The 144,179-nt window shown below is 44.2% G+C and overlaps 3 protein-coding genes and 1 long non-coding RNA gene across 6 annotated transcripts in view; 3 read left to right on the top strand and 1 right to left on the bottom strand.

Annotated features, from left to right (window-relative positions):
• Nucleotides 1–20,774, top strand: part of LOC311145089 (pre-mRNA 3' end processing protein WDR33-like) — a 42,523-nt gene extending 21,749 nt beyond the window's left edge. Inside the window, exons 8-22 of one of the 3 annotated variants that reach the window (XM_084181268.1) lie at nucleotides 3,541–3,667; nucleotides 4,067–4,221; nucleotides 4,890–4,968; nucleotides 5,286–5,396; nucleotides 7,660–7,754; nucleotides 7,936–8,022; nucleotides 8,279–8,412; nucleotides 8,557–8,649; nucleotides 9,001–9,636; nucleotides 10,233–10,293; nucleotides 10,587–10,896; nucleotides 14,450–14,610; nucleotides 14,780–14,887; nucleotides 15,571–15,771; nucleotides 19,782–20,774. In XM_084181268.1, coding sequence (XP_084037394.1) covers nucleotides 3,541–3,667; nucleotides 4,067–4,221; nucleotides 4,890–4,968; nucleotides 5,286–5,396; nucleotides 7,660–7,754; nucleotides 7,936–8,022; nucleotides 8,279–8,412; nucleotides 8,557–8,649; nucleotides 9,001–9,636; nucleotides 10,233–10,293; nucleotides 10,587–10,896; nucleotides 14,450–14,610; nucleotides 14,780–14,887; nucleotides 15,571–15,771; nucleotides 19,782–19,873 — 2,450 coding nt within the window. In that variant the 3' untranslated portion in view covers nucleotides 19,874–20,774. Of the gene's footprint in view, nucleotides 1–3,540; nucleotides 3,668–4,066; nucleotides 4,222–4,889; nucleotides 4,969–5,285; nucleotides 5,397–7,659; nucleotides 7,755–7,935; nucleotides 8,023–8,272; nucleotides 8,413–8,556; nucleotides 8,650–9,000; nucleotides 9,637–10,232; nucleotides 10,294–10,583; nucleotides 10,897–14,449; nucleotides 14,611–14,779; nucleotides 14,888–15,570; nucleotides 15,772–19,781 lie in introns of all 3 variants that reach the window. The other 2 variants (XM_084181267.1, XM_084181266.1) reach the window with 2 other exon arrangements.
• Nucleotides 20,775–24,480: 3,706 nt separating this feature from the next.
• Nucleotides 24,481–25,771, bottom strand: LOC311144716 (vesicle transport protein SFT2C-like). Its single transcript, XM_084180811.1, has one exon. The coding sequence runs from the start codon at nucleotides 25,723–25,725 to the stop codon at nucleotides 25,048–25,050; it is 678 nt and encodes a 225-aa protein (XP_084036937.1). The 5' UTR covers nucleotides 25,726–25,771; the 3' UTR covers nucleotides 24,481–25,047.
• Nucleotides 25,772–27,349: 1,578 nt separating this feature from the next.
• Nucleotides 27,350–39,001, top strand: LOC311144221. Its single transcript, XR_014614491.1, has 3 exons — nucleotides 27,350–27,635; nucleotides 36,425–36,487; nucleotides 36,723–39,001. It is a non-coding gene; the product is annotated as an uncharacterized lncRNA (long non-coding RNA).
• Nucleotides 39,002–63,245: 24,244 nt separating this feature from the next.
• On the top strand, nucleotides 63,246–141,526 carry LOC311145005 (actin filament-associated protein 1-like 2; the record flags this gene model as incomplete). The annotated part of the gene is made up of 17 exons (XM_084181218.1): nucleotides 63,246–63,488; nucleotides 80,775–80,901; nucleotides 89,924–90,052; nucleotides 115,837–115,920; nucleotides 116,060–116,142; nucleotides 123,814–123,910; nucleotides 124,284–124,498; nucleotides 124,798–124,974; nucleotides 125,394–125,486; nucleotides 125,626–125,716; nucleotides 136,200–136,411; nucleotides 136,968–137,089; nucleotides 137,835–137,955; nucleotides 138,451–138,541; nucleotides 139,402–139,568; nucleotides 140,413–140,523; nucleotides 140,701–141,526. The coding sequence occupies 17 exons, from the start codon at nucleotides 63,246–63,248 to the stop codon at nucleotides 140,725–140,727; spliced, it is 2,190 nt and encodes a 729-aa protein (XP_084037344.1). The 3' UTR covers nucleotides 140,728–141,526.
• Between the last annotated feature and the right edge of the window lie 2,653 nt (nucleotides 141,527–144,179).

Here is a 144,179-nt window from a genome sequence, read left to right as displayed (position 1 = left end):
CTTGTTTTGGCCAACCGATGCATATCTGTTGTCCCGGTCATGTGAAATCCATAGATTTGGGCCTAATGAATTCATTTCAATTGACTGATTTCCTTATATGAACTGTAACTCCGTAAAATTGTTGCATGTTGTGTTTATATTTTTGTTCAGTGTAAATAAGCTTTACTGTGCTCGTTGAAGAACAATGCAGAACTGACCATTTACTTCAAACCAGTTTGGCTTGCTTTTGGTTTTTTGAGCCTTGCAATAAACTAAATAAACATTACTGTGCTCATTGAAGAATAAATGCAGAATTGAACTTTTAGATGAAACCAGTTTGCCAGTTTGGACACCCTCATATTTTGATATAACCTGATGCATTAGACTACCGTGGGTTGACAATGTTTTTTTCTTTTTCTTTTTGCTATTGAGAAGCCGTATATGAACCAAAACTAGAGATGTGCACGCTGTACTCAGATTTGTGCAGATTTTCCATTGATTAGTCTGTGTTGTCTTCAGTGAATTGACTTTCATTGATCACTACTATTTCACTTATTAGTTTTTTGTTTCCACTGTAAGTAATTGATTAGCTATGAGTTCACAAATTTCTTATTGAATTAATGTGCTTTTACAGCAGAGATGCCTAGCTGTACTTCTAGGGTAAATGTATATGGCACTATGCCTAGTGGTAAAAAAGAAAAAGAAAGATACAGCAGTTTTTAACTAAAATGCATTTTTTTTCCTGATCTTGTCTGGTGGAGTAAGGGAGGCACAAAGTATTTAATAGATTATCAGATACTCAACAAGAAGGTCTGATTTCATTATTACGGAAACAGGATCCAAGTGGTAAATATAAAGATCCAGTCCATTAAAAAGATTGGAGGAACCTTACACTTTAGTGTTGTGATGCAAAAATTATAGCAAAATGTATAGAGTTATTGGATATTATTAATCCTAATCAGACAGGTATTTTACATAATATAAGACAAGTACTGGAAACAATAGAATACTATGACAAATCTGGGAAACCAGGCCTGGTATTCATAGCTGACTTTGAAAACGTTTTTGATAAAGTACGATTGGAATTTATATATACAGTGGGGAGAACAAGTATTTGATACACTGCCGATTTTGCAGGTTTACCTACTTACAAAGCATGTAGAGGTCTGTAATTTTTATTATAGGTACACTTCAACTGTGAGAGACGGAATCTAAAACAAAAATCCAGAAAATCACTTTGTATGATTTTTAAGTAATTCATTTGCATTTTATTTTATTTTAGCGAAGATTTTTAAAGTAAGATGTTTACACGATCAGTCCAATCAAAGCTACTGTACATATAATGTGATTTGACGTCATTTTGTCTGTGGCCAATAACCTTGAGCCTTCTTGGAAGGGCACTTCTAATGTAGCTCTATGGCAGGACCCAAAGGGCTTGACTTTTCAATGTCTACCCTTACTAAGGACTTAGACTTGGCGGTGATGTAGTGTCCCCATGAGTGACAGAACACTGAGCCAATCACGGCGCAACGCTCCTATTTTCTGCTGGCTTGCCCAACCACCACAGAAAGCACTGAGCTAGGCTGAAACACCTGCATTTTGGAGCTGCCTTACTCAAGAAAACAAAAGAGAGACCATGTTTGAATGCAGGTTTATTAACTCAATGATATATATATATATTTTTTACATTGTTTGTAAACTGATATGTGACACGTATTAATGACCAAATAACATGCAAAACAGGAGCCTTTTTATTTTTTATTTTTATGGGGCTCAAAACAGGTGGGGCTACCTGCCCTGAATGACGGGTCTCCCCTGCATGCGCATAACGTTTAGAAAACAGGAACAAGTGTCCGGGGGACAGGGCGAACAGGACGCTAGGCCACTGAATTTTTCCCCTGTGGTATCGCGATACTACTTGGTATCGTGATACATGGGCTGGTATCGTATCGTTAGTCAAATGTTGGTATCATGACAACACTAGATGAAATGGCATTTTCAGATACCATCACATAATGAACTAGGTAGATGCTTAGTGTAGAAATGTCACTCAGGTCAGTCATGTCACCAATGGTTCATACAGTAATTTATCTCCTATCACACACATTTACACATTGTTAAACCTTGTTGGTGTCTCTGGTCACCTTATCTTCATATCTTTTGTTATACTCACACACTCTCGCTCACACACTATATGTAATCTATGTGTAATTACTGTGAATTTTGTCTGTTACCACATCTACTGTTTTAATAATTAGGGGTTCATCAGCAAACTGGTGGAACGCTATTGTATTTGTCAGCGTTTATTATTATTATTTATTATTATACCAGATAACATGCAAATTCCTGTGAGATGGTGATGCCTAGGACAGCGCAACTTGGCATGATGGTAAAAGGCCAAAGGCCACACTCTCCCATGCAATGCCATGCCAATTGGCCACATGGTGGCGCTATAACAAGCGATTGAAAATGCTAACTTTGAAAGGTCAAGCCCCTCACCCTGTGTGACCTAGAGTCTTGAAATTTGGTACATAGATCCCTCTCCTCACAAGGAACACATTTGCCTCAAGAACGCATAAGGTCCGCCATGATGGATTTTCCGCCATTTTGAATTTTGTGAAAAACACTTAAAAAGCTACTCTGGCACCGAATGACCGATCTTCATGAAATTTGATATGTTGCATCTATGGACCAAGGTCTGTAAACTCACTACAATCCAGGCTAGTATGTCAAACAATATAGCTGCAACTGACCAATAAACATTCACGTGGGCGTGGTCTGTCACATTAATGCATATAAATCAGTCACGGATATTCGTATTATAACAAAAATTGGTACACATGCTCCAACACTGAAGACTCAACATATGCAAGCACATTTTTATATCTCTTCATCTGTTTGACTCAGTGATTAAATGTGGCACACATGCTCAAGGATGAGTCTAGCTAACCCCATTCATGCAAGCTTATTGGTTCCTAGCAGCCATATTGTTTCAGCTATAGTCTTGGAAAATAGTGTGTTTGAAGATGTGCATTCATAGATGCTATATACCAGATTTGGTGCCAATCGGTCTAGCGGTTCTGAAGAATACGTTTAAAATAGTCAACATCATTGAAAATGGTCCAAAATACATCAAAAGTATATTATATTGCATGATCTGTTTGATTTTGAGTTCTGATATTTGGCAAGCGTGATAAATAGCACAGAAGTAACTTGTCCTAGGGCAATGTGCCCAATTTCTCCTGATGGTGGCACAGTGGGCACACAGCTGAACCCTGGCAATGCTGCTTCCAGCTTTTATAATGTATATGCATTGGTACAAGACAGTATATTGCCCAAGTTTTATGTTTACACACCCTACAGTGAGTAAGGGTGGGATTGAGTGACTCCCCCTACACACACACACACACGCTGTATCTGTCACACACACCTGTAGTAGACCACACCACCTCTCAGATGCACATACAAGTTAACTATTGTATGTTTGTTCTGTCGTCCTTTTGCCTCTGACACACACACACACACACCCTTACACATATTAAATGTGTTCTTCCTCCACAGGTCACGGAGCTGACGTGAAGTGCGTGGACTGGCACCCCACTAAAGGCCTGGTGGTTTCCGGGAGCAAAGACAGCCAGCAGCCAATCAAATTCTGGGATCCCAAAAGCGGGCAGAGTTTGGCCACACTGTGAGTTTTACCCAGAGGCAGCAGAAGCAGCACACAGCTGGCATTAAGCACCCCATCCCCAAAACCCAGAGCCCCCTGAGAAATTATCGAACAAAATGTGTTACTTCTCGGTAACGATTAATGCTTTCTTGTTAAAATGACGTTGTAACCATGTAGTTTCTCAGTAGATTACAGATAGTAAAATGGTTAAATCTGTTTTAAAATGGTTAAGGCAACTTGGAGGACAGAAAGGAACTTATACCCTTTTTACACTACTGTGCCAAGCTGAACCGTACTGTGCTTGTTTGGATATTTGTCAGCAACTTGCTGGATGCACAACCAGGCCAGCTCAGCTTGCCTCAGCTTAGTAGTGTGTAAAAGGTATCAGTCCCTTACGCTCACTCTCCCCCCTCCCCCAAGTCACGCCCATAAGAACACGGTGATGGAGGTGAAGTGGAACCTGAATGGTAACTGGTTGCTGACAGCGTCCCGCGACCACCTGTGTAAGCTCTTTGACATCCGCAACCTCAAGGAGGAGCTGCAGGTGTTCCGGGGCCACAAGAAAGAGGCCACAGGTGTGTGTGAGAGAACCTGTATTTCTGCTTTGACTTGACTGATGTGACTTGGCCTATTCCATTCAGCACTTAGTGTAGTAAATGGCCTCTGATGTAGCTAGAGGAATATTATGATGCCAAATGTTTGGTTTATTTACACTGGTGTGTGTGCGCCTGTGTGCTTGATTATAGTTAGTGTTGCTATGGATTGTTTCTGCTATGTTCTGCTCTTTCAAGGATGTGAATGTTCTCTATAATTCTTGCTGGTGGGCAGGGGAAACTCCTTGAGTTGAGAGACCACTTTATTTTTGTGGGGATCCTGAGTTTCGGATACATAATTTTTTTTCTTTACCTTTTATTTTGTCAGGGAGTCATACTGAGACCAAGGTCTCTTTTACACATGAGTTACAGAAATATACACATCAAATACAAAACGCAATAAGAAAAAAAGCACCATCATAAAAAAACACATTCATCAGTAAAAAGGTCCTCAATCAGGTTTCTGAATTGCCCTAGAGGCACCAAGACATCCAATTTAAGAGCATTGAAGATTGTTCCATAAATATGGTGCAAAAAAACTAAAAGCTGATATACATAACTCGGAGACAGATGGAATTTCAAGAGTTAACCATCCCTGAGAAATAATGTGTATGTTTGTGAAATATATGTGTTAAACCTCTTGTCTACAGCTGTAGCATGGCACCCTGTCCACGAGGGCCTGTTTGCCAGCGGAGGCTCGGACGGATCCCTCCTCTTCTGGAACGTAGGGTAAGAGTGACAGCTCAACCCTCCAACTGACACACAGGATGTAATTTCCTCTACCAATCATTGGCCAAAGGCTTGATTTCTTTGCATCAGTCATTTCAATGAACATAGTTCAAATGTATGATAGCAAGCATTAATCATGTGGAAGGGGGCAATGCTCATAAATATAGTCTGAATACCTCTGAACATGAATAATTCCTCCACAAAGCCTATATTAATGACATTATGCATGTTACAAATGACTGGGGTCATTACCATTTATGACCGTTTTCATGTCACGTCATGCTCTTATCTTGTATTTCTACTGTGCTTTCTGTCAGGGTGGAGAAGGAGGTGGGTGGTATGGAGATGGCCCATGAGGGCATGATCTGGAGCCTGGCGTGGCACCCACTTGGGCACATCCTCTGCTCTGGATCCAACGACCACACCAGGTAAGCTTACAAATACACAAGCCATAGAGGATCAAAAACATAGACATAACTCTCCACCCATACCAGAACAGGGAAGACAGGGAAGCTAGGCTACAAGGAATTGTTCATAAGGTTAATAGATGGGGTTGTAACAATTAACCGATATGGCTCGGAATCCTGTTCAAATGTTTAAGATACGAGTGCATCGGGACTCCAAACCAATCCAAATGTAGCATGTATCGGTCAGAAAATTCAAATGTTACGAACTGCCGGTTCACTAAATGTTTACTCTGATTTACTTTTTACCTTCTGAAAATGTCTCATCTTTTTGGGGATTGAACTGGTACGTCTACTCCTGCATGTAACTGCCAGGGTTTCCGTTGTTGAAGCACCTTTGGCAGCGATTACAGCCTCAAGCCTTTTTGGGTATGACGCTACAAGCTTGGCACACCTGTATTTGGGGAGTTTATCCCATTCTTCTCTGCAGATCCTCTCAAGCTCTGTCAGGTTGAATGGAGAGCGTCGCTGCACACCTATTTTCAGGTCTCTCCAGAGATGTTCGATCAGGTTCAAGTCCGGGCTCTGGCTGGGCCACTCAAGGACATTCAGAGACTTGTCCCGAAGCCACTCCTGCATTGTTTTGGCTGTGTGCTTAGGGTCGTTGTCCTGTTGGAAGGCGAACCTTCGCCCCAGTCTGAGAACCTGCTCCAGAGCGCTCAGGACTTCATCAAGGATCTCTCTGTACTTTGCTCCGTTCATCTTTCCCTTGATCCTGACTAGTCTCCCAGTCCCTGCTGCTGAAAAACATCCCCACAGCATGATGGTGCCAGGTTTCCTCCAGACGTGACGCTTGGCATTCAGGCCAAAGAGTTCAATTTTGGTTTCATCAGACCAAATAATCTTGTTTCTCATGGTCTGAGAGTCCTTTAGGTGCTTTTTGGCAAACTCCAAGCGGGCTGTCATGAGCCTTTTACTGAGGAGTGGCTTCCATCTGAGTGGCTTCCGTCTGGCCACTCTACCATAAAGGCCTGATTGGTGGAATGCTGCAGAGATGTTTGTCCTTCTGGAAGGTTCTCCCATCTCCACAGAATAACTCTGGAGCTCTGTCAGAGTGACGATCAGGTTCTTGGTCACCTCCCTGACCAAGGCCCTTCTCCCCCGATTGTTCAATTTGGCTGGGTCGCCAGCTCTAGGAAGAGTCTTGGTGGTTCCAAACTTCTTCCATTTAAGAATGATGGAGGCCACTGTATTCTTGGGGACCTTCAATGCTGCAGACATTTTTTGGTACCCTTCCCCAGATCTGTGCCGACACAATCCTGTCTCTGAGCTCTACTGACAATTCCTTCGACCTCATGGCTTGGTTTTTGCCCTGACATGCACTGTCAACTGTGGGGCCTTATATAGACAGGTGTGTGCCTTTCCAAATCATGTCCAATCAATTGAATTTACCACAGGTGGACTCCCAAGTTGTAGAAACATTTCAAGGATGATCAATGGAAACAGGGTGCACCTGAGCTCAAATTCGAGTCTCATAGCAAAGGGTCTGAATACTTATGTAAATAAGGTATTTCTGTTTTTTATTTGTAATAAATTAGCAAACATTTCTAAAAACCTGTTTTCGTTTTGTCATTATGGGGTATTGTGTGTAGATTGAGAATTTGTATTTTTTTTATCCATTTTAGAATAAGGCTGTAACGTAACAAAATGTGGAAAAAGTCAAGGGGTCTGAATACTTTCACTGTATGGAACTGCTTTCATCAGGTGTGCTGTCTAGAATGGAGTTTTCCCGCGAATTGCATTTTGGAAAATGTTTGAAAATAACTTTTTAATGGCTGCTTCATTACAGGAGTTGCATGTTCTGTTAATCTAAATGCGATTTCTGTCATTCACCCATTTATTATTCATTTAGAATGGAAAATAATTGTCTTTATGCAACAAATGTTAGTGCATCGAACCGCATCATATCGAACCAAATCGCATTGTTTCGTTCGTCTAATCACACCGAATCATTTCGAACTTAAACGTATCGTTCCTGTATTGTATCTAGAAGTGTATCGATTCATCTTGAAAAGGGAGAAGGTACACACCCCTATTGATAGACATTTCTCTCATATTTCTATTGTAACATTGTTTGATAACGACTCAGTTGCTTGAAGTAGGTTTTGGGTTTGATTTCCGCATTGGCTGCATACTGAATATATGTGTCATCTCAAATGTCTGGTCAGATGGGCTTTGAAGTGTTCCCTGCCTGATTTCTCTCCCTATCTCTCGCTTTCTTTCTCAGTAAATTCTGGACCAGGAATCGCCCAGGGGACAAGATGAGGGACAGATACAATCTGAATTTGTTACCAGGGATGTCAGAGGATGGAGTGGAATACGGTGTGTGTGTGTGTGTGTGTGTGTGTGTGTGTGTGTGTGTGTGTGTAAATATGTACGCTGTGTGTTTTAGTTTTTCTGTGGTGTGTGTGCACGTGAGTTGGCACGTGCAACCAGACAAGTTTGTCCAGTCAAGGTTACATGGTGTCACCATTTGACTTGTGGTTCTGGGTTTGTTTTCCAGATGATATGGAGCCAAACAGTTTAGCTGCCATTCCTGGCATGGGGATACCTGACCAGTTCAAAGCTGCCATGGAACAAGAGGCAAGCGGTGAGGACACCCATTCACACTTTACCCTACGCAAAGTCTCATCTAAGTCAAAGAAATGGTTTGGGGGGGGGGGGGGTGTAAAGGTGTAGTTTTGTAGGTGAATTAGCTCTAACAAAGGTAAAGCAATGGACTGTGACTTTTACAGTCTTTATAGTCCTAGCAATGTAATATACAGTAGGTGATGTTTGGTGGCTGCAAGGTTGGAGTGGTACTGGTGGACTATGGGTAATGTAGTTCGATTTTTCTCAAGGTAAAGAGACTGCATCCGAGGAGGAGATGAGCATCCCAGGTTTGGATTGGGGGATTGAGGAGATTTTACAGAAAGACCTGAAGAAAGTGCCACAGAAGAAGGTCCCCTACGCCAAACCCATCCCTGCCCAATTCCAACAGGTACCTTCAATTTTATAAACATTAATGTTGACGTCAAGAAAAAGTAGCAAGACATAAGTCTGTTGTGAGTAAATGTAGTATTTGCTCTGTGACATCTCTTAGTATCTCACTTCCTTTGTCTCCTTCCCCCTCTCCATCCTTAAGGCCTGGGCAGATAATAAGGTTCTTCTCATGCCCCCAGGAGGAGAGAAGAAGAAAATGGACGAGAAGACCAACACCAACCCGATGATGCTAGAGGTGAGAGGTTCGAGGCAAAGTGCCCACTTTGAAACAAACAAATACCTAAATGCGTGACAAAAGTGTGAAAGTGACAAAAATGGGTAACATGAAAGAGTGATTGCAAGAGAAATACATTTTAGGTCAATGGTCAACAACCCTAGTCCTGGACAGCAGCTACAGGCTTTTGTTTCAGCAAGTTGAATCGGGTGTCTTATTGCTGGGATGGAACAAAAGTCAGCACACCCAGTACCAGAGTTGTTGACCACTGTGACAGGTGGTGTACTGCTCATAGTCACGCAAGAAGTGAGAAACAGTAGAGATTGAAAATGCAGTATAGGTTGATTTAGCGACATATCTTATTTTCCCCAGCAAATGAAGATGGACCGTTTGAATCCGATGGACGGGAACATGCCTCCCCCAGGAGGCCCACAAGGACCCATGCCACCTTTCCCTGGCCAGGGAGGACCCATGCCCCCACCCCCTCAGGGCTTCCCCCAGTCTATGCCCCCTCAGCAGATGCCCCACATCATTGGCATGATGGGTCCTCCGGACCACCACGGGCCCCAGGGCATGCAGAGGCACCCCGGCCCCCACAGAAACATGGGCCCCCAGGGGCCTCACGGCATGCCTCCCGGACCCAGAGGGATGCAGGGGCCGCCCGGAAACATGCAGGGCCCCCCGTCGGTAGCAATGATGGGGCCCCCTCCTCGAGGCCAGGGGGGCATGATGGGCCCACAGGGACCCATGCAGGGAGTAGTGGGGATGGGGCCTCCCATGCAGAACCCTCCAAGGACACATTGCAACATGCCAGGCATGGGGGGCATGCCTGTGATGGGTAACATGCAGGGGCCACCCCCGGGTGGGATGCACAGACCACCGCAGGGTAACATGCAAGGACCCCCTGGCAACATGCAGGGCCCCCCTGGAAACATGCAAGGACCGCCAGGCAATATGCAGGGACTACCAGGCAACATGCAGGGGCCTCCGTCCTACATGCAGCACCAGGTGAGATTGTCAAACTAGCTGTCAAACCCCCCCAAAATGTGTTGGAAATATGAAGGCAGGCTCTCTTAATAAAAATGTGACAAGGTTTTGTTGAATCTTCAGAGGTAAAAATTCACCTGGGCTGGATAGTTCTGTGGCGGTCATTGTAGCAACATTGTGTCATTGGTTAGCCAACTTGCTAGCTACATTGAGGTAAAACTCATTAGTCAGTAAGGCCTTTTGTGTGCCTTTTTTGGGGCCTTTGTTTGTGTGCACCATGAAATTATCCAAGATAGTTCAATCCAATGCTTGTTGAAACTATTCGATAAGGGTTTTGTGGGAACCTGACTTAAGAATTAACTGAACAGTCACCAATTCTACCCAGCCCTTGAAACTCCAAACTATTGCTTGTTGTGAACGATATCTTCCAACATAATCCTCCTTGTCTTTCAAATGGTGCTGACATTATACAGATCTTTGACATGCAGAAAGAAGCCTGCTAGAAGAGGCTATTTGTAACTCTAGTATGCTTCCCTCGCTCCGCTCGCTCTCATGTGAGTAAAATAAAGTTATGGCTGGTAAAGCAGACTAAATCCTAAAAACAACATATCTCACAGGTGGGCCAAAACTCTGGACCCATGATGCATGGGATGGGGCAGCAAGGACCCAATGGCAAAGGTAGGAGAACCCAAATTCTCAGACCAGAGAAGATTTACTTTTCAAACACATATACTGTATTACAAAATACAGTTGATACCTACCGTCATAAACATTTAGGGCTGGTTTCCCAGACACAGATTAAGCCTAGTCCTGGACTAAAAGGGATTCTCAATGGAGATTCTCCAATGAAAGAGTTTTGTTTTATCTGACTTTCATTTCAGTGCCCTCTATGTTTTGACTAATTTTATTTCAGGATGTTAACGGCACTGTTGTCTATTGTTTGTCTGCATGTCGCCGATTCTCCCAAGGAGATACCCGAGGGCCTCCCAACCACCACATGGGTCCTCCACCTGGAGGCCAGGGCGGCTCTGGGGGCCCCGACCAGGGCTCCGGTTCTTACTGGGGAGACTCCGAGCAGGGGCGCCGCGGACCCTCAGACTTTAATGAGGGGGGCCAGGACTTCCACGGACGGAGAGAGGAGAGCTGCAGGCGAGGGTTCGGCCAGGACTACCAGGGAGGCCACAGAGGGGGAGGGCAAGGAGGAGAAGGGGGAAACTGGGGCTCTTCTGAGGAAAGATTTCCCCACGATGTGGGAGAGTTCCGAGGCCGCAGGGATGACAGGTTAGAAATACCTTGCTTTTCGTTTGTGACCTCTAATCTTGTGTCTCTACTTACGCCCTTGCCATCAGCCACTTCTACCGGCTCTCTAACCTGCATCTTTATACTTACTTGAAATCTCACCTAAGCGCTCATACAGTGTTTACATATACCTCTACACCTTAGTTAAATTCATCTATGATTTTCAAGAAGCAAACTTCATATTATTTTCGCTTTGGTCTTCCAACAACATGCGGAAGGAAACAGGGCAATAGCCGCTCTGAGACATTAATAGGCTATATCAGTAGCCTATATCCCCGGAATAGCGCCCGTCTCCCCTAATCTGCATCGGATGCGCTAGTAAGGTACTGCGTGCATTTAACCAAATCTTGCAGTTTGGTCCGGACTGCGTTCTCACCTGCAGCGAACTGCACCACGGTACGAATGGAATCGAACCAAGAACAACTTTTTTGAGCGAACCACGGTGCATTGTTTAGTGCACTCCCGAGTGCAGATAGTGTTCACACCAGTCCAGATGAACCGAACAAAGTGGGAAAACGCGCCAGAGTTCGGGAAAAACCGCTCCAAACCAATTTAGTGTGAAAGTCTCACCTCACCTACTTTTTACATAATTCTCATCTTGACCGCATCCTTTGACTTTCAAACCTACCTTTGCTCTGATCCCTTACTTACTATATTAAAGTCTCTATGGGTTGCTTCCGCCTCAAAACTCTGGGCCTATGTGTCAGGTATGATGGTTATGAGGGTCTAGGAGAGGCGTTTGACCAGAGGCAGAGAGACAGGCGGCCTCCACCGAGGCATGGCCAGGACTCATGACACGTGGGTCTAACTTTCCTACTAACTTGCCAACAAAATTTCCTACTAACTCACTTCCCTACCATCTCGCCAACAAATGTTTATACCAACTCGCCACCTAGCTTTTCTACCAACTCGCCACCTAGCTTTTCTACCAACTCGCCACCTAGCTTTTCTACCAACTCGCCACCTAGCTTTTCTACCAACTCGCCACCTAGCTTTTCTACCAACTCGCCACCTAGCTTTCCTACCAACTCGCCGACCAACTTTTCTACCAACTCGCCAACAAGCTTTTCTACCAACTCTCACACATTAACTGTCCACCTAACTCGCAACCTATCTTTCCTACAAAATCGTCTACTAACCCGCCGACCAACTTTCCTATTAACTTTGTACAGTCTAAACCACTGTGAAATATATTTTCCATTACCAATCATATTGTATTTTAAGCTGTTTGAAGCTTTTGTACAAAACCGAAAGTAAAAGATGCAAAAACGAAACTCAAGAACGGGAAGCATAGAAATAGCGCACTTAGAACAGATCTACCAGTTCTTAGACTTGCTTTGAATGAGAATGACAGATCTATAATATATGATAGAATTTCTATGTGAATTTGGTTGGATCGCCCAAAAAGTTACATATTGCAGCTTTAAGAGAAGAGATAGAATGACATCAGTTAAATTGGTGAAAGAATTTCAACAAGTGTTTGGAACTCTTTGTGAATTGCAGTATGTCATTATTAATTGTTTTATCCTTGTTTAACAACTGACCCACAGATCTTCTTAAAGAATCTTGTAAGGCTTCAAGCTTCCTTTTAAAGAGGCATTTTCTCAGATATCTGCAATACAGGTATGATTGAAGAATGAAGCAGGTGTTAATCATGGGCTTTACAACATAGTAAGCAGCAGTTGACTACTCCGTTGTCAACACTTTGATTAAATCAGTAGACCTATATCAAGATCTTTGAAAATACCATGTAAGTATGATTAGCATTTAAAACAATTCAATCGGTTTTTTAAATCATATTTTGGACCAGAGTGACGCGATCGCTCCACTAAGCCTACGTATTGTTCCTGCAGTGAGGAGGGTTCACCATCTTCATAGAATGTTTTCATAATTTATCTGCAGATAATCGCCCAAAAACCTACCAGTTGCAAATTAGGGAGCCTAATGAACGGCTCTCTTACCGATGCGATTCGGTAGGCTACGAACGTCACTCACTTTAAGGTCACTGTCTGGCAAGTCCTGATGGACTTCATAACAAATATACAAACGAGATCTTTAGTTTACTTGTCCCGATGCGATACCATGGACATATAACTAAGTTGTATGATTTATGAACGGCAAGGATATGAGAGCCTTTATTCAATCAGTTCGACACCATTTATAAACTAGTCAAGCTCGCTGTTCGTCAATCAAATCACAGGAAGCCTATGTGCCAGCACTTCGTGGCTGCATATGAAACACGTGAAAGAAAATAAATAAATGTGCTAGAAAACAATAGGCTAAGTGGATGTCGACTCATCGTAAACACATATGGGACGTACAAATTGACTCACATAGACGATGAAGGAGCATCATGCGCTCTCCCTCCGTGTAAAGAAATTTGACTGAAACCACACCGTACACAACACACACCCAGGCAGTGGTGGAAAAGTACCCAATTGTCATACTTGAGTAAAAGTAAAGATGCCTTAATAGAAAATGACTGAAGTGAAAGTCACCCAGTAAAATACTACTTGAGTAAAAGTCAAGTATTTGGTTTAAAATATACTTAAGTATCAAAAGTAAAAGTATAAATCATTTCAATTTCGTTATATTAAGCAAACCAGACAACACAATTTCCATTTTTATTTTATTTACGGTTAGCTAGGGGCACACTACTACACTCAGACATAATTTACAAACAATGCATGTGTTTAGTGAGTCCCCCCAGATAAGAGGCAGTAGAGATGACCAGGGATGTTCTCTTGATAAGTGTGTGAATTGGACAATTTTCCTGTCCTGCCAAGCATTCAAAATGTAACGAGTACTTTTGGGTGTCAGGGAAAATGTATGGAGTAAAAAGTACATTATTTTCTTTAGGAATGTAGTGAAGTAAAAGTTGTCAAAAATATAAATAGTAAAGTAGAGAGACCCCCCAAAACTACTTAAGTAGTACTTTATTTTTACTGAAGTACTTTACACCACTGCACCCAGGTAATTGGCAGCGGGACAGACAGACTGTCAAACCAGCAGGGTTTCTCTGTCATCGCTCAGTTTGTGACTGACAGGCGCCTGTCCTTTCAATAGATCGCTAGAAGATGCATATCATTCATGCTAGCGGGAGAAGGCTCGGCTGACTTTTTTTTCTGACTTGCGAATTGAAAAGCAGCCTAGTTAATTCATATAGTTCATTCTAGTTCATTTAAGTGGAAAAAGTATGACAGCCGGCGCTAGTGGAAAACACTGTTATAACGCACCTGGGATTGAATCTCGGCCCAAGTCATCTTCTTAGTGGATGTTTCCTCTCATAACAGAAGCTGATGTGTTTTGTATCTTAGAAAGCAGTCATGTATTTTGACTAGCAGTTGCCATATCAAGCCTTGCACTACTGAGAGTAAGCAAAATCATATGTGATTTGTTTTCTAGCCTTTACTTAGTGTCCTGAGGTGTGAACCTCTCTTTTCCTGATATATAGGGTAAAGCATGGACAGTAGGGCATAGATGTTTCAAAGGGCCTGCTGTATCTCCACTCAAATGGGGTCCCTTTTCTGTGCAGGTACAGAGGGGGTGGACAGGGTCGCCCTGGGGGGAGGGGGTTCCCTGATGAGTTTGGCGTGCAGGAGGAGAACTTTGACGCCTCAAATGAGATGGGTGGAGGTTGGGACAACGGAGAGAGGGGGAGACCCCCCCGAGGAGGGGGCCCACCCAGAGGAGGAGGTAAGACCAGCTGAGTTTGTGTTGTCTTTGTCACTTTCCTTTTATGATCTATCTTGTTTGTATTTTTATGTCTGTCCATCAATCTATGGGTCTTTCGTCTGTCTGTCTTTATGTCTGTCCATCAATCTATGGGTCCTATCTTTCACTCATCCGTCGGTTGTTACCTCAGGAGGTGGTGGAGGTAGACGCCAGTGCTTGCTCCCCAACCCCGATGAGTTCCCCCCACACTATGAGGAAGGCAGACGTCAAGAGGCCTGGGAGGGAGGGCGAAATCAAGGTAAAGGGGATGTCTATCGAACAAGGGTAGTCTGTGACGGGACATTTTGGTTAGCGTGGCAGGCCAACAGCTCCCAATGGACAATGCTAATGCTAGGAAAGAATAGGATAGTAGGCTAACCCTTACAAAAATCATGGCTAGCAGCGGGTCAGAGCATCCCAAATCCAGGCTCTGTCGTAGCTGGCCGCGACCGGGAGACCCATGGGGCGGCGCACAATTGGCCCAGCGTCGTCCAGGGTAGGGGAGGGAATGGCCGGCAGGGATGTAGCTCAGTTGATAGAGCATGGCGTTTGCAACGCCAGGGTTGTGGGTTCGATTCCCACGGGGGTCCAGTATGAAGAAAAAATTAAAATAATAATAATAATAATAATGTATGCACTCACTAACTGTAAGTCGCTCTGGATAAGAGCGTCTGCTAAATGACGTAAATGTAATGTAATGGGTCAGTCTCCCTCCATGTAATGTACACATTTCAAGATGGTGAAAGGACTAAGCTACGTATACTGCAGCCCCAGATGATTTTTAGTGTGACAATACTGAGAATAAATGTAGGGTTTCATTTTGACAGCTGAGAAACAGGTTATAAAATAAATACTGCCAAATATTGTGAGTAATAGGGTCCGTTTTAGCCACATCTCCCCATAGAGCCCAGTGTTTAGGTTATTGTGTGTGTTTGGTCCCAGGTCACGAGGCTTACCGAGAGAATCAGCGCTCGGAGCATGGCCAACCGCACAATAGCCCGTCCCCTGCCAACCGCGAGCACTCCTCCTCCCTGCAGGGCTTGGACATGGCCTCACTGCCCCCACGTAAACGCCCGTGGCACGACGGCTCGGGCACCGGAGACCGAGACTCCCCGGGAGCAGGGGCAGAGGACAGGACAGCAGGTATGCAGGGGAGAGGGGATGGGGATGGGGATGGGGATGGGGGGGGGGGTTGCTTGCGTATGTGTGTGACAGAGCTGGAGGAGTGTGTATGTGTTTGGCAATCACTGATGCGAAGGCTGTGAGTCATGTGTCCATTACTTTGAACTACTAGCAGGGGTGAAAGTAAGGCAGTGCGATACGGTCCAGTCCGGCGTCCCGGCAAAATAAATAGTGAGGGTATGCCGTACCAGGAAATAATGAGCCTATCACAATAATTAAAACTAAATGTCAAACTGTAGGCTACTACACCACTTTTTATCATTACTGCATGACAGAGGCATCAAAAATAAGCGAATTGACTTGAAAACGGGTGGTATAGCCTACGCTCCAAAATGCGATGTGGTTCGACGAGAACCCTGACATTTTGCCAAGGCAGAGATGAGTGGCCGACACCGAGACGCGTGCAGACAGCAGTGAATGCATAAATTCTGACCTAATGACAATCGCCAAATGTCCTTACACTTTTTGGTGTTTTGTGTAACGGATGTCTCTTTCCATTCACTACTGTTTGGAGGCTGGAAATATGTTTGCGAATGGATGAACATGCCTGGGTAGCCTAGTAAAGGAGCCCTTTGAAGTGATTGTAAAGGTTGGTAGAGCATGTCGCTTGCAACGCCAGGGTTGTGGGTTCGATTCCCACGGGGGGCCAGTATGAAAAATGTATGCACTCACTAACTGTATGTCGTTCTGGATAAGAGCGTCTGCTAAATGACTAAAATGTCAAATGTAAATTGTTTGACAATCAGATAAACATAACGACTGGTTGTTTTAAACGCAACATGCAACAATTTCAAAGATTTACTGAGTTACTGTTCATATAAGGAAATCAGTCAATTGAAATAAATTCTTTAGGCCCTAATCTATGGATTTCACATGACTGGGAATGGATCAGAAAAACAGTTAGTATCTGGTATGACCACCATTTGCCTCATGCAGCGCGACACAGCTCCTTCGCATAGAGTTGATCAGGCTGTTGATTGTGGCCTGTGGAATGTTGTCCCACTCCTCTTCAATGGCTGTGCGAAGTTGATGGATATTGCCGGGAACTGGAACACGCTGTCGTACACGTCGATCCAGAGCATCCCAAACATGCTCAATGGGTGGTGACATTTCTGGTGAGTATGCAGACCATGGAAGAACTGGGACATTTTCAGCTTCTAGGAATTGTGTACAGATTCTTGCGACATGAGGTGATGTCATGGATTAATGGCACGACAAATGGGCCTCAGGATCTCATCACGGTATCTCTGTGCATTCAAATTGCCATCGATAAAATGCAATTGTGTTCGTTGTCCGTAGGTTATGCCTGCCCATATCATAACTCCACCGCCACAATGGGGCAATCTGTTCACAACATTGACATCAGCAAACCGCTCGCCTACATGACGCCATACATGCTGTCTGCCATCTGCCCAGTACAGTTGAAACCGGGATTCATCCGTGAAGAGCACACTTCTCCAGCGTGCCAGGGGCCATCGAAGGTGAGCATTTGCCCACTGAAGCCGGTTACAACGCTGAACTGCAGTCAGGTCAAAACCCTGGTGAGGACGACGAGCACGCAGATGAGCATCCCTGAGATGGTTTCTGACAGTTTGTGCAGAAATCCTTCGGTTGTGCAAACCCACAGTTTCATCAGCTGTCCGTGTGGCTAGTCTCAGATGATCCCACAGGTGAAGGTCCCTGGATGTGGAGGTCCTGGGCTGGCGTTGTTACACGTGGTCTGTAGTTGTGAGGCCAGTTGGACGTACTGCCAAATTCTCTAAAACAACGTTGGAGGTGGCTTATGGTAGAAAAATGTACATTCAATTCACCTGGCAACAGCTCTGGTGGATATTCCTGCAGTCAGCATGCCAATGGCACGCACCCTCAAAACTTGAGACATCTGTGGCATTGTGTTGTGTGACAAAACTGCACATTTTAGAGTCGACTTTTATTGTCCCGAGCACAAGGTGCACCTGTGTAATGATGCTGTTTAATCAGCTTCTTGATATGTCATACCTGTCAGGTGGGTGGATTATCTTGGCAAAGGAGAAATGCTCACTTACAGGGACGTAAACAAATTTGTGCACAAAACTTGAGAGAAAAGCTTTTTGTGCGTTTGAAAAAGTTTTGGGATTTTTTATTTCAGCTCATGAAACATGGGACCAACACTTTACATGTTGCGTTTATATATTTGTCCAGTGTATGTATATGTGTATATATATACAGTGGGGGGAAAAAGTATTTAGTCAGCCACCAATTGTGCAAGTTCTCCCACTTAAAAAGATGAGAGAGGCCTGTAATTTTCATCATAGGTACACGTCAACTATGACAGACAAATTGAGGGAAAAAAATCCAGAAAATCACATTGTAGGATTTTTTATGAATTTATTTGCAAATTATGGTGGAAAATAAGTATTTGGTCACCTACAAACAAGCAAGATTTCTGGCTCTCACAGACCTGTAACTTCTTATTTAAGAGGCTCCTCTGCCCTCCACTCGTTACCTGTATTAATGGCACCTGTTTGAACTTGTTATCAGTATAAAAGACACCTGTCCACAACCTCAAACAGTCACACTCCAAACTCCACTATGGCCAAGACCAAAGAGCTGTCAAAAGACACCAGAAACAAAATTGTAGACCTGCACCAGGCTGGGAAGACTGAATCTGCAATAGGTAAGCAGCTTGGTTTGAAGAAATAAACTGTGGGAGCAATTATTAGGAAATGGAAGACATACAAGACCACTGATAATCTCCCTCGATCTGGGGCTCCACGCAAGATCTCACCCCGTGGGGTCAAAATGATCACAAGAATGGTGAGCAAAAATCCCAGAACCACACGGGGGGACCTAGTGAATGACCTGCAGAGAGCTGGGACCAAAGTAACAAAGCCTACCATCAGTAACACACTACGCCGCCAGGGACTAAAATCCTGCAGTGCAAGACGTGTCCCCCTGCTTAAGCCAGTACATGTCCAGGCCCGTCTGAAGTTTGCTAGAGTGCATTTGGATGATCCAGAAGAGGATTGGGAGAATGTCATATGGTCAGATGAAACCAAAATAGAACTTTTTGGTAAAAACTCAACTTTTCGTGTTTGGAGGACAAAGAATGCTGAGTTGCATCCAAAGAACACCATACCTACTGTGAAGCACGGGGGTGGAAACATCATGCTTTGGGGCTGTTTTTCTGCAAAGGGACCAGGACGACTGATCCGTGTAAAGGAAAGAATGAATGGGGCCATGTATCGTGAGATTTTGAGTGAAAACCTCCTTCCATCAGCAAGGGCATTGAAGATGAAACGTGGCTGGGTCTTTCAGCATGACAATGATCCCAAACACACCGCCCGGGCAACGAAGGAGTGGCTTCGTAAGAAGCATTTCAAGGTCCTGGAGTGGCCTAGCCAGTCTCCAGATCTCAACCCCATAGAAAATCTTTGGAGGGAGTTGAAAGTCCGTGTTGCCCAGCGACAGCCCCAAAACATTTGTTATTGAACAAATACTTATTTTCCACCATCATTTGCAAATAAATTCATTAAATCCCGAAAATCACATTGTAGGATTTTTTTCTTTCTCATTTTGTCTGTCATAGTTGACGTGTACCTATGATGAAAATTATAGGCCTCTCATCTTTAAGTAGGAGAACTTGCACAATTGGTGGCTGACTAAATTCTTTTTTTCCCCACTGTGTGTGTGTATATATATATATATATATATATATATATATATATATATATATATATATATATATATATATATATATAAAAATAACTCTATGATTAGGCCCATGCATACGCTTATAGGAGGTCCCATACCGGGAAAAAATTAATTATACTAGCCTGGCACACCAGGTCTTCTCTATTTGTCTTATATTGTCAGACTTCTATAATCTGTCTTTGCATTTCATTCTTCATTGGTATTAGGGTTAAAGTGATTTTATGTCCTGATTGGAAATTTAGCCCAACCCCAGTCTCTTGTCCTTCTGCTCTCTCCAGGCCGACCCCCCCAGAGAGAGGAAGGCGGCGGCAGAGGGATCTGGAGGGGAGCGCCACGTGGGGCCCCCAGAGGGGGAGGGCGTGGACAGTAGGAAGAACTCACTACCAACCTACCTACCTACCCTCCCCCCCTCCCCCTCCCCCTCCCCATACCATACCTCCATGGCCCGACTGGGCAACAAGGACAAACTGCAAAGAGGACAGGGACCAAAAAAAGAGACACAGACCCACAGCCGGCACCTCCCGTCCCACAGATCAGTGGATCAGTTCTGGGCTCAGACCACCTCTTCAGGCCTGTTTGGAAGGCTGGAGCATGGATTATTTACTGTGTGTATCGGGGCCTCTATGGAGAGGATAAGGTCCTTCATTACTGCATGTGTCGGAAGCCTCAGGTCTCTCACTACAGGATGGACAAGTGGCCTTCTTTACATTTTGGATCCTTTCAATGATAGGCTCTGCCCGTGGCTGTTTGCCACACTCATTCTGATTGGTCGCCGCAGGTGTTGTCTGGTGGCCTGATTGGTCACAGGGAGGGTATGACAAGCTGGAGCAGTCCCTAATTGGTTGAGGTTTTTGTTCCAAGTTCAGACGCGGGTCACATAGCAGAATGGTTTTTGTCAGTGTGGTTTGAACAAAACAGGCAACAAACCTGGGGGTTTATTCAGGAGGGTGCAACGTTTAGAACATTGCAGACAGGCATTTATGGGATTCCTTATTCTGCATTAGGGAGAATTCTGTTCTCCTCAAAATATTTGTCTGAACGTTTTATAACGTGGCACCGTCCTGAATAAACCCCTGGAAACAGTTCATGTGATAATGTGAATGGTCCATAGTTTCTCTCTTCTACATGCACTGTCCCAATCAGACATAATAGAGAGGAGAGTCCAGGATCAACATTGAGCTTTGCAGATAGAAATACAATGCGCAGACCAGACAATTCTTTTTTTGTCCATTTTTTGTATGAGACTATAATAGAAATTTCTGCAAAATTTCACCCTCGTATCTGGTCTTTTTCTTTGGGCTCCTGTGCAATGACTGACTGGGGGGAAAAACTGCATACTTGTACACACTTAGCCTGGTCCCAGACCTGTTTGTGCTGTCTTGCCAACTCCTTTGGTCATGTTTGGAGTGACAATGACCATAGGAGGCAAGACATTACAAACACATCTGGGACCAGGCTAGTAGTATGCAATGGCATTCGGTAGGCCAATGTTAAGCGGTTCATTTAGTGCCCATGTCATCACATTAACCATTATTTCATAGACACCGTTAACAAGACACCGTTGCAGGCTACTATGACTCGTAAGCATATTCCCAATATCAAGGTGGCAGGTAGCCTAGCGCTTAAGAGTGTTGGGCCAGTAACCGAAAGGTCACTGGTTTGAATCCCCGAGCCCGACTAGGTGAAAAATCAGTTGATGTGCCCTTGAGCAAGGCACTTAACCCTAATTGCTCCTGTAAGTCACTCTGCTCAATGACTAAAATGTTAGGAAGGGCTAGGGCTAGGCCTATGCCTATATTACACCAGAACCGAAGACCATACATAGCCTAATCTCCGACGTGGGAAAAGGCTATATCATGGACTGTTCTGATAAGGAAATCACCGAGCAGTAGGATTGGGCGGAATCCAGATTTTCATACCTTAATACCATTCCTGTACCATACCGGGGTATACGGTATTACCAGCAGTGCACACATGGGGCGCAATTTCTTTACAAATGTTTTTGGTTTTTATGCTAAAAAAGTACTAGATAATTCCCATAGCAGACGCTAGGTAAATGCTAACAAGCGCAAACGAACAAACTAAATGTAAGGACAAACAATTCAGCTCATAAAGTTATAAATGTACAACTCTCTCAAAAGGCTACTCACACTTGATCTAGAAGGGGATTGATTGTCTCTGCTGTAACCAAGAAGCTTGATCTAGCAAGTTAGCAAACAAAATGCATAGCTGGAGAAATGTATTTGGCACATCTTAGATAGTTATAGTTAAGATATTTACCTGGCACAGTGGGTAGTGAATTTCAAGTGTAACTTGATCACCTCTCTTGTGCTGCTCAACAGTGGATCGTCACGAAACTTCCGTATGTTCTTTGTAAACAAACATACTATGTGACTGGTGCAATATATTGAAAACCATACTGTCGGTATTTCAAAATACCCAAGCCTACCAAGCAGTGCCCAGAAATAATGAAATCCAATTGTTAGACACTACCACCCACCTCAAAATCAAAACCAAACATGGATGTTAATATTTGCGCACACACGCTCTGTTCTACTCCGAGATAGAGGACTCATCTTTATATCTGTGCCAAAGTAGCGTCTTGTGACAGCAGAGGCAGTGCCATTGAGGCTACAACCCATAGGAATCCCCACCCAGTTGACTACTTTAAAATCACGGAAGCATGGTGGAAGCCCTCCAATGGCAATGTCCATGCTAAAATGGGTTATCATTATATTGATAAGATAGTCAAGTGACTGCTCTAACAATGGAAATACGTCCTCAAAAGATGGCAGGCAGGCGGGAGGAGGCAAGATCAGGCGGGACCATTCTAGCCAATGACGGGGTAGATACGCGTGTGAACAATAGGCCATAGAGATAAATAAGAGGACTCATCGTTGTATCTGTGCCATTATAGCGTCTGTGACAGCATGGGCAGTGCCATTGAAGCCATCTCCATTTTAAAGTAGTAAATGTTCTTATTCATAGGCTGATTGCTCCCAACTCATATGAATCCCCACCCAGTTTCCTTTAAAATGGTGGAAGCCCTCAGATTGCGGTTACATGCACACAATGCGATTATTGTGGATAGTCAGATTAATATAATAGTTTGGTTAACGATTTCCCTAATAATCCTGTTTACTTGGACACATCTGAAATCAGGCTACCTGATGGCACTGAAATGCTGAAAATCGGCAATCAAAATAAACGTTCTACCACAGCGAGCATGTTATTTATGGCAAGCATATTTTATTCGGAGTTCAGACAAAGTTTGTATGTGAAAACTACTTCTAAGACGCATACATTGTTATTACGAACACACTTCACTCGCGCTAAATAAGGAGGCTTTCTGGGCTGGTGCTAGCACATGCGCAAATCAAATACACCTCTGGAACACCGATTATGGTGTTTACATGTCCTAATAATTCGAAGGATTGCTCAGAAAACCAGGTTTCAATCGGCATACGCTTACTTCGATTTTAACGTTACGCCGATAAAGATAGAGTAAGGTGTTTACATGACTATTGTAAAATCTGCCTACTGCCATAATCAGTTTAAAGTTAATTATTAGTGTGCATGTAAAAGTACTCTTTGGCATGCTAAAACAGGTTTTATAAACTGGGTGGTTCGAGCCCTGAATGTTGGTTGGCTGAAAGCCGTGGTGTATCAGGGTATAATAATAAGAATATGCCATTTAGCAGATGACAAAACATTTCTTGTTACTGCTCTAATTACGTTGGCAACCAGTTTATAATAGCAATAAGGCACCTAGGGGGTTTGTGGTATATGGCCAATATACCACAACTAAGGGCTGTATCCAGGCACTCCGCGTTGCGCATAAGAACAGCCCTTAGCCGTGGTATATTGAACATATACCACAAACCCCCTAAGTGCCTTATTGCTATTATAAACTGGTTACCAACGTAATTAGAGCAGTAACAAGAAATGTTTTGTCATACCCTGATATACCACGGCTTTCAGCCAACCAGCATTCAGGGCTCGAACCACCCAGTTTATAAAACGCCCTTGTGCCTTATTGCTTAAATATCCATGAGTCCTCCATTTCTGACAACAGGCACAACTTCTTATTTTACTAAGTTTACGAAATTTCATGTGCGTCCACTTCTCAGTGCATTTGTAACAACCTAGCCATTACGAAACTTATATTCGATCTAATAAGCCACATAGCAAATTAGCAATTACATTTTTTGTTGACCAAATTCGACACTCATTGACCTCAATACAAAAATTCCTCACTTCGTAGGCTTATTTTTGTGGACAGATTTTGGGCTGAGTAAACCCGCTTGCTTCACCTCATCTCTGGTTATATCCATGATAAGTATGTCTCTATGGTTCTACTTCCCGTCTGCTGCAGCATGTTGGCCAATTGCGAGGCCGATTATCTAGACAAACCGGTGTGAAAGACTGGTGTGTGAGCTAAACAAGATGCAACATGGAATCCATGTTTGGTTTTGATTTGGAGGGGGGGTGGTAGCATCTAACAAGTGGATGTAATTCTTTCCCGGGCACAGCTTGGCGATGCAAACAACGTTTTCCTTATCAGAACTGTCCAACGACCACAGATATGCCAAACAGGCACAGGTACGAGTCAGCAAATATCTCGCAAGGTGGCTGGCTAAATGTTACACAATTAGGCCATAGCTGTATACAGCTTACCCGAACCTGGGCTTGAACCAGGGACCTTCTGCACACATCGACAACAGTCACCCTCGAAGAATCGTTACCTATCGCTCCATAAAACCCACAGCTCTTGGAGAGCAAGGGAGACTACTGGTCTGAGCGAGTGACGTCACCGATTGAAATGCCACTAGTACGCTCTGCTAACTAGCCTGCCATTTCACACCGGTTACACCTGATGCTATTAAATTGTGCCTGCAGTGCACCTCAAGTATTTCATCCACACTAGGCCAATGTTCTATGCGTTGGTTCGAGGACAGAAAAAAAAACATCCAATGATAACATTACTGCAGTACATTTTATTTGTCAAACATTACTGGGGGGGAAAATAGTTTTCAGTTGGTCTGTTTTTTCACTTTACCCCTACCTATATGTACATAGCTACCTAAATTACCTTGTACCCGTGCACATCAACTCGGTACTGGTACGCCCTGTATATAGCCATGTTATTTGAACTCTTATTGTAATTCGTTCATTAAGTATTTATTCCTTGTGTCACTACTTATATTGTATCTTTAACTCCACAATGTTGGAAAAGGACCCATAATTAAGCATTTCACTGTAAATCTAAACCTGTTTACGAAGCATGTGACACATAAAATGTGATTTGTTCATGTGAGTATTCTCAGAGACATTAATATTGGGCTTGGTCCATCAGAAGTAAATTAAGAGAAGAAAAACAGGAATTACACCATTGTCGTCTAGTGCCAGTCATTATAACTTTTAGTTTTTCAACTTGTCCATTCCTGAATGTTTTGGTAGTATACAGGTGTGCACTTTTAACTAATCAGTCAGCCCTATTCACAACAGAGGGCAAAATACCATTAGGATTCATTGAAGTGGTGGTCAAATTGGCATCGTTTTACCCGTGACAGTCCTTTTGATAGCAGACGCTGCCATCCCTCCCATGAAGCGAATACCTGCGCTACCGCCTGGCAGCCAAGAGACGATGTACCCAACGATGATGGCAACCTGAACAATGGCTCCGAGGGCGGTGAGTAGGGTGCTGTGAAGGCTGAGCGCTGCATAAAGTGTACCTCCAAGAGAGCACAGATACACCGCCGCGCTTGGAGTGGGCCTCGCTATGAGCTTGCTGGGTCCCCGCAGTATCGCTGCTCCCAGAATCGCGAAAAGAGAGCCGAGAGACCAGAGAAGGGCGAATTTGCGTGCATACAACAGCAACAAAGGTGCGTACATGGCGGACAGTCCAAAGCATAACGCCGAGAACGCAATACACACTCCGACAGCGACGAGTCGTTGCGAGCGACTCATCCCCGGTAAACATGGATCTGGCTCCGTAGACCACGGCCAGGAAAAGCCGCTGCCCGACGCTTTGCTCGTCGAACCTCCGCTGCGGCTGCTGGAACCAGAGAACGGGCTCGACCAGCTACCGAACCAGCTCCCAGCTATTGAGGGGGATTCATCGATGTCTATAGTCGTACTTGAGCTGGACTGAGATATTACCTTGGCACCGCCTTTAGACTGGGCCAGATATTCTTGAAGACTTCGATTTAATTCGGCCATTACTGTATGTTTGTCAACAAGTTTCTTCTGACTGTGTGAAGCTTTCTTCTTCTTTGGAGTTTAACGGTGGTTGGCATCCGTACGTTGCATTACCGCCCCCAATTGGACTATAATATATATCCATTATACTTTGTGATATATATATACACTACCAGGTAAAAGTTTGGACACAGCTAATCATTCAAAGGTTTTTCTTTATTTTTACTATTTTCTACATTGTAGAATAATAGTGAAGACATGAAAACTATTAAATAACACGTATGGAATCATGTAGTAACCAAAAAAGTGTTAAACAAATCAAAATATATTTTATGTTTGAGATTCTTCAAAGTAGCCACCCTTTGCCTTGACAGCTTTAAACACTATTGGTTACTACATGATTCCATATGTGTTAATTATAAGCAGGCCAGTCAAGTTCTTCCACACCGATCTCGACACCATTTCTGTATGGACCTTGTCATGCTTAAACAGGAAAGGGCCTTCCCCAATCTGTTGCCACAAAGTTGGAAGCACAGAATTGTCTAGAATGTCATTGTATGCTGTAGCGTTAAGATTTCCCTTCACTGGAACAGCCCCAGACCATTATTCCTCCTCCAGGCACTAGGCATTGGAGCAGGTAGCGTTCTCCTGGCATCTGCCAAACCGGTCCCGTTCTGTGAGCTTGTGTGGCCTACCACTTCGCGGTTGAGCCATTGTTGCTCCTAGACATTTCCACTTCACGATAACAGCACTTACAGTTGACCGGGGCAGCTTTCGTAGGGGATAAATTTGATGAACTGACTTGTTGGAAAGTTGGCATCCTATGACGGTGCCATGTTGAAAGTTGCTGAGCTCTTCAGTAAGGCCATTCTACTAACAATGTTTGTCTATGTAGATTGCATGGCTGTGTGCTCGATTTTATACACCTGTCAGCAACAGGTGTGGCTGAAATAGCCGAATTCACTAATTTGAAGGGTGTCCACATACTTTTGTATATATAGTGTATCACTCGTTGGCCTTATCCCTCTGTGCTGGCACCATAGATTGTATGGATAAAGACACCGATCACGTGACACCATTCATTCCTATGTGAAGTCTCAGTGGTGCATTAGAAGATCCGAAAGTGTCATTTATGCGTGTCTCCATCTTGCCACAGATAGAACAATGAGACAGATTTCACCAGATGTATAATGTGAAGCATCCGGTTGGCGTTTCCACTCACTACCAAATATGGTATCAAGAAGAAGCCCAATGGCCGACAGGGGGATAAGATGGAACTAGATGGATTTTGGCCGAAATTCAGCTAATTTACTCATCAATGAAACATTTGATCTCAATACAGTTTTCTGTTCCCAAAACTAGAATCTGTTACGAACAGATAGGACTAAGCTTTGTAGAATTTACCCTTTGCCAAAGTTTTAAAAAATTGCGTTGTTTAGAAGGAGTGCAAAGGCGAAATCAGTTTTGCACATTCACACTTCACAGAGTAGGCGCTCTCCAACGGAAATATGCAAATACATGCTAGAACGCCAATAGGATCTCGCTAACTCGTGCTTGGCTCTGCCCACCTCCTTGCTTGTTCTGCCCCCTATGGCTCATTTGTTCCCATTTGAAACGACAGGCTGTGGTCTATCTTGGTTTAGTTATAAAAAATACTTTGATATTGCTTCATGTAGGAGTTTTCGGAAACAATTTAGCTACTATAGGAAGTGATGTTGCAGGCAGCAACTAACATTCCATCACGTGGAGCGTAGTCCGGCTAACTGCCGTTAGTTTCCAGATTCCAAATATGATCAAAGGCTACACCGTAGTGCGCGAGGCAATGGCGCGAGTCTTGAGCCAAATTTATGCAGGAGTGAAACGTCGTTCAGTCTTCGCCACACTAGTGGGGGAAGAGAAGTTGCGTATCACCACCACTAGCGATATGGAAGGTAATTACTTACTTGTGTATATTGTTATTCAAAGCAAATTAAGGCTCTTGTTGTTTCAAAATGAAAAGTCAGTGTGTACTGCCATGGATCAAGGTAATTCATGATTTTGCCATTGTGTACATGAGAAAAAATTGCAAGGGGAGGACATAAATGGGACCTGTTTTCAGATCTTTACAGGGTTGACTATTAAATCAACTGGGTGTTTCTTTATGGGGTGGATTTTACAAGCATTGCAATGATGAAGGCTTACATGCGTCTTTCTATTTAAACTACAATCAATAAATAAGAACTCACAGACCAAAAGGGGGCAGAAGTATTCCTCAGTGATACTTTATTAAAGTATTTCACAATCGATACATTTTACAACAATTTAAATTACAGTGCTACTTATGAATTCCCATAGGAAAAATCCCATAGGATTCTCATTGGAAATATCTCATTGGATTCCCATTGTGAATTAGCATGAACAAATAAAAACCATGAGGTTTTAATGGGAGTCTCATTGGAATCCAATGGGTTTCCCATTGGAAATTAACAAAAATATCATTGGGGTTTCATAGGATTATCTCATATTCTCATTGGATGTTAATTAGTTATTCATTGGATTTTTAGTTGGTATTTCATGGGATTTATTTAACATTGCCATTGGATTAGAAAATATCATCTAGCACAAAAAAGACTACATTTTTACCAAAAACGTCTTTACTAATACATTATTTTCATTTATTTTATTCTGCTTTTGGCTTCAGTAGTGTGACGACATCCTTTAGCTTGTAGGCCATGGCAGTCCATATTGAGGCCTTGTCCACCCCCTCAAAACATCTCTGGACATGAGCTGAAAGTAAAATAAAACACAAATATGAATAATTACATATCATTTTAATCATTTACAGTCACACTCTTCCGTTCATAATCAATGAAAGCAATGTTATAAAGGAGGTCTACATCAAAAATGAAATAAAAAATATTATGTAACGATGTTAAGGCATGGCTAATTATATTCATACCAACAAGAGTGAGCACTTTGTTGCTTGACAAAGCTGGCTTTGCCACAGAATATTGAACAATGTTTTGATTTCCTGCCTGACACGGAGGACACAGCCATCTCCTCCCTGGCGAAGAGCTCCTCCATCAGGTCTCACGTCATCCTTTTGAAGCTGGTTTGGTTGATCAGTGACATGTTCTTGGCGACCTGAACACTAAAGCCCAGATCAACCTAGAATTTAAGAGACAGATCACAGGTTGTTATTGTTTTCCATAAACTCATGAGCTCTATAGTGGTCTATTATATTAGTAACAGGACAGCTATGAAGTAGCTCTGGAAAAATGTTTGCATTGTCGCATTTTTTCATTGGGTTCAGTTAAGTTTCACATTACCAATGTGAACGAGCCATACTCTCAGAAACAAGCCATACTCTCTGAACAAATGTGATCGAACAAGTGCAATGATTATACTTACCAATTCCTATCTCTTTGAAACCTCTGGCATTTTGGTGACCATACACACCAGCTGCTCAGGTTTTTTGTTTTCAACTGATGTGCTTGCTTTGATGAAAATGCTTTGACAAAACAAACGTTGGATTATCAATTTTTTTAGGGATCACCACCTCTTGGTTGGTCTCCCACAAGCATAAGCAGCCTTCTGTTTTCTTTCTCCAGTCTTGTGGTGATGTTTTCCATTTTATCTAGTCTTCTCTCCAATCTTTCTACTCTGCTTTAGGTGGTCACTTTCAAGATTCTGAGGAGAAATAATTGAATAAATAGTATATTATTGTCCATTTGCTGATCATTTGTGTCTTTGCATCAAACACACAACTAACTCTTTTGAAAATCAAACAAAACTAAAAAACATTTTGAGATACAATTTTAGAGAACATTTTAGAGAGTGCTTACATTATGCCTTGGCAGTGATGTCAGCACCTCCATACAGCTGAAAGAAAAAGCTGAGTCTTGTAAATCATGTCATTCTAATTTAACATGTAATACAAAGGATAATACCAGTTTTTGACGTGTGGGTTCTTTATCACTCTTACTTTGATGATAGTTTATTCTTAAAAATCAGCAAAACATGGATACCAATTTTCTTATCTAAAAACGGTTTTGAGGAATGAACTGCTATCAAAGTAAAAGTGGTTAAGCACCCACCCTACTGTGCACAGACATCAATTCAAAGTCTATTCGACATTGACAATACCACCGTCTTTAGACATCCCACCGGTTGAATCAACGCTGTTTCCACGTCATTAATTATGTGGAAACAGCGTTGATTCAACCAGTGGTATGTCAAAAGACTGGTATTGTCTTTTAAATACAGGGAGTTGGAAGTCTTGCAAGCTTCACCTTTTTCTTTCGTGGCTTCTTCTCCTCTTCATAATTTGAGGAGTTTTGGGATACTTTTTTTAATTTATCCCTTAATTCCTTGCCTTTCGCTCTTCCTCAAACCAATAATTCAGCTCTATCTCCTTCAGGACACTTTCCTTTTCTGTCATGAGGCAGACATAACTTGGTCAGGTTAGTTTCTTATTTCACACAAGGTTGCAAAGGGGTGGGAAATGTGTGTTTCAAAACCAATTTCTGCTTGTGATACTTTTATCTCTGAGCCTATCGCGGTCACAATCTATTTGGGCTATGCTTACCACTTGTAGCCAAAACTCTGGCATCATGTAGTGAGGTTTTCCCTGCTGTGACCCATTTGGCTACAAGTGGTAAGCATACATATTTTTCTGCAAAAATTGACGTGTTTTTATTGTGTAGCCACAAAACCAATGCCAACATCTAGATTAGAATGAAAATAAAATATAATAATGGTTAGAGAGGCAGACAAAGCAAAGAATGGCGACACGTTCTCAATGCTAGAGCCAACGTTCAATAAACAACTCTGTAGACGTCACTTAGCTAACTGTTGTGATGACAGAGTGGGTGGGGTTGTTAATATATGTGTGTGTGTGTGTGTGTATGTAGTTTACATAAACTTGTTTTTCAACCACTCCACAAGTCTGGTTCATCCTTGGGAGCAATTTCCAAACGCCTGAAGGTACCACGTCCATCTGTACAAACAATAGTACGCAAGTATACACCATGGGACCACGCAGCCGTCATACCGCTCAGGAAGGAGACGTGTTCTGTCTCCTACAGATGAACGTACTTTGGTGCGAAAAGTGCAAATCAATCCCAGAACAACAGCAAAGGACCTTGTGAAGATGCTGGAGAAAACAGGTACAAAAGTATCTATATCCTCAGTAAAACAAGTCCTATATCGGCATAACCTGAAAGGCCGCTCAGCAAGGAAGAAGCCACTGCTCCAAAACCGCCATAAAAAAGCCAGACTACGGTTTGCAACTGCACATGGGGACAAAGATCGTACTTTTTGGAGAAATGTCCTCTGGTCAGATGAAACAAAAATATAACTGTTTGGCCATAATGACCATCGTTATGTTTGGAGGAAAAGGAGGGGGAGGGGGAGGGGGGGGGGGGGCTTGCAAGCCGAAGAACACCATCCCAACTGTGAAGTACGGGGGTGGCAGCATCATGCTGTGGGGGTTATTTGCTGCAGGAGGGACTGGTGCACTTCACAAAATAGATGGGATCATGAGGAAGGAAAATTATGTGGATATATTGAAGCAACATCTCAAGACATCGTTCAGGAAGTTAAAGCTTGGTCACAAATGGGTCTTCCAAATGTACAATGACCCCAAGCATACTTCCAAAGTTGTGGCAAAATGGCTTAAGGACAACAAAGTCAAGGTATTGGAGTGGCCATCACTAAGCCCTGACCTCAATCCTATAGAAAATGTGTGGGCAGAACTGAAAAAGTGTTTGCAAGCAAGGAGGCCTACAAACCTGACTCAGTTACACCAGCTCTGTCAGGAGGAATGGGCCAAAATTCACCCAACTTATTGTGGGAAGCTTGTGGAAGGCTACCTGAAACGTTTGACCCAAGTTAAACAATTTAAAGGCAATGCTACCACTGGGAATGTGATGAAATAAATAAAAGCTGAAATGAATCATTCTCGCTACTATTATTCTGACATTTCACATTCTTAAAATGAAGTGGTGATCCTAACTGACCTAAGACAGGGAATCTTTACTAGGATTAAATGTCAGGAATTGTGAAAAATTAAGTTTAAATGTATTTGACTAATGTGTATGTAAACTTCCAACTTCAACTGTGTGTATATATATATATATATATATATATATATATATATATATATATATACACATACAGTGGGGGAAAAAAGTATTTAGTCAGCCACCAATTGTGCAAGTTCCCCCACTTAAAAAGATAAGAGAGGCCTGTAATTTTCATCATAGGTACACGTCAACTATGACAGACAAAATGAGGAAAACAAAATCCAGAAAATCACATTTGTAGGATTTTTTATGAATTTATTTGCAAATTATGGTGGAAAATAAGTATTTGGTCAATAACAAAAGTTTCTCAATACTTTGTTATATACACTTTGTTGGCAATGACACAGGTCAAACGTTTTCTGTAAGTCTTCACAAGGTTTTCACACACTGTTGCTGGTATTTTGGCCCATTCCTCCATGCATATCTCCTCTAGAGCAGTGATGTTTTGGGGCTGTCGCTGGGCAACACGGACTTTCAACTCCCTCCAAAGATTTTCTATGGGGTTGAGATCTGGAGACTGGCTAGGCCACTCCAGGACCTTGAAATGCTTCTTACGAAGCCACTCCTTCGTTGCCCGGGCGGTGTGTTTGGGATCATTGTCATGCTGAAAGACCCAGCCACGTTTCATCTTCAATGCCCTTGCTGATGGAAGGAGGTTTTCACTCAAAATCTCACGATACATGGCCCCATTCATTCTTTCCTTTACACGGATCAGTCGTCCTGGTCCCTTTGCAGAAAAACAGCCCCAAAGCATGATGTTTCCACTCCCATGCTTCACAGTATGTATGGTGTTCTTTGGATGCAACTCAGCATTCTTTGTCCTCCAAACACGACGAGTTGAGTTTTTACCAAAATGTCATCTGACCATATGACATTCTCCCAATCCTCTTCTGGATCATCCAAATGCACTCTAGCAAACTTCAGACGGGCCTGGACATGTACTGGCTTAAGCAGGGGGACACGTCTGGCACTGCATGATTTGAGTCCCTGGCGGCGTAGTGTGTTACTGATGGAAGGCTTTGTTACTTTGGTCCCAGCTCTCTGCAGGTCATTCACTAGGTCCCCCCATGTGTTTCTGGGATTTTTGCTCACCGTTCTTGTGATCATTTTGACCCCACGGGATGAGATCTTGTATGGAGCCCCAGATCGAGGGAGATTATCAGTGGTCTTGTATGTCTTCCATTTCCTAATAATTGCTCCCACAGTTGATTTCTTCAAACCAAGCTGCTTACCTATTGCAGATTCAGTCTTCCCAGCCTGGTGCAGGTCTACAATTTTGTTTCTGGTGTCCTTTGACAGCTCTTTGGTCTTGGCCATAGTGGAGTTTGGAGTGTGACTGTTTGAGGTTGTGGACAGGTGTCTTTTATACTGATAACAAGTTCAAACAGGTGCCATTAATACAGGTAACGAGTGGAGGACAGAGGAGCCACTTAAAGAAGAAGTTACAGGTCTGTGAGAGCCAGAATTCTTGCTTGTTTGTAGGTGACCAAATACTTATTTTCCACCATAATTTGCAAATAAATTCATAAAAAATCCTACAATGTGATTTTCTGGAAAAATAATTCTCAATTTGTCTGTCATAGTTGACGTGTACCTATGATGAAAATTACAGGCCTCTCTCATCTTTTTAAGTGGGAGAACTTGCACAATTGGTGGCTGACTAAATACTTTTTTTCCCCACATATATATATATATATACTACCGTTCAAAAGTTTGGGGTCACTTAGAAATGTCCTTGTTTTCGAAAGAAAAGCAATTTTTTTGTCCATTAAAATAACATAAAATTGATCAGAAATACAGTTTAGACATTGTTAATGTTGTAAATGACTATTGTAGCTGGAAACGGCTGATTTATTTAATGGAATACATAGGCGTACAGAGGCCCATTATCAGCAACCATCATTCCTGTGTTCCAATGGCACGTTGTGTTTGCTAATCCAAGTTTATCATTTTAAAAGGCTAATTGATCATTAGAAAACCCTTTTGCAATTATGTTAGCAAAGCTGAAAACTGTTGTGCTGATTTAAAGAAGCAATAAAACTGGCCTTCTTGAGACTAGTTGAGTATCTGGAGCATCAGCAATTGTGGGTTCGATTACAGGCTAAAAATGGCCAGAAACAAATAACTTTCTTCTGTAACTTGTCAGTCTATTCTTGTTCTGAGAAATGAAGGCTATTCCATGCGAGAAATTGGCAAGAAACTGATGATCTCGTACAACGCTGTGTACTACTCCCTTCACAGAACAGCGCAAACTGGCTCTAACCAGAATAGAACGAGGAATGGGAGGCCCCGGTGCACAACTGAGCAAGAGGACAAATACATTCGTGTCTAGTTTGAGAAACAGACTCCTCACAGGTCCTCAACTGGCAGCTTCATTAAATAGTACCTGCAAAACACCAGTCTCAACGTCAACAGTGAAGAGGTGACTCCGGGATGCTGACCTTCTAGGCAGAGTTGCAAAGAAAAAGCCATATCTCAGACTGGCCAATAAAAAGAAAAGATTAAGATGGGCAAAAGAACACAGACACTGGACAAAGGAAGATCGGAAAAAAACTGTTATGGATAGACAAATCGAAGTTTGAGGTGTTCGGATCACAAAGAAGAACATTTGTGAGATGCAGACCAAATGAGAAGATGCTGGAGGAGTGCTTGATGCCATCTGTCAAGCATGGTGGAGGCAATGTGATGGTCTGGGGGTGCTTTGGTGGTGGTAAATTAGGAGATTTGTACAGGATAAAAGGCATCTTGAAGAAGGAAGGCTATCACTCCATTTTGCAATGTCATGCCATACCGCTTGATTGGAGCCAATTTCCTCCTACAACAGGACAATGACCCAAAGCACAGCTCCAAGTTATGCAAGTACTATTTAGGGAAGAAGCAGTCAGCTGGTATTCTGTCTATAATGGAGTGGCCAGCACAGTCACCAGATCTTAACCCTATTGAGCTGTTGTAGGAGCAGCTTGACCGTATGGTACGTAAGAAGTGCCCATGAAGCCAATCCAACTTGTGGGAGGTGCTTCAGGAAGCATGGGGTGAAATCTCTTCAGATTACCTCAACAAATTGATAACTAGAATGTCAATGGGCTGTAATTGCTGCAAATGGAATGATTCTTTGACGAAAGCAAAGTTTGAAGGACACAATTATTATTTCTATTAAAAAACATTTTTTCTAACCTTTTCAATGACTACATTTCCTATTCATTTTGCTATATTTCTTATTCAAACTAATTTCATGTATGTTTTCATGGAAAACAAGGACATTTCTAAGTGACCCCAAACTTTTGAATGGTAGTGTATATACACTACCAGTCAAAAGTTTGGACACACCTACTCATTCCAGGGTTTTTCTTTATTTTTACTATTTTCTACATTGTAGAATAATAGTGAAGACATCAAAACTATGAAATAACACATATGGAATAATGTAGTAACCAAAAAAAGTGTTAAACAAATCAAAATATATTTTAGATTTGAGATTCTTCAAAGTAGCCACCCTTTGCCTTGAAGACAGCCTTGCACACTTGGCATTCTCTCAACCAGCTTCATGAGGTATTCACCTGGAATACGTTTCAATTAACAGGTGTGCCCTGTTAAAAGTTAATTTGTGGAATTTATTTTCTTAATCCGTTTGAGCCAATCAGTTGTGTTTTGACAAAGTAGGGGTGGTATACAGAAGATAGCCCTATTTGGTAAAATACAGTCCATATTATGGCAAGAACAGCTTAAATAAGCAAAGAGAAACAACAGTCCATCATTACTTTAAGACATGAAGGTCATTCAATCTGGAAATTTTCAAAAACTTTCTTCAAATACAGTCTCAAAAACCATCAAGCACTATGATGAAACTGGCTCTCATGAGGACCGCCACAGGAAAGGAAGACCCAGAGTTACCTCTGCTGCAGAGGATAAGTTCATGAGAGTTAACTGCATGTCAGATTGCAGCCCAAATAAATGCTTCACTGAGTTCAAGTAACAGACACATCTCAACATCAGCTGTTCAGAGGAGTCTGCGTGAATCAGGTATTCATGGTCGAATTGCTGCAAAGAAACCACTATTAAAGGACACCAATAATAAGAAGAGACTTGCTTGGGCCAAGAAACACGAGCAATGGACATTAGACCGGTGGAAATCTGTCCTTTGGTCTGGAGTCCAAATTTGAGATTTTTGGTTCCAAACGCTGTCTTTGTGAGATGCAGTGTAGGTGAACGGATGATCTCCGCATGTGTAGTTCCCACCGTGAAGCATGGAGGAGGAGGTGTGGGGGTGACATTGTCTGTGATTTATTTAGAATTCAAGGCACACTTAACCAGCATGGCTACCACAGCATTCTGCAGCGATACGGCTTTCTTACTGCGGTCGAGTCGCACGCATCAGTGCGTGACGTCAGTGTGTTGTGTACTGGAAAGGGGTCTATAATTCATCCTCAAAGACAATGATAAGTGTGCGGACTGTCTCCTCTCATTTGTTTTAGGGGAACCTTATAAATGCCCAACTGAACTTTGACCATGATGAAGGAATAGAACGTGAGTACCAGGTAGGCCCAGCTAATCATCAGGGCCTGATAACATTAACTAGACACACTTGACTTTCCCTCAAAAGACACAGTCCTCAAAGCCTTAAGTTTGCTGGCACAATCTGTCCTCATTTGTTTCAGGGGAACCTCGGGAATACCGGACTAGACTTGGACCATGATGAAGACATGGATGATGATGGTCGGGTAGGTTGAATTGTTGCTCCGTCTGACCTTGTGAATATCTTCTCATGGATTTACTAAAACTACAAAATTGCTTGAAAATGATTAAACGGATGGCTAGTGAGGCTACCCTTTCACATACTTAACAATGTGCTAGCTTATACAGTGGAGAGTAAGTTTTCTATATTATTTAGATAAGAGAATGTAAGTGCTTATTTGCACTTAATCTTACACTATACTTGGCATATTTTGATTTCAGGCAACATTTGAAGATACGGACACTGATTAAGACCCCTCAGACGAATGAGAGCAAGAGGCATATGGAAGGCCACTCTTTGCCGGATCAAGCCTTACTGTTGGTGGTGCTATTGTTCTCATGTGTTTTGTTGTACGATTCAAATTGTCATGGCTTGCTCTGCAAGGGCTGCTTACTTTGCTCTGTGCATTGATGCCAAACTCTAACCTGCCTACCACAAAGTACCCGTTCAGAAATTTTTTCAAAGTATGTACGGGTATAGTGGAGTTTCATTTTGTTTGCCTTGAATGATCTACATACATAGGTCCTAACTGTAATGCTACGTGCAGTTCTTGCCTTACAGAGACAAGGTCGGACACACTCCAAAAACGGACATTTGTTCATTGTAATTCCGATGAAGCAACAACTTCGTGACATGTTTGAGAATAGCAATCTGTCGGATCTTATCACATATCGTTGCAATAGACAGAAGAAATCAGAGGAAAACATTGAAGACATTTATGATGCTAAACAATTCAAAACTATCGAAGCATTATCTGATGTAAACAATATTTAATTGACATGGAATTCTGATGATGCATCACTATTCAAATCATCCAAGATGCATCACAATGAGTTGCCCGTTAAGATCTGACATGCTCCTAGTTCTGACAGGGTTATGGTTCGGACCATCAAAGCCTGTTATGTCCTTTTTTTCTAAAACCATTTGTGGCTGAGTGTAGATTACTTCAAGAGAAAGGTTTATCCTGGTATTGTAAGACCACACAAAGTTTTAAGAGAACATACGTTTTTAATTTGGAATGTTCATGCGACACAATAGCTCGCAGTATTTTGCAGAATGTGAAACAGTTTAATGGTAAATTTGGTTGTGCGTGGTGCCCAAGGGGAATAGTTTTGTAAGGGTTTATGATTCACAAGAGTACCCCAAGTGAAGTCAAGAACATTTATTAAGGGATGCAGAATATGCAGTAAGATACAACAATATAAGAAATGGTGTTAAAGATGCATCCCCTCTTGCTTATCAACTCATTTGACATTGTCAAAGGTTTTCCGGTTGATTTTATGCATTGTGTCCTCTTAGGTGTTACTAAGTATGTGACAAACTCTGTACATAATATTTCCCCATGTTACATTGGTAGAAAACTTGGTGACGTTGACAAATGCTTGAATAGTGTTATGCTTCCAAAGAATATAACCAGAACTCCAAGGTCATTATCTGAAAGAGCACTTTAGAACGCTTCTGAATGGAGAAGCTGGCTTTTGTTTTACTCACTCATTTGTGTTAATGGTATTCTTCCAATGATCTATCTAAGGCACTTTCTGCTTCTTGTTGAAGCTATTGGCTTCTAGAATCAATAAGTCCAAATGACCTGTTGAGAGCAAATGAAGTGTTGACAACCTTTGTTACAGAAGTCCCAGGTTTATATGCCATTAATCACATTACCTTTAATATTCATCAACTGCTTCATATTACAGTCTGTGGAGAACTGGGGTCCCCTGTGGGGCACATCAAACTTCGTTTGAAACTGGGAACCACACATTACTAAACTCAGTGTGTACCTCAGCAAATTGCTAAGACATTTGTCATCTTCCGACAACTACCGCTTTTTGAAAAACAACATCTCAAAGAGGGACACCCTGTCAGTTTTTTTTTTAAAGAATCTGTTTAGGGCTTCTTTACGTTAAAAATTCTTTAAAATGCAATGATTTAGTCACCTTAATTGGGACATCAAAGTGTCATAGACTAACCTTATCTATTCCACAAGCTCTAGTGGTTGTTAGTGTCAATGTTGTCCCAGACCAACTGATGTTTTATTCCACAGCAAATGTTAATTGTTACATAGTCATTAAACAAACATACAATATAATTTCTAAAAGAGTTTCCTACTGTGTAGCTTTTGAGAATGGAACATATGGACTTGTTGACAGCTTTGTGCTACTGGATGATAATTTCGACTGCTTATTAAAGATGTTTAAAATTACAAGGAAGGCTTTCAGATCTGCAAACGCCTCCTCTCGGCACATTTTCATTGTTGATGATGTAAGCAACCAAGTAGTTGCACTTAAAGCATCAAATGTTAAACGGACTTTTTGTAAATGAGCCTTGTTTTAGAAACAAGTACTGCTGTGATCAACCAAATAACATGGAAACTGATTAGAAGTGTGAACAGTATGAGAAATCTATACAAATGACCGCAGTTTGATCCATTTGATTGAATTGTACATTTTTACAAATGGCCAGAGTTTTATTTAGCAAATAAATGTTAAACCCTTTTTTAACATACTTTGTCTTGAAGCTTTTTATTGTATGTCAATTATTTTGGGCCAACAGCTAATTACATAGTCTATAACCTAAGGTGAACGATGCCCGGGCCTTGTCCAAGCGTATGACCCACTGACATCACATGTAAGAGAAGAGGGTCCAGTTTGCAAATTAAGTGCCCCTTATTTCAAATTAAAACACATTTGAAGGACTTTTTGTTTCCACCCTTGGCCACTCACCGACATCACATGTAACAGAATGTATATACTGTATATATGGGTTAAGAGAAGCAAGCTTTATGTGCGTTTTATTCTATCTGCTGACAGATAAAAGCACAGGCTAGCACGGATAGAACCACGGGCATGATATTTGTGCTTATAACATGTTTTAGACTTATTCCAGTGACTAAATAACACAAGCCTTCATATCAGGCATTTTACTCACATGAACCTGACAACTGAAGACCTTTGCAATTAATTTGAAGTAGCCTAATTCAGCCTATTTAGCCTGTCAACAGGACGGTTTCTGCTAGTATATACACTGTGTACAAAACGTTAGGAACACCTGCTCTTTCCATGACATAGACTGATCAGTTGATAGCTATGATCCCTTATTGATGTCACCTGTTAAATCCATTTCAATCAGTGTAGATGAAGGGGATGAGACGGGTTAAAGAAGGATTTTTAGCCTTGAGACATGGATTGTGTATGTGTGCCATTCAGAGGGTGAATGGGCAAGACAAAATATTTAAACGCCTTTGAACGGGGTATGGTAGTAGGTGCCAGGCGCACCGGTTTGAGTGTGTCAAGAACTGCAACGCTGCTGAGTCAACATGGGCCAGCATCCCTGTGGAATGCTTTCACCTTGTAGAAGGGGTGCAACTCAATATTAGTAAGGTGTTCCTAATGTTTTGTACACTCAATGTATATATATATATATATATATCCCATATATCCCATTGGTGCTCTGACAGTTTATGGGGGTTCCTGGTACATCTGGAGGCGAAAGAAACACCTGTTTAGGCGAGGTGCTGGCTAGCAGAATAGAACACTTGAAAAAGAAAAAGAGAGCCTCACACTCGAGGAGCTCAGATGCAATCATTTAATAACCAACATTTTGACAGACAAGCTGTCTTCATCATGGTATAATGATCTCCCATGGGTACCCCATGATATCCAATGAGAATCCCATGGGAATTTGCCATAGGGGGACACTTTCATTCAAAGCAACTTACAACCGGAAGTAATTGGTCCTTTGTATGACCTATTATTTACTTGTTTTTATTTCATCTCATTTCAGAAAGGGCGTGAAATGGTACAGTGTCACCCACAGCTGCCCAAGGTGATGGAAGAGAAGGCTGTGGGCCCTCCTGATGGACACACAGGACATGTTACTTCCTGGATAAGATCTGTGAGAAGCTCAGTAGCCAGGCCCCTAGTGACAGCATGGAGGTGGATGGGGCAGAGCAGGACCAAGCCACCATCATGAAGGACTGCTTGTTCAGAGCTTAACCCAACATCGGCGTACTTGCACTACGTGTGTTGTGTCAATTCCTGACTACAAGCTATACCGAGCACTCAAGCCTAAATCCACCCAGGGTGCTCAAAGCACTCCCAACCTGCAGGGGGCAACCATGCAACCGGAGCTGTTGAAACCAACCACCAGGAAGTGCTCTGGGGACCATATTAACCTGCGCACCCACAAGCAGTGCATGTGCATGGAATCGAAATGTTTGGTAAAAGCTTACTTGGCTCTCACTCATTCCTGAGAAGAGATACCAATGACCACAGCTCCTGATCATCCAAAGACGCAACTGGTAGGACAGAATGTGTTGTGAATTCATGCTTCTATATGCCCCTTTGTTTGGTTGTAACATACAATACAATTATTAATTACATTAAATAGTGAAGACTTCATTATGTGAACGTAGAACTTGACAGTAACCTTACTATAATCATGTGTATTGTTAAATGTTTAATTAGGATATTGATATTTAATTATTAACTTGCAATGATCCTATGTTAATCTAAATGATGAAATGATTGTTTGGTTAGGTTTGAGGATTCAGTAACATTAGTTTATGCTTATTTTTGAGAAATTGGAATTGAGAGTTATTTGTAACTAATCCATGGGGTTTTGTTTGTGTGTTTTGAAGGTTATCAACCTATTCTGTTCCATCTTTATGACAATAAAAAATCATAAAGTGAACAGTTTTGAGTTGTCCTTTGCGTTCATCAAGGATAAAGCCGTTTTCAAGTTTGGGCAGAGCTCTGGTCAGCCAGAAATCACGCAGAACTTGACAGTTGATAACCAGCGCGGCAGTGAGGACGAGGATCAAAGGGCTGAAGTCAAGCTGTCGACGCAAAGGAAGAATTGCCTGTAAAACTCTACACCATGGCCAAGGAAACTTTTGGGAAAACAGTCAAGCAACTGAAGCAAGAGCGGACCTTAGCCAAATCTGCTTTCACCAGACAAGCGAACTACCTGAGTAAAGCTGCAGCTGGTATGATTCAGCATGAACTACAAGAGGAGTTCAGCAAGCTCAGTTCCCTGGCTAGAAGTGTCGGTGATTCAAATGATGACTACGCGGCTGGCCTACTGGCTGAAGCGGGAACTAAGGGAGATGAAGAGGTCAAGCTCGACAAGGACCAGCAGGCTGATCTTGAAAGGACGATTGAAGAGTGCGACATGAAATTGGAGGAAATCCGAGAGGTAGTCCAATTCAACCTCTGGCCAAGATACGGTAAAGAGGAGGTAGACTTTGCAATCCAAGAAGCGGAGAAAGCCTGTGACAGAGCCAAAGAAACCCCCGTCACTGCTATTAACAGGGACGGCTATGAACTACAGCTGGAAAGAGCGAGGAAGCTAATCCATGATGCAAGTGAAAGCCTGAAAGACTGGGATAAATGGGTCCCACACGATGAGACTGCAGATCTGAAAGGCAGAGTAAAAGATCTGAGAATACTCGGCAGCAACCTCGAGGCCAAAAGAACAGGATTCCTCATCGCACAGAGAATTGCAGAAGAGGATAGAAGACCTACAGAGCTTCAACCAAGAGCAGTCCCACAACCAGTGGTGAGAATAAAACCAACCAGTCTACCTAAATTCACTGGGCTTAGGAGGAATTTCCACAGATGGAGGAAAGACTGGGAGAGCCTGCAAAAGCAGGGAGAGCCGACTGGTTCAGTGGAGGTGAAGAAGTTTCAACTTCTTGACAGTGTGGACGAGAGAATATGTAGAGACCTGCGCCTGTCATCATATAACAGTGCTGAAGACATGTTTAGAGTACTCCAAAACCGGTATGGAAACAAGCCAACAATTGCTTTGGAGATAATTGAGGACCTGGAGAGGATCCCTCCTTTAAAGTCACACCAACCAAGGAAGGTTATTGACCTGATTCAAGCTGTGGAAAAGGCCCTGAATGACCTCACGGAGCTCGAAAGCAGTGGAGCCATAAAGAATCCCCTTGTCATCAGATCCATAGAGAGCAAGCTGCCGGATAACATGAAGAGGGACTGGCTGACATTCATGGTCAACCCAAGAAATGGAGTCACACCTGACAATCACTTCGACAGCCTTCTAAGATTTTTAAAAACACAAGAGGACATACTGGAGAAACTAGACCAGTTGGGTGTAAGTGAAAACCCTGAAAAGAAAGCTACGTACCCGGAGAAGCGGTATGCTTCCACAAGGTCCACGAGAAAGGGAGGATGCGTTGTGTGTGGAGATGAAAAGCACCGTGAGAAGATTTTCTTTTGTAAGCAGTTCAAAGAACTAAAGCCTAGTGAGAAGCTGAATGCTGTCGAAAGACTGGGAGCATGCAGAAGATGCCTCAGATGTCATGGAGAGGATGAGGAATGTACGGACACTTACCTTTGCAGAAACAGAGACTGCAAAAGAGGAAGCTCCTCGGATCACCATTTCTTTCTCTGCCTTAAAGGAGGGGCTAAGAGGAAAGAATACGTGAAAGTGGAAAAACCCAGCACCAGGAGGCAAACATTCACAGAGGAGCAAGAGAGATTAATATGTGAGCTCACCCCGAACATGGCAGAAAAATTCAGGAATGCTTTCACCAACATGGCAAAATCACACTGCACTGGAGGAAGCCTTCCTGGGGTAATGGACTCAAGCACACGTGAATTACCAGTTATTCTTATGCTTCTCGAAGTAACTACTAACGCAGGGCAGAAAATTGGAACTCTCATTGACTTAGCATCAGACACCAACTACATCACTCACACAGCCGCCAGGAGACTGAAGCTTCGAAGTGAAAGGATCACACTAGTCGTCCATGGAGTTGGAGGCATGGCCATGAAGGTGAAGACCAAAAGATACTTACTCAAGGTGAGAGTCAAGACACCAAGAGGCACGGAGAAAGCTCATGAGCTGATCTGTTATGGGTTGGATGAGATTGCAAAAGTTCACAGAGCAATAAAAGCACAACACCTCAAGAAGTTCTTCCCCGATACCAACCTGGAAGACCTTCACAGACCAGAACATGTTGAGCTTCTCATAAGCCACCGGGAAGGAAGACTTGCTCCACAGAGAGTAAAGGTAGTAGGAGATCTTGTCCTGTGGGAGAGCCCTTTAGGAAAGACCGTTGGAGGAGCACATCCAGACCTCTGTGAAGTAGTGGACATGGCCCTGCACAATTCTGAAACTCATTTTGCACGATCTATGAGAATCACAGCAGTAAAGTATCAAGAAATTGCTAAGATGCAAGAATCTAGAGCTGAAACTAAAACCACTGTTATTGGCAAAGAGTTCTTGGACTGGTGGAAGTGGGACAGCATTGGTGCGGCCTGTGAACCCATGTGTGGAGGATGTCGTTGTGGTAACTGTCAACCAGGAGGCAAAGACATGACTCTTAGTGAAGAAAGAGAGCTTGAGATAATCAGGCAAGGTCTCAGTTACGTGGAGTCAGATGTGCATAGTCAGGAGCCTCACTGGGACACAAAATACCCTTGGATTGAAGATCCAAGTTCCCTGCCCAACAACAGAAGCGCAGTGGAAGCCACGTTTCTGAGGACGGAGAAACAACTCAAGAGAGAACCAGATTGGCGTGCAGCATACACAACTCAAGTTCATGAGATGGTGGAAAGGAAGGCAGCAAAGAAACTCACTAGAAAGACCATTGCCGACTGGAAAGGTCCAGTATGGTACGTCAGTCACTTGATAGCACCAAACCCACACTCTATAACTACACCTGTCCGACTGGTATGGAACAGCAGCCAGAGGTTTAGAGGAAGCAGCATGAATGACCTTCTTCTGAAAGGGCCTGATGTACTTAATCCTATTCGAGCGGTACTGCTAAGGTTCAGGAGAGGAATCCATGCTGCTCTCGGCGACATCAAAAAGATGTACAATTCTGTGTGGCTCGAAGACCTGGAGATGCACCTCCATAGATTCCTCTGGAGAGACGGTGATGATGGGGACATTGAGGAATATGCCATCACCAGGGTCAACATGGGCGATCGACCAGCAGGGTGTATCGCACAACTAGCCATGAGAGAAACAGCGAAGTTGCCCATGTTCACACATCTGAAAGAGGAACGGAGGGTCCTTGAAGAGGATTCCTACGTAGATGACATCCTGACATCCCATAATGACCTGGAAAAGTTAGACGGAACCACCAAAAAAGTCGAAGAAATCCTAAAGGCAGGTGGATTCTTCCTCAAGCCGTGGGTCCGATCAGGCCAAAGTGGGAGGCAAACATCTACATCAGAACATCCAACATCATCAGATGAAGTCTTCATCCTCCCCAACCAAGTGAGGGAAGGAGACAACAGAGCCCTTGGAGTTGGTTATTTAGTCGAATCAGACAAACTGTACCTCATGACCTCGATAAACTTCTCAAAGAGACAAAAGAAGATGAGGATCAGTCAAGATCTCGTTGGTGAGGAAGTGAGAATGAAAACTCCAAACCCACTGACCAGAAGGCAACTGCTTAGCCAAGTAGCTAGTTTGTACGACCCAATAGGCCTTGCAACACCTGCCAAACAGAAAGGAGCCATTTTAGTCAGAAAAGCATTCCAAGAAACTGGAGGCAAAGCTCTAACAAGAGACACATGGGACACACCTCTGTCTGAGAAACTTAGAGGAGAAGCAATCCACCTGTTTGAGGAATACACACGCCTCAACCAAATTACCTTCCATAGAAGCCTGACTCCAGTCAAAAGGATTGGGGAACCCTGGGGAATAACATTCTCAGATGGGAGCGACCAGAGTTATGGAGCAGTGGCATACTTCAGGTGGGAGACCGAGCAAGGCATCCTGGTCCGACTTGTTGAGTCCAAAGCCAAGCTTACACCACTTGACCAAAAGGGAGAACCAGTGAAGGCTGAAGTCTGTGGTGCTGTGTTCGCTGCAAGACTCAGGAAATACATTGAAAAGCACAGTCGGATGCAAGTAGGACGTTGGATCCATCTGTTAGATAGTCAAACTGTGCTGGGTGCAATCCAAAGGGACAGTTATGGGTACCAGACCTTTTTTGCAAACAGAGTGGGAGAGATCCAGAAGTCCACATCAGTTGAGGACTGGAGATGGATTCCAGGTGAGCAAAACATTGCTGACCTCATGACAAGAGGAGCAACCCCAGAGGACCTCAAAGAGAACTCTGTGTGGCAGAACGGCCCAGAGTTTCTGAAACGACCTGTAGAGGATTGGCCGACAAAGTCAGCCAAAGAAGTCGCTGCAGATGCCAAAGAAGGCATAAACAAGCTCCAAAGGAAATGTTTTACAGCAGCACTGACCCGAGCGCAGGTGGGGAAAAAAATCCAACATGCTCCACGTATACCAATATCTCCAACCTCTGACAAAGGTAAAGACCTGCAAAGCAGCCCTAATGGAAGAGGGCACCAAATCCAAGTCCAAAGACCACCTTCTGGTTATTCAGTGGGGAATATCCTTAACATCAGCAAGTTCAGCAGTTTAACCAGGTTGACAAGAGTCATTGCCTGGGTGTGGAGAGCTGCCACAAGGTGGAAAGAAATGCTAGCCAAGACCACCACCACAAGCAAGCCAAAGAAAAAGGAAATTCCTTCAGCTCTTGAGATCAAGTCCAGAATCAAGAAAGCTACACTTACCATCATGGAGTGTGAAGATGCACTCAGGGATCTCTTCCTTGCAGCCCAAAAGGATGTAACCTGGCCAGACACCACACTCAGCAGGCTTGCTGTGGTCAAAGAGGAAAACACTGGACTCTTGCTCTGTGGAGGAAGATTCCAAATCTTTAATGAAGAAAAAACTGCAGTACAGGCTTGCCAGAGTTATTGACGTTAACACTGACAAGAAGAGAATTGTGAGGGATGTATATCTCCGATCCTTCCCCAGCTACCCAGTCGCAACTGTGAAGCCCACTAAAAAGATGGAAAACCATTCAATCAAGATACCAGCAACAGTTCTTCACAGGGATGTCAGACGGATAGTTGTCTTGCTTCCAGTTGAAGAGCAGCAGCAACAGGATCAAAAATAGAGTAACTGAATCCAACACATCACAGTTCTGTGTGACCTCCTTGGGTTGAAGAACCAGGAGGTCAAGTGGGAGGTGTTGTGTCAATTCCTGACTACAAGCTATACCGAGCACTCAAGCCTAAATCCACCCAGGGTGCTCAAAGCACTCCCAACCTGCAGGGGGCAACCATGCAACCGGAGCTGTTGAAACCAACCACCAGGAAGTGCTCTGGGGACCATATTAACCTGCGCACCCACAAGCAGTGCATGTGCATGGCATCGAAATGTTTGGTAAAAGCTTACTTGGCTCTCACTCATTCCTGAGAAGAGATACCAATGACCACAGCTCCTGATCATCCAAAGACGCAACTGGTAGGACAGAATGTGTTGTGAATTCATGCTTCTATATGCCCCTTTGTTTGGTTGTAACATACAATACAATTATTAATTACATTAAATAGTGAAGACTTCATTATGTGAACGTAGAACTTGACAGTAACCTTACTATAATCATGTGTATTGTTAAATGTTTAATTAGGATATTGATATTTAATTATTAACTTGCAATGATCCTATGTTAATCTAAATGATGAAATGATTGTTTGGTTAGGTTTGAGGATTCAGTAACATTAGTTTATGCTTATTTTTGAGAAATTGGAATTGAGAGTTATTTGTAACTAATCCATGGGGTTTTGTTTGTGTGTTTTGAAGGTTATCAACCTATTCTGTTCCATCTTTATGACAATAAAAAATCATAAAGTGAACAGTTTTGAGTTGTCCTTTGCGTTCATCAAGGATAAAGCCGTTTTCAAGTTTGGGCAGAGCTGTGGTCAGCCAGAAATCACGCAGAACTTGACAACGTGAAAAAACTTTCAGTGGAGAATGTGCACTAAAAAGACACAACTACAGTTTTTACCTGAAAAGGATCAGGGTCCTGCTGATAGGCGAACAGAATATGGTGTCCCTGATTAGAGGGGAACAAAGAAAAAATGCAGTGGATCTGGCTTCGAGTTCCAGAGTTAAGTTTGAGGGGTCTAGACTGCAAAGCGGTCACACTCAAGAAATGCTAGAATTTTCACTGCAAACATCAGATATCAATATCATGTAGTGCAAATTCCACAGCTAGGAATCAGCAGCAGCAGTCTCTTTGGAGCTCCGGCGTCAAGTGACCTGGAACACACAAGTGAAATTGGATAAATGGCATGTAAATTAACAACGTTAGCTGTCACATTAAAGCTAATGAAGGAATTAGAAAAGTCCATCCCTATACACCGGATAGGTGCAGTGAAATGTGTTGTTTGACAGGGTCAGCCATACCCACTGAGCACACACTGGTTGAATCAACGTTGTTTCAATGAAATGACGTAGAACCAACGTCGAATAGACGTTGAATTAACATCTGTACACAGTGGGTAGTAGTACAGCGCCCCTGGAGCAAATTAGGGTTAAGGGTACATCGACGGATTTTCACCTTGTCGGCTCGGTTACTGGCCCAATACTAACCGCGAGCGGAGTGTGAGGCATTATTTATTGGAGGCGAAGGTGCAGCAGCGGCCGCAGGGTTGCTTCGGGCGTCAGGAGACCGGAATACACAGGAGGACCTCAGTTAAGTTTCATGTGAACACAAATGGGATATGACACTAACGCCAATGAAGAAGAAAATATGGGGGGGAAATGGTCCCTACAGTTTTCTTGACATTTTGTTTGAGTTATTGTGATAGGCTCATGTTTTAACGGTGCGGCGTACCCTAACTATTTATTTTGCCTACCTCCTTACTTTCACCCCTGATTTGGATTATGAGTTTTCTTTTCACATAGCTACACATGAAATTACATCATGCATGACACAGCCTACACACTGTACAAAACAATGATGCATGTTGAATAGGCAAAAGCTTTTTTCATCAATGCTGAGGCATTCACATTCACTCACATGCATTCACAAGTTATAACATGGCTGATTGTGCCATCTTAACGTAATAGCAACCAGAGCTCTATGAACGCGAATTAATTTTCATAATTAATCAAAATATATTAGCTAGCTACGTTAGCTAATTGTCAAGATGATCCTGTTTGTGTCAGATAGAATGCCCATTTCGTGGAATACTAAGTTAGTGCCATGATTAAGTAGCAATTTCTGGGGCAAAAGAAGGCTAGTGTAGCTAAGTGTCGATGTCTGACAAGTGTCAACTTGATGTCAGCTAGCTAGCTAGTTACAGGAAAGGGAGATACAGTTGTACAACTGAATGCATTCAACTGAAATGTGTCTTCCGAATTCACAGGAGCCAACATTTATCACATAAATGTAGAATAGAAATTAAGTTGGTTCATAAAATGGGAACGTGAAAAGTAAATACATGAACCTGCCTTATAGCATACAGACAAGATCAATTTCATTCGTCCTAACGTTAGTCTTGCCTGCCACCCGGTCTATACAGTGGGGAAAAAAATTATTTAGTCAGCCACCAATTGTGCAAGTTCTCCCACTTAAAAAGATGAGAGAGGCCTGTCATTTTCATCATAGGTACACGTCAACTATGACAGACAAATTTAGAAAAAGAAATCCAGAAAATCACATTGTAGGATTTTTAATGAATTTATTTGCAAATTATGGTGGAAAATAAGTATTTGGTCACCTACAAACAAGCAAGATTTCTGGCTCTCACAGACCCTTAACTTCTTCTTTAAGAGGCTCCTCTGTCCTCCACTCGTTACCTGTATTAATGGCACCTGTTTGAACTTGTTATCAGTATAAAAGACACCTGTCCACAACCTCAAACAGTCACACTCCAAACTCCACTATGGCCAAGACCAAAGAGCTGTCAAAGGACACCAGAAACAAAATTGTAGACCTGCACCAGGCTGGGAAGACTGACTCTGCAATAGGTAAGCAGCTTGGTGTGAAGAAATCAACTGTGGGAGCAATTATTAGGAAATGGAAGACATACAAGACCACTGATAATCTCCCTCGATCTGGGGCTCCACGCAAGATTTCACCCCGTGGGGTCAAAATGATCACAAGAACGGTGAGCAAAAATCCCAGAACCACACGGGGGGACCTAGTGAATGACCTGCAGAGAGCTGGGACCAAAGTAACAAAGCCTACCATCAGTAACACACTACGCCGCCAGGGACTCAAATCCTGCAGTGCCAGACGTGTCCCCCTGCTTAAGCCAGTACATGACCAGGCCCGTCTGAAGTTTGCTAGAGTGCATTTGGATGATCCAGAAGAGGATTGGGAGAATGTCATATGGTCAGATGAAACCAAAATAGAACCTTTTGGTAAAACGTGTTTGGAGGACAAAGAATGCTGAGTTGCATCCAAAGAACACCATACCTACTGTGAAGCATGGGGGTGGAAACATCATGCTTTGGGGCAGTTTTTCTGCAAAGGGACCAGGACGACTGATCCGTGTAAAGGAAAGAATGAATGGGGCCATGTATCGTGAGATTTTGAGTGAAAACCTCCTTCCATCAGCAAGGGCATTGAAGATGCACACCACCCGGGCAACGAAGGAGTGGCTTCGTAAGAAGCATTTCAAGGTCCTGGAGTGGCCTAGCCAGTCTCCAGATCTCAATCCCATAGAAAATCTTTGGAGGGAGTTGAAAGTCTGTGTTGCCCAGCGACAGCCCCAAAACATCACTGCTCTAGAGGAGATCTGCATGGAGGAATGGGCCAAAATACCAGCAACAGTGTGTGAAAACCTTTTGAAGACTTACAGAAAACGTTTGACCTGTGTCATTGCCAACAAAGGGTATATAACAAAGTATTGAGAAACTTTTGTTATTGACCAAATACTTATTTTCCACCATAATTTGCAAATACATTCATTAAAAATCCTACAATGTGATTTTCTGGATTTTTTTGTCTCATTTTGTCTGTCATAGTTGACATGTACCTATGATGAAAATTACAGGCCTCTCTCATCTTTTTAAGTGGGAGAACTTGCACAATTGGTGGCTGACTAAATACTTTTTTTCCCCACTGTATATGCTGCCGCCGCATTGGCCACAACAGGCAGGTGCATGTCAGAGTTGATATTAGCTAGCTCTAGCTAATGACAGACCTCTGTGACAAATCTGTATTCATGACTCATAAACATACTTGCTACTAGCAAAAAAGCAAAAGTACTGTATGATGCTTCTCATGTCGCTCATTATTGAACATACAATTGGAACATTCATACTATAGCTAGCATTGGAAGCTAGGCTATCTGTTAGCTAACACTCTACTAGCATAAGCCTAGCCCTAGTTGACACGAAAATATGAACGTGAGGATCATAATTTAATTAGATGAGACTTAACAAATAAAACGAAGATCATGATCCTCCTTGGAATAGCGATTAGTGCAGTTAAGTTCTGAACGAGTCATGTTTTCCCTTGCTAACAAAACTGTATCCACTATCCGAAGGAAGAACAAACACTGGAAAGTGCCGCGATCATAAAAATAGCTCTGATAGTTTTTATCAGCCTGAAGGGAAGGAGGAGACTGGAACATCTTTCCCGCGGAGTGCAATGACCACATAAGGTTCTCTCTCTTCTTCTCTACACAGGATTGTTACGCCAAAACTTGCTGCCAGTAGCAACTAAATTATCTTCATAACTTTGTCTGTTTGCGATTTTAAAGTAAGTGGTTCAAGAACATACATCTGGTGAAATAGATGCAAGTATTGGCACATGATTGTGTTCAATCTTATTTATATACAGTTATATACAAGTCAGAAGTTTACATACACTTAGGTTGGCGTCATTGAAACTCGTTTCTTTCAACCACTCCACAAATTTCGGCAAGTCGGTTAGGACATCGACTTTGTGCATGACACAAGTAAGTTTTCCAACAATTGTTTACAGATAGATTATTTCACTTATAATTCACTGTATCATAATTCCAGTGGGTCATCAATTCCAGAAAATGATAGCATGGCTTTAGAACAGGGGTGTCAAACGTACGGCCCGCGGGCCGGATCAGGCCCGCAAACGGGTTTAATCCGGCCCGCGAGATAATTTTGAAAAATAAAATAAAATAAAACACTTTTTTTTGTAAAGTATAAAAATGCGCTGCAATTTTTCAATAAAATAAACTGCTGTTCCAATTGCGTCCACTGGATGGCGCAATAGCAATTGTGTTAAGCAAGCAAACTGTTTATACCGGGGCAGAGCAAGTAGGTCAAGCACGTGCAGCCAATGAGCTACTTTGTTTTGCCCGCGATATTTATTACGGCTTCTACTTTTAACATTATGTGCTTTGGCACCCTCATTGCCCCAATATGTCTGTCAAAAAAGAGAAAAGTGGACGCAGAGTGCAGAGTGTTCCAAGAAAAATGGTCATCCTATTTAATCACGGAATTGAATGTGAAAGCTGTATGTTTGGTGTGTTCAGAGCATGTTGCAGTGCTGAAAGAATATAACCTTCGTCGCCACTATGTGAGTCTTCATGGCGACAAATATGACAACTTTCAAGGACAGCGGAGATGAGAGAAGGTGAATGAACTGTTGGCGGGTCTGAAGAAACAGCAGTCTGTGTTTACTCACAGCCGAGACATCAGTGACGCTGCAGTGAAAGCTAGCTACCTCATTGCTAATGAAATCGCAGTGGCTTCAAAACCATTTAGTGAGGGTGAATTTGTAAAAACATGCATGATGAAGGCAGCGGAGATTGTGTGCCCTGAAAAGCGGCAGGCTTTTGCAAATATCAGCCTGACAAGAAACACAGTTGCAGACAGGATTTCCGATCTTTCAGTGGATTTGGACAGCCAGTTGAAGCAAAAAGTAAAGTCATTTATTGCGTTTTCGGTTGCAATTGATGAAAGCACGGACATTACAGATGTTGCACAACTGGCCATTTTCATCCGCGGAGTTGATGACACATTGACCGTCACCGAGGAGTTCGTGGAGTTGGTGCCGATGACAGATACAACGACAGCAGCTGATATTTTTACCGCACTCGTCGGTGCGCTGGACAGGGTCGGAGTGGACTGGTCCCGCGCTGTCAGCCTGGCTACAGATGGTGCGCCCTCAATGATCGGGAAAAAAGCAGGCGTTGTGACAAAGTTCAGAGAGAAAGTGCAATCTGCAAATGGAGGACGTGATTTTTTGACTTTTCACTGTATTTTGCACCAGGAGGCTTTGTGTTGCAAGTCATTAAAGATGGATAACGTCATGGTGGTGGTCATCCAAACTGTTAATTTCATCCGATCCAGAAGCCTGAATCACCGTCAGTTTGACAGCCTTCTCAGAGAGAAAGACCACATCTATGGCCTGCCATACCACACTGAGGTAAGATGGTTAAGCCGAGGTGCTGTGCTGAGGCGTTTCTTTGATTTACGAGAAGAAATTGAACAGTTCATGGAAGAAAAGGGCAAACCAGTGTTAGAATTTCATTCCGCAGAATGGATGCAGGACCTTGCATTTATGGTGGATGTTACAGAGCACCTGAATAACTTGAACAAACAGCTGCAAGGGCGCAACAGAGTTGTCACGGAGTATTATGACAGCATACGTTCTTTCAAGTTGAAGCTGTCATTGTGGGAGACGCAACTTGCCGGTGGTGATGCAGCTCACTTCCCCTGTCTGAAAAATGTGTGCGCGACCCAACATGTGGCAGACATGAAGCGGTTCAAAGATAAAATAACGGGACTGTTACGGGAGTTTGAGCAACGCTTTCAGATTTATGTTTATATGTTTTTATGTTGATGTGCTATTGTTTTTAATTGATTTTATTTTATTTGTATATTTAACCTATTCTTGACTCTGTGGTTCTTGCACTTGTTTGGGGAACAGGATTTCATTATTTTTATCTACATTTCTGCCTGAGAAATGACACCCTGATATAGTTCTGTGATCTGTGATATACTTCTGTGAATCACTGAGGCATTGTGTGTTTGTGTGTTCTTTGTCCTCAGAACTTTCAAATAACTTGAGGTGTTTTATGATTAATAGTGATGTTGTGCTTTTGGACACTGTCCTCAGGCTCCAGCTTTATGTTTATATGTTTTTATGTTGATGTGCTATTGTTTTTAATTGATTTTATTTTATTTGTATATTTAACCTATTCTTGACTCTGTGGTTCTTGCACTTGTTTGGGGAACAGGATTTCATTATTTTTATCTACATTTCTGCCTGAGAAATGACACCCTGATATAGTTCTGTGATCTGTGAAACAGTTCTGTTAATCACTGAGGCATTGTGTGTTTGTGTGTTCTTTTTCTTTAGAATTTTCAAATAAACTTGACGTGTTTTATGATTAATAGTGATGTTGTGCTTGTACTATTTTGGACACACTGTCCTCAGGCTCCAGCTTTATGTTGTATGTTGATCGTATTAAAACAAAGAAAACAATCTGAAGTTGTTGTTTTTAAGTTATATATACACCATGATTTTTCCGGTCCGGCCCACTTGGGAATAGATTTTCCTCCATGTGGCCCCTGAGCTAAAATGAGTTTGACACCCCTGCTTTAGAAGCTTCTGATAGGCTAATTGACATAATTTGAGTCAATTGGAGGTGTACCTGTGGATGTATTTCAAGGACTACCTTCGAACTCATTGCCTCTTTGCTTGACATCATGGGAAAATCAAAAGAAATCAGCCAACACGTCAGAAAAGAAAATTGTAGACCTCCACAAGTCTGGTTCATCCTTGGGAGCGAATTCCAAACGCCTGAAGGTACCACGTTCATCTGTACAAACAATAGTACGCAAGTATAAACACCATGGGACCACACAGCCATCATACCGCTCAGGAAGGAGACGTGTTCTGTCTCCTAGAGATGAACGTACATTGGTGCGAAAAGTGCAAATCAATCCCAGAACAACGTCTCCTTCCTCCTTCCACAAGGACCTTGTGAAGATGCTGGAGGAAACAGGTACAAAAGTATCTATGTCCACATAAAACAAGTCCTATATCGACATAACCTGAAAGGCCGCTCAGCAAGGAAGAAGCCACTGCTCCAGAACCGCCATAAAAATGCCAGACTACGGTTTGCAACTGCACATGGGGACAAAGATCGTACTTTTTGGAGAAATGTCCTCTGGTCTGATTAAACAAAAATATAACTGTTTGGCCATAATGACCATTGTTATGTTTGGAGGAAAAAGGGGGTTGCTTGCAAGCCGAAGAACACCATCCCAACCGTGAAGCATGGGGGTGGCAGCATCATGCTGTGGGGATGCTTTGCTACAGAAGGGATTGGTGCACTTCACAAAATAGATGGCATCATGAGGAAATAAAATGATGTGGAAATATTGAAGCAACATCTCAAGACATCAGTCAGGAAGTTAAAGCTTGGTCGCAAATGGGTCTTTCAAATGGACAATGACCCCTAGCATACTTCCAAAGTTGTGGCAAAATGGCTTAAGGACAACAAAGTCAAGGTATTGGAGTGGCCATCACAGAGCCCTGACCTCAATCCTATAGAACATTTGTGAGCAGAACTGAAAAAGCATGTGCAAGCAAGGAGGCCTACAAACCTGACTCAGTTACACCAGCTCTGTCAGGAGGAATGGGCCAAAATTCACCCAACTTATTGTGGGAAGCTTGTGGAAGGCTACCCGAAACGTTTGACCCAAGTTAAACAATTTAAAGGCAATGCTACCAAATACTAATTGAGTGTATGTAAACTTCTGACCCACTGGGAATGTGATGAAAGAAATAAAAGCTGAAATAAATAATTCTCTCTACTATTATTCTTAAAATAAAGTGGTGATCCTTAGTGACTTAAGACAGGGCATTTTTACTAGGATTTAATGTCAGGAATTGTGACAAACTGAGTTTAAATGTATTTGGCTAAGGTTTACAGTGGGGAGAACAAGTATTTGATACACTGCCGATTTTGCAGATTTTCCTACTTACAAAGCATGTAGAGGTCTGTAATTTTTATCATAGGTACACTTCAACTGTGAGAGACGGAATCTAAAACAAAAATCCAGAAAATCACATTGTATGATTTTTAAGTAATTAATTTACATTTTATTGCATGACATAAGTATTTGATACATCAGAAAAGCAGAACTTAATATTTGGTACAGAAACCTTTGTTTGCAACTACAGAGATCATACGTTTCCTGTAGGTCTTGACCAGGTTTTCACACACTGCAGCAGGGATTTTGGCCCACTCCTCCATACAGACCTTCTCCAGATCCTTCAGGTTTCGGGGCTGTCGCTGGGCAATACGGACTTTCAGCTCCCTCCAAAGACTTTCTATTGGGTTCAGGTCTAGAGACTGGCTAGGCCACTCCAGGACCTTGAGATGCTTCTTACGGAGCCACTCCTTAGTTGCCCTGGCTGTGTGTTTCGGGTCGTTGTCATGCTGGAAGACCCAGCCACGACCCATCTTCAATGCTCTTACTGAGGGAAGGAGGTTGTTGGCCAAGATCTCGCGATACATGGCCCCATCCTTCCTCCCCTCAATACAGTGCAGTCATCCTGTCCCCTTTGCAGAAAAGCATCCCCAAAGAATGATGTTTCCACCTCCATGCTTCACGGTTGGGATGGTGTTCTTGGGGTTGTACTCATCCTTCTTCTTCCTCCAAACACGGCGAGTGGAGTTTAGACCAAAAAGCTCTATTTTTGTCTCATCAGACCACATGACCTTCTCCCATTCCTCCTCTGGATCATCCAGATGGTCATTGGCAAACTTCAGACGGGCCTGGACATGCGCTGGCTTGAGCAGGGGGACCTTGCGTGCGCTGCAGGATTTTAATCCATGACGGCGTAGTGTGTTACTAATGGTTTTCTTTGAGACTTTGGACCCAGCTCTCTTCAGGTCATTGACCAGGTCCTGCCGTGTAGTTCTGGACTGATCCCTCACCTTCCTCATGATCATTGATGCCCCACGAGGTGAGATCTTGCATGGAGCCCCAGACCGAGGGTGATTGACCGTCATGTTGAACTTCTTCCATTTTCTAATAATTGTGCCAACAGTTGTTGCCTTCTCACCAAGCTGCTTGCCTATTGTCCTGTAGCCCATTCCAGCCTTGTGCAGGTCTACAATTTTATACCTGATGTCCTTACACAGCTCTCTGGTCTTGGCCATTGTGGAGAGGTTGGAGTCTGTTTGATTGAGTGTGTGGACAGGTGTCTTTTATACAGGTAATGAGTGGAGAACAGGTGCAGTTAATACAGGTAATGAGTGGAGAACAGGAGGGCTTCTTAAAGAAAAACTAACAGGTCTGTGAGAGCCGGAATTCTTACTGGTTGGTAGGTGATCAAATACTTATGTCATGCAATAAAATGCAAATTAATTACTTAAAAATCATACAATGTGATTTTCTGGATTTTTGTTTTAGATTCCGTCTCTCACAGTTGAAGTGTACATATGATAAAAATTACAGACCTCTACATGCTTTGTAAGTAGGAAAACCTGCAAAATCGGCAGTGTATCAAATACTTGTTCTCCCCACTGTATGACCTTTAAATCATCACCCAACCATCTCTCGGCTTCCCAGTGAGGGTGATCAAACCACACTAGAAAGTCAGGACAGAGGTCAGAGGTCAGTCAAACACTTCAAATATGTATTTCTTTCTATATTATACTAATTATTTAAAACAGTCAAACATTTCATACATTTCATATCCATGAGTTACAGTAAGTTTCTTCAGTACATTTCTTATCAAAAGAATGCACGTGTTCAATTAAAACTCCAAAAATATGTGCCCCTTTAATATGTCTAACCCGTGAAAAACCCACTAACAAATATTCATAACAAGTGTGTTGTGTGTGGGTATTTGCAAACCATATATACTATTAGTTCATTTTAGTATACTGTAGTGTAAACAAACGGTAACCTTTCACTTGAGCTTCGCATGTCGCATGTCTACCGGAAGTTGATGCTGTTGCTAATGCAGCCTCTTGCTAGCTTGTTAGCATAACACATTTCTAGTAAAATTGTGGAAATTCAGACTGTTCAGAGTGCACACTGCCCGCTCTGGCCAAGGAGCAGGGTTAATCCAACAACACAAAGGCAGTCAAGCACCAAATCTAACTGGCTAAAGTTGGCTAGCTTGCTAGCAAACTACATACACAAATAAGAGAACACCTCCTCACTCTGACCATTTCACTCACCCTAGCAGAGCTGTTTAGGCTTTTTTCGTGTTATCGAAAGCGTTGATGAGTAACTGTGCTAATGACAATAATTGAATTACAGTGCCTTGCAAAAGTGTTCATCCACCTTGGCGTTTTTCCTATTTTGTTGCATTACCACCTGTAATTTAAATGGATTTTTATTTGGATTTCATGTAATAGACATACACAAAATAGTCCAAATTGATGAAGTGAAATGAAAAAACATCACTTGTTTCAGAAAATTCTCCAAAATAAATAACAGAAAAGTGGTGCGTGCATATGTTTTTACCCCCTTTGCTATGAATCCCCTAAAGAAGATCTGGTGCAACCAATTACTAAGCAAGGGGCACCATGAAGACCAAGGAGCTCTCCAAACAGGTCAGGGACAAAGTTGTGGAGAAGTACAGATCAGGGTTGGGTTATAAAAGAATATCCGAAACTTTGAACATCCCACGGAACACCATTAAATCCAGTATTAAAGAATGGAAAGAATATGGTACTACAACAAACCTGCCAACAGAGGGCTGCCCACCAAAACTCACGGACCAGGCAAGGAGGGCATTAATCAGAGAGGCAACAAAGAGACCAAAGATACCCTGAAGGAGCTGCAAAGCTCCACAGCGGAGATTGGAGTATCTGTCCATAGGACCACTTTAAGCCATACACTCCACAGAGCTGGGTTTACGGAAGAGTGGCCAGAAAAAAGCCATTGCTTAAAGAAAAAAATAAGCAAACACGTTTGGTGTTCGCCAAAAGGCAGGTGGGATACTCCCCAAACATATGGAAGAAGGTGGTACACCTTCCAGCTGGACAATGACCCTAAGCGTACTGCTAAAGCAACACTATAGTGGTTTAAGGGGAAACATTTAAATGTCTTGGAATGGCCTAGTCAAAGCCCAGACCTCAATCCAATTGAGAATCTGTGGTATGACTTAAAGATTGCTGTTCTCCAGCTGAACCCATCCAACTTGAAGGAGCTGGAGCAGTTTTGCCTTGAAGAATGGGCAAAAATCCCAGTGGCTAGATGTGCCAAGCTTATAGAGACATACCCCAAGAGACTTGAGGCTGTAATTGCTGCAAAAGGTGGCTCTACAAAGTATTGACTTTGGGGGGGGTTTATATTTATGCACGCTCAAGTTTTCTGTTTTTTTGTCTTATTTCTTGTTTGTTTCACAAGAAAATATATTTTGCATCTTCAAAGTGGTAGGCATGTTGTGTAAATCAAATGATACAAACCCCCAAAATAGGAAAAATGCCAAGGGGGGTGAATACTTAAGCAAGCCACTGTACGTTCTTTTCCCTGAGGCCATATGCAACGGGTGTTGAGCGTTCGTAAATTCATCAGTTATTCTGCGCTCTGGTACATTCAGACAAGAGTGCTCCGAAATCCGAACAAATAGCCAGAGCGAATTTACCAAGCACCCCATTTAACAATGTCGATCGAAAACGCACAACTACTATACCATTTAGCTAAGCTTAGAATTACGTGAATAATCATGTCAATAAACATTGGGTAGTTGGATAGCATATAGTTAATATACTGTAATGACCTGGCTAGGTCATAAATTAATAATTGTCCAGACAGAGGTATGAGTTTACGAATTCCCGGTTTATTAACCAAACTCAACACAGGCTACTGTTTGGCCGTAGCCCACGCCAAATAAATCAAGGATACCCGTATAAAAAAACAGTGACCACCTCTTGTTAAGACCAGATGTAAGAGATAGAACAATGGCTAAGCATGGTCTTACAATTGCGATGCTCCACCCCCCTGCCAAAACCCCCCCTGCCGCTCCACCAACCACCAGGATGCCAGGCACCAGAACATTCCAGGCATTCCCATGGTTGGCAGATAGCAGGTTGACTGACCCCGCGAACACTGGATTTTGGTAAGTACAACACAACCAACGAACAGCCTAACAAATAACACACAGATGTCTGTGCGGGTTGCTACACAGCCCCCCCACCACAAAGTCCCTTGTCCCAGAGGGAACAAACAAAGTCTCTGAAGCGACCCGGAGGTCTCCTTTGCCTGCGTGGTCCTGATGGTCGCAGAGTGTCCAGATGTGGAACAGGGGGCTCAGTCCGTGGCAGGGGGCTGCCCCACTGGGACCCAGGGGATGAAGGCAGGGACATGGGGGACAAGGGTGAGGGAACGGGGAATAGAGTCCGTGGCTCCGGGAAACCACGCGGTGACACAGGGAGGGAGACAGAGTGAGTGGGCTGTCTGGAGCCTTGTCTGCAGCGCCTGGGGGTGGGTGCTTGGCCAGAGAGGGGAATTGTGGGGGTCCCTGGGGTTTGGGGAGAAGAGGCCCCTCTGTATGGGGCTAACCTGTCCCGTTGCAGTGCCACCTTTCTAACCCTGGGAGAAAGCTGCACACGGTACATAACCTCCCCTACCCTCTCCAGGACGCTGCAGGGCCCCACCCAGTGGCTGTCCAACTTGGGGCATCTGCCTTTCTCAGGGGGCTGTAGACCCAGACCAGCTCCCCAGCCACAAAGTGCCTTCCCCGGCTGTGCACGTCATAGTTCCTCTTCTGCCTAACACCTGCATTCACCAGCTGCTCTCTGGCGAAGGTGTGGGTTGTCTCCAGGCGGTCCTGGAGTCTCCGGGCATACTCCGGTCCTGGGGGAACATGAAGGCTATCCAGGGGCTGACCAAATGCAATCTCTGCAGGGGTGCGGATCTCTCTCCCCAGCATGAGGACGGCAGGCGTGCAGTAGGTGGAGTCTTGGACAGTGGAGCGGCATGCCATCAGGACCATGGGCAGGTGCTTGCCCAGTCACGCTGGTGTTTGGCAGAGATGATGGCCAGCTGCTGTCCAAGCGTTTTGTTGAAGCGTTCCACAAGGCCATCACTTTGAGGATGGACAGGAGTAGTGCGGGTCTTTTGCATACCCAGCCTCTCACACATAGTGGCGAACACACGGGACTCAAAGTTTCTGCCTTGGTCGCTGTGGATGGACTCCACAGCTCCAAACCTGCTGAACATCCCCGCTGTCAGGGCGTCGACAATGGTCTCTGCCTCCTGGTCAGGCAGAGCATAGGCCTCGGGCCATTTTGTGAAATAGTCCATGGCCGTGAGCACCCAGCGGTTTCCGCTGTCTGTGGTGGGGAACGGCCCAACTACATCCACTCCCACCCTCTCCATGGGAGCCCCAACTGGGAACTGTTGGAGCTGAGCATGAAAACTGCCTTTTGGTTCCCTCTCTTGCTGTGCAGTTGTCACAGCGGAGGCAAAAGTCCTCCACATCCTTCTTGTGCTGCCCCCAGTAAAAGCCCTGATGGAGGGTTTTTAGTGACCCCAGTGCTTTTGGGACCACCACCTGCCTCCTGCAGTGCTTTTGGGACCACCACATGCCACCTCTCCTCTCCCGTAGCTGGCTCCTTACATGCCCGCTGTAGCACGACATCAGCCAGCCACAGTCTCTTTGACCACAACCCTTTGGTCGTGAGTGAGAGCGCTGCCACCTCTTTCCACGGTGACCTCAGCTGCGCCTCTACCCACTGTAGCACTGGCTGTAGGTCTGTGTCCAGCCACGTCGACAGTCTGCAGCTCACAGCAGACAGGCCCGCCCGCACGACACACTGTGGCACAGACCCCCTCCTCTGCACACAGCTCTCTCTCACGGCCCTCTCTCCGCTCACAGTGGCGGCACCCGTCTGCAGTACAGGGCCGACGGGACATGGCGTCGGCGTTGGAGTGGCGTGCCCCTGCCTTGTGCACCACTGTGAAGTCGTACAGCTGAAGCTCCTCCAACCAGCGTGCAACCTGCCCCTCTGGCTCTTTGAAAGACATGAGCCACTGGCGAGTAGAGTGGTCAGGCCTTACAGTAAAGGGCAGGCCACCCAGGTAGTACTTGAAGTGTTTGATGGAAGCCACAACAGCGAGGCGCTCCCGCCAGGTAACACGATATTTCATTTTCGGAGTTCTTGGCTGATTTCTTTTGATTTTCCCATGATGTCAAGCAAAGAGGCACTGAGTTTGAAGTTTGGCCTTGAAATACATCCACAGGTACACCTCCAATTCACTCAAATTATGTCACTTAGCCTATCAGAAGCTTCTAAAGCCATGACATCATTTTCTGGAATTTTCCAAGCTGTTTAAAGGCACAGTCAACTTAGTGTATGTAAACTTCTGACCCACTGGAATTGTGATACAGTGAATTATAAGTGAAATAATCTGTCTGTAAACAATTGTTGGAAAAATTACTTGTGTCATGCACAAAGTAGATGTCCTAACCGACTTGCCAAAGCTATAGTTTGTTAGCAAGAAATTTGTGGAGTGGTTGAAAAACGAGTTTTAATGACTCCAACCTAAGTGTATTTAAACTTCCGATTTTAACCAATCCTTTAGCCCCATCTCTTTCAACCATTCAGTTTTTCAATTCCTCATCAATCCATGGAGCCTTAACAGTTCTAACAGTCAGTTTTGTAACAGATCTCATACACTATTTTAGGCCCAGCTTTTGGAAATGTGGCTTTCCTGGATATAGCACCCGATGTGTACGGATACAGTTTTAGAACAAAGTTCTACAGTATTAGTAAAAATGTGATCAATACATGTGAATGATATTGTTCCTGTAGTGTTTGTAAACACCCTGGTAGGTTGATTAATAACCTGAACTAGATTACAGGCACTGGTTACAGTGAGAAGCTTCCTCTTGAGCGGACAGCTTGACGAAAACCAGTCAATATTCAGGTCCCCAAGAAAGAAGACCTCTCTGTTTACATCAAGCATTTCACACATATTATTTAGATACTGACTGTTAGCACTTGGTGGCCTATAGCAAAACCCAAAAGAAAAGTATTTAGATGTGCCAGGTGAACCTGCAACCACAACACTTCAATAACACTTGACATAAGGTCTTCTCTCAGCATTACAGGGATATGGCTCTGAATATACACTATACAGCAAAACCTCCCCCATAATTAAATAAAAAATATACATTCAGCAATCCATTAATCAGTTAGAGTGTGTAAGTGTGTGTGCTGCGGGGTTGAAGCTACGGACCCATAGGCTTGGATCTCTCATCCCTTCCAGGGTTTTAGGAGGGAGGGTGGACAATGAGCCTGTCCTAGCGGATGTAAGCAATGTCCCGACGCGCTCTGGAAGCTTTCATGGCTGGGATAAGTTCTTTCCTCTTCTGGTGCACAGCATGGAGCCCCAGGCCGAGGGAGATTGACAGTTATTTTGTGTTTCTTCCATTTGCGAATAATCGCACCAACTGTTGTCACCTTCTCACCAAGCTGCTTGGTGATGGTCTTGTAGCCCATTCCAGCCTTGTGTAGGTCTACAATCTTGTCCCTGACATCCTTGGAGAGCTCTTTGGTCTTGGCCATGTTGGATAGTTTGGAATCTGATTGATTGATTGCTTCTGTGGGCAGGTGTCTTTTATACAGGTAACAAGCTGAGATTAGGATCACTCCCGTTAAGAGTGTGCTCCTAATCTCAGCTCGTTACCTGTATAAAAGACACCTGGGAGCCAGAAATCTTTCTGATTGAGAGGGGGTCAAATACTTATTTCCCTCATTAAAATGCAAATCAATTTATAACATTTTTGACATGCGTTTTTCTGGATTTTTCTGTTGTTATTCTGTCTCTTACTGTTCAAATAAACCTATCATTAAAATTATAGACTGATCATCACTTTGTCAGTGGGCAAACGTACAAAATCAGCAGGGGATCCAATACTTCTTTCCCTCACTGTACGTTACCCGGGGGTGACTCTGCGGCGGGCCCACGCATGGATGCAGAATAGTTGGCCGTACGTGTGGCTCAACACAGGTTTCTGGGCGCAGCTGCTGGAGTACGAGTGGAGGCTCTATGGGAAGAATACAGTAAAGGTGGCCATGCCCATGCCGCCGGTGGAACCGCCCCCGTCACCATGGACACTGCGGTCATCATGGACACAGCAGTCACCGCCGCTGTTGTCCGGGTCACCGTTGTTGACGTCGTCATCTCAGACCAAGAGGTTGAAGAAGGGTAGAATCGTAAGGAAATGGTAGGGAGGGAAAGTTTGCTTCTCTGTATGAAGATGTGCAGGGAAAACGTACTGCCCTACTGCCTGAGGGTGTAAACCAGGAAAGCAAATTGCCTTGATTTGGTGACGGAAATAGGAACACCTTCCTAATATTGAGTTGCACCCCATTTTGCCCTCAGAACAGCCTGAATTCGTCTGGGCAGGGAATCTACAAGGTGTCGAAAGTGTTCCACAGGGATGCTGGCACATGTTGACTCCAATGCTTCCCACAGTTGTGTCAAGTTGGCCTTTGAGTGGTGGATCATTCTTGATACACACAGGAAACTGTTGAGCGTGAAAAACCAAGCAGTGTTGTAGTTCTTGACAGAGTCAAACCGGTGCGCCTGGCACATACTACCATACCCCATTCAAAGGCACTTAAATATTTTGTCTTGTCCATTTACCCTCTGAATGGCACACATACACAATCCATGTCTCAATTGTCTCAATGCTTAAAAATCCTTCTTTAACCTGTCTCCTCCCTTTCATCTACACTGATTGAAGTGGATTTAACAGGTTACATCAATAAGGGATCAAAACTTTCACCTGGATTCACCTCATCAGTCTATGTCATGGAAAGAGCAGGTGTTCCTAATGTTTTGTACACTCAGTGTATACAGTGGGGGAAAAAAGTATTTAGTCAGCCACCAATTGTGCAAGTTCTCCCACTTAAAAAGATGAGAGAGGCCTGTAATTTTCATCATAGGTACACATCAACTATGACAGACAAATTGAGAAGAAAAAAATCCAGAAAATCACTTGTAGGATTTTTAATGAATTTATTTGCAAATTATGGTGGAAAATAAGTATTTGGTCAATAACAAAAGTTTCTCAATACTTTGTTATATACCCTTTGTTGGCAATGACACAGGTCAAACGTTTTCTGTAAGTCTTCACAAGGTTTTCACACACTGTTGCTGGTATTTTGGCCCATTCCTCCATGCAGATCTCCTCTAGAGCAGTGATGTTTTGGGGCTGTCGCTGGGCAACACGGACTTTCAACTCCCTCCAAAGATTTTCTATGGGGTTGAGATCTGGAGACTGGCTAGGCCACTCCAGGACCTTGAAATGCTTCTTACGAAGCCACTCCTTCGTTGACCGGCCGGTGTGTTTGGGATCATTGTCATGCTGAAAGACCCAGCCACGTTTCATCTTCAATGCCCTTGCTGATGGAAGGAGGTTTTCACTCAAAATCTCACGATACATGGCCCCATTCATTCTTTCCTTTACACGGATCAGTCGTCCTGGTCCCTTTGCAGAAAAACAGCCCCAAAGCATGATGTTTCCACACCCATGCTTCACAGTAGGTATGGTGTTCTTTGGATGCAACTCAGCATTCTTTGTCCTCCAAACACGACGAGTTGAGTTTTTACCAAAAAGTTATATTTTGGTTTTATCTGACCATATGACATTCTCCCAATCCTCTTCTGGATCATCCAAATGCACTCTAGCAAACTTCAGACGGGCCTGGACATGTACTGGCTTAAGCAGGGGGACACGTCTGGCACTGCAGGATTTGTGTCCCTGACGGCGTAGTGTGTTACTGATGGTAGGCTTTGTTACTTTGGTCCCAGCTCTCTGCAGGTCATTCACTAGGTCCCCCCGTGTGGTTCTGGGATTTTTGCTCACCGTTCTTGTGATCATTTTGACCCCACGGGGTGAGATCTTGCGTGGAGCCCCAGATCGAGGGAGATTATCAGTGGTCTTGTATGTCTTCCATTTCCTAATAATTGCTCCCACAGTTGATTTCTTCAAACCAAGCTGCTTACCTATTGCAGATTCAGTCTTCCCAGCCTGGTGCAGGTCTACCATTTTTTTTCTGGTGTCCTTTGACAGCTCTTTGGTCTTGGCCATAGTGGAGTTTGGAGTGTGACTGTTTGAGGTTGTGGACAGGTGTCTTTTATACTGATAACAAGTTCAAACAGGTGCCATTAATACAGGTAACGAGTGGAGGACAGAGGAGCCTCTTAAAGAAGTTACAGGTCTGTGAGAGCCAGAAATCTTGCTTGTTTTTAGGTGACCAAATACTTATTTTCCACCATAATTTGCAAATAAATTCATTAAAAATCCTACAATGTGATTTTCTGGATTTTTTTTCCTCAATTTGTCTGTCATAGTTGACGTGTACCTATGATGAAAATAACAGGCCTCTCTCATCTTTTTAAGTGGGAGAACTTGCACAATTGGTGGCTGACTAAATACTTTTTTTCCCCACTGTATATGTTATGCACGGCAGTGCTACAGTAGCAGCAAGAGTAGGCCTATGGGTCACTAACTATATACAATTTGGCTGGCTAGCTAGCTAGCTATAGTATAGGTAAGAAATATTTACTAAATAATCGAAAGTAAAAACAAAAGTTACACAATAAAATAACTATAACGAGGCTATATACAGGGGGTACCGGTACTGAGTCAATGTGTGGGGGTACAGGTTAGTCGAGGTAATTGAGTTAATATGTACAGTGTAGGTAGGGGTAAAATGATTATGCATAGATAATAAACAGCGAGTAGCAGCAGCGTAAAAAAGGGGGGGGGGGGGGGGGGGGGGTCAATGCAAAATTGTCCGGGTAGCCATTTGATTAACTGTTCAGCAGTCTTATGGCTTGGGGGTAGAAGCTGTTAAGGAGCCTTTTGGACCTAGACTTGGCGTTCCGGTACCGCTTGCCGTGCAGTAGCAGAGAGAACAGTCTATGACTAGGGTGGCTGGAGTCTTAGAAAAATTGTAGGGCCTTCCTCTGACACTACCTGGTATATATGTCCTGGATGGCAGGAAGTTTGGCCCCAGTGATGTACTGGGCCGTACGCACTACGCACTGTAGCGCCTTGTGGTCGGATGATGAGCAGTTGCCATACCAGGCGGTGATGCAACCAGTCAGGATACTCTCGATGGAGGCAGCTGTTTAACTTTTTGAGGATCTGAGGACCCATGCCAAATCTTTTCAGTCTCGTGAGAATAGGTATTGTCGTGCCCTCTTCACTACTGTCTTGGTGTATTTGGACCATGATAGTTTGTTGGTGATGTGGACACCAAGGAACTTGAAGCTCTCGACCTGCTCCACTACAGCCCCATCGATGTGAATGGGGGCGTGCTCGACCCTCCTTTTCCTGTAGTCCACGATCAGCTCCTTTGTCTTGATCATGTTGAGGGAGAGGTTGTTGTCCTGGCACCACACTGCCAGGTGTCTGACCTCCTCCCTATAGGCTGTCTCATCATTGTCGGTGATCAGGCCTACCACCATTGTGTCATCGGCAAACTTAATGATGGTGTTGGAGTCATGCTTGGCCAAGCAGTCGTGGGTGAACAGGGAGTACAGGAGGGGACTAAGCACGCACCCCTGAGGGGCTCCCGTGTTGAGGATCAGCGAGGCAGATGTGTTGTTGCCTACCCTTACCACCTAGGGGCGGCCCGTCAGGAAGTCCAGGATCCAGTTGCAGAAGGAGGTGTTTAGTCCCAGGCTCCTTAGCTTAGAGATTAGCTTTGAGGGTACTATGGTGTTGAACGCTGCTGTAGTCAATGAATAGCATTCTCACATAGGTGTTATTTTTGTCCAGGTGGGAAAGGGCAGTGTGGAGTGCAGTAGAGATTGCGTCATCTGTGGATCTGTTAGAGCGGTATGCAAATTGAACTGGGTTTTGAGTTTCTGGGATGATGGTGTTGATGTGAGCCATGACCAGCCTTTCAAAGCACTTCATGGCTACAGACGTGAGTTCTACGGGTCGGTAGTCATTTAGGCAGTTTACCTTGGCGTTCTTGGGCACAGGGACTATGGTGTTCTGCTTGTAACATGTACGTATTACAGACTTAGTCAGGGACAGGTTGAACATGTCAGTGGTCAGCGCAAGCTCTGAGTACATGTCCTGGTAATCCATCTGGACCTGCGGCCTTGTGAATGTTGACCTTTTAAAGGTCTTACTCACATCGGCTACGGAGAGCGTGATCAGACAGTCATCAGGAAAAGCTGGTGCATTTATTTAGCTCATCCGGTAGGCTCGTGTCAGTGGGCAGCTCGCGGCTGGGCTTCCCTTTGTATTCCATAATAGTTTGCAAGCCCTGCCACATCTGACGAGCATCAGAGCCGGTGTAGTAGGATTCAATCTTAGTCTGTATTGAGTCTTTGCCTGTTTGATGGTTCATCGGAGGGCATATAGGGATTTCTTATAAGCGCCCGGGTTAGTGTCCCACTCCTTGAAAGGGGCAGCTCTACCCTTTAGTTCAGTGCAGATGTTGCCTGTAATCCATGGCTTCTGGTTGGGATATGTACGTACGGTCACTGTGGGGACAACGTCATCGATGCGTTTACTTATGAAGCCGGTGTCTGATGTGGTATACAAATCCCGGAACATATTCCAGTCTGTGCTAGAAAAACAGTCCTGTAGCTTAGCATCTGCGTCATCTGACCACTTCTTTATTGAGCGAGTCACTGGTACTTCCTGTTACTGTTGCTGTTACTCCTGTCCCTATTGCTGAATGCAGCCTTTTGACAGCATGAAGTTGATTTAATCCACACATGCATTAGTCCCCTCATTTGGTGATTGGCATTTAGGCTGAAACAAAGAAAAGGGAACAGACAGATCTACAGTATGTTTTAGCAGGGAAGTTGGGTAGGGTGACCTGATTTTTAACTATGAGAATCATTTTGTCAACCAGATTGTGAATCCAAAAGTGTAAGTTTGATTCTAGAGGGGGGACAATTTTTATTCTGTACAGGCTTCCTTCTTTTCCCTCTGTCAATTAGGTTAGCATTGTGGAGTAACTACAATGTTGTTGATCCATCCTCAGTTTTCGCCTATCACAGCCATTAAACTCTGTAAGGTGTCGAAAGTTGGCCTCATGGTGAAATCCCTGAGCGGTTTCCTTCCTCTCTGGCATCTGAGTTAGGGAAGACGCCTGTATTTGGACGGAGTCTGAGGACAAAAAGAAAATGTTCTCTATAGAAGAGACAGGAATGCTTATGGGGGAGGTGTTACTGTATATATTCAGAGCCATATCCCTGTAATGCTTAGAGAAGATCTTATGTCAAGTGTTATTAAAGTGTTGTGGTTGAAGGTTCACTGGCACATCTAAAGCCTTTTCTTTAGGGGTGTTGCTATAGGCCACCAAGTGCTAACAGTCAGTATCTAAATAATATGTGTGAAATGCTTGATAGTGTATGTGATATAAACAGAGAGGTCTATTTTCTTGGGGACCTGAATATTGTTTGGTTTTCATCAAGCTGTCTGCTCAAGACAAAGCTTCTCACTGCAACCAGTGCCTGTAATCTGGTTTGGGTTATTAATCAACCTACCAGGGTGTTTACAAACACTACAGGAACAAGATCATCCACATGTATTGATCACATTTTTACTAATACTGCAGAACTTTGTTCTAAAGCTGTATCCGTACCCATTGGATACAGTGATGACAGTATAGTGGCTATATCCAGGAAAGCCAAAGTTCCAAAAACTGGGCCTAAAATTGTGTATAAGAGGTCATACAATACGTTTTTAGTGATTCTTATGTTGTTGATGTAAACAATATTTGTTGGTCTGTGGGGTGCAATGAGGAGCAACCAGATGCTGCACTTGACACATTTATGAAAAAGCTTATTCCAGTTACTAATAAGCATGCACCCACTAAGAAAATGACTGTAAAAACAGTTAAATCCCCGTGGATTGATGAGGAATTGAAAAATGGTATGGTTGAGAGGTGTGAGGCAAAATGAATGGCAAGTAAGTCATACAAAAGATTTGGCTGTGACTCTTATGTGTATGATTTGTTGGTCTGATGTGATTAATAAGGAGCATCCAGACGCTGCACTTGATGAAATTGCTTCTTCCAATTATTGATAAACATGCACCTTTTAAGAAACTGATTGTTAGAACTGTAAAGGCTCCAACAACGACCAGTGAGCCATCGTACTCATGCATAAATGAACAAATAATGAAAGAAAAGCATTGTAAGTTTACATTTTGTAAAGTTTGTGTGGTAGAGTTGGAAAAATAATTGTTATCGTTCAAAAATGACAAACCTCCTGACATTGACAACTTAGATGGAAAGCTATTGAGGATGGTAGCTGACACTATAGCCACTCCTATTGGTCATATCTTTAATCTGAGCCTAGAGGCAAGTCTTTGTCCTCAGGCCTGGAGGGAAGCCAAAGTCATTCCGCTGCCCAAGAGTGGTAAAGCAGGCTTTATTGGTACTAACAGCAGACCTATCAGCTTTCTGCCAGCTATTAGCAAACTGTTGGAAAAAATGGTGTTTGACCAAATACAATGCTATTTCTCTGTAAAGAAATTAACAACAGACTTTCAGTATGCTTATAGAGAAGGGCACTCAACATGTACTGTTTACTGATGATTGGTTGAAAGAAATTGATAATAAGAAGATTGTGGGAGCTGTACTGTTAGATTTCAGTGCAGCCTTTGATATTATTATAACCTGTTGTTGAGAAAAAATATGTGTTATGGCTTTTCAACCTCTGCCATATTGTGGATTCAGAACTATCTACAGTGAGGGGGAAAAGTATTTAATCCCCTGCTGATTTTGTACGTTTGCCCACTGACAAAGAAATTATCAGTCTATAATTTTAATGGTAGGTTTATTTGAACAGTGAGAGACAGAATAACAACAACAAAATCCAGAAAAACGCATGTCAAAAATGTTATAAATTGATTTGCATTTTAATGAGGGAAATAAGTATTTGACCCCTCTGCAAAACATGACTTAGTACTTGGTGGCAAAACCCTTGTTGGCAATCACAGAGGTCAGACGTTTCTTGTAGTTGGCCACCAGGTTTGCACACATCTCAGGAGGGATTCTGTCCCACTCCTCGTTGCAGATCTTCTCCAAGTCATTAAGGTTTCGAGCCTGACGTTTGGCAACTCGAACCTTCAGCTCCCTCATCAGATTTTCTATGGGATTAAGGTCTGGAGACTGGCTAGGCCACTCCAGGACCTTAATGTGCTTCTTCTTGAGCCACTCCTTTGTTGCCTTGGCCGTGTGTTTTGGGTCATTGTCATGCTGGAATACCAATCCACGACCCATTTTCAATGCCCTGGCTTGGTTCTCACCCAACATTTGACGATACATGGCCCCGTCCATCGTCCCTTTGATGCGGTGAAGTTGTCCTGTCCCCTTAGCAGAAAAACAGCCCCAAAGCATAATGTTTCCACCTCCATGTTTGACGGTGGGGATGGTGTTCTTGGGGTCATAGGCAGCATTCCTCCTCCTCCAAACACAGCGAGTTGAGTTGATGCAAAAGAGCTCCATTTTGGTCTCACCTGACCACAACACTTTCACCCAGTTCTCCTCTGAATCATTCAGATGTTCATTGGCAAACGTCAGACGGGCATGTATATGTGCTTTCTAGAGCAGGGGGACCTTGCGGGCGCTGCAGGATTTCAGTCCTTCACTGCGTAGTGTGTTACCAATTGTTTTCTTGGTGACTATGGTCCCAGCAGCCTTGAGATCATTGACAAGATCCTCCCGTGTAGTTCTGGGCTGATTCCTCACCGTTCTCATGATCATTGCAACTCCACGAGGTGAGATCTTGCATGGAGCGCCAGGCAGAGGGAGATTGACAGTTATTTTGTGTTTCTTCCATTTGCGAATAATCACACCAACTGTTGTCACCTTCTCACCAAGCTGCTTGGCGATGGTCTTGTAGCCCATTCCAGCCTTGTGTAGGTCTACAATCTTGTCCCTGACATCCTTGGAGAGCTCTTTGGTCTTGGCCATGGTGGAGAGTTTGGAATCTGATTGATTGATTGCTTCTGTGGACAGGTGTCTTTTATACAGGTAACAAACTGAGATTAAGAGCACTCCCTTTAAGAGTGTGCTCCTAATCTCAGATCGTTACCTGTATAAAAGACACCTGGGAGCCAGAAATCTTTCTGATTGAGAGGGGGTCAAATACTTATTTCCCTCATTAAAATGCAAATCAATTCATAACATTTTTGACATGCGTTTTTCTGAAATGTTTTGTTGTTATTCTGTCTCTCACTGTTCAAATAAACCTTCCATTAAAATTATAGACTGATCATTTCTTTGTCAGTGGGCAAACGTACAAAGTGAGCAGGGGATCAAATACTTTTTTTCCCTCACTGTAATAGAACTCAGAGGGTTTTCTTTAATGGAAGCTTCTCCAATGTTAAACATGTAAAGTGTGGTGTACCGCAGGGCAGCTGTCTAGCCCATCTACTATTTTCTATTTTCACCAATGACCTGCCACTGGCATTAAACAAAGCATGTGTGTCCATGTATGCTGATGATTCAACCATTTATGCGTCAGCAACCACAGCTAATGAAGCCACTGAAACCCTTAACAAAGAGTTGCAGTCTGTTTTGGAATGGGTGGCCAGTAATAAACTGGTCCTGAACATCTCTAAAGCTAAGAGCATTGTATTTGGCACAAATCATTCCATAAGTTCTAGATCTCAGCTGAATCTGGTAATGAATGGTGTGGCTGTTGACCAAGTTGAGAAGACTAAATTACTTGGTGTTACCTTATATTGTAAACTGTCATGGTTAAAACATAGATTAAATGGTTGTGAAGATGGGGACAGGTCTGTCCATAATATAGATAATCTCAGCTTTTTTGACACCACATTCTTACAGGCTCTAGTTTTATTTTATCTTGATTATTGTCCAGTCATACAAGTGCTGCAAAGAAAGACCTAGTTAAGCTGCAGCTGGCCAAGAACAGAGCCGCACGTCTTGCTCTTCATTGTAATCAGAGGGTTAATATTAATACTATGCATGCCAGTCTCTCTTGGCTAAGAGTTGAGGAAAGACTGACTGCGTCACTTCTTGTTTTTATAGGAAACATTAATGTGTTGGAAATGTCTAATTGTTTGCATAGTCAACTTACACACAGCACTGACACACACACTTACCCCACCAGACATGCCACCAGGGGTCTTTTCAGTCCCCAGGTCCAGAACAAATTCAAGGAAACATACAGTATTATACCGAGCCATGAGTGCATGGAACTCCCTTCCGTCTTACAGTATACAGCGCAAATTGAACAGCAAACCTGGTTTCAAAAAACAAACAGTCTTTAGTATTTTTCATACAGGGTCAGAATGAGGGGGTATGTGAGTACGTTGATAGGATGGAAGATGCGTTGCACACTAATCTGGCACTAGCAGATCCTTTTAATGAAGAGGAGTAATAGGGACTGAATCTAAAGCTATGCAATTACTACCCATGCCGTTTACGATAGGTCCAGTAACAATACCCGGGCTCGTTCTCTATGGTAGCTGGTGTAGAACCGATTTTGGGTTTGGATAATCTGTGTGAAATGCCAGGGGAATGGATTCTTAAAAGGTAACAAGTTAAAGTTGGCATGACCAAACACTCCTTGCACACTCAGAAAAAAAAAACTGTGGGGGGGGTTTCAATTTCGTCAGACACTTTGGTCCGTCTTATTCGGAAATAGTTGAAGCTCTTACAGAATTAACGAAATGGAGGAGGGGTCCTCACAAGAGAATAGAGCGAAGTCAAGATTGTCAGGAAGCGTTTGTAGCATTAAATAAATAATTGTGTCAAGCGCCTTTATTAGGGAATTATAGAGTTAAAGAAACAAACAATTGTATCAAGGGCCTGCACTGGGGTAAATTACCATTTAACATTTTGTCCATGAATAGGATGGGCACTGTAGCGCAGTAGTTACGCAGAATCATGGAGGAAAAGACAGACCAGTTATGTATTGGAGTAAATCTTTAAGACTCAGTAAGGCAAGAGGAATGCCACCGTGCCTATTAGTACAAGCAACCAAAATGGTTCTGCATAACACCGCCTCGATTACTATAGGTCATAAAGTAGATTTGAAATTACGGAATTGACGCAGAAAGCGTTAAGGTGTAGTTCAATCGATGCAGTACGTTTTAATTTGGTGAACTGGTATCTGGCTGATGTATTGTATAATTTGGGCACATTACATATGAATCTCAAAGTAATAAGACATGAATGAGTGTGAAGCAAATAGTGAATATCCAACGGATATTGGTAATAATGTATACAGTAAAATGTTGGGGTAGATTAAAAAACAAAGGTTACCTTCCAGTAAGGAGAACAGAAGTTACAGTATCATGTTTTGTTTTGTCTGTAGTGAAAACTAACAAAATGTTCATTTTCTCTTCCAGGAGAGGATTGTGTGTCCCGATCTCTCCCTTTGAAATGTTTCCTGATGCCGTTGCCTTTGGAAAGCAGTTAGTGAAATTCTGTAGTTCTGTAAAGTATAAAGGTACCCGGATACTTTTGGTCATGTAGTGTATATATTTCTCCCTGTCTCTAAATGTACATTCTGCCAGTGTCTGATTGTGCCAAATTGAGGGTCTTAAATTCGAGTCATAGACTCAACATGAAGCACTAGGGACTGTCATGGTAATTTTGGGGTTGGATAATTTATTAATAGTTCTAAGAAATGCGAGAAGGAGAGACAGAGCGCTGCCCTAAACTGTGAGGAGAGCACGAAGGGAGTGGAGGGTGAACTACTCATCCTGCAGGTGGTTTCTGAAACTAATTAAATATTTTTAAGAATAGGGAGTGTTTCTTCCCAGGAAAATGTATATTTTCATGTCCTCTGAGAGGGAGGTTATCCGAAAACCCACTATAGATTGCAGCTTGGGCAATGCTAACCATAATTGGGACATTGTTGGTATGGGCTTTGTTTTACCATGCTATCAAAACCCTAATGTTAAAGCGCATAAATACATATGGCTTGTCAGACGCTAGAGTCCTACTAATTACTTACAAGGCTCATAGGATGAGGACACCCGAGGATGAGGATGCAGAAGAGGGTGTGAGTAAGCTGTCTCTGATGAGCTGAAGCGAATGGGAGAAGCCTTGATAAAAGTGAGAGGGAATCCAACAGGGATCTCATATTCATGGAGCACAGTGAAGATCTAACATAGAATCGGCCTAGAACAGATTGGATGGATGGTGCTTGCCCAATCTCATTATCATCAAAGGTTGTGTGAAATTATTAAACATGTATTTTCTCTCATCCCTGTTCAAGTCAATATATTTCTAGGTGGTGTGTAACAAAATTGAATGGCAACTTATTGCCATTGGACAAAAAATTTACACAATTGCAAATACCACTCAAATGGACGCCAAATGGTGCAAAACATATTGCAAATGGTATATGGCAAATGCCAGAGTAATAATTCAAAAATCCTAAGGGGGGCGTGCGCGCTCCACCGTCGGACAGTATATTGCAAATGGACACCAAAGTCAAATCTCAAGGGTGAAATGACCAATTATAAAAACTTTTGGCGATTTTGTGTCAATTATACATTACTAAAGAACCGTATGGATATAGACTTGTCTTATTTTATGCAAGTTTGTCCATAAGGCCTATGTTATGTCCATATCAGGCGTATTATTATGCAAATGGTCAAAATGTCAACTTGTCGCATATTATACTCCAAATGGGCAAAGTGTCCACTTGTCACATATGATCATAGGAAGTCGGGTTCCGAACCCAAAAGTCACAGAACCATGTCCAAACGGCATATATAATGTCCAAATGGCATATGAAATGTCCAAATGGCATATGTAAGTATTGAAAATCCAGAAAATACAATTTTAGGATTTTTTATGAATTTATTTGCAAATTATGGTGGAAAATAAGTATTTGGTCAATAACAAAAGTTTCTCAATACTTTGTTATATACCCTTTGTTGGCAATGACACAGGTCAAACGTTTTCTGTAAGTCTTCACAAGGTTTACACACACTGTTGTTGGTATTTTGGCCCATTCCTCCATGCAGATCTCACCATGCAGTGATGTTTTGGGGCTGTCGCTGGGCAACACGGACTTTCAACTCCCTCCAAAGATTTTCTATGGGGTTGAGATCTGGAGACTGGCTAGGCCACTCCAGGACCTTGAAATGCTTCTTACGAAGCCACTCCTTCGTTGCCCGGGCGGTGTGTTTGGGATCATTGTCATGCTGAAAGACCCAGCCACGTTTCATCTTCAATGACCTTGATGATGGAAGGAGATTTTCATTCAAAATCTCACGATACATGGCCCCATTCATTCTTTCCTTTACACGGATCAATCGTCCTGGTCCCTTTGCAGAAAAACAGCCCCAAAGCATGATGTTTCCACCCCCATGCTTCACAGTAGGTATGGTGTTCTTTGGATGCAACTCAGCATTCTTTGTCCTCCAAACACGACGAGTTGAGTTTTTACCAAAAAGTTATATTTTGGTTTCATCTGACCATATGACATTCTCCCAATCCTCTTCTGGATCATCCAAATGCACTCTAGCAAACTTCAGATGGGCCTGGACATGTACTGGCTTAAGCAGGGGGACACATCTTTCACTGCAGGATTTGAGTCCCTGGCGGCGTAGTGTGTTACTGATGGTAGGCTTTGTTACTTTGGTCCCAGATCTCTGCAAGTCATTCTCTAGGTCCCCCCGTGTGGTTCTGGGATTTTTGCTCACCGTTCTTGTGATCATTTTGAACCCACGGGGTGAGATCTTGCGTGGAGCCCCAGATCGAGGGAGATTATCAGTGGTCTTGTATGTCTTCCATTTCCTAATAATTGCTCCCACAGTTGATTTCTTCAAACCAAGCTGCTTACCTATTGCAGATTCAGTCTTCCCAGCCTGGTGCAGGTCTACAATTTTGTTTCTGGTGTCCTTTGACAGCTCTTTGGTCTTGGCCATAGTGGAGTTTGGAGTGTGACTGTTTGAGGTTGTGGACAGGTGTATTTTATGCTGATAACAAGTTCAAACAGGTGCCATTAATACAGGTAACGAGTGGAGGACAGAGGAGCCTCTTAAAGAAGAAGTTACAGGTCTGTGAGAGCCAGAAATCTTTCTTGTTTGTAGGTGACCAAATACTTATTTTCCACCATAATTTGCAAATAAATTCATTAAAAATCCTACAATGTGATTTTCTGGAGAAAAAAATTCTCAATTTGTCTGTCATAGTTGACGTGTACCTATGATGAAACTTACAGGCCTCTCTCATCTTTTTAAGTGGGAGAACTTGCACAATTGGTGGCTGACTAAATACTTTTTTTCCCCCACTGTACAGTGGCCTGCGAAAGTATTCATCCACCTTGGTATTTTTCCTAATTTGCTGCCTTACAACCTGGAATTAAAATTGATTTTTTGGGGGTTTGTATAATTTGATTTACACAACATGCCTACCACATTGAAGATGCAAAATCTTTGGATTGAGGTCTGGGCTTTGACTAGGCCATTCCAATACATTTAAATGTTTCCCCTTAAACCACTTGAGTATTGCTTTATCAGTATGCTTAGGGTCATTGTCCTGCTGGAAGGTGAACCTCCGTCCCAGTCTCAAATCTCTGGAAGACTGAAACAGGTTTCCCTCAAGAATTACCCTCTATTTAGCGCCATCCATCATTCCTTCAATTTTGACCAGTTTCCCAGTCCCTACTGATGAAAAACATCCCCACAGCATGATGCTGCCACCACCATGCTTCACTGTGGGGATGGTGTTCTCAGGGTGATGAGAGGTGTTGGGTTTGCTCTAGACATAGCGTTTTCCTTGATGGCCAAAAAGCTAAATTCTCAAGTCTCATCTGACCAGAGTACCTTCTTCTATATGTATGGGGAGTCTCCCACATGCCTTTTGGCGAACACCAAACGTGTTTGCTTATTTTTATCTTTAAGCAATGGCTTTTTTCTGGCCACTCTTACGTGAAGCCCAGTTCTGTGGAGTGTACGGCTTAAAGTGGTCCTATGGACAGATAATCCAATCTTCGCTGTGGAGCTTTGCAGCTCCTTCAGGGTTATGTTTGGTCTCTTTTTTGCCTCTCTGATTAATGCCCTCCTTGCCTGGTCCGTGAGTTTTGGTGGGCGGTCCTCTCTTGACAGATTTGTTGTGGTGCCATATTCTTTCAATTTTTTAATAATGGATTTAATGGTGCTCCGTGGGATGTTCAAAGTTTCGGATATTTTTTTATAACCCTGATCTGTACTTCTCCACAACTTTGTACCTGACCTGTTTGGAGAGCTCCTTGGTCTTCATGGTGCCGCTTGCTTGGTGGTGCCCCTTGCTTAATGGTGTTGCAGACTTTGGGGCCTTTCAGAACAGGTGTATATATTCTGAGATCATGTGGCAGATCATGTGACACTTAGATTGTACACAGGTGGACTTTATTTAACTAATTACGTGAATTCTGAATTTAATTGGTTGCCCCAGATCTTATTTAGGGGCTTCATAGCAAAGGGGGTGAATACATATGCACACACCACTTTTCCGACATGTTTTCTTTAGAATTTTTTTAAACAAGTTATTTTATTCATTTCACTTCACCAATTTGGACTATTTTGTGTATGTCTATTACATGAAACACCAAATAAAAATCAATTTAAATTACAGGTTGTAATGCAACAAAATAGGAAAAATGCCAAGGGGGATGAATACTATTGCAAGGCACTGTAGTGTATCTTAGAAGTGAGATGACTGTAGTTGATCTGGTTGCGATGCTACGAAGGTTATTATAGTTTTGTGTTTTTATATTTGTTTTGTGTTTTATAGCCCGTCTGAAGTTTGCCAATGAACATCTGAATGATTCAGAGGAGAACTGGGTGAAAGTGTTGTGGTCAGATGAGATCAAAATGGAGCTCTTTTGCATCAACTCAACTCGCCGTGTTTGGAGGAGGAGGAATGCTGCCTATGACCCCAAGAACACCATCCCCACCGTCAAACATGGAGGTGGAAACATTATGCTTTGGAGGTTTTTTTCTGCTAAGGGGACAGGACAACTTCACCGCATCAAAGGGACGATGGACGGGGCCATATACCATCAAATCTTGAGTGAGAACCTCCTTCCCTCAGCCAGGGTATTGAAAATTGGTCGTGGATGGGTATTCCAGCATGACAATGACCCAAAACACACGGCCAAGGCAACAATGGAGTGGCTCAAGAAGAAGCACATTAAGGTCCTGGAGTGGCCTAGCCAGTCTCCAGACCTTAATCCCATAGAAAATCTGTGGAGGGAGCTGAAGGTTCGAGTTGCCAAACATCAGCCTCGAAACCTTAATGACTTGGAGAAGATCTGCAAAGAGGAGTGGGACAAAATCCCTCCTGAGATGTGTGCAAACCTGGTGGCCAACTACAAGAAACGTCTGACCTCTGTGATTGCCAACAAGGGTTTTGCCACCAAGTACTAAGTCATGTTACTTATTTCCCTCATTAAAATGCAAATCAATTTATAAAATTTTTTGACATGCGTTTTTCTGGATTTTGTTGTTGTTATTCTGTCTCTCACTGTTCAAATAAACCTACCATTAAAATTATAGACTGATCATGTCTTTGTCAGTGGGCAAACGTACAAAATCAGCAGGGGATCAAATACTTTTTTCCTTCACTGTAGGACAGTGTAAAATCAAACCGAGTGAAGAACAGGGCCCACCTGGCCTGGCGAGGGTTCAGCCTCCTCGCTGCCCAGATGTACTCCAGGTTACGGTGGTCAGTCCAGACGAGGAAAGGGTGTTTCGCCCCCTCGAGCCAATGCCTCCACACGGTCAGGGCTCTGACAACAGCCAACAGCTCCCAATCACCAACGTCGTAGTTCTGCTCCGCCTATCCCTACCTCGGACGCATCCACCTCCACTACGAACGGTAATGATGGATCGGGATGGGCCAGCACCGGGAATGAGGTCAACAGAGCCCTCAGGTTACTGAAAGCCCTGTCAGCCTCAGCAGACCAGCGGAGCTGGGATGGCCCACCCTTCAACAGAGAGGTGATGGGAGCTGCGACCTTGCCACAGCCCCGTATAAACCTCTGATCGTAATTGGCAAAGCTAATAAAGCGTTGCACGTCCTTTACCGTGGTTGGAATCGGCCAATTACGCACGGCTGAAATGTGGTCTCCCTCCATCTCCACACCTGAGGTGGTGATGCGGTATTCAAGGAAGGAGACGTACTGTTGTAAAAACAGACACTTTTCTGCCTTGGCATAATGGTCATGTTCCAACAGTCGGCCCAGCACTTTGCGAACCAGGGACACATGCTCGGCGCGCGTAGCGGAATACACCAGAATGTCATCGATGAAGACCACCACACCGCGACCAAGCATGTCCAGAAACACCTCATTCACAAAGGACTGGAAGACTGATGGAGCATTCATCAAACTGTATGGCATCACCAGGTATTTTAATGCCCTGTGGTGTGCTGAATGCTGTCTTCCACTCGTCCCCTTCTCGGACACGCACCAGGTTGCACTCCGGAGATCAAATTTTGTGAAGAAGCGCACCCATGCATTGATTCAATCACAGATGGAATGAGGGGTAGAGGATAACTATAACAAATTGTCCCCTTGTTAAGTGCTCGGTAATCAATGCAAGGGCGCAGACCTCCGGTGGACGAAGTGTTGGGACGTATGAACCCCTGGCGCAGGGACTCGGAGACGTATGTCTCCATTGCCTCCGTTTCAGCCTGCGACAGGGGATATACAGTGCTATGAAAAAGTATTTGTCCCCTTTCTAATTTTCTCTACTTTTGCATATTTGTGATACTGCATGTTATCAGAGCTTCAACCAAAAGGGAACATAAGTGAACAAATAACACAACAATTACATATTTATTTCATTAACAAAGTTATACAACACTGAGGCAGCAAAGCATCCCCAAACCATCACACCACCACCACCATGCTTGACCTTTGGTATGATGTTCTTACTGTGGAATGCAGTGTTTGGTTTTCGCCAGGCATAATGGGACCCATCTCCCCGGAGGTTTATCGTACAATCCCCTGCCCGATGAGGTGGTAATTTGGTCGCCTGCGTTATGGAAAATGCGTGCGCCAAATTGTGGTATTCGGGGGGAATGCGCACGATGGAGGTAGTGTCTGGACTTTCCACCGTGGTTGCACCAACGGAAACAGCTAGACACCTACCCTGACACTCTCGCGACCCCCCCGAGAGAACCCTCTGCGGCCATGAATAGGTGGGGTTGTGTAGTGCTAGCCAAGGAAGGCCCAACACAACAGGGAAATCAGGGGACTCAATAATACAAAAAAAGTGATTTGCTCCTTATGGGTCTCCTGCGTAATCATTGTGACTGGTGCTGTAACCTTCCTAACAAAACCTGACCCTAATGGTCGACTGTCAAGTGCCTTAATGGACAATGGAATGGAAAGGGGAACCAATGTAATACCTTGACTATGAGCTACCAACCTGTCCATGAAGTTCCCTGCTGCGCCTGAATCGAACAGCACCTTACACTGGGAAACTACCGTGTGCTCAGGGCAGTGGACGTGTATGATGCGGTGTGCAGCAGAGGGCTCTGAACGAGTGTGGGTTTGCGCTACCTGGGATGATGCAAGAGTGCCCTGCCTACCGCCTCCAGACCCGGAAGAACCCTGATGATAACGTGCAGCAGAATGTCCTCTCCTGCCACAAGAGTGACACTGGAGCTGTCATCCTTCGTTCTCCCAGATCACTGCACAACCCAGCTCCATCGGAATATCATCCGGGTTGAAGGGGTATGAAATGGGCAGGCCCCTTCCAGGACGTCCTCTTGAAGCTAGCAGGTTGTCCAACCGGATGGCCATGTCCACCAGCTGGTCGAAAGTCAACATGGTATCCCGGCAGGCTAGCTCCCTTTGGACGTCCTCTCGCAGGCTGCATCAGAAGCTGTCGATGAGGGCCCGCTCGTTCCACCCGGACCCAGCCGCTAGAGTACAAAACTCCAGGGCGAAGTCCTGCGTGGTCCTCGTCCCCTGCCTCAGGTGGACCAGCCGTTCGCCTGCCTCTCTTCCTTTGGGCGGGTGATCGAAGACTGCCTGGAAGACTGCCCGGAACTCCCTGTAGTTGTCCAACGTGGCTCCTCCTTCACTCCAGACCGCGTTGGCCCACTCCAGGGCTTTCCTCGAGAGGCAGGAGACGAGGGCGGACACCTTCTCCCGCTCCGATGGAGCCGGGCTGATGGTTGAGAAGTAGAGGTCCAGCTGCAGGAGGAATCCCTGGCAGCGGGCAGCTGTCCCGTCACACTACCTCGGTCGGGATAGACGAATCCCTCTGGGTGCTGGGGTGTGGGTGGCTGGATCCGGTCGCTCAGCTGGTCCCGAAGGGTCGGGTCCTCTCCTCTCCAGGCGTTGGACGACCTGGAGAACCCGATCCATCGCTTCTCCCAAGCTGGCTAGCATAGTAGAATGCTCCCGGACCCACGCCACGACTCCAGGCATGTTCCCTTCTCCTGCTGACTCCATGTTTGGGTGTGTGATTCTGTAGCGGGTGATTTAGGACGGAGTCAGGTGCAGGAGAGTAAATCACGGAATAAATTGTTTATTCGATAAACAGTGGTACGCAGCAATGCGTAATACACACCAGTGCGTTGAAACGGCGCACTGGGGAAAACAAGGCACATGGGTGAATATCCCGGCGATACACAATATAATCTAGCTCCACCAAGCTATAATATCCTCTACAATAAACAATCACACACAAAGACAAGGGGGCAGAGGGAACACTGATACAGGTACTGATGAGGGGATATGAACCAGGTATGTGTAATAAACAAGACAAAACAAATGGAATGATGAGATGAGGAGCGGCAGTGGCTTGAAGGCCGGTGACGACAAACGCTGAAGCCTGTCCCGAACAAGGAAAGGAGACAGCATCAGAGGAAGTCGTGACAGGTTTAGAATAAGGGTTAGGGTAAGGGTTAGGGCTAGGGTTAGGTTAAAGGTTAAATGTATGGTTAGGAAAAGGGTTAAGGTTAGGGCTTGGGCTAGTAGATAGTTGAAATGTTACTGATACTCTGTAGATAGTATATAGAGCATCTATAGATGGACTATCCAAATAAAGTGTTACTAAATGTTTTGGTTTGAGGAAAATGTATATTCTGTCTTTGTGTAGGCTATATATATAGAACAAAGGTGTTTCTGTCTGGTCTTAACTTACTTACTTAACTTACCCCCCCCCCCCCCCCCCCCCCACCACACACACACACACACACACACACACACACACACACACAGACACATACAACTTCCCCACCAGTGGCCCCCACCCCTAGTGGTCGCTTTATGTTGATTTTTGCAATTGTGCGAAGGGGAGTGACTTTTCTTATGGTCTGTACTGGGCGACGAGTTGAGTTGACAGGAGTTTCACTGTTGACTAGGCTACTCTCACCACCTCAACCTACAGAACCTCAAGCTGAGATTGTTGTCGTCAGAGAGAAGAACTGCAGCTCATATTGGACAACGCTATGACATCAGGAAAATAAATAAACTTCTCAGGGACGCTTTGAGCATTACCAGGATGGACAAACAAAAAGGTAGGCTTACGGAAAAGCAGTGGGATATCATTTACTTTCAAGCAAAATAATGTTTCAGCAATACCTAGACGCGGTCATTTGCTGCTCCGGTTTCATTGCAAGTTCACCAGGCTACAAGCAAAACGTCACACATCATAATTCAGTTTATGAGGCTTAAACTTTCTAGTAAATTCTCTACAAGCTTTATTCATTTGATCAACATCTAGCCTACCTTACATGAAATAATTACTTCAAATAAATGTATAATCTTTTGTGTTAATAAATCAATTAGGCTTACTAATTGGGATATAATGTACTCGCCTATTATGTATTATTGACATATCACTTACATCAATGCATAGGCTATTACTAAGATATTACATGTAGAAACATTTTCCAGTTTGTGGCATTTTCGGTGCGCGCAACGGTACAACTGCAAAGCTTCAAAATGTTGCAAATAGAAATGTGATAGAGCTCCGCTCTTCCTCCTCTTGTTCAACATCAGTGCTCAGCACCTGCATTGTTTAACTAGGCCATCAGTTAATAATCTATCAGTCCATCAATCTATCTATTTCATCTTCTATCAATTTAATGCTACTTCGATCACTGGCTAATGCAGGACGTTTTATTGAAACCATTGAAGTCCAAAAAAGAGCTCCTGCGAGTGCCCCTGAATCCATTGGGTTTTCAGTTAGGCTTTATGACTTTGTGGCTTCTATCATGGAATGTAGCCTATTTAATAGCAGAAGAAAAGCAATAGGAAATAACCTCCTCTCTTTTCCGCCACTATCAAGTCTACAGAGATTTTAAGGTTAAAGTCTGGCCCATTTCACTTCTCAGTGAGTTCCTGAGAAGCATTAAAGCAACTTGTTTTGGCTTGTATTAATAGTCCTTGTATTTAGCTTTCAATGCCCCAAAACTGGATTGGAAATAAAATGACATCATGGACAATATCACATCCCCAATATCACTGTGTCAAAAGATATAGGCTACTTCAAGGTTTTAAGGTAGGCGATTGTGTACAGCTTAAAGCTGTCATGCTTAAGCTGACTGTCAGTCATTGCCCCACCACCACAGATTGTGTACATTGCTGATATCAGTTTTAATCATGTGTACATATTTGTGTGGCAAACACGCCACAGCTTCAATGGCTGCAGTGCCAAACCCATAGCAGCCCAGGAACAGGATGTTGTGTTGATGGTAGGATAGAGTCCTCTTTAATTTAGGAGATCAACATTCCCCACTCATTAAGACACATCCACTTTTCACCATTTTACCGCTTCTAAGAGCCTGTACACACACAAGCATGCATGCCATCCATGTACGCACGCATGCACACACACACGCACACACACACACACACACACACACACACACACACACACACACACACACACACACACACACACACACACACACACACACACACACACACTCCCACAACCCCATCACAGAGGAGAGTCCCTCATTTCAAGACTAGACACAACAGAGCAGGAACTCTTCTGTCACCAGTGAATACTTTTGATAGCTTTACATCAACAGCATGTTCAATATCCTACCATAGCTCTAGCCCCTTCTTTCACATTTTGGAGTGGGTGTCTCAAACATTTTTGAAATGTGGAAAATGCTACTGGTTTAAGCAACATTAGTTTTGCTAATATATAGTTGAAAAGCACCCACTTGAAAAACTTGACTTCTGAATAATGAACTTCAAAGTTCACTGATTTAGCATATCTGTCAATGGTCTCTCTGTTTGGTTTGAAATGAATGGTCACCTACTTTGAACACTCTTCAGCACTCCTACTCTGATGCACTTTATCAATACGGGCCCTTTCAATATGATCACCCAGACAGAGCCATATATTGATGTATTGTATATTATATGTCTTTGTGATCACCGTCAGTCTCAATGCAAAGACTCTCAAAGCAATCACCCTGCTATTCCTTGACATGGGGTACGGTACTGCGGTAATATAAAAGTTTAGACTATGAGGTAGAAACCATAGCGCAGGGGGTATTAGAAGACGTCATTAGGGAGACCTGCCAAAGCCCTTTTTCCTTAGGTGAGGAACAAAGGAAAAGAGGGAACCCGCTGGGGAGGAGAGAATGAGGCCAATGGAATCTCACTCCCAAGAATGAGCTGGTCGATGTCTGTTGCCTCTTGCTGTAACCCATAGAGCCAGACGCCAGTGCATCATGGCCTGCGTCACAAATTGCACCCTATTCCCTACGTGGTGTTCTACTTTGACCAGTGCCCTATGAGCCCTGGTGAAAAGTAGTGTGCTATATAGGGAATAGGGTGCCATTTGGGACGCACCCATGGCCCACAGAGCCTGCTGCCTAGATATTATAGTAGGATCAGCTTCAAATGAGCCATAGGAAGCCACACAGTACATCTTTATTCTTTGTTTGCCCTCGCAGCTAAACATTGCCACCAGGTTAACAGACAGTATTTGTTTAGTGACTTGGTTTTAGCGCTTTCTTGTCAAATCTGTCTTGTCTGAAGGTCGCTATGTGCAGATCAAACAAGTGAGGTAACAATGGAAGTCCTTTATCTCAAAGGGTTAGTAGTAATACCACATTGAAGGGTCTCCTTGTAATTAAAGACTATTAATAGATTATGAAGGTATATTCTTTCAATAACAATATTGTTCTTGCATGAAAAAGCAATGTATTTTTACTAAAAGGCTGCTGGCAAAGGTGGGAACATGAAGTGAAGCATCATTGTAAATCATTGATTCCTAAAGGATGACAAACATACAGAAGAGGTGAAGAGAGTGAGAGAGTGAGTGGACAGGGGGAAATGCTGATTGCCCTGCATGTATTGGCTCCCGAGTGGCGCAGTGGTCTAAGGCCACTGTGCCACTAGAGATCCTGGTTCAAATCCAGACTCTGTCATAGCCGGCTGAGACCGGGAGACCCATGGGGTGGTGCACAACTGGCCCAGCGTCGTCCAGGATAGGGGAGGGAATGGCCGGCAGGGATGTAGCTCAGTTGGTAGAGCGTGGCGTTTGCAACGCCAGGGTTGTGGGTTTGATTCCCACGGGGGGCCAGTATGAAAAATAAAATAATAATATATGCACTCAATAACTGTAAGTCGCTCTGGATAAAATGTAAACGTATTTGGTCTCTATGTAATTCCCATTATGAGAAGACCTCTTTGACTTTTTCATGTTTCCCTGTTTCTCTCCCTGGAGTGATGAATGAATAAAGAACAACTGAGCTCCTGAGTGAGACAAGACAAGACCTCAATGCCGCCCAGGCACTAAGGAGTTATTTTCATGGCGCCATTTAAAGACCATTGAGGACATCATATCAAGGGACATGTTTTATGTGGTCAATGTTGCAGTGGCAGTACAGAGTAGAAAGGCCCAGAGCCCCTCCCGCAATTTTCTCTTTTTGTTAACAAGTAGAGATAAAGGGACTACTGCAGCACAAAGGGCCTCTGATTGCCTCGCCCACATACTGCAGGCTGCAGAACTGGGCCCTCACTGTGGGGCTAGAACAGAAGCACTGCTCTATTCCCTTTGACGCTCTTCTACATAACAAAAAAATAGTTGTCATCATCACACATACATGATTGTCACATAGTCACATACAGTTGAAGTCGGAAGTTTACATACACTTAGGTTGGAGTCATTAAAACTCGTTTTTCAACCACTTCACACATTTCTTGTTAACAAACTACAGTTTGTGCATGACACAAGTCATTTTTCCAACAATTGTTTACAGACAGATTATTTCACTTATAATTCACTGTATCACAATTCCAGTGGTCAGAAGTTTACATACACTAAATTGACTCTGCCTTTAAACAGCTTGGAAAATTCCAGAAAATGATGGCTCTAGAAAAAAAGTAATGGCTTTAGAAGCTTCTGATAGGCTAATTGACATCATTTGAGTCATTTGGAGGTGTACCTGTGGATGTATTTCAAGGCCTACCTTCAAACTCAGTGCCTCTTTGCTTGACATCATGGGAAAATCAAAATAAATCAGCCAAGACCTCAGAAAAAAATGTGTAGACATCCACAAGTCTGGTTCATCCTTGGGAGCAATTTCCAAACGCCTGAAGGTACCACGTTCATCTGTACAAACAATAATACGCAAGTATAAACACCATGGGACCACGCAGCTGTCATACCGCTCAGGAAGGAGACGCGTTCTGTCTCCTAGAGATGAACGTACTTTGGTGCGAGAAGTGCAAATCAATTCCAGAACAACAGCAAAGGACCTTGTGAAGATGCTGGAGGAAACAGGTACAAAAGTATCTATATCCACAGTAAAACGAGTCCTATATCGACATAACCTGAAAGGCCGCTCAGCAAGGAAGAAGCCACTGCTCCAAAACCGCCATAAAAAAGCCTGACTACGATTTGTAACTGCATATGGGGACAAAGATTGTACTTTTTGGAGAAATGTCCTCTGGTCTGATTAAACAAAAATAGAACTGTTTGGCCATAATGACCATCGTTATGTTTGGAGGAAAAAGCGTGGCCCTTGAAAGCCAAAGAACACCATCCCAAACATGAAGCACGGGGGTGGCAGCATCATGCTGTGGGGGTGCTTTGCTGCAGGAGGGACTGGTGCACTTCACAAAATAGATAGCATCATGAGGAAGGAAAATTGTGGATATATTGAAGCAACATCTCAAGACATCAGTCAGGAACTTAAAGCTTGGTCGCAAATGGGTCTTCCAAATGGATAATGACCCCAAGCATACTTCCAAAGTTGTGGCAAAATGGCTTAAGGACAACAAAGTTAAGTTATTGGAATGGCCATCACAAAGCCCTGACCTCAATCCTATAGAACATTTGTGGGCAGAACTGAAAAAGCGTGTGCGAGCAAGGAGGCCCACAAACCTGAATCAGTTACACCAGCTCTGTCAAGAGGAATTCACCTAACTTATTGTGGGAAGCTTGTGGAAGGCTACCCGAAACGTTTGACCCAAGTTAAACAATTTAAAGGCAATGCTACCAAATACTAATTGAGTGTATGTAAACTTCTGACCCACTGGGAATGTGTTGAAATAAATAAAAGCTGAAATAAATCATTCTCTCTACAATTATTCTGACATTTCACATTCTTAAAATAAAGTGGTTATCATAACTGACCTAAAACAGGGAATTTTTACTAGGATTAAATGTCAGAAATTGTGAAAAACTGAGTTTAAATGTATTTGGCTAAGGTGTATGTAAACTGCCGACTTCAACTGTAGCTCTCATATTGATATCTTGTTGAGTCCATTTGTGTTTGGCCACATATGCTATACTATATCGGTCAGTTTCCCCAGTCACAGAATAAACCTAGTCCTGGACTAAAAAGCTCAATGGAGTCTACTGTCTGTGCTGAAAGGTATTTTGTTGAATGTCATAAGAAGATAATTGGTTCAGCTTTGCTTCCCTAATTGGAATCATGAATCTGCACTAACCTCGTTCCTTCTTTAGTAAAGGATGTTTCCCAAATTAGCAGGGAACATGAAATTCAGTGGAACACCAAAATGACTCACCAAATGTGTACACACATTCACCACTTCTGACCTTGGTGTAACAGAAGCGAGAATTTGAGAAAAGAATCCCCCTTTTCGTATGGGTTTTGGTTTTCCAGGATCCATATTCATAAAACAGAGTGCTGATCTAGGACCACTTTTGCCTTTTCGATCATAATAAATAAGATTACATGGACAGAGAAGACCTGATCCTAGATCAGCACTCCTACTCTGAGGCTTTATGAATACGGGCCCTGGCTTTCAGAAGGTTCAGAAGGTTCTAGTCCTTGTTGACGTCCGGGGGTGCATTCACTAGGAACCAAACAGAAGCATACGGCCGAAACGGGCAGGGACTAACCTGAATGTGTCCAACAAGAAACGCTAGTTTTCATTACCAGCCAACTCCTTTTTTCTATTTACAACTTACATCAGCTATGTTGGCCTACGGAGTCCCTTGGGAAACCCAACTACCAATCCATCCAATGATGGAATTTATAAATAAATTATCTGGGCTCCCGAAAGGACTGATCTGAACAAAAATATAAATGCAACATGTAGTGCTGGTCCCATGTTTTATGAGCTGAAATAAAAGATCCCAGAAATTTTACATGTGCACAAAAAGCTTATTTCTCTGAAATGTTGTGTACAAATTTGTTTGTATCCCTGTTAGTGAGCATTTCTCCTTTGCCAAGATAATCCACCCACTTGACAGGTGTGACATATCAAGAAGCTGATTAAACAGCACGATCATCACACAGGTGCACTTTGTGCTGGGGACAATAAAAGGCCACTAAAATGTGCAGTTTTGTCACACAATGCAATGCTACAGATGTCTCAAGTTTTGAGGGAGCGTGCAATTGGCATGCTGACTGCAGGAATGCCCACCAGAGCTGTTGCCAAAGAATTGAATGTTCATTTTCTCTACCATAAGCCGCCTCCAGTGTCATTTTAGAGAATTTGACAGTATGTCCAACTGGCCTCACAACCGCGGTGGGGTTATGGTATGGGCAGGCATAAACTATGGACAACAAACACAATTGCATTTTATCAATGGCAATTTGAATGCACAGGGATACCGTGACGAGATCCTTGAGGCCCATTGTTGTGTCATTTATCCACCGCCATCACCTCATATTTCAGCATGATAATGCACGGCCCCATGTCGCAAGGATCTGTAAACAATTCCTGAAAGCTGAAAATGTCCCAATTCTTCCATGGCCTGCATACTCACCAGACATGTCACCCAATGAGCATGTTTGGGATGCTCTGGATCGAGGTGTACGACAGTGTGTTCCAGTTCTCTCCAATATCCAGCAACTTCGCACCGCCATTGAAGAGGAGCAGAACAACATATTTTTTTTTAGGTATCTGTGACCAACAGATGCATATCTGTATTACCAATCATGTGAAATCCATAGATTAGGGTCTAATGAATTCATTTTAATTGACTGATTTCCTTATATGATCTGTAACTCAGTAAAATCTTTGAAATTGTTGCATGTTGCATTTATATTTTTGTTCAGTATATATAAACAACTTTTGGAAAGCTCATATTTTGAGCTAGCCATTAAAAAGTATGGTCCATAGATCTAATGACATTTTCAAAGAAACTCTCTTTGTTGTTGCAAAATGTTTTCCTTTGCACTAATGAGTAATGTATACACATCTGTTGTGTCAACAGTCCTGAACCGGCTGATCACAGCCTTGCATTCATTCCTGGTGGTGCTGGACAGTGAGAATCTCAGCTACATCGCTCAGGCCCAGAAGAAGTCCATCTCTGAACTGATGTCAAAGCTGCAAGACACCCCTGGTAGGTCACTGTTGTTGCTTCTTACTTACTTAGGCCCATTTCCCAATGAGGAGCATTGGCCATCAACAATGCCTCTCCAGGATACTTGGAAAAAGGTGTAGAATAGCAGGAGATTTGCTTTAAATCTGCAACATTTTCACTCAGCCCATGGCAAAATGTGTAGAATAGCAGGAAATGTGCTTTAATACTGCGAAATGTTATATCATCCTCATTGCAAAATGTGAATAATTGCATGAGAAGAGCAGGGGGGGGGATAGGATTGGCCCCCCCATTCTCATTGGGTCAGAGCGCTGTAATCTGGGTTAGATTGTGCTGGTTTTCCCGTTGGCTGGAATAATTTTTTGGGCTGCTCCATCGAGTTTAACAAGATGAAAATGGCACCCCTGGCAGCCTGAAACGAATGCCGTTGTCTGCATTTCTGTCATTAGAAGAAAAACATTCAACAACACAAGTGTCAGTATTTGTCCATGGTAGGTACACACTTGATTATATATATATACAGTGGAGAGAACAAGTATTTGATACACTGCCGATTTTGCAGGTTTTCCTATTTACAAAGCATGTAGAGGTCTGTAATTTTTATCATACGTACACTTCAACTGTGAGAGACAGAATCTAAAACAAAAATCCAGAAAATCACATTGTATGATTTTTAAGTAATTAATTTGCATTTTATTGCATGACATAAGTATTTGATCACCTACCAACCAGTAAGAATTCCGGCTCTAACAGACCTGTTAGTTTTTCTTTAAGAAGCCCTCCTGTTCTCCACTCATTTCCTGTATTAACTGCACCTGTTTGAACTCGTTACCTGTTAAAAAGACACCTGTCCACACACTCAATCAAACAGACTCCAACCTCTCCACAATGGCCAAGACCAGAGAGCTGTGTAAGGACATCAGGGATAAAATGGTAGACCTGCACAAGGCTGGGATGGGCTACAGGACAATAGGCAAGCAGCTTAGTGAGAAGGCAACAACTGTTGGTGCAATTATTAGAAAATGGAAGAAGTTCAAGATGACAGTCAATCATCCTCGGTCTGGGGCTCCATGCAAGATCTCACCTCGTGGGGCATCAATGATCATGAGGAAGGTGAGGGATCAGCCCAGAACTACACGGCAGGACCTGGTCAATGACCTGAAGAGAGCTGGGACCACAGTCTCAAAGAAAACCATTAGTAACACACTACGCCATCATGGATTAAAATCCTGCAGCGCACGCAAGGTCCCCCTGCTCAAGCCAGCGCATGTCCAGGCCCGTCTGAAGTTTGCCAATGACCATCTGGATGATCCAGAGGAGGAATGGGAGAAGGTCAAGTGGTCTGATGAGACAAAAATAGAGCTTTTTGGTCTAAACTCCACTCGCCGTGTTTGTAGGAAGAAGAAGGATGAGTACAACCCCAAGAACACCATCCCAACCGTGAATCATGGAGGTGGAAACATAATTCTTTGGGGATGCTTTTCTGCAAAGGGGACAGGACGACTGCACCGTATTTATATACAGTAAATATATACTGTACTATGTGGACACTTGCTCCTCGAACATCTCATTCCAAAATCATGGGCATTAATATGGAGTTGGTCCCCCCTTTGCTGCTATAACAGCCTTTACTCTTCTGGGAAGGCTTTCCACTAGATGTTGGAACATTGCTGCAGGGACTTTCTTCCATTCAGCCGCAAGAGCATTAGTGAGGTCGGGCCCCTTTTTTAAAATGTTAATACATAAAATCTACTTGCAATAAAGCCGCTCAACATTTACATTACATTCAGTCATATAACAGACTCCCATCCAGAGCGAAACCACAGAGGCCACCAGGGTCAACGCCCTGCTCAAGGGCACGTCAACAGATCTCCCACAAGGTCAAAAACGAGGACCTGAACCAGCGACCTCTCAGCCATCGGCCCAAGCTCCCAACCCCCCCCCCCCCCCCCACAGTTCCCTGAGAGCTGCCCCTAATCCATCCGAGACCACCCCCTTCCACTTGTCCCAATTCCACATCCCAACCCTCAGCTTCCCTCAGCCCATCCCACCTATCTCTGCTGGCCACCCTCTTCCGATTTCTACACCCCATATATCTTTCAAATATGCTGTGATGTTTAACATACAATTTTAATCTATCTAATCAAATAGAATGCACAGATTGTGAGTTGAAGATAAATAGTTTTACTAACAGTATTAGTATATTAGTAAATGACTGACCAGGTCTCTCCAGATCTCCAAACAATGCTATTTCTAGGGTCAACTTTAGATTAATGCTATGCTTTTTCAGCCATTCCTGAACCTGAGACCAGAAACATGCTACCTGAGGGCAATACCAAAACAAATGGTCTATTGATTCTGTATAGTCATAACAAAATCTGCAGAGCTTTGATGATTGTATGCCCCAAATATTCAAAATTTTGTTGGTGGCAAGAATTCTGTACAATAGTTTTAGCTGGAAAGCACATTCTTGAACCTTGCATCGTTTTATATCAGTCAATCAATCAATCAAATGTATTTATAAAGCCCTTTTTACATCAGCAGATGTCACAAAGTGCTATACAGAAACCCAGCCTAAAACCCCAAACAGCAACTAATGCAGATGTAGAAGCACGGTGGCTAGGAAAAACTTCCTAGAAAGGCAATAACCTAGGAATAAACCTAGAATGGAACCAGGATATGTGGGGTGGCCAGTCCCATTCTGGCTGTGCCGGGTGGAGATTATAACAGTAGATTTTTCTCCAAGATGTTCAAACGTTCATAGATGACCAGCAGGGTCAAATAATAATCACAGTGGTTGTAGAGGTTGCAACAGGTCAGTACATCAGGAGTAAATGTCACTTGGCTTTTCATGGCAGGGTATTTAGAGGTTGAAATAGCAGGTGCGGTAGAGAGAGAGAGTTGAAAACAGCAGGTCTGGGACGAGGTAGCATGTCCGGTGAACAGGTCAGGGTTCCATAGTCGCAGGCAGACGAGTTGAAACTGGAGCAGCAGCATGACCAGGTGGACTGGGCTCAGGTCCTCCAGGAGGGGAGGGAGAGAGGGAGAGAGAGATAAATTAGGGGGAGACAAACCGGGCAGGAAGATCACGTCAGTGACACAACCCACTCAAGTGACGCACCCCTCCTAGGGACGGCATGGAAAGCACCAGTAAGCCAGTGACTCAGCCCCCATAATAGGGTTAGAGGCAGAGAATCCTAATGAAGAGACGGGAACTGGCCAGGCAGAGACAGCAAGTGCGGTTTGTCGCTCCAGTGCCTTTCCGTTCACCTTCGCACCCCTGGGCCAGACAACACTCAATCATAGGACCTACTGAAGAGATGAGTCTTCAGTAAAGACGTAAAGGTCGAGACCGAGTCTGCGTCTCTCACATGGATAGGCAGACCATTCCATAAAAATTGAGCTCTATAGGAGGAAGCCCTGCCTCCAGCTGTTTGCTTAGAAATTATAGGGTCAATAAGGAGGCCTGCATCTTGTGGCCATAGTGTATGTGTAGGTATGCACGGCAGGACCAAATCGGAGAGATAGGTAGGAGCAAGCCCATGTAATGCTTTGTAGGTTAGCAGTAAAACCTTGAAATCAGCCCTAGCCTTAACAGGAAGCCAGTGTAGAGAGCCTAGGACTTGAGTAATATGATCATTTTTTGTTTCTAGTCAAGATTCTAGCAGTCGTGTTTAGTACTAACAGAAGTTTATTTAGTGCTTTATCCGGATAGCCGGAGAGTAGAGCATTGCAGTAGTCTAATCTAGAAGTGACAAAAGCATGGATTAGCTTTTCTGGATCATTTTTGGACAAACGTTTCTGATTTTTGCAATGTTACGAAGATGGAAAAAAACAGTCCTTGGAAATATTCTTGATACGTTCGTCTAAAGAGAGATCAGGGTCCAGAGTAAAGCCGAGGTCATTTAAAAAAAAAATGTTTATGACTGTACAACCATCAAGATTAATTGTCAGATCCAAAAGAATATCTTTTTTTCTTGGGACCTAGAACTATCATCTGTTTTGTCCGAATTTAAAAGTAAGACATTTGCCGCCATCCACTTCCTTATGTCTGAAACACAGCCTTCCAGGGTAGGCAATTTTGGGGCTTCACAATGTTTCATCGAAATGTACAGCTGTGTGTCGTCCGCATAGCAATGAAAGTTAACATTGTGTTCCGAATGACATCACCAAGAGGTAAAATATATAGTGAAAACAATAATGGTCCTAAAACGGAACCTTGAGGAACACCGAAACTTACAATTGATTTGTCAGAGGACAAACCATCCACAGACACGAACTGATCTCTTTCCGACAGATAATATCTAAACCAGGCAAGACCTTGTCCGTGTAGACCAATTAAGGTTTCCAATCTCTCCAAAAGAATAGTTGTGATCGATGGTGTCAAAAGCAGCACTAAGGTCTAGGAGGACGAGGACAGATGCAGAGCCTTGGTCTGATGCCATTAAAAGGTAATTTACCACCTTCATGAGTTCAGTCTCAGTGCTATGATGGGATCTAAAACCAGACTGAAGCATTTCGTATACATTACTTGTCTTCAGGAAGGCATTGAGTTAATGCACAACAGCTTTTTTTTTTTATGAGAGGAATGGGGGATTCGATATAGGCCGATAGTTTACATTTTCTGTGTCAAGGTTTGGATTTTTCAAGAGAGGCTTTATTACTTTCACTTTTAGTGAGTTTGGTACACATCCTGTTACGCGGAGTGGAACAGGGGAACCCAAGAGCAGACTCAGATGAGGAGACTGGGATGAAGTAACCAGGGTATTTATTGAAACACAGGGGAAGATGGAGTGCAGGTCAGGGGAAACTGCTGGAAACCAGGTGCGGAGGCTGAAGCTGGAGTGAGGGGGGTGGAGACAAGGTGAGCAGGGCCGGAGGGATATTCAAGGAAGTAGTAGAGTGGGGAATTCAGGACAGAGTAGCAGGATGACGAGGTGTGGGACTGGAGACAGGGACCATAGTCGGAGCGGGCAGAACTGTAGCGGAGAGGAAAACAGCGTCAGGCAAGGAAAACAGGCACAACAGGATAACATGATCTGAATAGTAACAAACGGCTAGAACCGTAGACTGACTGAGCAGAGATTACGATCTGGCAGTGTGGAAGTGGCAGGACTGAGTATTTGTAGAAGTCTTGATTATGGAACAGGTTGCAGCTGGTGGGGATCTGCTCTGACTCCAGCACACCTGTCTCCGCCCACACAATCACACACAGAGAGAGAGAGAGAGAGGGAGAGGGAGAGAGTACTCGGGGAGTGGCGGCAGGTCAAGGAGACACGGGATGAGCAGTAGAGGGCATTGCAGGAGCAGATGTGAAACATCCAGTGGCTAGGGAGCCATTTATTATGTTCAACATAGGAGGGCCAAGCACAGGAAGTAGCTCTTTTAGTAGTTTAGTTGGAATAGGGTCCAGTATGCAGCTTGAAGGTTTAGAGGCCAATACTATTTTAATGAATGTGTCAAGAGATATAGGATTAAAAACTTGAGCGTCTCCATTGATCCTAGGTCCTTAATTTGCTTTCTAATGATCATGATCTTTTCGTCGAAGAAGTTCATAAATTCATCACTGCTGAAGTGAAAGGCATCCTCTCTTGGGGAATGCTTCTTTTTAGTTAGCTTTGCGACAGTTTCAAATCTAAATTTTGGATTGTTCTTATTCTCCTCAATTAGGTTGGAAAAATAGGATGATCGAGCAGCAGTGAGGGCTCTTCGATATTGCACTGTACTTTCTTTCCAAGCTAGTAGGAAGACTTCCAGTTTGGTGGAGCGCCATTTCTGTTCCAATTTTCTGGAAGCTTGCTTCAGGGCTTTGGTATTTTCTCTATTCCAGGGAGCTAGTTTCTTGTGACAAATGTTTTTTGTTTTTAGGGGTGAGACTGCATCTAGGGTATTACGCAAGGTTAAATTTAGATCCTCAGTTAGGTCGTTAACTGATTTTTGAATTCCGACGTCCTTGAGTAGGTGGAGGGAGTCTGTAAGGGCATCTAGGAATCTTTGGGTTGTCTGAGAATTTATAGCACAGCTTTTGATGATCCTTGGTTGGGGTCTGAGAAGATTATTTGTTGCGATTGCAAACGTAAGAAGACGATGGTCTGATAGTCAAGGATTATGAGGAAAAACATTTAGATCCACAATATTTATTCCACGGGACAAAACTAGATCAAGAATATGACTGTGGCAGAGTAGGTCTGGAGACATGTTGGAAAAAAAACACTGAGTCGATGATGGCTCCGAAAGCCTTTTGGTGTCAGTCTGTGGACTTTTCCATGTGAATATTAAAGTCACCAAAAATGTGAATATTATCTGCCATGACTACAAGGTCCAATAGGAATTCAGGGAACTCAGTGAGGAACTCTGTATATAGCCCAGGAGCCCTGTAAACAGTAGCTATACAACGTGATTGAGTAGGCTGCATAGATTTAATGACTAGAAGCTCAAAAGACAAAAACGCAAATTGAAATTTGCTATCGTAAATGTTAGCAACACCTCCGCCTTTGTGGGATGCACTGGGGATATGGTCAATAGTGTAACCAGGAGGAGAGCCTCATTTAACAGAGTAAATTTATCAGGCTTAAGCCATGTTTCAGTCAGGCCAATCACATCAATATTATGATCAGTGATTAGTTAATTGACCATAACTGCCTTGGAAGTGAGGGATATAACATAAAGTAGCCCTATTTTGACATGTGAGATATCACAATCTCTTTCAATAATGACAGGATTGGAGGAGGTCTTTATTCCAGTGAGATTGCTAAGGCAAACACCGCCATGTTTAGTCTTGCTCAACCTAGATCAAGGCACAGAAAAGGTGTCAATGGGGATAGCTGAGCTGACTACACTGACTGTGCTAGCGGCAGACTGCACTAAGCTGGCAGGCTGGCTACAACCCTGCTGCCTGGCCTGCACCCTATCTCATTGTGGAGCTAGAGGAGTTAGAGCCCTGTCTATGTTGGTAGATAAGATGCACCCCGCCAGCTAGGATGGAGTCCGTCACTCCTCAGCAGGCCAGTTTTGGTCCTGTTTGTGGGTGAGTCCCAGAAAGAGGGCCAATTATCTACAAATTCTATATTTTGGGAGGGGCAGAGAACAGTTTTCAACCAGCGATTGAGTTGTGAGACTCTGCTGTAGAGCTCATCACTCCCCCTCATACAACCCTGTACCATGGAATCGGTACATCATCAATCTCTTCCTAACTATTTTGCAATCTTTATGGCACAGCTGTCAACATTCTGGTCCTCAAATGAAACTGGTATACTTTCCTATTTATGCTATTTTTATTCCTCTGCCAGTTTTGATCCTTTATATTGTGCAGACAGACTAGTTCCCTACCTCCTCCCGCTGCCACCTGCCTCCTCCATTTTTGGGGTAATTAGTTGTAATCTTAGATTGAGCAGACCTTCCCATACAATTTTGATAACTCCATGAAATACATAACTCTACCATTCCAATTTACAATATCATTTAAAAAACAAAATACCCCTTTCAAACATATTTTCCATAAAAACAGGTATTTTATCAACCAGCACATTTGAGTTCAGCCACAATATTTTTTGTAACATTTGTTCTATCTTTTCAGGGGGATACAATTGAAATTGTAACCAGCTCTGCAATGCTTGTTTGAAAAAGAGAGATACTTTGAAAAAGGTTTCATTTTCAATTAATCGAAAATGAGACATGACAATCTGCACAAAGGCAAAAAGTCCACTTTTAAACAATGGATGAGCTTTTCTCAGTAATTGAGAACAATTTAAGGTTCAAGTAAAACTTTTGTATAAGTGAAGCTTTTAGAGAGAGGTTTAGTGCTTTAATATTTAATCATCTCAACCCACCCAGTTCATATTAATTATATAGATAGGCACGCTTTATCTTTATCGAAATATTTTTTGCTCATATGATTTGAAAAACAAATCATCAGGAGTAGGCAGTGCCATAAGTGAGTAAACTGAGATATGACTAAGGAGTTAATTAGTGCAATTTTTCCATAAATAGACACGTATTTACCTCTCCATGGTTGCAGGATCTTGTCTATTTTTACTAGTTTTCTATTGAAATTCATTGTGGAGAGCTCATTTATATATTGTGTGATATGAATGCTAAGTATGTCTACTTCACCATCAGCCCATTTTATAAACTGCAGGATAATGTAAAAGTTGTATTTTTTTAGATTAAACATAATATTGTACACGTATAATAATTAGGTTTTAGTCCAGAGAGTCCATAAAAGTTATCTAGATCTTCAATGAGACATTGCAGGGATCTAGTTTGTGGACTTAATATAACATTTGAGTCATCGGCATACATGGGGACCTGACACACTACCATTTCTATAGGAGTAGTTAAAACAAAAAAGGCTTGATATACCTCTACCGGAATGCAATCAAGCCCTGGGAGTTTCCAGACTGAAAGGATTTAATAGCCTCAAAAAGTTATTCCTCTGCCTTCGCACTGATCTTTTTGTACATTTGTTAATTTTCTATTTTTTGTATTATTTGGAACGAGTTCGGGCACTGATGTTGGGCGATTAGACCTGGCTCGCAGTCGGCATCCCAATTCATCCCAGAGGTGTTCGATGGGGTTGAGGTCAGGGCTCTGTGCAGGCCAGTCAAGTTCTTCCACACCGATCTCAACAAACCATTTTTGAATGGACCTCGCTTTGTACAAGTGGTCATTGTCATGCTGAAACAGGAAAGGGCCTTCCCCAAACTTTTGCTATAAAGTTGGAAGCACTAAATCATCTAGAATGTCATTGTATGTGGTAGCGTTAAGATTTCCCTTCACTGGAACTAAGGGGACAGATGGTGAAGCATGATTCATCACTCCACTGCTCCAGAGTCCAATGGCGGCCATGGAAACCCATTTCGCCGGTCCCATTCAGTGAGCTTGTGTGGCCTATCATGTGGCGGCTGAGCCGCTGTTGTTCCTAGATTTTTACACTTCACAATAACAGCACTTACAGTTGACCAGGGCAGCTCTAGCAGGGCAGACATTTGACGAACTGATTTGTTGGTAAGGTGGCATCCTATGATGGAGTCACGTTGAAAGTCCCTGAGCTCTTCAGTAAGGCCATTCTTCTGCCAATGTTTGTCTATGGAGATTGCATGGCTGTGTGCTTGATTTTATACACCTGTCAGCAACGGGTGTGGCTGAAATTGCCGAATCCATTAATTTGAAGGGGTGCCCACATACTTTTGTATATATAGTATGTATATATATATATATATACACTACCAGTCAAAGGTTTGGACACACCTACTCATTCAAGGGTTTTTCTTTATTTTTACTATTTTTTACATTGTAGAATAATAGTGAAGACATAAAAACTATGAAATAACACATATGGAATCATGTAGTAAACAAAAAAGTGTTAAACAAATCAAAATAGATTGTATATTTGCGATTCTTCAAATAGCCACCCTTTGCCTTGATGACAGCTTTGCATATGCTTGGCATTCTCTCAACCAGCTTCACCTGGAATGCTTTTCCAACAGTCTTGAAGGAGTTCCCACACATGCTGAGCACTTGTTGGCTGCTTTTCGTTCACTCTGCGGTCTGACTCATCCCAAACCATCTCAATTGGGTTGAGGTCAGGGGATTGTGGAGGCCAGGTCATCTGATGCATCACTCTCCTTCTTGGTAAAATAGCACTTACACAGCCTGGAGGTGTGTTGGGTCATTGTCCTGTTGAAAAACAAATGACAGTCCCACTAAGCCCAAACCAGATGGGCTGGTAACTTTAATGAACTTATCCTCTGCAGCAGAGGGAACTCTGGGTCTTCCATTCCTGTGGTGGTCCTCATGAGAGCCAGTTTCATCATAGCGCTTGATGGTTTTTGCGACTGCACTTGAAGAAACTTTAAAAGTTCTTGAAGTTTTCCGGATTGACTGACCTTCATGTCTTAAAGTAATGATGGACTGTTGTTTCTCTTTGCTTATTTGAGCTGTTCTTGACATAATATGGACTTGGTCTTTTACCAAATAGGGCTATCTTCTGTATACCCCCCTTACCTTGTCACAATACAACTGATTGGCTCAAACGCATTAAGGAAATAAATTCCACATATTAACTTTTAAGGAGGCACACCTGTTAATTGAAATGCATTCCAGGTGACTACCTCATGAAGCTGGTTGAGAGAATGCCAAGAGTGTTCAAAGCTGTCATCAAGGCAAAGGGTGGCTGTTTGAAGAATCTCAAATATAAAATATGTTTTGATTTGTTTAACACTTTTTTGGTTACTACATGATTCCATATGTGTTATTTCATAGTTTTGATGTCTTCACTATTATTCTACAATGTAGAAAATAGTACAAATAAAGAAAAACCCTTGAATGAGTAGGTATTCTAAAACTTTTGACCGGTACTTCTTAATATAAATAGACATACATGTAATACAACTCAGTTTTCATCGTTTGTGTATTCTTAATGTTGTTCTTGAAACACCTTCATTAACCCATAAGAGTCTAAGCCCTGTCTAAACCGGGGCTGGTGGGAGGGTACTTCTAAGCTATATGGAATTGTTTTAAGAAGGCCATACCAAGGTTCTATATCGTGGCGCTCCGCCCCATAGGGGAGCTCTGCTCCTATTGGTTTACCCTCTGCCCTAAGGCAGCATCAGCCTGAGACAAAATTATGCACACACCTGCAGCCAATAGGAGTACAGGTGTCCCTATAAGAGGGGATGCCTCCCCTCAATCAGCCTCCCTTTTTCTTCAGTGACTGGATGACTAGACTGAAGAGCCAAGAAGAGACGAAGCACGAGACTCAGGACGAAAAACGCCGTTGATATTCCAGTCATCAACGTCGTCTAAATGAGCACACCGGGAGATTTTCCACCCCCAAAAGCTATTTTCAGAGCTCAGTGCAGATGCACTTCCATGGCGGCCGGTGACCACCACGACCTGTGTTTCGTGTGTTTGGGATCCCAGCATGCCTAGGAAGGCGTCTGCAGTCCCCCGAATTGCGCCTCCTGCGCCCTCCTTTCTTTAAAGGAGAGGAAGCAGCGTTGGGCGTTTTTCAGGGAGGACATCCCCCTTGAGGACGTGCTGTCGATACTAGCCTCTGCTTCAGAGGCGTCGTCCGACAGCGCAGACTCGGGGGAAGATAGGGACTTTGAGGAGGGGTCTGGCATTCCAATGGAACAGTCGGACCCCATCCCTCATACTTTCAAGCCCCCCTTTCCTTTGGAGAGCGAGAGGGCTTGTAGTCCCTATAGCGAAGGGGATACGAGCTCTGAGAGATCAGAAGCTCTCTCTTTCGCCGCAGCCTCTCTGAGATCGGATTTTCCGGGTCTCATTGAGAGAGCTGCTCAACGGCTGGTGATAAGGCTGCCCCCTCTTCCCTCCGCACCGGAGGTTGATATGATGGAGGGCGGTCCTTATTCCAGGCCAAGGAAGGCGGCAGAGCCAGTGGCTCCTGCCATGCCTTCTTTGGCTAGGTACGTTGAGGGCTCGTGGGAGGCACCTTTAGCGGCGCGTTCGCCAGTAAAAGCATATCTCCCATTCATGAGAGTGGAAGGAAGGTTCCAGGGTCAGGGAATCCCCAGGTTAGAGAGCGCCATGGCGGCGTATCTCGTACCGGGTTCGAGCCCTTGGCCCTCTTCCAAGAAGGCCACGTTGCCATCCCAGAAGGACCGACTCACAGCGTCGCTGTTAGAGAAGTCCTTTGGGTTGGGAGCCCAAGCTGTAGCAGCAGCTAACAACATTGCCTTCTTGGCGGCCTCTCTGTCCCGTTTAACCACGGGCAAGACAGAGCTGGCACCGGAGGAGGTGGAGGAGGGGTCCATAATTTCTGCCGCCATACTCCACCTGACACAGGCATCCGCAGTCTGCGCGGGGAGGTCCATGGCCACTTCGGTGGTCGGGGAACGACACCTCTGGTTGTCCTTGACATCCATGAAAGAGGCAGACAGGACGTCTCTCTTGAACGCTCCCCTCTCTGACGACGGCCTCTTTGGGGTCGCAGTCAAAGAGGCGACGGAGCGCTTTTCCAAGCTGGAGGAGGAGAAGAAACAGCTGGCCAAGCACCTGCCGTTGGCAGGACGACTCGGCCCCGCTCCATCCCAGAGGCCATCTACCTCCGCCCCTCCAAGTAGACCGGGGTCTACGGCGAGGCGGCGTAATCGGCGTCATCCGGCGGCCACGATTAGCAAGGGAACGGGCCCCGCCCTTCCAGCAGCTACGGTAGCCCCACTACAGCCGGCGAGGGAGGTGACGAGGACGCCGACCTGGCCCTCCAAGGGGGGGACGCGGGGGAGTGGATGGAGGACGCATCGATGGTGTCGAACGTGCTCACTGTTCCCCCCCACCCTTCGGTTGAAGGGATGGGTGTTGATGTAAATGCCTTTGTTGATGTATTTAATAAAGAGTTGGCTCCACCTGACTTTGTCAAAAAATAGCCTCTTTTCCATAATCCGTCTGAGAGCGTTCAAATCTCACCCTCTCTTCCTTACCACTCTAAGAGCCGTTCAGCCCACCGAGGGTGCGTTGCTGAACAGGCACTTAGAGTAGGTATCCATAAGACCTCAATCAGGTCGTCACATCACACTTCACGTATAAGAAGTGCTTTACATAGCAGGCAGCAGTCTCTGTCAGATTCTGACATGAGGACGCAGCCGCTATTTGGGGATGGCGCACTAGCACAGACTAAGGTCTCCGCTAGTACGAGCCAGACCCATGCTGCGTTCACGGAGGGCCCGATTACCGCGGTCACGAAGGTGTCCAGAGTATCGGCGCCCCCAGGCATTGTAACACAGCAGCTATCTGGGGACGGCGCATTATCGCAGACCAAGGTCTCGGTTAATGCGATTCAGACCCATGCTACGTTCACGGAGCGTCGGATTACTAGGGTTATGGGTATAACCAAAGTATCGGCTCCCCTGACAGAATGAGCTAGTACTCACCACACTGAGTGTGAATCAACCCACCAGGGGTGCAGAGTTGAACACACACAGAAGGTGAAAGTTAAGAAGGTGTCAAGGCGCCGCCTTGTTTTACCTCATAGAGACCTCATACTACAGACTTCTAGGAGTACTGTAGTGAAGGGCTCTGATAGCGAATTGCAGTCACCTAAGATGACGCAATCGCTTGCTGGGGATGGTGCCCTGCCGCAGGCTGTGACCTCGGTCAGCGCAATTCAGACCCGCGATGCATTCAAGGAGGGCAGGAATACGACGGTTACGAGTTTAACCGACGTCCCTGCTCCTCTTTCTCTCTCAGAACGCATTGATGGTTCCTCTCCCTTTCACGGGAGGCCCACCTTGGGCTGTTCCACCACTTCAATGTTGGGGAACAGTGGCGGTAAGGGCCATAGAGGAATACAGGTCCTTCCTACTGGATGCACCACAGCTTCGGGCTCAGCCGCTTTCTCTGCATTGCTGGCAGTGGCGAAGAAGCTGCACCCTCTCACGCTGGCTAGAACAGACGTTGCAGAAGGGTTATGCTCTCCAATTCCACCGGACCCCACCCCCGTTTAGGGGAGTGGTGGAGACGGTGATGAAAACGCCAGACAAAGTGGCCGCTCTGATGACAGAGATTACGGAACTTTTGGCGAAGGAGGCGGTGACAGTAGTTCCCCGGGAGCAAAGGAACAAAGGGCTATATTCGCCTTATTTCCTAGTGCACAAAAAGACTGGGGGAGTGAGGCCGATTTTGGACTTACGCATTCTCAACGAGAGCATAATCAAACAGCCCTTCCGAATGCTAACGACAAAACGTCTGCTGGAATGTGTCCAGAGAGGGGACTTTTGTACGAGCATAGACCTAAAGGACGCGTACTTTCATGTGCCGGTTCAGCCGCGTCACAGGAAGTTTCTGCGGTTCGCCTTTCAAGGGGTGGCGTACGAATACACGAGGATGCCATTTGGGTACGCCCTGGCACCTCGCACATTTTCCAAGTGTGTGGAGGCGGCATTGGAACCGTTGCGTCGTCAGGGAATACGGCTACTAGCCTACCTGGACGATCTACTGGTTCTCGCCCCGTCAGCAGAGCTGGCGATCACTCACACAACACAGACAGTGACGCATCTCACAAGTCTGGGGTTTGCTGTGAATTGGAAAAAGAGCGCGCCCTGGCCCACTCATCAGATTGTCTACCTGGGGATACAGCTAGACACTGTGAGGATGAGGGCTCGAATTTCGGACCCCCGAAGGGTAGCCTTGTTGCTAGCCCTGAGGAAGTGTAGTCCGAATCACACGGTGACGGCGCTGTCGATCATGTCACTTTTGGGTCTCATGTCGTCAGCCCACTCTGTGGTTCCGCTGGGACTCCTGCATATGCGCAGGATGCAGCGATGGTTCGCCCAACTAAGACTAGACCCATTGCGTCAACGTCATCAGTTGGTGGTGGTTCCCCTCTCGCTCAGTGCAGATCTGAACTATTGGAGAAACCCGCACGTTCTCACGCACGGAGTCCCGATAGGAAAGGTGTCCTCTCACATCCCAGTATTCACGGACACCCTGACGGGATGGGGAGGGACATGTCAGACCCAAGCGATAGGAGGTGTGTGGCCTCAATCAGGTCGTCATAGTTGGAAACGGTTCGACTGGTTCTGACCCACTTCGCGTCTACCCTTCGGGGTCGCGATGTGCTGGTCTGGTCAGACAACCGGACCACAGTAGCTCACATAAATCGCCAGGGAGGAGTCAGGTCTCCTGCTCTCCATCGGGCGGCAGAGGAATTGTGGCTGTGGGCTCACGAGCACCTTCGCTCATTGAGAGCAGCACACATCCGGGCTACTTGAATGTAGGAGAAGACCTCATGTCAAGAGGGGGTCCTCGAGACGACGAGTGGTGTCTGCATCCGGACATTGTTCTCCAGATTTGGGAACAATTCGGGAGAGCCGAGGTGGACCTATTCGCGTCACACGTGAACGCGCAATGTCCTCTGTGGTTCTCTCTGAGGGAACAGGACGAACCGCCACTGGGAAGGGACGCCTTTGCGCACCAACCGTGGCCGAGAGTTCTCCTGTATGTCCTGCATTCTCCCACTGCTAGCCAGGGTGAGGTCAGGGGGGCTGTCAGTGATACTGATAGCGCCCGATCGCCCGGGGGCTCCTTGATTTGCGGAGATGAGTCAGATGTTGATTGCGCCACCTTGGCCAATTCCACATCGACGGGACGCGTTGTCTCACGCGGGAGGCACGATAGGGAAATTGCCCATAATCGGCCAACCACTGAAGGCCTGGCTGCTGAGAGGGACAGGCTAGAGCGCTGTGGGTTATCTGATGCAGTGATCAGGACCATACAGGGTTCACGTGCCAGTTCCACTTCTAAGATGTATGCCAGTAGATGGAACGTGTTTTCACGATGGTGTGTCACACAAGGTGTAGACCCCATGAGCTGTCAGGTGGAGAGTATTCTATCTTTTCTACAGCTCATGTTTGATAAGCAAAAATCGCCTGCCACTATTAGGGTGTTTGCAGCAGCGATTTCAGCTTGTCATGAGGGGTTTGGCAGAGACAATGTCTTTAGCCACCCTCTAGTGAAACGCTTCCTATTAGGCCAACACCTATAGTCACGCTTCCTCAGTGGGATTTGGCTTTGGTACTCGAAGCGCTATGTAAGTCGCCGTTCGAGCCATTGAATCAAATACCCCTCAAGATGCTGTCTATTAAGACAGCACTGTTGCTCGCTTTGACTACAGCTAAGCGGGTCAGTGATTTGTGTGCTCTTTCGACGAGACCTGACTGCCTGGCCATCAATGGTGACCTGAGCAGAGCAGTGTTATGTCCTAACCCGGCATTTGTGCCGAAGGTTATTAAGAGTTCATATAGGTCACAGACCGTGGAGCTGTGGGCTTTTTCTCCTCCTCCTCATAGAGAGAGGAGTGAGGAAAAGCTCCATCGCCTGTGCCCGGTACGCGCTTTGGCGTGTTACGTTGAGTGCACAGCAGCGATTAGGTCATCGCCTCAGTTGTTTGTGTGTCACGGTGCGGCTGCACTAGGTAGACCACTTTCAAAACAGCGGTTGTCTCACTGGCTTTGTGAAGGCATTGAGACAGCTTATGAGGCAGCGGGGCGGCAATTGCCTCAGGGTATCAGAGCTCACTCCACTCGTGGAGTAGCGGCTTCTACTGCCCTTTTCAGAGGAACAGGGGTAGAGGATATCTGTAGAGCAGCATCATGGTCGACGCCGTCTCCATTTATCAGTTTCTATCTCTTAGATATGTCTTCTAACTCTCTGGCTCGATCTGTACTCAGCGTGGCTGAAGGGAGATCTTGAGCAAGAAAGAGAGGAGAAGCAGGACTGTGGACACAGGTTTCCATCAGGTCCGCTTTGGTTAGGAAGACGTGTTTTTGACAGATGTGTTTTCTAACTCTTTGGCTTGGTCTGTACTCAGCATAGCTGAAGGGAGATCTTGAGCTAGGAAGAGAGGAACAAAGCAGGACTATGGACGTTTCCATCAGGTCCGCTTTGGATAAGAAAACATATTTTGTGGCATGACTCCTGACTGACAGGTTCAGTACAGTAGAGGCATGCGTTGATTGACAGAATGTGAGGTCATCTATCTGCTTGTTCAGTTTAGTATGATCCATGTTTTGTTCCTGCCCACTAATCTTTGGGATTCCATTGAGTGAGTGAGGCGGTCTACCGCGTTCACAATGTAGAGTGACACTTTGTGTCATTCCATTAGTGGTCGGTAGTGTTTTCACAGGATATTGAGGCACATCTATCTGCTAGTACAGAGTAGTATGGCTTCTATTCTGGTGATCTGCCCACTAGTCATTGGCATTGCCATTGGACTAGGTGGGGCGGGTCTTTAACCGATGACGCGGTATATTGTGACGCCCGTATGGGTTTTTAGTTGCAGTACTGCGGGACTTGGTCCCAGCCATTGCTAGGCCTGACCTTTTCGTTTCGATGGGAAGTGTTGGGCTCGGCAGGGAGTACATTTTGGAGCGCTACGCTCCGCCTTAAACCAATAGGAGCAGAGCTCCCCTATGGGGCGGAGCTCCACGATATAGAACGATTAGTTACCGGAGTGTAACTCCAGTTCTATGAGTGGAGCGGAGCCCCATAGGACTTAAGGCCCTGCCGACCCTCTCTAGTCTCGCTGAAGAAAAATATCTCGGGAGGCTGATTGAGGGGAGGCATCCCCTCTTATAGGGACACCTGTACTCCTATTGGCTGCAGGTGTGTGCATAATTTTGTCTCAGGCTGATGCTGCCTTAGGGCAGAGGGTAAACCAATAGGAGCAGAGCTCCCCTATGGGGCTCCGCTCCACTCATAGAACTGGAGTTACACTCCGGTAACTAATCGATAATTTAGCTACTTGATTTTGAATTTTAAGACCGTGTGTCCAATATCTGAAAGATATAAGAAAGATTTCTTGGACATGTATTTAACCCCTTATTTTGGCACTAAACAGTCTAAGACCTGTCTAAGCTGGGGAAGGGGGGGTTCTACTAAGCTATATGGAATTGTTTAAAGAAGGATCATTTTGCTGTTTGATTTTGAATTTTAAGACCCCTTGAAGTATAAAATAAATAATTATTTGATGAACATTTTTATTTGGCCTTACTGCTATTAGCACATACAAACACATTGAATAACAGATTCACTACATGGAACAACAAATAGTCCCAAAAACTGAATCCAAAGGAAGTTTGTTCTGAGGTGTTTATCCTACAGTGGGGAGAACAAGTATTTGATACACTGCCGATTTTGCAGGTTTTCCTACATACAAAGCATGTAGAGGTCTGTAATTTTTAGCATAGGTACACTTCAACTGTGAGAGACGGAATCTAAAACAAAAATCCAGAAAATATTTGATACATCAGAAAAGCAGAACTTAATATTTGGTACAGAAACCTTTGTTTGCAATTACAGAGATCATACGTTTCCTGTAGGTCTTGACCAGGTTTGCACACACTGCAGCAGGGATTTTGGCCCACTCCTCCATACAGACCTTCTCCAGATCCTTCAGGTTTCGGGGCTGTCGCTGGACAATACGGACTTTCAGCTCCCTCCAAAGATTTTCTATTGGGTTCAGGTCTGGAGACTGGCTAGGCCACTCCAGGACCTTGAGATGCTTCTTACGGAGCCACTCCTTAGTTGCCCTGGCTGTGTGTTTCGGGTCGTTGTCATGCTGGAAGACCCAGCCACGACCCATCTTCAATGCTCTTACTGAGGGAAGGAGGTTGTTGGCCAAGATCTCGCGATACATGGCCCCATCCATCCTCCCCTCAATACGGTGCAGTCGTCCTGTCCCCTTTGCAGAAAAGCATCCCCAAAGAATGATGTTTCCACCTCCATGCTTCATGGTTGGGATGGTGTTCTTGTGGTTGTACTCATCCTTCTTCTTCCTCCAAACATGGCGAGTGGAGTTTAGACCAAAAAGCTCTATTTTTGTCTCATCAGACCACATGACGTTCTCCCATTACTCCTCTGGATCATCCAGATGGTCATTGGCAAACTTCAGACGGGCCTGGACATGCGCTGGCTTGAGCAGGGGGACCTTGCGTGCGCTGCAGGATTTGAATCCATGACGGCGTAGTGTGTTCCTAATGGTTTTCTTTGAGACTGTGGTCCCAGCTCTCTTCAGGTCATTGACCAGGTCCTGCTGTGTAGTTCTGGACTGATCCCTCACCTTCCTCATGATCATTGATGCCCCACGAGGTGAGATCTTGCATGGAGCCCCAGACCGAGGTTGATTGACCGTCATCTTGAACTCCTTCCATTTTCTAATAATTGCGCCAACAGTTGTTGCCTTCTCACCAAGCTGCTTGCCTATTGTCCTGTAGCCCATCCCAGCCTTGTGCAGGTCTAACATTTTATACCTGATGTCTTTACACAGCTCTCTGGTCTTGGCCATTGTGGAGAGGTTGGAGTCTGTTTGATTGAGTGTGTGGACAGGTGTCTTTTATACAGGTAACGAGTTCAAACATGTGCAGTTAATACAGGTAATGAGTGGAGAACAGGAGGGCTTCTTAAAGAAAAACTAATAGGTCTGTGAGAGCCGGAATTCTTACTGGTTGGTAGGTGATCAAATACTTATGTCATGCAATAAAATGCAAATTAATTACTTAAAAATCATACTATGTGATTTTCTGTTTTAGATTCTGTCTCTCACAGTTGAAGTGTACCTATTTTTAAAATTACAGACCTCTACATGCTTTGCAAGTAGGAAAACCTGCAAATCGACAGTATATCAAATACTTGTTCTCCCCACTGTATATCTGAGCGATATTACAAAGATCAGGAAACATTATATGTATTTTTTATATGTATTTAATCCCTTATTTCTGTCACTAAACAGTCTCCATATATACAGTTGAAGTCGAAGTTTACATACACCTTAGCCAAATACATTTCAACTCAGTTTTTCCACAATTCCTGACACTTAATCCTAGTAAAACCTCCCTGTCTTAGGTCAGTTAGAATCACCACTCTATTTTAAGAATGTGAAATGTCAGAATAATAGTAGAGAGAATGATTTATTTAGCTTTTATTTCTTTCATCAAATTCCCAGTGGGTCAGAAGTTTACGTACACTCAATTAGTATTTGGTAGCAATGCCTTTAAATTGTTTAACTTGGGTCAAACATTTTGGGTAGCCTTCCACAAGCTTCCCACAAAATGTTGGGTGAATTTTGGCTCATTCCTCCTGACAGAGCTGTTGTAACTGAGTCAGGTTTGTAGACCTCCTTGCTCGCACACGCTTTTTCAGTTCTGCCCACACATTTACTATAGGATTGAGGTCAGGGCTTTGTGATGACCACTCCAATACCTTGACTTTGTTGTCCTTAAGCCATTTTGCCACAACTTTGGAAGTATGCTTGGGGTCATTGTCCATTTGGTAGACCCATTTGTGACCAAGCTTTAACTTCCTGACTGATGTCTTGAGATGTTGCTTCAATATATCCATATAATGTTGATGCCATCTATTTTGTGAAGTGCACCAGTCCCTCCTGCAGCAAAGCACCCCCACAGCATGATGCCAAAAAACATTTATCCAAAAGTAAAATCTTTGACTACGATTTGTAACAGTCTTTTTTATGGCGATTTTGGAGCAGTGGCTTCTTCCTTGCTGAGCGGCCTTTCAGGTTATGTCGATATAGGACTCGTTTTACTGTGGATATAGATACTTTTGTACCTGTTTCCTCCAGCATCTTCACAAGGTCCTTTGTTGTTGTTCTGGGATTGATTTGCACTTTTCGCACACAAAGTACGTTCATCTCTAGGAGACAGAACGCGTCTCCTTCCTGAGCGGTATGACAGCTGCGTGGTCCCATGGTGTTTATACATGCGTACTATTGTTTGTACAGATGAACGTGGTACCTTCAGGCGTTTGGAAATTGCTCCCAAGGATGAACCAGACTTGTGGGGGTCTACATATTTTTTTCGGAGGTCTTGGCTGATTCATTTTGATTTTCCCATGATGTCAAGCAAAGAGGCACTGAGTTTGAAGGTAGGCCTTGAAGTACATCCACAGGTACACCTCCAATTGACTCAAATTATGTCAATTAGTCTATCAGAAGCTTCTAAAGTCATGACATCATTTTCTGGAAATTTCCAAGCTGTTTAAAGGCACAGTCAACTTAGTGTATGTAAACTTCTGACCCACTGGAATTGTGATACAGTGAATTATAAGTGAAAAAATCTTTCTGTAAACAATTGTTGGAAAAATTACTTGTGTCATGACAATGTAGATGTCCTAACCAATTGCCAAAACTATAGTTTATTAACATGAAATGTGCGGAGTGGTTGAAAAACGAGTTTTAATGACTCCAACCTAAGTGTATGTAAACTTCCGACTTCTCCTGTACTGCCATTAATTTTTTTGACTAGTACCGGGGGACCTTTACTGTTAACGGGTGCTGTAGGTGAGTGTGGTGTGGGAATCAGGCGCAGGACGCAGCAGATAAGTCCAAAAGACTTTAGTAATGCACACACAAAACACGATCCAACAGCCCGGAGGCGAGGAAATGCGCACACAGGCGTAAACAAAAGGGCGCACTAAACATGTGCGAAAAATACTCTCCTACACAAAGGAGGCAAGCTACAAATAGCGCACTGTAAATAGTAGCGCACCAACACGACAGCGAAAACAATCACACACAACACCTGACAAACACAACGAGAACTTATAGGACACTAATGACGCTAAACGACAACAGGTGTACATAATCCAGACAAAACCAAACGAACATAGAAACATACAACGGTGGCAGCTAGTATTCCGGAGACGACGAACGCCGAAGCCTGCCCGAGCAAGGAAGAGAGGCAGCCTCGGCCGAAACCGTGACAGTACCCCCCCCTTGACGCGCGGCTCCAGACGTGCGCCGACTCCGGCCTCGGGGACGACCAGGAGGACGCGGAGCAGGGCGCGTCGGGTGACTACGATGGAATTCTGTCAGGAGAGACGGGTCCAAAATGTCTCTCCTTGGCACCCAGCACCGTTCCTCCGGGCCGTACCCCTCCCACTCCACCAGATATTGGAGACCCCCCATCCGACGTCTCGAATCCAAGATGGACCGCACGGAGTACGCCGGTGCCCCCTCGATGTCCAATGGGGGCGGAGGAGTCTCCTTGATCTCATTTTCCTGGAGTGGGCTAGCTACCACCGGCCTGAGAAGAGACACATGGAACGAGGGGTTAATACTTTTATACTCAATAGGTAGTTGTAATCTGTAACACACCTCGTTCAATCTTCTCAGGACTTTAAACGGCCCCACAAACCACCGACCCAGTTTCCGACAGGGCAGGCGGAGGGGCAGGTTTCTGGTAGAGAGCCAGACTCGATCACCAGGTGCGTACACCGGTCCCTCACTGCGGTGGAGATCGGCGCTCGCCTTTTGACGACGGAGGGCCCGCTGCAGGTGGACATGTGCAGCGTTCCACGTCTCCTCCGAGCGCCACACCCACTCATCCACCGCAGGAGCCTCGATCTGGCTCTGCTGCCAAGGTGCCAGAACCGGCTGGTAACCTAACACACATTGGAAAGGGGTTAGGTTAGTGGAGGAATGGCGTAGGGAATTCTGGGCCATTTCTGCCGAGGGAACGTACCGTGCCCACTCCTCCGGCCGGTCCTGGCAGTATGATCTAAGAAACCTACCCACATCCTGGTTCACACGTTCCACCTGCCCATTACTCTCCGGATGGTAACCCGAGGTGAGGCTCACCGAGACCCCCAACCGCTCCATAAAGGCTCTCCAGACTCTGGAGGTGAATTGGGGACCTCGATCAGACACAATATCCTCGGGTACCCCGTAGTGCCGGAAAAGATGGGTGAATAGCGCTTCGGCGGTCTGTAGGGCAGTAGGAAAGCCCGGCATAGGGAGCAAACGACAGGCCTTAGAGAACCGGTCCACAACGACCAGTATAGTAGTATTCCCCTGTGAGGGAGGAAGGTCAGTGATGAAGTCCACCGAGAGGTGAGACCATGGTCGTTGTGGAACGGGCAGGGGTAGTAACTTACCCCTAGGCAGATGTCTAGGCGCCTTACATTGGGCGCACACCGAGCAGGAGGAGACATAAACCCTCACATCCCTGGCTAACGTTGGCCACCAGTACTTTGTACTAAGGCAGTGCACCGTCCGGCCAATACCTGGATGCCCAGAGGAGGGTGACGTGTGAGCCCAATAAATAAGCCGATCCCGGACCTCGAGCGGGACATACGTCCGACCCACCGGACACTGTGGAGGGCTAGGGTCGGTGCGTAATGCCCGCTCAATCTCCGCATCGAACTCCCATACCACCGGTGCAACCAGACAAGACTTAGGTAGTATGGGAGTGGGCTCCACGCACCTCTCCTCCGTGTCATACCGCCGAGACAGGGCATCTGCCTTCCCGTTCTGGGACCCAGGGATGTAAGTGATCTTAAACACGAACCGGGCTAGAAACATAGTCCACCGAGCCTGGCGAGGATTCAGTCTCCTAGCTGCCCGAATGTATTCCAGGTTACGGTGGTCAGTCAGAATGAGAAAAGGGTGTTGAGCCCCCTCAAGCCAATGCCTCCACACCTTTAGGGCCTGTACCACGGCTAAAACCCAAGAACTGCTGCACCTCTTTAACCGTGGTTGGGGTTTGCCAATTACGCACGGCTGACACACGGTCAACCTCCATCCTCACCCCTGACGCAGACAACTGATAACCCAAAAAGGAGACCGACTCCTGGAAGAACAGGCATTTCTCGGCTTTGACATACAGGTCATGCTCCAACAACCTCCTCAATACTCTGCGCACCAGGGCTACATGTTCGGCCCGGGTAGAACTGTACACCAGAATATCGTCTATGTACACCACTACTCCCTGCCCCTGCATGTCCCGGAAAATCTCATCTACAAAGGATTGGAAGACTGATGGGGCATTCATTAACCCGTATGGCATGACGAGATACTCGTAATGACCGGAGGTAGTACTAAATGCTGTCTTCCATTCATCCCTCTCTAATGCGCACCAAGTTATATGCGCTCCTGAGGTCCAATTTTGTGAAGAACCGTGCCCCGTGTAATGACTCCATCATAGTCGCAATCAGCGGAAGTGGATAACTATATTTCACAGTAACCTGATTTAGACCGCGGTAATCAATACACAGGCGCAAACCTCCATCCTTTTTCTTCACAAAAAAGAAGCTTGAGGACGCGGGTGAAGTGGAGGGCCGTATGTATCCCTGTCTCAGAGACTCGGCAATGTATGTCTCCATTGCCCTCTTCTCCTCCTGTGACAACGGATACACACGGCTCCGCAGGAGCGCAGCTCCTGCCTGGAGGTCTATCGCACAATCCCCCTGTCTATGAGGTGGCAACCTTGCCGCTCTTGTCTTGCTAAACACGAGTGCCAAATCCTCATACTCGGGGGGAATGTGCAATGCGGGCATCTGGTTCGGACTCTCCACCGAGGTCGCCCCTACGGAAACACCCAGACATAGCCCCTCACACTGAGCAGACCACCCTTTAAGAGCCCTCTCTCGCCACGAAATAGTAGGATCATGGGTACTCAACCAGGGAAGCCCCAGTACCACCGGATACGCAGGAGAGTCGATCAGATAGAGCTGAATCGTCTCCTCATGACCCCCCTGCGTCTCCATCCTAAGTGGCGCTGTGACCTCCCTAATCAACCCGGATCCTAACGGACGACTATCTAGGGCATGTACAGGGAAAGGATTATTAACCGGAAGGAGGGGAATCCCTAACTCTACACAGAATTTGCGATCTACAAAATTCCCAGCTGCGCCTGAATCTACTAGCGCCTTATGCTGAGAACGAGGTGCAACCTGTGGAAAACAAACAGGTATGGTTATGTGCACGACAGAAAGCTCTTGGTAAGTGGGGCGCCTACTCACCTGGGAGGACTCCCCAATGTGTGGCCTGCCTTCTCCTCCACCAGGGGACCCTCCCCAGCACCTAGCCGCGGTGTGCCCTCCATGGCCACAGTTGGTGCAGGGGACGGCCCCCCTCGGGCTCCTTCTTCTCCTTCCTCTAGCACCAGCACCTCCGAGCTCCATCGGGCTCGGCTCGGAGGTGCTGGAGGGTGGAATGGGCGACCCCCACCTGGGACGTCCGCGGGTAGCGAGCAAGGTGTCCAGCCGAATGGCCATGTCAACCAACTGGTCAAATGAAAGCGTGGTATCCCTGCACGCCAACTCTCTGCGGACGTCCTCCCGGAGGCTGCAACGGAAATGGTCTATGAGTGCCCGCTCATTCCACCCTGCATCTGCCGATAGAGTCCGGAACTCCAGTGCAAACTCCTGAGCGCTCCTCATTCCCTGCCGGAGGTAGAATAGACGCTCCCCCGCCGCTTTCCGCATAGGTGATAGTAGCGGCGTCTATTCTCCTCCATTCGGTGTTGGCCCCCTCCAACGCCTTGCCGGTGAGACAGGAGATGAGGGCGGAAACGCTCTCGTGTCCCGAGGGCGCCGGGTGTACGGTGGCGAGGTAGAGTTCAACTTGTAACAGGAACCCCTGACACCCGGCAGCGGTGCCGTCGTACGCCCTCGGGAGCGAGAGCCGAATCCCACTGGGTTCCGGAAGTTGGACGGGCGGGCTGACCGATGGTGTTGGTGCGGTAGGTGGAGGTGTGGGTACCCCGCTGGTCTCCCATCGATGGAGGGTGTTCATCACTCGGTCCAGGGCGTGCCCGATTTGGTTGATTCTGTCCTCCTGACCACGAAGGCGCTCCTCCATGATCTCAGTGGGTGCGGGTGCTCCTGCTGATTCCATGAGATGGTGTGTAATTCTGTCAGGGTTGAGTGTAGAGGGAACGTGGAATCACACGCAGGACACAGAGATTCAATAAACAGATGTCTTTAGTGAAGTCCGACAGTACAAGCCAACACGGCAACAGGCCACAGGCGAAACAAGCGCTCACTGGACTGTCCAAAGTAAGTGCGCACAACGGGCAGGACTCTCTCAAACAAAACGAAAATACAGAGAGCACAGAACAGCGGACCAACATCTACACGTGACATCGAAACAATTACACACAACACCTGACCAAACACAAGAGAACTAAATAGGGTGCCTAATGAACACTTAACAATGAACAGGTGTAACAAACAGACAAAACCAATCAAACATGAAACATCGAACGGTGGCAGCTAGTACTCCGGAGACGACGACCGCCGAAGCCTGCCCGAACAAGGAGAAGGAGCCGCCTCGGCCGAAACCGTGACAGCAAGGTTAATAAGGAAGAATCTATGCACCATACTATTGTTCAGTATATGGTCCAAACTATTTACCAACTGTAAAATCTAATCTTGAATAGCTGGAATTCTGGATCCGGACACATTTTGGAAACATCTGAACAGAGATAGGGATCTGATGAACCATTAATTGAGACATTTCGTTTTTCTGTATTCCTGTGTTCCAGTCGAGGATGCTGAATATATGTTAATGAGCTGTCCATCAGGGGCCCCAAGCAACGATCTCAGGGAAACCCAGCTGTCAGGCACAGGTACATGACTGCATTTCTCTCATCAGTATCATGTGCATTTGATTTTGTCACTGATGTATTGAGGTGGAGGTTATACAGGTGTTTTTTCCTGTAACCTCTGACATTTAACCTGTAACCTAGCTGTGACCTTTACCACTAGATGGCCTTTTCCAGTCAGGACCAGACCCAGACTCAGCCAAGGAGCCCTCGTCCTCTGCATCTCCCGAATGGCTACGGAAAGGGGTAAGTGCTTATCACAACAGCTGCCATAGCTGTTGATAACTTTGGTTCAAGGCATTTTGTGCACATTCCTCCACTTACACCCTGTATTGAACAATGTTAAACCCCATAGATGAAATTCTTAACCAATTTGGGTAACACTTTATTTTAAGGGGTTCTTATTACAGTGTAATTACATGTATAATTACACTGTAACAAGTATTGTAGTTAATTGTAATAACTCATAGTTACACTGTAATAACAACATGTAACTAACTGGTGGTAATTGCAGTCTGTAATTAGAGGTGTAGCAACAAATGCTTGTTACCATGCTTGTTTCCAATAAGTTCACCAATGTAGTGTATAGTTTCCTCTCCGCTGCATCCACTTCAGTAAGAATTGTCACGAGGTTGTAATCTCTTGTGGACACATGCACGGGGGTGTCCGGGATTACAAAGGTTGGAGGCTCAATAGGCTAACTAGGCTTTTGACAGGATGTTTTGGGTATATGTGATTCATTATAGTTGATGATGTGTATCTTTGGTTTCGTGATCTTTTTTCCCAGTGCCTATGAAAACAATTGGCCATTTATAAGATAGGGCTGCCTGCATCATTGTTGCTATTTACGCTACCCCTCAGGGAAGTGTGAATGAAGGAATAGCCTTAATCAGTTTTATTCAGTCTTAAGTAGTCTTAATCAGATAACCAAACAAGCTCTTTTGAATTTCTTAAATCTGGGCTGGGTCCATTGACAGGACACCCCATGTAGTACTGTAGCTAAATGTTCAACTGTGTTGGGACTTAATTGTGAAAAGGGGTGTCTTGTTGTTGGAGTCCTGAGATCTTTTTAATAGGAGCCTCAAGTCCAAGTTAGTGTGTTTTTATCACACAATAATATGAGGTGAACATTCACAGGACTAATTTGCTTTCTAAATTCAGAGACGACTTTGTTATTGTGTTACAAAAAATATCTACCCAACCTGCTTTGAACCGTTTTAATTATGTGATGTGGTAGACATTTTGGAAGGCTGGGAGTACATTCAGGTGGGCTACATCGACTCTGTAAGTGGCCTGTGCTCCTCTTCAGATGACTGGGAGAGAAAGTTACAGCAAGAAGGTGAAGATCCAGTGGCATCATTTATTTTCAGGGCCTTCGCCAGAGCATGTGACCATAATGACAAGGAAAAGCGCATGCAGCACTAGTAGCTGAGGGCCATGATGTGGGCCGCTAATGAGAGGGCCCCAGGCCCTGCTGAGGTTTGTGTCTCGCCGAGTGTTGAGGAGTGCAAGAGGTCAGAGGGCACGCTCCTGCCTCAAACAGGGGCCTTTTCAAGTAGCCAGTGGGAGCGACCCGAAATAAACAACAGAAAGGGGGGTAGCCTAACTATTCAGTGATGATCAACTGCAACCACAGTAACCTAAGCCTCTCCTCTGCTGCGTGGAACTCTGTTCCTCCATCCTCCTCTGGCCTTTTGTCAGGGGTACAGAGAATCCCAGCATAGGGATTCATAATCAGGGTTTATGCTGAGGATCAAAGCGGGAAGGAACGGTTGAGGGGAAAGAGGGGCAGTATCAGCGAGAGAGGAAATGCTCTGTTTATGCGAGAGACAATCTCCCCTTCATCAATGATGCCATTGGTGGAGATGGAGCCAAGGTAGAGGAAGTGGATGTTCATGCCGCAATTACTTCTGTCTACGTGATGGAGTAATAGAACACCCACACAGAGGAAGGCAGGAGGAAGTCCGATTGCCAGAGTCAGAACCCCCCCGGAGACCATGAGCTCAGTGGCAGCCTTCCGTTCTGTAGACAGACACACAGACACACATAGACACACACACACAGACACTGAAATGACCAGGCTACATACACATTCAAACACATACACTCATTCAGGGATGCTCACACACACACACACACACACACACACACACACACACACACACACACACACACACACACACACACACACACACACACAGTAAGTAGGTACAGAACCCCAAGAGAAGGAGCACTTATGAAGACCAGGTAGGAGGGGGTGACCGGGATGGGAGGGGTCGGCTATGATCTTTCCTGCACGCTTCCTTGCCCTGGAGTCGTGCAGCTGTGTGGACTGGGCACTGGGCTTACACAGCTGCAATCACTCTCCACTTTACCACTGTTTGTGCAAAACAAAGGCTGTGGCGCGGTGGTGGTGACCACTAACTCACTATGAAAAAAGAGCTGGCTTCTCCCAATAAAGTGTAAAGAATATGCAGAGAGCGTTTACAAGCACATCTCTCTCTCTCTCTCTCTCTCTCTCTCTCTCTCTCAGTGCATGCTGAGTTTGAGAGGTCGTGTGGAGGGCTCTGTTCTTACTTATTTTCTTGATTCTTTCCTTGGTCAATTTTTTTTTTCTATGGTGGAGGGTTAACACACTGTTTGTTTTAGCGGTACCCACTGTTAGTTTTTTTCAAAGTTAGGGAGGACGAGGACAGAGTTTTTAGTTTCCTGGGTTTTGAACGGTGTGATGTGCCCAATGGCTTCGCAGTCTAGCGCGAAGGAGACGCTGTCGTCACGGCATGGATTCAGGTGTGGTCCTAAGAATGGAATTAAGGTGGAGGAAGTTCTGCTCATGGTTGGCGAACAGGTAGGAGCTGAATTTATACATTCCGCATCCAGAATGAACAAAGATGTGGTTGTGTTCATGAAAAGAGCAAATTTGGTGAGTAGGCTCATTGCTAGTGGAATATTTGTAAGGGATGTGTTGGTGCCGATTTCTCCTCTTTCGACTCCTTCGACTAGGGTGGTAGTTGCTAATTTGCCTCTGTTTATTACGGATGATCAAATCAGGAAAGAGCTGAGTCGTTTGGGTAAGTTTGCTAGAGGTTTCCGTGTACTGTCAGCAGGTTTTCAGGCAGATGCCGTTAAGCATGTTGTTTCGTTCCGGAGGCAAGTGTTTATGTTTCTGAATAACAATGAGCAACAGTTAAATGTGCATTTTAAAGTGAGGCATGTGGAGTGGCTCTACGCGGGGTTTGCCAGCACAGATAGTCTACGATGCTTTGAGTGTGGGGACTTGGAGCATAAGATCTTTGTGTGCCCACATAAAGGCCGTAGACAAGGTGAGGGTACAAGCGCCAGTGGGGGATATTGAGGTCAATGTGCAGGGGGCCATTAGACGCAGGCAGCAGGGGCTGGGTCTAGTCATGCTATGGATGGTGGTGTAGCTGAAACTGGGTCTAGTCATGTCATGGATGGTGGTGTATATATATATATTATTATTTTCACCTTTATTTAACCAGGTAAACCAGTTGAGAACAAGTTCTCATTTACAACTGCTACCTGGCAGATGAGGCTGGGCCTAGTCAGGTTATGCTAGTGGATGAGGAGAGTATAGTGGGGAAGGGTAAGCAACTAGCGGGGTGGAGGAGAGTGTCAGGCGGAAGAGGAAAAAGGGGGAGAAGAAAGGAGGTGGGATGGGAGAAGCTGGTGTGGTCAAAGGCACCAAGGAACTGGGAGGGAGGCCCCGACTAGAGAGAAAGGGCAGGTGGTCAGGATGGGAGATGGAGTTGAGGAGGAGGAAAGTGAGTCTGAGGAAGAGGACGATGAGAAGGCTTCCTCAATGGTTCCAGAGCTGACAGACAGTCAGGCAGAGGGGTCAAAGTACACAGTGAGGGAACTGTCAAGGTTACTGAATGAGACTAAAAGGACAAAGGTTAATCTTGAAGCTTTTTTTTGCAATCCAGAAAAGTTTGTACGATCAGTACAACCCGCTATGGAAAATGAGGGGCATGGTGTCCTCTCACCCAGGAAATGTTTTAGGTTGAGGAAGTGGTTCACATCCGTGTGTAAGGGTCTACCTTAAGATGCTGTTTAGATTAATAGTTTTTTTCTGTCACTTGGGCTTTTTGAGCTTTGCTATTGGTCTCTTTCTTTGCTGGCTTTTCTCCCACTTCTTATGGAGACTCTTCGGGTAGGCTTGCTTAATATAAATGGCGCCAGAGATGCAGGAAAAAAAAGTATGTTGGGTGAATATGTAAAACATAAAAAAGTACAGGTGTTGTTTCTGCAGGAGACGCATAGTGATGTGGTGAATGAAGTCGATTGGGGGCTCTGGTGGAAAGGGGCAAGTGTGCTGAGCCATGGAACAAATGTTAGTGCAGGGGTGGCAGTCTTTTTTGCACCGGGTCTGGCCGTAAAAATGTGCTCTTCAAAGGAGGTGTGTAGGGGTAGACTTCTTGTAGTGAAAGCAGAAATTAACAATAGGGGTTTTGTCCTTATACATGTGTATGCGCCTAACACAGGGAGAGAGAGGGGGCGTTTGTTTGGGTGTCTTAGACAGGAACTCTCACAGGTAGCTCCTGACGAGACACTGGTGGTCAGCAGGGACTGGAACTGTACGATGGATTTTACGAAAAACAGAAATGGGGAGGAGCCTCATTCAGGCTCAGTTGGGGTGTTAAGGGACATCATTAATCAGTTTGACCTAGTGGATGTTTGGAGAACTAGACATTCCAACACAAGACACTATACATGGGTGAAGGTCTTTGGGGTTAGGGTGAGTGCAGCACGACTAAATCGGTTTTACATGTCCAGGAATCAGAGCAATAGGCTGTTGGGTGCTACCATTCTCCCGGTGGGTTTTTCGGATCACCACATGACCATGGCTCGGCTGTCTATTTCACTAGGGCCTCGGCAGGCATCCCTTTGAAAGTTGAATGTAAAGCTCTTACAAGAGATAGCAGATAGCATTACTGGGTGATCTGAAAAGTCATAGTCAATCGATCAATAATATAATCATACTTTTAGCAAAAAATAATATTTTCAATTCACAATCTGTAGAAACAATGTGAATAGAAAGGTTCAGAACTTTTGTAAGACATCACAGTACAGTTGAAATATATATGGCAAATAGAAATCCTATATGGATGGTGTTAAGAGATAGATGGGAGGTGTTGCATGGAATTGAAGGATGGGACTAATAACAACTAACAACAAATAATAACAAGATAACTAATAATGTAAGCATACTGTGTCCATAATAAGTACATAGGTTGTATGTTGGGAGCTTTTGGGAAAGAGCACAGTTAGAAAGATATGGCATATAGAAGCAAACCGGATGGACATCATGAAAATGATCGGAGAGGTTGATAGTAGAAGAAGTTCAGGAGAAAAAACAAACAAAATATAATTATTGTAAAATTGACTGTGTCCATAAAATGTAGATAGTAAGTATAAGCTGGAAGTAGAGGCCTAAGCATTGTTGTTCACTAGTTTACTCCAAGTAAGTAATAAAGGGGAATATATTTTTTTAAGGATATGTATGTGTATGTATGTATGTGTGTATGTATGTATGTATGTATGTATGTATGTGTGTATGTATGTGTGTGTGTATGTGTGTATATGTGTATATATGTATATATATATGTATATGTATATGTATGTGTATGTGTATGTATATATATATAAAAACATGGGGGATTGGAAGTGATGCAGACAATTACATTGATGGAAGTTCCAATCTATCTGCAATATTAAGCTCATCTACCCCAAAAAATAAATAAAAATAAAAATAAAATCTCTTACAAGATGCCACTTTTTGCTCAGGTTTCCAGACTTTTTGGGAAAGGTGGGGGCAGCGAAGAGAGGTGTATGAGTCTCTAAGTCAATGGTGGGATGTGGGAAAAGTCAAAATTTGGCTTTTCTGTCAACAGTATACAGCTCTCTCATCCTCAGAGGCTAGGAGAGTATTGGGAGAACTTAAGCATAGTATCAGTGAATTGAATGTAGAGCTGGTGGGGCAAGGCAATGTAGGTTGATTGCATAAACAGATCTGGGACCATAATACATCAATTCGGTTCAGCCACCAGCAAGGCCTCTCATCTCCTCCAAGTGTGTGGTTTTGGTTTAGTTCCCTGGGGTGCACAGTACAAATGACTGACCTCTGAGCAGGATTGACCTTTTTTATGTACTACATTCAAACAGTCTGGGCATTTTTCTCCTTTTAGCTGTTGCACTGCCTGACCTCTGAATGCTTAAATAATGTCCTCTTTCCAGTAAAAGTGTTTGTTGTGTGCACTGGATTTTGTACCCCATAATTAAATGTTGGCTCATTGCTTTCACCCTTTGAAAGTAGATGTAGCTTGCCATAATGGTGGTATTGTGCAGATGAATGTTACCATTCAACTGATTTGGGTGATGTTCCAAACAGTGAAAGCAATTATGTGAAGCAAGAAACATACAGGATGTATGTATTACGTTAGTTGGCGAAGGTATTGAAGCACAGATATATCTGGGCTGTGTCTCAAATGGCACCCTATTCATTACATAGTGCACTACTTTTGAGCATTGACCCTTGTCAAAAGCAGTGCACTATATAGGGAGTAGGGTGCCATTTGGGACGTAGCCATAGATCAGGTCATGTCTCACAAAGATAAATAACAGACAGTTTTCCTAAACTAATCCAATCTGTTGGATTTATTGCAACCGTTACTGAGATGATTGTTCCAGTTTAGATGATTGCATTAGTCTCAGTATTCAATCATTCTGAATGTAAATTGCGGGTGATTAAAAATTCCACTTGTTGGATATCCTAACTCTGGTGGGATTCCAATAAGAATTACACATCACTTTGCAAGCCAGCATAATGTGATTTGCAGGCCTGATGTGGCCTGTAAACCTGGATATTGCTAACACCACTGTGTTAGGGCATAACTAGGCCCTCAAAGAAAGGCCTTATGATATATGTATTGTTATAAATAATACATTTTTTAAGGCTAATAAGGCTGGTGAACCGTTCATAGAGGGTCCTAAGATAAAAAAGTTATTAGTAGAACCCTTCATAGACGGTTCTAGGAAGAACCTTTAGGTGATAAAATGGTTCTTGGTAGAACCGTTCGTAGATGGTTCTAGGCAAAACCCTTCATAGAGGGTTCTAGGTAGAACCATATACAGGGGGTTCTTTGAAGAACCCTACATAGAGGGTTCTAGATAGATGTCACGCCCTGGCTCTGGGGACTCTTAAATGTTGAGCCAGGGTGTAGATTTTCATTGTTTAGTTTTCTATGTTTTTGTTCTAGATCGTGTTGATCTATGTTGGCCAGGGTGGTTCCCAATCAGAGACAGCTGTAGCTCGTTGTCTCTGATTGGGGACCATACTTAGGCAGCCTGTTGGCACCAGTTAGTTTGTGGGATCTTGATCCGTAAAGGTTTGGTGTGTGTAACCACAGGACTTCACGTATCGTTCGTTTTGTTGTTTTGTTCGTATGTTGTGTACTAAATAAAATGTACGCTTATCACGCTGCGCCTTGGTTCCACGAGTCATCAGTCAACGTGCGTGACAATAGAACCCTCTACAAAGGGTTCTACCCAGCACCAAAAAGGGTTCCCCTATGGAGACAATCCGAAGAACCCTGTATGGTTCTACTTAGCACCTTTTTTTGTAGGAGTGCATCCCTACACATGTAAATATGATATTGGCACTGACCCTGGAACTGACCCTGTATATAGCTTGCTTAATTTCTCGTGTTCTTCTTATTTATATTTCTTGGATGTTTTTGTTCTACCTAACTTTATTTTATAGTACTACTTATATTGATTACTGCACTGTTTGGAAAGAACTTGTAAGAAAGGCATTTAACTGTACTTGTGCATGTGATAATAAAACTTGAAACTTGCAGGCCCCCTCTCATGACCACTTCCTGTGTGCCCCCTCAGAGCCAGGGGCCGGCTGTACCCCTTCATCCGCCAGAAGGTTTAGATGAGGACTGCTACGAGGAGGCTGAGCCCTTTGTTTCAGTCAATCACACCACAGGTATGCTCAACAAGTCATTAAATACATCAGTCTCACTCTCCCTCTCTCTCTCCCCTGTCTCTCTTTCTCTCTCTCTGTCAAGAGCCATTGCCAACAACTTGAGTTACTTTCACAATGGGATACATGTGACTTTGTGCTGTTTCTACAGTCAAATAATGTACTTGAAATATAGCTCAAATATAAACGAAATGTCATCCTCAAACCTTTGAACTTCCACAGTTGTATACTATGTATTTTACTAAAAAAGTAAAAACCCAGCATGTCTCTCTTTTTACAGTGGTATCAAAAAAATAAAATACAGAAATGCATCCCCTGTGTGTATGTGTGTGTGTGTCTGTTTGTGTGTGTGTGTTCATGCGTGTGTGTCCTCCAGACAAAGGTGACTCAGACAGCAGTCACTACGAGTCATACGGGGAGGAAGATGAGGAGGAGTTTGTGAAAGACCGGGCCCACTACATCCAATGGAGTGCCACCCAGCCCTGTCTGCGGCCCACTCCTGAGTCACGCATCTGTGGCTACCTGTGGAGGAAGAAATGGCTGGGCCAATGGACCAAACAGCTCTTTCTCGTCCGCAACAATCTGCTCTTGGTAAGCACATCCCTAAGGACAAAATACATGGTGCAATCACCTGCTGGGTGTCGACGAATGTGTTTCGAACATGTTTCATCCAGGTAGGCTGTAGCTGTTTTAAAGGCATTAACCTCTAAGTAGGCCATAAATTGTTTGTCTTATTTGCCTGTTGCATGTTACTTCCAGTTCTACAAATGTTAGACAAAGTCTTACTGGCAAGAGCAGTGTGTGGGTTCTCCCTTTCTTTTAAGAAAACATGATTCCCATGCACCTGCAACAAGCATACTCAGATGTGATTTTCCTATTTTGAATAACAGTGCTACAAATGTGCCAAGGACCTCTACCCGCTGCTGGAGCTGAACCTGCGGGGCTGCCAAGTGGTGTACAAGTCCAAGCACAACAAGAAGATGCAGCACGAGCTTAAGGTGGTGGCTGGCTCCGACATGGTGGTGATGGGCTTCCAGAGCTGCCAGCAGGTGGAGGAATGGAGGAAGGTTTGGAGGTGTTTATCATTACAGAAAGACAACAAAATATTTAAAAAAGACAGAAATGTACTGTTTGATACAGAAATCAACTGAAGGGGAGCAAAGGGAGGGGTAAGAGGACATGCCTTTTTGGATGGGTAATGCCCATGATTGTCCAAACAGGCATGCCTAGCCCATCTGAAATAAATGGCGTTATTATCAGGTTATTATCAGACTGGGAGAATTTGACAGTTACGGCCGTATTTGGAACTCGGGAGATAAAGGGTATGGCTGTGTAGGCATTAAGGGGCGGATTCCTGGACACAGATTAAGCCTGGTCCTGGACAAAAAAGCAAGATCAATTAAGAATTTCCATAGAAAATTCTGCCCCTAAAGCTTTTGTGTGTGTGTTGTTTTAAATTCTTACTTGTTGTCTGGCTGGTCCCTAGATCATTGAGGAGGTGAGTAGCTCCTCCTACTATGAGCCAGAGTCCCAGAGTTCCTCCTCGTTAGTCAAGTGTGACAGACTGGACTCTTGCAGGGTAAGTAATCTGCCGCCACAAGAATTAAAGCTACTCCGGACCTTAGTTCACATTCAATTAACTTCCTCTCGACTTGACTGAATTAGGTGGCTCAGATTTTCTCTCAATGCAGCCCTTTCATGTGTTGTTTTCCTCACAGTCAAGCACAGTCATTCACACTTCAGACTCTGATGTAGAGAAACTGTCCACGCTGTCCTCTGCTCTCAGCAGTGGGGAAATTAAGGATAAAGGTAAGCACAGGCAATAATGCCGTCCCTCTCAGCCTATCCCCCCGTTTGTCAACATAAACAAATGCCTCTGGTCCGTACAGGACTGGAGCACCCTCTGTTTCAGAAGCTATATATAGCTCCATCTTAAGTTGCTCCGTAGGGACTGATTGCATCACTGAGAACTCTGTGAAGACAGTGTGGTATTGTTTGCCTCGTTTGGTAGTTACTAGAGGTCTACCTTTAAGTCATAACAGGCACGTTGTTGGTGGAACACTGGCTCATTGTGAATGGGAGATTCCTGGGGAATTGATTTGGCACCTTTGGCAGAATTAGAGTCTGGAGGTGAGCCCAACAGGTTAGCAACCCCTCTGAACCCTGTTGGCCAACATAACCAGGAGGAGAGAGAGACACATTTGGTGGTTTTAGGCTGTGTCCAAAGTAGCATACGTTTGACCAGGCCCCATAGGGCTATACTGTATATATAGGGAACAGGGTACCATTTCAGATGCAGCCATATACCCTGCCCAGCTTGTTTGTAGCCCTGATTGTGTAATTAGCTAACTGGGAATAAAAAATGTGATGCTACCTCTTCATGGTGACTTCTTTTCAATGTCCATTGATCTGGGTGTGAACTTCATGACTAGAGAAATTATAATGGCTAACGATGTCCACAAACTGTAAGATACTGTCATCATCTTTGTGCAACAGAGACCAGGTACAAATTGCCCACATATTTTCTTTCTATTGTCAATGTATTCTTTGTCCGGCCTCTGTCTGGTAGCCTGGTCTTAGATCTGTTTGTGCTGTCTTGCCAACTCCTGACCATAAGAGTTGGAAAGACAGTCATTACTAGGGCAGTGGCGGTCATGACATTTTGTCAGCCGGTGATTGTCAAGCAAATGCTCATATCGGTCTTATGTAGCAAAATTTGAAATTGTGTTTTTTACATTGGATAAAAGTAGAGACTCAGAGCTACAAAATGGTATATCATACACTGCATTTGAGGAACAATAGGAAAGTAATTTAGCTTTGAAAGTTGATAAACTTGTAAACTCACTTTTGAGAAAATGGCCTTTCAATCTTTTGGTACTACTATTGGAGAGCCCTTCTTTGTCTACACCCATTCAGCATCGTTCAAACCCTCTTAAGCTTTATCCCCACCCATCTCTTTAAGTGTTGATCCGAGAGTTCTGTACTAACTTGCTAGCTACTTCCAGACATCTAAGTAAGAGAGAACAGCTCACTGATCATTACTCGCCCTAGCAGAGCTGGTTAGGCTGTTATGTTATCCAGAGCGTTGGTGACTGCAACTGTGCTGTCAGATTGTCTGTTCGTAAATTCAGAGCGTTTCGCATTCAGAGTGCACACTGGACGCTCTGGCCAATGAGTAGGGTTGATCCAAACGTTCTGACCACACAACAACAGTCAAGCACCCAAGCTAACTGGCTAACATTGGCTAGTTTGCTAGCTACTTCCAGACAAATAGTTAGAGAACACCCCACTCTGACCATTTTACTTGCCCTAGCAGAGCTAGTTAGGCTGTTTTCATGTTATCCAGAACGTTGGCGACTGTAACTGTACTGCTGGCAACAATTTAATTACGCTTTTTTACCTACGTTTATTGACACCGGCCATGTTCAACGGGTGTTGAATGTTCGTAAATTCATCAGTTATTCTGCACTCTGGCACACTAACCAGTGGCGGCTCCTGAAAAAATTCTCAGGGGGGGCAATTTTTCTGATGATTTAGGTGACCTACACACATTTTAAAAAAGATATGTCCAGCAACAACATGAAGACAGGGGCAGCATATAAGTCAATACCAGAAGCATTTATTGACTGATCTCAAAAGTGTTGGCTTACCAGGGTTGGTGGAGCCCTCAGTTTCATCTTTGCCTCGCAAAGCTAACTCAAACACTCCGCAAAACTTCACACACTGGATTAGCCGGCTGAGGATGTGGCGGTTCTTGCTAATGTCGTAGTAAATATATTTGTTATAGTGAATATGGAATATGATATGTTGAGTAAAATGTTGTGCTAAGATCTATTTAGGTCAGGAGCTGGTTATAAGTTCTGTTCCTATCCAATAACAATGGACAAAAGGGTCCTATCTTGTCAGCCTTGTCAGCAGGTGGCCAAGGACAACACCCACGCCATAGGCCTCTCAGTTCTTCCAACTCACGAGTTCTTGCTCTGAGGACACACACACACACACAAACACACACACACATCATCACTGTTAAACACACACACACACACACACACATCATCACTGTTAAACACACACACACACACACACACACACAAAAATCCCCTCTCTTAGGCTGAACATTTGAAGACAGAGAACCCGACTCAGAGCCAATGCAACAGTGACAGTAGCCTGGAGGGGACCTCGCCCAACTCATCAGGACCAATCAGAAGATCAGAACTACTAGATTCAACCTACTTCATTTATTGCATAAAATGTCTGCACACAATGTTTCGGGGCTCTCTTCAGATAATAATAATAATAATAATAATAATATGCCATTTAGCAGACGCTTTTATCCAAAGCGACTTACAGTCATGCGTGCATACATTTTTGTGTATGGGTGGTCCCGGGGATCGAACCCACTACCTTGGCGTTACAAGCGCCGTGCTCTACCAGCTGAGCTACAGAAAGTGGATACTCATGGATGCGCATCGCAATTGTAAAATGTCAACACAATTGGAGACACCACGTCATTTTTGGAGACATGTTATTGACAGTAAACTATTGTAGATGCGACTGCTAACTAAATAAAACATTTTAGCTGGCTAGCTAATCATCTTAGCTAAATGTGGGGCAAACAATTCAGTTATTTACCGTTAATTCGAGGGATTGGGGTGAAAGAAATCGAGTTACATAGTGATACTTTACGATATACTGTATTGACAATATCGCAATATTTTAGCGCTAGTTGGCTGTACCTGCACCAAAACACCATTATTGTTCCTTCATAGCTTGTTCTCAATCTTTTCACATTGGGAGCCAATTTGTTTTCAGCACTTTTATTTCCATGACTGATCAAAACTCGTTCTCATGGCTTTCTGATCCCTCTGCAACAGACATATGGTGCGCAATAAAATCACAGTATCGAATCGCAATACGTATAGAATCATGAGACTCGCAATGCATATATCTTATCGTGAGGTTCCTGGCAATTCCCAGCCCAAGTTCATTTGCCACAACAAATCTCTTCGCTAGCAAACGCGATGTCTTCTCCAAAACGGCAATGTGTCTCCAGCAATGTTTACTTTTTTGACGTTCTATGGCATCTCCACTTTCCAAGCATATATGACCACATGTAATATTTTGGTAAGTGATGCAAATAGTGAACTATGTAGGGCCAGGATGTAAAATATATGTAGCTCCCTAAGAGTTTGACGAACGGGTCCGTGCACGCGATTCCAGATATCTTTACCTCTGAATAAACTGCCTTTATTATACCATATCCACCCTGTCCAAAGTCTCTACTTGGTCTCAGTTCTCCAGTAAACTTGTGATTATCAACACTAACCTCATCGTTGTGGCGGCGGACAGCTAGCCTGTATCCCTCATCCAGTTGAGTGGCAATGTTATTTTTTCGTTCGTACCAATTTTTGGAAAATCCTCGGGTGTAGGACTTTCCGCCTTTAGTAGAAACCTGTTGAATTATTACATTTGGTCTGGGAGGTCCTAATTGTTTCGTTGCCAATTTATCTTCATTTGTTCGCCGACAAAAAGGAACTTCTTTCAAAGACACAATCGACCGCTATTTTCTTAGTTACGTTCATGGTTACGTTACGTATGACGAAAGCGCGTAAGTGCAAGCCCTCAGACACCCATAGAGATTGTATTGAAAGCTCTGAAATTTGAAAAAAATAGATTTTACATGGGAGTCTATGACAGACTTCTGGGCGATTTTCAACCTGACTGAAATCGCCCCAAAAGGGGGGGGAGCCATTTGAAGCACGACTTTAGCCTGATTGGACATTTAGTGGCAGTGTGGCACTGTGGCAGATCAGAGTCTAGATTACAACACTGATAACTACTGTTGCCGTGATATAATTGATTAGAAAAAATTCCCTTCCTTTTCCCGTTTGGCAGTGCGTCGCCCATATCGCCCTATTGAACAGACCGCCCCTGACACTAACACAAGAGTATTTTGTTAAGACATGTACAATGAACCATAATCTCAAAGCATTACGTTACTACCCTGCATGAATCTACAGGTAGCTAACCAACCAGGTTCAATATTAGCTGGCTAACATTAGGCTATAAATAGTGGCTCTGAGATACAAATTATAAGATCATACACGTAACGTTAGTTAGCGAGCCAGCCAGCTAACGTTAGCTAGCTAATAGTACACTTTAACTTGAAATGAAACAACTTTCTGTCAAAATTAGAAATGTGTAATATCTGAAAATGTAGCTAGCTAGACTATCTTACCCATATACATCATGGTTGGACGCGTCTCCTGTCGGATGCCATGGTTGCCCTTAGTTTGAAGATGTAATCCGGACAGGTGTTTTCTCCATCTCCTTAGCTATCATACTCGAATTCCACTGATTTCAAAACTCGGTCCTCCAGAAAGTGGAGAGCATACACATAACGTTAGCTAGCGAGCCATCCAGCTAATGTTAGCTAGCTCATTTACATTTATGTCATTTAGCAGACGCTCTTATCCAGAGCGACTTACAAATTGGTGCATTCACCTTATTGCCAGTGGGATAACCACTTTACAATATGTATAATTTTTTTTGATGGGGTAAGGGGGGGTAGAAGGATTACTTTATCCTATCCCAGTTATTCCTTAAAGAGGTGGGGTTTCAAGTGTCTCCGGAAGGTGGTGAGTGACTCCGCTGTCCTAGCGTCGTGAGGGAGCTTGTTCCACCATTGGGGTGCCAGAGCAGCAAACAGTTTTGACTGGGCTGAGCGGGAACTGTGCTTCCGCAGAGATAGGGGGGCCAGCAGGCCAGATGTGGATGAACGCAATGTCCTCGTTTGGGTGTAGTGACTGATCAGAGCCTGAAGGTACGGAGGTGCCGTTCCCCTCACAGCTCCGTAGGCAAGCACCATGGTCTTGTAGCAGATGCGAGCCTCAACTGGAAGCCAGTGGAGTGTGCGGAGGAGCGGGGTGACGTGAGAGAACTTGGGAAGGTTGAACACCAGACGGGCTGCGGCATTCTGGATGAGTTGTAGGGGTTTAATGGCACAGGCAGGGAGCCCAGCCAACAGCGAGTTACAGTAATCCAGACGGGAGATGACAAGTGCCTGGATTAGGACCTGTGCCGCTTCCTGTGTAAGGCAGGGTCGTACTCTCCGAATGTTGTAGAGCATGAACCTACAGGATCGGGTTACCGCCTTGATGTTAGCGGAGAACGACAGTGTGTTGTCCAGGGTCACGCCAAGGCTCTTCGCACTCTGGGAGGAGGACACAACGGAGTTGTCAACCGTGATGGCGAGATCATGGAACGGGCAGTCCTTCCCCGGGAGGAAGAGCAGCTCCGTCTTGCCGAGGTTCAGCTGAGGTGGTGATCCGTCATCCACACTGATATGTCTGCCAGACATGCAGAGATGCGGTTCGCCACCTGGTTATCAGAAGGGGGAAAGGAGAAGATTAGTTGTGTGTCGTCTGCGTAGCAATGATAGGAGAGGCCATGTGAGGATATGACAGAGCCAAGTGACTTGGTGTATAGCGAGAATAGGAGAGGGCCTAGAACTGAGCCCTGGGGGACACCAGTGGTGAGAGCACGTGGTGCGGAGACAGATTCTCGCCACGCCGCTTGGTAGGAGCGACCGGTCAGGTAGGACGCAATCCAAGAGTGAGCCGCGCCGGAGATGCCCAACTCGGAGAGGGTGGAGAGCTAACAGTACACTTTAACTTGACATTAGGTTTATGCAGTTTTACTACGCGATACATTACAAAAAAAGCAGCGTTAGACAGGATTACCGAGATATACTGACCAGCTCAAATAGACAGAAGCGTGCTATGTGGCAGACCAATCCAAACTCATCTCTCGGCATGTCCAGCCCACTCATTATCTTAGCCAATGGCTAGTGGGAAGATTGCTGTCTTTTTCTCTGGCTAAACCAACTAGGCTTGTAATTTAACAATTGTATTTGTATTTACAGATGGCATACAAGTTTGTTAATAAAGCACGTGAAAGTTCACATGTTCGAGAAGGCATTTCTGCCAAAAAAACACATTTTGATAACATACGCCTAGTTTCCTGAAATGGGTCACAAATAACTGCCGGTCTCACGGTAATTGACCGTAATTAACATAAACACATTTAGCATCTACTGGCTGCCATGCATAACTTACAAGCCACTGATGCAGACCTTTGGAACATCTACATTTTAAAAAGTATAATAAATCCACGTAATATAGCCTACACCATCACAATAAATCCATTATTTATTTTAGACAAGTCTAAAGAAACATGATATGAAGAAAATGTAGTCTATTTCAGAAGAACATAATGGCATACTCTGAGTTGTCCATATGTGTGGCCCTGATCCGGCTATGCCATATGGCTGTGGGCTACACTAGCTAAATTAGCAGACAAGATTTGCTTAGAATTCCATGGCATTATTTTATAGTATGAAGAATACAATTGAACATAGCTGAATAAAATAAAAATGATATTTTCTCCAAACGATTTGAGGGAATGTGCACATGTTATGTGTTGATGGTTAACAAAGAAACAGGTATGCTTACTGCTTAATTTAGAGTTATTTATGTAACTTTAGTTGTGATACAAATGTTGGGCTATATGTTTAGATTTTTTATACATTCTAAGGCTGCATGATGTGACTCTAATGATGATTTGAAAAAGGTTGCATGAAAGGCATGAGCTCTGCTTTGTTTTTTGCGCAGGCTGTACACACTTTATCAGTCTCTCCTTCACAATTTGACAAGCACTTGATAATACCTCCAATTTCCCGGCTGCATCCCCTTTGTGTGGCCGTAATGCCCCGTAAAAACATCCATGCCTTTTGCGGCAAGTGGTCGTTGTGCCCTTGGGCTGAATATAATTATTATTACAGGTGAAGACAGACATATCGGGGACACAACTGCGCGCGTCCTTATCCAATTCTGAGGCGCATATTGAAGATATTGGAAGAACTGTCCACATTTATTTTTCGTCAGCCAACAAGAAGAGTAGGCCTAACGAACAGCAAAAGCACAAGCCTATGTCACTCTACTAACACCCATAGTAGAATAGTTGATCTATTCTATTCTGTGCGACAAATAAATATTCCAAACATATTCTGGGACAGTTGTGGGATGTGATAGATCCCAAATTAATACAACCCCTAGCATCAAAAAACCTGTTTTAAGCAATGAGCCTGGCGCAACAGATGAGAATGTTTAGCTTAAAATGTTGATAAACTATTAGGTTATTTCTTCACATTATAAGCTCAGCAATGCGCACACGGCAGTAGGCTATAAGCGCGAATGTTCCATTAGCAGGAAAACACCATTCTCAAAAGTGACCACAAATGCGATTATGCATGTAATGCTTTTAATGTAAAGGTGTATTTTTATGGTGAACATTTTCTACCCCAAACTTGAAACTCACGAGCTGCGTATGTATGTATGCCAGTAAGGCTCTACACCCGTTGTCACGCCCTGACTCAGGGGACGTTTATTTGTTGAGTCAGGGGTGTGTATGTTCCGTGTAAGGTATGTTGTTTGTATGCTACCTTGGACTTCACGTTTCGTTTGTTGTTTTGTCGTGTGTTTAGCCGTAAATAAATATGAATGCATATCACGCTGCGCCTTGGTCCTTCTTGTTCGTAAACGATCGTGACAGAAGATCCCAACAAATGAGGACCAAGCAGCGTGTCCAGGAGCAGACAGCCTGGACCTGGGAGGAGATCCTGGACGGGAAGGGATCCTGGACTTGGGAGGAGATTCAGGACGGAATGGATCGCCGTCCTTGGGAGGAGACAGTGGAGGCGCGCTATAGAGAGGAGCAGCGGCAACGCAGAAGGTGCCGGCCGAGGAGGAAGCCCGAAAGACAGCCCCAATAAATAAAAAATTGGGGGCTAAAAGGTTGGTTGGCGGAGCCTAGTGTTAGAGCAGAGCCAATTCCCCGTACTCATGCAAGGAAGCGTGTGACTGGGCAGGCTCCGTGTTATGCGGAGCTACGTACTATACGTCCTGTGCGTCCTGTGCTGGCACCACGCACGTGTCGTGCGAAGATGGGCATTCAGCCAAGACGGGGTGTGCCGGCTTAACGCTCGTGGTCTCCAGTACGCCTCCTCGTTCCCGTATATCCTGCGCCGGTGCTACGTACTGTATCGCCAGTACGCGTGCACAGCCCAGTACGTCCTGTGCTAATGCCTCACACATATTGTGTGGAAGTAGGCATCCAGCCAGGACGGGTTGTGTCAGCTCTCCGCTCCAGACCTCCAGTCCGCCTCCATAGTCCGGTACGGCCCGTTCCTGCTCCCCGCACCAAGCCAGTGGTGCGTGTTCCCAGTCCGGCCCGGCCCGTTCCTGCTCCCCGCACCAAGCCAGTGGTGCGTGTTCCCAGTCCTGCCCGGCCTGTTCCTTTCCCTCGCACCAAGCCAGTGGTGCGCGTCTCCAGCCCGGTCCGGCCTGTTCCTGTCCCTCGCACCAAGCCAGTGGTGCGCGTCGCCAGCCCGGTCCAGCCTGTTCCTGTCCCTCGCACCAAGCCAGTGGTGCGCGTCACCAGCCCGGCCCGGCCTGTTCCTGCCCCTCGCACCAAGCCAGTGGTGCGTGTCGCCAGCCCGGTTCGGCCTGTTCCTGTCCCTCGCACCAAGTCAGTGGTGCGCGTCGCCAGCCCGGTCCGGCCTGTTCCTGCTCCTCGCACCAAGCCAGTGGTGTGTGTGTCCAGTCCGGCACGGCCCGTGCCTGTCCCACCGGTGCCTGGTCCGGCACCGGTCAGCTGCTCCACTCCGGAGCCAGAGCAGTCCGCTCCACCGATGCCTGATCCAGCTCCAGTCAGCGGACTGCTCTGGCTCCGGAATGGAGCAGCTGACCGGTGCCGGACCAGGCACCGGTGGGACAGGCACGGGCCGTGCCGGACTGGGAGCGGAGTCTGTGCAGTTCGATCCACCATCGTCGGGTCCAGCTCCAGTCAGCGGTTCCAGTCCAGACCCAGACGTCAGCCCCTCTCCAGGTTCGGGGTCTCCCACACCAGGGTCCAGACAGGGCTTGGTACTTCGTGGGAGGAAGGAGAGGGGAAGCAGCGCGCCGAGGTCCAGACCAAACCAGGGGCGCAACAGGGAGGTGGAGAGAAAGTGGTGGTCACGCCCGGAGCCGGATGCGGAATGCCCACCCGGCCCCTACCCTGTATTGTTTATGTGGCGCGGTCGGAGTCCGCACCTTTGGGGGGGGTACTGTCACGCCCTGACTCAGGGGACGTTTATTTGTTGAGTCAGGGTGTGTATGTTCTGTGTAAGGTATGTTGTTTGTATGCTACCTTGGACTTCACGTTTCGTTTGTTGTTTTGTCGTGTGTTTAGCCGTAAATAAATATGAATGCATATCACGCTGCGCCTTGGTCCTTCTCGTTCGTAAACGATCGTGACACCCGTTGTAAAGCGGATTAGTGTGTTTCATTGTAATAAGTTATCTGGCCACTTTAGTTGTGATACAAACCTTATCAAAACATATAGGCCTATGTGCTAGGCTACATGAGGTGTGTGACTATGATTTGAAAAACTCGCAAAAAAAAGCATGTGCTGTTTGCCTTAAGCTGGGCGTCATTCACAAGTTATAATATATCATTCACAAATGATAGGCTAATATTGTCACCCATCACAATATTTTTGATTTAATCTTGTCTTTACATATACTAAATAATATATGTGTGAAATTTTGTTTGATTTAGAACGGACCATTATCATGCATCTGTCTCGAAACGGGCAGCAGAAAAAAATAAATGTCATCTATGCAGTTAAATAGCGAATGGAGGATGCTTTTCCCATGGTTCATTTTCATGCCAGCCACGTAGGCTATACTCCTGTTTTAAACAGAAGCAATGTGCTTAATATTAGGAAAGTTGAGAAATAAATATAGTAGGCCTAGCCTATAGAAAGCTGATGGGATCCTTCTCTTTTTAATAGAGGCCATCACTCTGTTTTCTCACGCAATTGCACAGCCTATAGAAATGTTGCGCAACATGAGCTCATGGGCTCTCATGAAGTGTTTGATTTTCGATTACATTCGTATTGATATCAGAGTGATTAGAGGGACAATAGAGTGCGGAGTACCAGGCAGTTAGTAAGTTTGGTAGGCTACTAATGACCATCAGCAGCATCAGAGCTTGGAGAAGCCTAATTACCCTGACTAAACAGTCACGTGGAATTTGACTGCCATCATGACTCGTGACCGCCGGTATGGCGGTAATACGGTCACCGTAACAGCCCTAGTCATGACCATAGTAGTTAGTGCAAGACCAGGCTATCTCATCTATCTCAAGGCTCTCATGCCCTTTGACCCCGTTTCCTGTTTGGGCTGCAGGGTTTCTAAACGTGCTGATGAACTGCCAGTGGCAGAGCCTGTGGTGTCAGGTGGAGGGCGGGGTGCTGAAGATGTTCCGAGACAAGGGCTGTGAGGAGAGCCCCCAGTACACGGTGCCACTGAGAGGCTGCCAGGTTAGACCGGACTCCGACACGCCTCAGGCCTACCGCATCACCGTGGTCCAACACGGAGACCAGGTGGCAGTACTGGAGGTAAGAGCTTCGGGGAGAAGTTCCCCCTAGGTGCATATCTAGGATCAGCTTCCCCTCCCCCAATCGTAACCTTACAATTATTGGGGGAAATCCAAAACTGACCCAAGATCAGTATCTAGGGGAAACTTCAACCTACTCCCTGGTAAAAATATGAGGAACATGGTGGATATTCAGCTGGGGCTTTTGGTGTTGTAAAGGGGGTCAGGGATAGTTCATGGATCACTATGAGTTTAGTCACTTAACGTCAGTGTGGTTCAATTAGATCATGGTGGAAAGTCATTCAACACTCTTACATAAAAAAAAAGAGAAACTTGCTATATATACGTGATCACTACCAAAAGCGACCCAATTATTTCCTACAGGTTCATTTTAAATATAAAATAAGTCAAAACCCAAAAAAGGAGCTGTGCAGGATAAAATAGCACCAAATTATTCCTGGAACAGTGCATGGAGTGTTGTTGAAGCTCTCCTTCTTCTTTCTCTGTCTACCTCGTTCTCTTTATCTCTTTCTCACACAACCACTCTCTTGCTCTGTTCATCCATGTCTTTGTTCCAGGCCGGCTGTGCAGATGAGAAAGAGCAGTGGGTGCAGCTCCTGCAGGACGGGAGTGTAAGTCAGGGTCAGACTGACTCTCTGTACCACCATGACATCACCTCAAAATCTGCTGGCGACCTGAGGTAATAAATGTTTATGGTGATCACTTGATCCTTTACTATGTGTCTGATTTAGAGGTCTTCTCGGGTTCAAAAAGTTGGCCCGGACCCGATATTTCATTTTTAAGGGGGACCCAGACACGAATGGACCCGAGAACAATCAGACCTGAACATGGATGGACCCAACAACAACCAGACCTAGACCTGTAGGCCCTTACCAGAACGGATCCGATATTTCTTTTTTAGACCCGAGTGACAAAAAAATGTTTATCGACCAAGTTGCTCTTCTGGTTAACGAATAGGTCTTTATATGTTGGCTAGGCCTTCTATAAGTCAATAAATTCACCGTAGTAGCGTAAAATAAATATGCTGCATACTATTCTGAGTCGTTGTCGGGTCCATTCAGGTCCACTCGGGTCTATCAGCCGTAGTTGCATAGACCCGAGACCGGATGACAATCAAACAGGATCCGACCGGACCCGAGGGAAAAGTTCGAATTTTGGACCCGGGTCAGGTCTCTGGTATTTCGGGTTCAGTCGGACCCGTGAAGACCTTTAGTGTGATTATCTACTATGAAAATCTACAGAACAGGGTCAATATCTACAAAGTGTCTCTGAGTAGGATTGCTGATCTAAAATCAGATTTGATAGATTATATAGACAAATCCTAGATCAGTACTCCTACTCTAAGACACGTTGTGAATACAGGCCCTGAACTATGTTTTAAAATGCATACGGTCACTTGGTTAACATTTTTTTCCTACCATCAGTGGTTTAAAGGAACTAAGGTTCCCGACCTCAAACATGTACATCGACGACCCCTTTCACCAGCTCTATGGAAGTGGCAACTCGCAACCCATCTACTCCAACACAGCTATACTGGAGCACATGGTACGCCCATTCTGGGGGGGGCAAACATGAGCTGTACATGAGTTGTATAGCGAGATTTTAGAAGGATGTTCCGACTTCACTCCTTTGCTACTGTTTTCTTGGGATCTGTGAGACTAAGGCTGGGATTCTAACCAATGCAGATTCATGGACTTCTAAAGGCGACTCATGTTTGAGCTGACATCCATGTCGTGTACGGCGAATACAATCACCAGGAATGTCCGTAAAATTGCCTTTAAAAGTCTATCACAGTGCGCAGGTAGTTAATCTGAGTTGGTTTGAATCCCTGCCTAATACACCGTACAGCATTGTGTGTCCAGGGTTTCGAGAGACTTTGACTTATTGTACCGTCAGGCTTGAATAAGGACATGGTCAGGTGATAGTCAGAAGCGTACATTTCTTTTTTTAATAAACTGTAAAAATAAACTGTAAACAGAAAACAGTACAAAGAAGTCAGTGTGATATTTCAATAGATTTCCTTTGTTTTGCTCTCATCAGTTCCAGAATTCCCAAAAAGTTGCCAGGGGAGAGTCGGTGTTATCTAAGGATTCAGTCAACTACAGCAACACTGAAATCTTTAACAACCACAGTGAGTTGGATTCGACTTTAAAGTAAAACAATTCTACTACATCTAGCTTGAATTAGAAAAATTTCTACATAATTGTATGTTATTATAGATTCTCTGCACAGCATTTACCACCATCATCCAATAGCTTTGTTGCGTTGCAGTTGCATGCTGTTGCATCAATGTAAAACACTACACAGACACAAAGGCATAGTGCTTTATAGTGGTGGGAACCCTGTTACTCTGGTCTCTACCCCACTGTTTTTGAGGAGTTTAGATACAGTATTAAACTTTGGGACTACTTCATGTAATGCCCCCAAGCTTTGGGTTATTTAAGAGCTGAGGGCTGAAGATAGAGTCTGATCCCAGATCTGTTTGTGCTATCATGCCAAACATGAAAATGAGTGATAAGGTAGCACAAACAGATCTGGGACCAGGCTACTGAAAATATGGAACACAGTTGAAAAGAGTGTGCAGGCCAGGAGGGCATGTAAGGCCACGGTTCCTCCAGCTCTTACTCACTATTAAGCAGTGAGCTATGATTCTTTCTCGGAGTTGTGGAGGGAAATACGCCTATGTGCTCTGAATTTGAAGAGCATTGGTTATCTGTCGTTTCTGGTGGTTTGGTCATGGCAGTGGGATCTAGCCTTTTTTCAGAATGTCAGTATAAGGGCCTCTTAATAACACAGGATATCATATTTTCCTGTCAACAAAACTAATTTGAGTCTTTGGAACAGAGTTGAGTTCCATCTTTCAATTTCAAATTGATGCTATTGCTATTACAATATTACTTTTTTCATTAAATGTTAGTGTTTATTTATTTTTTACAAGTATTTAATGTAGGTATTTACTGCAGATTTGTGACAGTGACTGCTCTTTAACAGGTAGTCAATTGTGTGAGGTGGAGCTGGGGGTTCAGAAACTGGACTTGACCGGGAAGAGGTGGTTGCAGCTGAGAGCCGGATCAGAGATGAACCTCATCACTGCAGGGAAGACAACCAAACGCACCTGCTTCAGACGGTCTCTGGCTTTCTGTACAGAACGGGCACAGGTAAGGCCATTGTACGCTGCCACCCACAACCATTTTATGCCATCCATAGAATTCTCATCCCTGAAAATATCCAGGGCACATATACATAAAGTGGCTCAGAGTAGAAGTGCTGATCTATGATCCGGTCCCCCATGTCCATATAATCATATTCATGATGCTCTAAAATGCTAAACTGATCTTAGATCAGCACTCCTTCTCTGAGAAGCTTTATAAATATGGGTTCAGATAGCCTACAGTGAAGTTTTGCGGCACAATGCTGTCACTTGCTGTTTGGAATGCTAGTGTGTTATGCTAGTGTGTTGTACTGAAACTACAAATTGATTCATAGTGTGACATGGGTAGGCCAAACAGAATTTGTCAAATTCCTAAGGTGACTCATTAATAAATCAAGGAAAAAACATCAAAAAGGAAATGTTTAATCTTCTCTCCAGTTTAAGGTTGGACACATTTTCTTCCTTTATTCCTTTCTTGTCTAACAAAATGTATGTGTAACTTGCCTTGATTCCTGTCGTTAGTACAGATGCCTGTGTGTTGAGAAGCAATTAGCCTACAGTACACATACATAGTAGTCCTTCCCAGTCTTTAGATACAATGACCAGAGGAGCCAGTTCAAAGATGAGGCCCTTGATATCATTAGCCAAAAATAACCTCTTCTTGTAGAACTTGAAAGGGTTCTTGGGCCGACCAAAGTTGCTTGACACATTATAAACTCTCCTTACCAGTACGAGTTTGTGTTTTATCTCCTTTTGGCTGGGTCACTGTGACATTGTGGTGAAGTTGGAGCTCCTGACAGCATGGGTCTTCTCTAAGGTCTGTACTCATTTAATAGGCCTTGTCTCAACAGGGTGGGTTCTTCACTCCGCTATTGCGACGGACCGCCTCCGCTAAAAACTCATTGAAAAGAGCCCCTTCCGCCCTATTTATTGAGCATGGCAAGGTGTTTCAGAGAAAGAAGGTAAGCTTTATCCTAAATATGGTCTGATAATCTGATAAGAGCAATCTATTCTGAACATCACTCTGCTCCATTGAGACAACCATATCAAGACAATTTAATGGAGGAATGTAAGTCAAATTGCTAAATATAATTGTTAAATTTAATGTACCATGTGTTCTCTTTGTTTGTATTTTGTAGGATTGGGAGACAAAGGCCTTTACTTGATACTGGTCCTTCTGGTAACCATTACCTTGTACTGTACACATTCCCTGACTTATATTAGTATATGAAGAGTTTCATTCCCAAACGTTATCCTGTAAATCCATTTTCAGATATGTTGGTAAATGAGCTTTTATTGTTTAAAGAAATTATGTAAGCGATTGGTTTGTTTTTTCACTATCTAATCATGGCATGGTTGTTCATTGACAGAAATGTATTTGTTTAAAATCTATCACTTGATGGTTTCATTTCAGAGAGACAAATAATCATGTTTTTTTGCTAAATGCTACTGTATATATCTTCCTCACTCTCAGAGAAATAAGTATTAATGCTAGGTTTACACAGTGAAATTTAACAAATAACTACATTTTTTATAAAGAACGGTACAAATTATACATTTGTGACATCAATATGATTATTTTGTTTACAAATAATATTCATTACAGTAATATGAGATCTGTGTGTAAATCATTTACATTTTACATTTGAGTCATTTAGCAGATGTTCTTATCCAGTGCATTGATCTTAAGATAGCTAGGTGAGACAACCACATTTCACAGAGAAATATACAGGACACGAACATTCCATTCCAGCTAAAGGATGGATATATAGCATCTTTAAAAAAAATACAAATAATTCATACACATCTAAAATCTATGAATAAAAAATCTGAGAACAGTAATATTTTACACACACATGACGGTACCCATAAGCAATAATTTCTGATGAAAAAACACAAATGTGAAAAATGTGTGGATAGAGCGTTTTGGAAATAAACTCTTAATATATTGCACTGAACATATTATTACTGTGCATGTGGATCATGCACCATGTTTTGTATTTTATTTTGTTTTTGGGGAGTACTTTTTAATTGAATACATCACTTGTTTGTGGTCTTTCCCTGTTTTCCTCTTTTCTACCAAACATTTTTGTCATCAGAAATGTTATCTGTCCTGATGATAATACAGTAACATTATATCTGCCGAATCCCAAATGGCACCATACTCCCTATTTTGTGCACTACTTTTAAACCAAGGCCCTTAGAGGTCTAGTAAAAAGTGCTGCACTTTACAGTTGAAGTCGAAAGTTTACATACACTTAGGTTGGACACATTAAAACTCGTTTTTCAACCACTCCACAAATTCCTTGTTAACAAACTATAGTTTTGTCATGTCAGTTAGGACATCTACTTTGTGCATGACACAAGTAGTTTTTCCAACAATTGTTTACAGACAAATTATTTCACTTATAATTCACTGTATCACAATTCTAGTAGGTCAGAAGTTTACATACACTAAGTTCAGAGTGCCTTTAAACAGCTTGGAAAATTCCAGTAAATGATGTCATGGCTTCAGAAGGTTCTGATAGGCTAATTGACATAATTAGAGTCAATTGGAGGTGTACCTGTGGCTGTATTTCAAGGCCTACTTTCAAACTCAGTGCCTCTTTGCTTGACATCATGGCAAAATCAAAAGAAATCAGCCAAGACCTCAGAAAAAAAATTGTAGACCTCCACAACTCTAGTTAATCCTTGGGAGCAATTTCCAAATGCCTGAAGGTACCACGTTCATCTGTACAAACAATAGTACACAAGTATAAACATCATGGGACCACGCAGCCATCATACCGCTCAGGAAGGAGACGCGTTCTGTCTCCTAGAGATGAACGTACTTTGGTGCGAAAAGTGCAAATCAATCCCAGAACAACAGCAAAGGACCTTGTGAAGATGCTGGAGGAAACAGGTACAAAAGTATCTATATCCACAGTAAAACGAGTCCTATATCGAGATAACCTGAAAGGCCGCTCAGCAAGGAAGAAGCCACTGCTCCAAAACCGCCATTACAAAAGCTTTTATTTCTTTCATCACATCCCCAGTGGGTCAGAAGTTTACGTACACTCAATTAGTATTTGGTAGCATTGCCTTTAATTTGTTTAACTTGGGTCAAACATTTCGGGTAGCCTTCCACAAGCTTCCCACAATAAGTTGGGAGAATTTTGGCCCATTCCTCCTGACAGAGCTGGTCTAACTGAGTCAGGTTTGAAGGCCTCCTTGCTCACACACTCTTTTTCAGTTCTGCCCACATATTTTCTATAGGATTGAGGTCAGGGCTTTGTGATGGCCACTCCAATACCTTGACTTTGCTGTCCTTAAGCCATTTTGCCACAACTTTGGAAGTATGCTTGTGGTCATTGTCCATTGGAAAGACTCATTTGCGACCAAGCTTTAACTGCCTGAATGATATCTTGAGATGTTGCTTCAATATATCCACATAATTTTCCTTCCTCAAGATGCTATCTATTTTGTGAAGTGCACCAGTCCCTCCTGCAGCAAAGCACCCCCACAGCATGATGCTGCCAACACCGTTCTTCACGGTTGGGATGGTGTTCTTTGGCTTGCAAGCAACCCCCTTTTTCCTCCAAACATAACAATGGTCATTATAGCCAAACAGTTCTATTTTTGTTTCATCAGACCAGAGGACATTTCTCCAAAAAGTACGATCTTTGTCCCCATGTGCAGTTGCAAACCATAGTCTGGCTTTTTTATGGCGGTTTTTTAGCAGTGGCTTCTTCCTTGCTGAGTGGCCTTTCAGGTTATGTCGATATAGGACTCGTTTTACTGTGAATATAGATACTTTTGTACCTGTTTCCTCCAGCATCTTCACAAGGTCCTTTGCTGTTGTTCTGGGATTGATTTGCACTTTTCGCACCAAAGTACATTAATCTGTAGGAGACAGAACTCGTCTCCTTCCTGAGGTGTATGACGGCTGCGTGGTCCCATGGTGTTTATACTTGTGTACTATTGTTTGTAGAGATGAATATGGTACCTTCAGGCGTTTGGAAATTGCTCCTAAGGATGAACCAGACTTGTGGAGGTCTACAATTGTTTTTCTGAGGTCTTGGCTGATTTCTTTTGATTTTCCCATGATGTCGAGCAAAGAGGCACTGAGCTTGAAGGTAGGCCTTGAAAAACATCCACAGGTACACCTCCAATTGACTCAAAGGATGTCAATTAGCCTATCAGAAGCTTCTAAAGCCATGACATCATTTTCTCGAATTTTCCAAGCTGTTTAAAGGCACAGTCAAGTTAGTGTATGTAAACTTCTGACCCACTGGAATTGTGATACAGTGAATTATAAGTGAAATAATCTGTCTGTAAACAATTGTTGGAAATATTACTTGTGTCATGCACAAAGTAGATGTCCTAACCGGCTTGCCAAAACTATAGTTTGTTAACAATTTGTGGAGTGGTTGAAAAACGACTTTTAATGACTCCAACCTAATTGTATGTAAACTTCTGACCCACTGGGAATGTGATGAAAGAAATAAAAGCCGAAATAAATCATTCTCTCTACTATTATTCTGAAATTTCACATTCTTAAAATAAAGTGGTGATCCTAACTGACCTAAGACAGGGAATTATTACTAGGATTAAATGTCAGGAATTTTGAAAAACTGAG

This window comes from Coregonus lavaretus, assembly GCF_964263955.1.
Source record: "Coregonus lavaretus genome assembly, chromosome: 17".
Taxonomy (NCBI): Eukaryota; Metazoa; Chordata; class Actinopteri; order Salmoniformes; family Salmonidae; genus Coregonus; species Coregonus lavaretus.
The sequence above is the reverse complement of the archived record's forward strand: the minus strand, read 5'-3'. Positions and strand labels throughout refer to the sequence as shown.

Coding starts and splice junctions, on each gene's coding strand:
- LOC311144716 (XM_084180811.1), bottom strand. CDS start 25,725: ATGGCCGAATTAAATCGAAGTCTTCAAGAATATCTGGCCCAGTCTAAA.